At 41.2% G+C, this 144,179-nt stretch overlaps 1 protein-coding gene across 1 annotated transcript; it reads right to left on the bottom strand.

The window, feature by feature from the left end:
• Window positions 1-40,356: 40,356 nt before the first annotated feature.
• ajap1 (adherens junctions associated protein 1) lies at window positions 40,357-98,818 on the bottom strand (the record flags this gene model as incomplete). Its single annotated transcript, XM_083974737.1, has 5 exons — window positions 40,357-40,429; window positions 42,729-42,971; window positions 43,080-43,167; window positions 67,573-68,321; window positions 98,790-98,818. The coding sequence occupies 5 exons, from the start codon at window positions 98,816-98,818 to the stop codon at window positions 40,357-40,359; spliced, it is 1,182 nt and encodes a 393-aa protein (XP_083830863.1).
• Window positions 98,819-144,179: the final 45,361 nt, after the last annotated feature.

The raw sequence follows: 144,179 nt of genomic DNA, 5'->3' as shown, positions 1-144,179 counted from the left end.
CCTCAGCACCATGGGGAGCAGAGCTTTCAGTCGCTCTGCTCCCCGACTCTGAAACTCTTTACCATCTGACATCTGTAATACCAACTCTCTCCCTGTTTTCAAAACAAAACTCAAAACCCACCTATTTAAAATTGCTTACCCACTCCACCACCCCTAACTTATCATTTTGCACAGTTTATTCATTGTTGTACATTAATATTTGCATTTTTACTGATGTTTTGAATGTTGTTTATTGTATGTTTCTTGTGTTTGGATGTTGTTTATTGATGATTTTATCTGATGCACTCCTTGTCCTTGAGTGGCTTGAAAGGCGCTTTATAAATAAAATGTATTATTATTATTATTATTATTATTATTATTATTATTATTATTATTATTATTATTATTATTATTAATAATAATCCTACAGGGAACAGGGATATTTGTACCAAAGTTCACTGTGATGCATCCAATTATTTAATAGTCCAGTCAAAGCCACATGTTAACCTGCTGGTAGAAAAGCCTGAAGGATACAACAATCACAAACGTATGTGCTAAGATAAATAGAATAATATATACAGTATACTTCCTGGTCGCTCCGAGCTGCGTGAGCTCCGCGCCAATCAAACTTTTTTTTCTCAGATATTTTGTAGAAAAACACCCACAAATGACGTCAGGATTGAAGCTGAATGTGTTCGCCATCTAGTGGTACCAAGCAGTAACAATATAGGGCAGTAGATTTAAAGATATGGGCTGTTTTATCCAAGCATGCTGCCTGTCGCAATAATGCGACTTTGGCACCTACAGTAGAGGGTTAAATTTAATATATAAATGATGGAAACCTTCCAATCTATTTTGAGGCAGTATATACTGTATTATATTATTAGATATTATGACAAACTTCAGACCCAGAACACACAAGTAGTATTAGTAACCATCTGATATGTAGAGTAAATAAGATTTGCATGTAATGGTGAGAGTACATTATCAATTCTGACTTACATTATAATAACAATTTGTTTTTTATGACATATATGTATTGATCCATTCAGTTATTGGAAAATCTGGACCAAAGTGGTGGGCAGATGGGCAGACGAACAATGCCACTGAACAGGCATGGACACAAACGCATTGCACACTCACACATCATGTAAAGATGCTGCACCTGCTTACCACCAACAATACTGAAAATGGACCAGAACTCAAAGTTGCATCAGGACAAACTGTATTTTGAGCGGGAAGGCTGATTCTTGCTTTTTTAAATGCAAAAAGCTCCGGCAGCAGCAACAGCAGCACTGTGGCATCTTCCACCTACATTCAGAATGATTCACTCTGGCATGCTCCCTGGGGTTTGCCAAAGGGCATTCTGGGGAATGTAGGTCAGTGTAAGTTAAAGTTGACTTCAAGTACAAGTACGAAAACTTACAATCGAGAGACCACACACAACAGACTGTGCTTAGAAAACCATAAAACTTGAATTTGGTTTTAATTCATAGTTTTTTTCCACTTTTTGCCCAATCAGCATATTTTGAATTTCTAAATGCACTGAAGAGGTGACAGTGCACCTGTCAGCAACCAGGCAACATCTTCAAAGCTTTGAAATTCATCAAACTATTATATATTATATTATAGATTTCAAATCTCACACTTTTAGTCTGTGAACAATCAGAAAAGTTTCCAAGTCTCCAAGTTTCCAATGCAGGAAAAAGGAGACCATTGCTATACAGACTGGGACTGTCGGTGCTCAGAATACTGGTGAAGAACTGACTGATTACAGAGTGAGGAGCTACAAAAGCAGCCTGAGCTTCAGTCAGAGGTGCTAGGGTCAAATTAGGATGCAAATTAAAACTAAACTCAATTCAATAAATTGAGTGCATCAGATCTGAATGACATGCGCTGCCCAACTATGTGTGTGTTTTTGCCTCTTTGCAAATTTAATGAAATTGCCTTGTGTTTATTCCCTTGACATTTTATAGACATTCCTTAATAGTCAATACAATTAGCTCAGAGCTTTTACATTTTCATGAGTAAACTAACGTCTTTGACAGATGAGTTGACCTGCTGACCAGACAAACACTGGCTGACTGTTTTTGCAATTATTTCCTGTTTGTTTTGCTTTTTAATATATATCACATGACCAAGAGTATGAGAACGGTTAACCCATTTCTTGGCATACATGTGTAAATGCAATGATATGTTTAAGTATATGTTTTTATGATACATATCCTCCCTAAAGCCTGTCAGTGCATATTGATTTCTTAAAAACATGTTTAAAATTAATTTTTGCTAAAGAATATTAAAGTTTTTTCAATTTGTGGTTTTCATAAACGCGGATAAATAATTAAAATAGGCTATACATCATTAACATAATGTATGGTCACACATATTATATCATTATCTTTGATATTATTCAACATTTTACTTTTTTCTTTTGTTAAAAGGTATTCAACTTTTATCTAAATATAACCAAATTATAATTAAAGTGACATAGAATCGATGACAAGATTGATATAGAGTCATATTTTACATTTCTGAATGGGGTTTGTTAGTCCGGGGGCAGCATTCAACATGCTGTCAGGAAATGAATCATCATAGAACACAGGGTTTATCAGAGGTTTTTACTAACTTGATGAGATCTGTGAGAAGGAATTAAAACCAGGAGGCTATACAACACCAGATGGTACCAATCCACCAGAAATTACTTGTTTCCGTTTGCACACAGCAATTTTACCAATAGTCACTCTGCACTCTGAATGTACTGACTACCACAGATGAAGCAGTGGTCTTTTGATTTTGGGAGTACTTTCTCTGCCTTGTGGACAGTATGATGATGACCATGAAGAGTGAAGGTTTTCACTATAACCATCACCTATTCTTCTCAAAGTGACTGGTTGAGTTGATTAGGTTGATAGAATCTTACGGACCAATTACAAAATCTGTAATTCTCACTAAACATTGAAGAGATCATCTCTCAGTAATTGTTCGGGTGCTATTTAAAAGGTGCTCTTCAGGCCATGATAAGACATTGAATTTGGCTGTGATTACTGATGTGCCTATTAGTTTTCTGCATAATGACCACCCTGAGGATTAGCGGACAGAGTGTCAGCCTGTATTTAACTGTAATAACCCTTCATTTTCGCTTTGTGGATGAGAATCCTGCTCCCCACCATCCACATAAGGTCTTTATCTATTCCATTATAATGAAAAAGAAGGAGCTGGAGGGTGCAACTCCACTCAGAGGGGGCAGAGGACGACATGCCAGCATCAAACAACACACAATGTTACACATCTATCTGTCTGTCTGTCTGTCTCTATCTATCTATAGTACCTATGTGTCGCTTGTTTTTACAAACATGATCAATCGAGGTATCATATTTATTTGTTGTAGTTGTCAAACAGATGTTTGAATTTATTTAGGCTTCATTTTACTGTTACAAGAGAAAAGGCTTTTTAGAGTGGAGGACTTAGTCAGACCTGGCAAATGTGACTTTATTGTGTTTTACAGGCCAAACTTCTCCCTAGTCCAATAAACATCAGCACAGCACATTTGTCCTAAACTCTGATAGCATCCATAAATCTATGTTATTTGCTAACTCTTCTGTTAACCCAAACTGCTGCTAAGCTCCATTCTTCCCTCTTCAACTGTGACCTCACTGTGCTGTGTGTTGATAAACCACAGAGCTGTCCATGGTGCTGAAGTCACAGACAGCTTTATACATACACTTCTAAATCAAATATCTACAGACACATGTTGTAACAATGTTCAGAACAACCTGATTTCCTGAGCTAGTGCAGTAGATATCATTAAATGTTGTATAGCGATCTTTAATTTCCATGGCAACATTCTACAGGCTAAGGCTCTTTTATGCTTTCTTTGTGTCTAAAAGTAGATGCACATGTTTTAAATGCAATCACCATCACTGATTGCATACTCTCATGTGTCTTTTACTTTGGGATGGACATTAAAGAATTATTCACCACAGGGCGCCACTCTGAGCCAGTTTCATGTGGACCTTTTCCTTTGCTGTCGTCCAACTCACATTCAGTTCCAGTCTGATCTTCATCCAGCTGTTCTTTTGTAGCTGTCAACATCATATAGGTTTGTAATTTCTCACCAACTTGCACCATCTTTCCTAAACTGTTCTTCTTATGAGCAACACTGCTCCAAAATTCTTCCAACAGTTCTGCTACGATTGAATCATATGTCTCAGGATATGAACAGAAATACCCATGTAATGAATATCATATGGAAAGAAGGCATAAAAAAAACCTTCACTATCACATCAACCATCAAAGCTTTCCTTTGAGTTCAGTTACAGTGGTAGTGACTTAGTTAATTAATGGTGGTTAATGGTTAATTCGGGTAAAAACATTTAACTGATAAAAGTTATGCTCTTGTAATGTTGCTTTTAGAAAAATTACTCCTGTAAGTGGTATCACCAGACTGGCTCACACTCAGCAGCCTTGTGCCACACTAACCTATGGACTCATATTATGGGGTGCTATATTAGAACTTCATGGAGGGTGTTTACATCTAGGCTGACCTAAATAATTCAGATGATTAATAGGTGGACATGCAAGTTCAGTATAATCACACCACACAGCTGACTTCTCTGGGCGCCTGGGTTCAAAAGTTTTTCCCCCCTGTGTGTGTATGTCCAGCCGGTGACCTGAACATATCCACCCCCTCAACCCTCACCTCTACCCTTGGCTATACACACTTGTACACACAAACACACACGCACACGCACACGCACACGCACACGCACACGCACACACACACACACACACACACACACACACACACACACACACACACACACACACACACACACACACACACACACACACACACACACGTGGACACACCCCTTCTCATCCCTCTGCATTCCCTGGCTCTTGCTCCCTAAAAGTAAAGTGCTATTCTAGGACCAAGGTAACAATCAACATGGCCAAGATCGTTAGCCTCAGTTTTCCCCCTGGGCCAGACACAGAAAATAACTTTGCCTTTTCTCTGGCATCTGCAGATACTGGGGTAAATGAAGACATACAGCCCCCGGGTCCAGCGGCCTGCTCAAGGTAACCTCTGCTGTCAGCACACATTTACTAATGCCGCCTGTCGAGGGGAGGGGGCACTGGGAGAATAGAAAATAATATGCCACCGAGGTAATACCCCTCGCTTGATATATTAATAAATAAATACCTCTGCCCAATCCCATTTCATTTCCATGAGTAAATTCACAAAGGAGAAATCCACCTTGAATTATTCCATACAATCACAGATTTTTCCTGCAGTGGGAAGCTATACCACAGCAGCAAGTGGACACCTCCACTCATCCTAATCTCAGACTCGAGATTAATTTTTTATTTTTGGAACTTCCAACAATTAAAAAATAAAATAATCAGGATAAAATGATCATTGGGCAGCATGGTGTTTTGCAAGTACATCCTCATCCGCTGGTTACATTCAGATGTAAAGATGGTCAGATCAGCCTTTAATTTCCTTGGGCTAAATTACCGAACAGATGATATAATTCAATATTATTCACCTAAAAGTTTAATGTATGATATTTGAACTATTTTATTTTAGTATTTTTGTTTTTTGTATTTCATTTTTATAGATATTTTACATTTTAGTTTAGTTTAGTTTATTTAGATCCCCATTAGCTTTTGCCAAGCAGCAGCTATTCTTCCTGGGGTCTTTTCATCATAATAAATGACAAATACAAACCATTAACACACAACACATTAATACATAAAACAGAAAATACATACAGAAAACACATACTCAATACAAAAACAAAACATCCAAGACAAACACTTAACACATGTTTATTGTGCTGCTGCCCTCTTGGCCAGGTCACCCTTGAAAATGAGATCTCGATCTCAACGGGTCTTTTTACCTGGTTAAATAAAGGCTAAATAAATTATTAATTAATATATCCACTTTTCATTCCATTTCATGTTTCAATTTGTATGTAAATCCTAAAAAAGTCCACTCCTAAAGATACCAGGTTTACCAAGATACCAAGTTCAATAAATGTGTAGTGTTTTCAAAATAGATAGATTATCACTTCAAATCACTGTGATCGCAATACTGATGAAAACAATACTAGTGATTGTGATTTTAGCTATATTCAAGCAGCCCTAGACTTAACTACAAAATATGTTTCCTATTTCTACCTTGTATTTAGCTTCAGACACATTTAAGGCTTTGAGACACTGGTACATACTTTACATCTTTAAATAAACTAATATGTGTAATTCTGCCTACACTACAGCCTCTTTACACTACTCATATTTGGAGGTGTTTACGATGATGCCCTTTAATAGCATTTTTAACAGAAGAACCCACCTGGGATTTAGGAGTCAGCCACTCAATTACCCTGTCTCAGCATTCTGTATTTTAAAGAGCCTTAATTTATTTATGAGAAGATGGTCAAGTCAACATTGAACTCTATTGGCATCTTTCTTCTAATCAATCTGCCTGTATTAGGAGGAACTGTGACTGAGTGTAGTGATAATCAACTGGAGCTCAGATGTGTGCCTCCAATGCACAATGTGCATACAGTATACTGTACTTGTCCTGTACCCGATTAAAATGCAGTTAATTTTCAGCAGACATTAAACATTCTGTACAAGCATAACAAGCTAATTTACCTTGAGGTTCCACTTGATGTAAATTTTCTGCTCAAAATGTACTGTGTGGAGTCTAACTTTGGCTTTAGCTGCTGTAGCTGTGGATTTACTGTAAGGTTATAAATGAGTTGTCATTCCTTGATGGTGATGTTTTTGTTTTGATGTTTTGTTTGATTTGTACTGTAATTTACAGGTCCATGTGTGTATTCAGTAAAGCACTCCAACAATAAATTCAGTATAGGCATCAGACATTCTGGCCACAGGTTTAAATAATGGAGAGAGTGATGTCTGAATGGCATTTAGCTGCATCACTGAGAGGGCACTGGTATTATACATGCCACAGCTTTCATACAATTATATGCAACTATATTAAATCACTTGTCATATAAAGTTATAAATTAAGTTCTTGCAGTGAAAAGGCCTATTGAGATGAAAGCAAACAAGAAAGAAAATGTTTTTAATTAATCGTCACCTTCCAAAAGTTAATCTTTATCATTTTTCAGTTGTCTTTCCTTCTTTGTTTTGGCATATGTAAGCACTTTATTCTCTTTCTGGCTCCCCACAGAGGCTTTATATGGAAATGTTAATTTGATGACAAAGTGACAATATGTGTGTTCACTGACAATACTTCTCCTTGGGGAAGTTTACAAGAACCATCACAGTTAGATTTAACAACATTATATATTATACACAAAGGCAGCCGGAGCTGGAGGCTCTGACTGTTCACTGTATTATCACTTTGAACTCAGTGATGATTAATTTGATACAATGTTACACAGTGATTATTTTATGTACATAATGTTGTATAGCCTGACAGGCATTTAAATTAGCTTACTGTATTTTTCAGCACCATGGACAGCTACATTAACATGTCTGATCAGTGGATTTTGCTGAATGTACTGTAACTGTTGTACCAAGCATAATTTTACTTTACTTCTAATGTGCTGCCAATATAGGCTACTACAGCAGGTTATAGGTACTGAGGCGTTTTTTGGTCTTGGTCAGAAAAAAATGATCCTCTCTGACTTTTGAGCAACAAAATCCCTCCTTAAACATAATTTACACTTCCCTTTTGTAATAGCACTTCATTTTCAAAGTCTTTGTATTAAGCCCCGCACAGTGAGAATGTGTTTTAATATAGCCCTCTCAGGCCCCGTTTATACAGGGCTTTGATTTGTGATAACTGATGAGATTGTCAATTTAGTCCTTTGTGAGTATGCAGGAAAAAACCTTTTTCAAATGCTGTATTTCTTTCTAGAGGAGAAAGCTGCTTTAAATAAGTGACGATGCAACATTTTTCATATTAAACTTTCAGCAAGTTCTTTAAGCCACCTGTGAAAATTAAGTGCTGGCTGGAGTTTTTCCAATGATAATTAATTGATGTGGAGTGTAGAATGAATCTGCATTACCATAAACCCACCCCAAATGCAGGTCTTTGGCGACATTGTGGTGTCTCTTCTTAAGTGGCCTCATTTCCATTCACAGAGAACTACATTCTTGACCTGGTTACTCCAGTAACCTGGTTCTGGCTGAATGCATGAAAGAATAAAGAGAGTTAGAATAACCGGGGTAAACTCATCTCCTGATCCCAAGAAACGTGGCCTCTCTCATATTAAATTTGCTATGAGGCACAGATAGAGTGTTTATCTGTGTTTTATTGTCAGCCTCACACTCTCTCAGAATATTATGAGTGCCCAGATCAAAAAGAAAACAATATAGTAGTGGGCTTCCAATCTTCCTCCATTATTAGCACTGTGCTGCCAGAATACTCATTTGTTCATTTGTATATATCGGAAAGCCCTCACATCAAGTCCATGCCAATTTAAAAAGTGAACCACAATGTAGACAGTAAGCAGATTACTTGGACTTGGGAAATGTAGATTCTGATGGTCAATTTTAGGATTTGTCTTCCATCCTTTTTAGACTTTGTCACTGATCTTGAAAGATTCAAGATCCTTGTAAAAACCAAACTGTCTCTGTAATTTCCCTCATAATTACTTTTGTGACAGGGTCAAGCTAAACGTAGTGTGTGACCTTGAGAAGACGACATGGGACAATCTTCTACTTATAAATGAAACATTGAATTCATTAGTGGAAAAGCATGAACTACCCTGATTCAATTTACTTATTTACTCAATTTGGACCTTGAAGTTACAGCCTCATATGGTCACTTGTATCTAAGTACCTAATGGTGTTAACTTACGGCGGACTTACAGTATTTTGCTGTATAACCTGAAAAGAGACAAAAACAAAACTCACCCACTCTCCTCCAGTCGCTTGGCGCTTGCTCGTTGTGCGGAAGCCCTGGTGAGTCGATTACCGAATGGATCAGTGTTCCTATCTGTCTTCCCTCTCTGTTTCTAACAATAAATTAGCAAGTGTTGACAGGAAAATGAACAGAGTTGAGTTGCTCAAACTATCACAGTCAGCAAAGCGTGCTGCATTTTTGGAACTAAGCGTTACTGGACTCCTTACTTTTCTACTGCACTTGGTAATCGACTCGTCAGGGCTTTCCCACAACGAGCAAGCGACTGGAGGAGAGTGAGTGAGTTTTGGTTTTGTCTCATTTCAGGCAAAGCTAGCGGGTATTTGATGCCTCGTATTATGTGCTGGGACACTCTCTGTACTGTTGCTGAAGTTTGGTGCTGTTCTGAGCATTATTTGTGGCTATAAGTGACTTATTTGATAGCGGTTGGTTGGTGGAGGAATAGACAGCAGTGTAGTGCTATTGTGCGGTCTTTGCTGAAGTTGCTACAACTAGAGAAGCTTGTGGTTGACAAACTTGATCTCTTGAGGCTGAGGGGGGTCTTACTCGGTGTCATGGTGTGTTAGACCATGGGTTAAAGAAGTCCAGAATATCCCTTTAATACTCCACCTGTCCACGTTACAGGTGAATACAAACTGCTGGAACCTGCTGCTGAGCCACCACCTCACTGAGATATGGGGAGTTTCGCGATTACATTCCATCTTGGGAAGAATCCCTCATCTTTCTCTTTGAAAATAAAGTTTGGCTTACCATAAACAACTTTTTCTGTTTTCAGGAACATACTGTAATCATAAACATCCAAAATCTTGATTTAATAATTAAGACATTAACGGCCAAAATACATTCATTAAGTGTAGGGCCCGGTGCTGCAGCCGCACGACCCCGCTAGTTTCAACCTCAGCCCGCCTGGTGTGTGTGTGTGTGTACGTGTACGTGTACCAGAGACTGGTATGTGTGTGTAGCCACAGAGACAGGAAACTCCAGCACCCCAGAGCTGGGAGCGCGACGTCGCCATCACTCCTGTCACCGACAACACGGTAGTTTGCATAAAAGAAAAATAACAAGAAGGAAATTGATATTTAACTGGATCTCACGGGACCTGTAACACAGTGACAGCGCCGCGTGGAGTGACGTCACACACAGTCAAAACCGATCTGAGTGTTTGGAGCTGTTCAGACTGAGACGCATCTGTCCAAATGCGATCTGAAACTACCTCCCGGAGGTGGTTTCGATCCGTTTTGCAAAAATTGGATTTCATGTGATTTGGGACTGTTCAGACTTAAAAAGAGCTATCCGGTTCCAATCTGGATGGGCTAAAAATCGGATTTTGGCTGGCAGTCTGAACGTGGCCTTAGTCACATGCTCAATTTTTTTTATGGTTTCCTAGAAACAAGTGGTGTACAAAGTAACCCTGCCTCTCATCTGACCCTGTTCTCCCCTACAGTATGTCTTTTAGTTTTATGATATAGCTAATATAAGATTGGATAAATGAAATTAACATATTTAGTGTAATGCGCAGTATACTACTGAGCAAGGCTATGTTGTCAAGCCAGATTTGCTGTAATTAATGGGATTTTTAACCTCTTTTCAGAGACACAACCAAGGATCCTGGTTCCACTGTGGATTTATGTTTCACTTTACCTCACCTCACAGTGTTCCGACAGGATGTGAGAATTTCAGATATGATGCGACTGTAAGAAAATGGAGAGATGCTAATTGGCATGAATTTCGCCAGAGTGGTGCCAACTGACACAAAGATGTCAGAGTGAATTGCAAATGTTTCAACTTGAAGAAGAAATTAGCATTAGCATTTATCTCAGGCGTTTTATCTTTTCTTTCTTTCTTTAACCTTTATTTAGATCTCAAAAGCCATTGAGGGTAAACCCTCATTTCCAATGACGTCGAGAGCACATCAAATCAAAACAACAATCACATAACAAATACAGTAATCATAAAAAACACATCAAACAGCAATACGATCACACATTATCAACAATTTTTAGGATTTTTTGAAGCAGTTGCATTCAAAAGCGTGCATATTTATGATCATGTTTTTAAACTGGCCTGGGGTAACAAATGAATTCATTTTCAGAGATCGTTGAAGAGAGTTCCAGGTATGAGCAGCAGAAAAACTGAATGCAGTTCTACCGAAAACTGAATCTGTCCGAGGAACCTGGAGTGTTAGATAATCATTTGAGCGAGTTGGATAAATTTGAGATGGCCAGTTCAATAAATTACTAAAATATGTTGGTGTGAAGCCAGTTAAGGCTTTATAGATAAAAAGGCAGTAATGTATGTCTCTTCTGATAGATAAAGGAGCCCATCCTACTTTCTTATAAAGTATGCAGTGATGGGTAGAATAAGTGGATCCGGTGATAAATCTGAGAGCAGAGTGAAATATTGAATCGAGTGAGGCAAGAGTAGAAGCAGATGCATGCTTGTAGATAATATCACCGTAATCCAGAACAGGCATCAAAACGGCCTCTATTATACGTTTTCTATAAATTAATGGAAAGTTAGATTTGTTTCTATCGAAATATCCAAGTTTTTGTTTTAATCTAACTGCAAGGTTGTCAATATGATATATGTAAGTTTTTGATCCAGCCAGATGCCTAAATATTTGTATTCAGTGACTCTTTGTATGTCATGTCCAGAATGAGTGGTGATACATAAGTTGGTATTTATTATGTTTCTGGATTTTGAGAAGATCATATACTTGGTTAAGTCCATATTGAGAATTAAATTGAGATTGAAAAGAGAATGCTGGAGTTTGTTGAAGGCTTGCTGGAGGGCTTCGATGGCAGAGTGTGGGGTATCAGAGACACAATAAAGAATTGTATCATCAGCATAAAGATGGGTGTGACAGTTGGTTATTGTGGATGTAATATCATTGATATAGATTGTGAATAATACAGGTCCTAATATGGATCCCTGCAGAACACCTGTTGTTAAGGGCAGGTGTGAAGAATGATGATGTCCCAGTGTCACTGACTGTTGTCTGTTGGATAGATAGTCCTTAAACCACTTGAGTGAATTTGAGTTGAAACCAATATCAGTTAAACGTTTTTGTAGCAGGATGTGATCAACAGTGTCAAATGCTTTTGATAAGTCCACAAATAGAGCAGCACAGTATTTTCCTTTGTCTAATGCACTTATTGGGCCCTAGTTTGCTGGCGCAGCGCAGGTGGCGCAAGGTAACGCAGCTGGTCTAATGCAAGTTTCGACCAGCGCAGCCTAGCGCAAAGTCAGATTGGGAGATTTGTAGATCGTGCTGCGCTGAGATAGGCGTGGCCGCGCAGCAGGGGGAGGCGTCACAGATTCAGCTTGGTGCAGTGGAAGTTTTGTGCGAAAATGTCTCGCCGAGGTTGCGCTGAAAGCTCGCCACCTCCAACCAGGTCTACTCTCAGCGCAGGGCGGAGCGCAGCAGGTGCAGTGGAAGTTTGACTGACTGACCTGCAGTGCACACACGTCACCAAGACCTCACAGGCAGATCTCCACAGTTCCAGACACATTTCAATGCAATAAATATCCACAATAACCACTATTTAATGCAACTAATGGAATCAACAGTGAATTTATATCTATATAGATTGTCCCGTCACATCTGACGTCAGATCAAAGCAGAGATCAAAGGCTGTCGGCGCGTAATGGAAACTCCACCTGAATTAACACAGCAGGGACGAACTGGCACTGAAAAGCAGCTGTGGATGTCCCAAAAGCAGGACTGAGGGTGGATGACTGCATGTCTCTGCCGTGTTGAGATACCACTCTGCCCTTGTGATGATCGCTTTATTTATTTATTTACTTTTATTTATTCTACTTTTTATTTTTTTTAATTCATTAGCGCGGGCGACCGCATCAGGCAGCCGTAATGAAAAACAAAACACAAATCTTCATCTCTCTTAGTCCACCACAGCCTCGGTATCAGATAGTCAGTATATAGCCTACTACAGTATACTATCTCTATCACAGAAAAAAAAGAGAAAAAAAGAGACGGACAGAGAGAGAGAGAGAGAGCGTCCTTTACGCTGATTTCATCCGTTACGCATGGTGTTTGTTTATGTTGTGATTAGTGTAGCCTACACCTCTCATCTTGCTTACACAGGGTTTGAATAAATGTGAGTTTCTTTATTAGTTTATTAGTTGTTGTTTCTTACATTGGGCAGGGGTTCTCAGTGTATCAGATCAAATCTGATTAAGGATATTTGTATCATTATTAGTAAACTCATTATTGGTCACTCTGAGCTCGGACCTCCGGACCGCACAGCTGTTTCCTCCGGGGAGAGGTTCGGCCTCTGGCGTCGCTGTCTCCTCCGTCCATGTCCAAGTATAAAATGACAAACTTGCAGCGCGCATCACCCGCCGCGCAGTTAAAGGTGAGGAGAGGAGCTCCTTTGATTGGTGAAGATCTGACTCGGCTGTGTCAAACCCACTCCACGCCTTTCTCTCCTCCTCCTGTCTCCCTCCCGCCCTCTCTCCTCCCTCTTCGCCGTTTGCGCCGGTAGGAGGGACGAGGGGAGGGGCTGCGCTGGTCTAAGTCTGACTGCGCGGCCCACCAGACTTGCGAAATGGACCTGGGCCACACCCCGTTGACGTGGCGAAGCTGCGCCGAGGTTAGACTTCACCTGGTCTAAGAAACTAGGGCCCATTATGTCGTTGGTAACAGATGTAATAGCGGTGACGGTGCTATGCATAGCTCGGAAACCGGACTGGTGAGGATTCAAAACAGAATAATGCGATAGAAATGATTTTAGTTGGTGACTGACTAATGATTCTAAGATCTTTGCGAGACATGGCAGTTTGGAGATTGGCCGATAGATATCTGTTTCATGAACGTGCAAGAAGAAAAGAGACAGACGGATGCAGAGAGTTCCTGGTGAGTTCTGAGATCAGTCAGAGTCTGAGGTGAATGCAAACATTCCCATAACTATGATTGGTGGCTCCATTGCTTGCTAACACCTACTGTAACAGTGAGTGAGTCAGAAGAAGCTGATGAGAAAAAATTACACAGTTCTACTTTAAGAAAAATGTATGAATGCGCCATAGTCTTTGCAGGTCAAGGCCACATTAAGTACTGCTTTAATGTTTAGCCTTTAAATATGTGGGCACTTAATATGGCCAAAACAGACATGTGGGGTGCTATTTCTATGCTCATGAAACCTCAAAAGTCCGCGGACAGTGCACGCACAGTACGTCATGCCTTTTTTTAAAAATCCCATACCAGAGATGGAGACATTTTACCTGTTTTCCAAAGCTGAAGTGACAGTCAACATGGCAGAGTCAGGCTAAATGGAAGATCGCAGGCAAGCCTCCGTTTTTGCCCCCACTTTATTTCCCTTCCCTTGCTTTCACTGTGTATTGCTATCTTCCTGTTCCTGTCGACATTTTGTCTTTCTTCCCATCCTATACCCTACATTGTCTCCCCTCTTCTATCTTGCTCCCTCTCACCCTCCTCTCTTTCTGTCTGACAGCAGTGGGGCTCCTTTGGGAGGTAATTAGGAAAAACTCAACAGAGACACACACACACCAGCTGCTGAAAACAAGGCTTTCAATACTTTCTCCTCTCCCTCCCTGCATCAATAGCAATAGGCTGGGAGTCAGGGAAAGATGAGGATAAGGGAGGGTACACAGGAACTATACCAGGACATCTTTCGGGAATCATGTTGGGAGGAAAATGCTGCTTTGGTATACCCAAACTTTTGTGCGCGGAGGCACCTGATGCAAGTTCCAAATTGCTTTCACCTGCTTGTGGCACTCCGAGACAAAAGGTCTTTGTCAGGTCTTGTCTGGCAAATTGCAGTCCTACAAAAGTAGTACTTAAGAGAAGATGACATAAAACTGAAAATTAAGCTACTCAAAGGAGATACACGCAATAATCTAGGTCAAAGACAAAGTTGCTCTTCATCCTTCAAGCGATTTGTTCACTTCGTTGATGCACAAAACTGCATGTCACTGGCTCCTTGCCTATTGCTCTGGAGGCTAGTAAACAAAACCGTAGGATAAGTCCTCAGTAAACGCACCTGATGGTTATTTTCTTTTCAATGAACCTACCTCCTTCCCTCTGGAGTGATTTAAAGTGTTCTTCATCAAGCTGCATGGTCATTCTGTGCCTGTGTCGCACACTGTGAGTGACCTAGTTTGAATATTTCACTTCAGAGAAGAAGAAGATCCTTTTCATTTAACACTGTTGTTGACCAGTAGCCAAACTTTCATTTTTACAAGTTTTACAGGTCAAAATCAGATCTTACAATGGGTAATATTGAGGGGGAAGTATTGCTAATTCTCCTACAAGATAGTCCAGTATGATATTGTTTATTGAAAAGTTATTGCTTTCATGTCAGGAAAAGAAATGATTGTGATGTCAGATCAGTTTCAAAACAAATGATTATGAGAAATGTTTATGTAATAATTTTTAGTATAGCTGTTAAAACACAATCCATCAATCTAAACTGGAAAAACAGACAGTGTGTGGCAGCAACAGCAGCATATGTTCACATCATGTATGACACTGCTAACATGAACATGTGTAGCAACTGTAACATTTAACCTGTTAGCAAACTGTCTTTTAGTATTGGATAGGAAAGTAATTACAATCTTTCCAGGGCAGCATGAATGTAAAAGGCGTGAAGAGTCCCAACGGGTGTTGGGACTATTCAGTCAAACCTACAAATGTGAACCTTGGAGGCGTAAGGATCATGGGGGACTGGGAGGGTGTTACTCCCCCAGCCCCCTGGTGACAATTAATTTTTTGTTTTGTTTTATTTTTATTTTGGGGCTTTTATGCCTTTATTTTGACAGGACAGACAGGAAATGGGGAGAGCAAGAGGGGGAATGACACACAGTAGGCCTGACCTGACTGATTTGTATACATTTTCAGCTCAAAAATGTCAATGGTTGTGAGATATTTGGATAAAAATAAAAATATATTCTCCTGGGATTGTTGTTTTATGCAGTCTGAGTATCTCTCAACTATTTAAGGTTTATCCTTGAGTAATGATGAATGTCTATGTGAAACCTCCTGCTAGTCTGTCCAACAGTTGCTGAGATATTTCAGTCTGAACCAAAGTGATGGACCAACCAACAAACCAAAAGGCTCGCACTGACATTAATTTAGCTGTGCCACTAGCATGACTAAAAAATACTTCAGGCAGTTGGACAGTAACAAGGAATAAAGGATTTAGCCTACTCTGTGCAAGGAATCCGGTTAATCTATACAAACCATGCAAAATCAAAGATGGCACAAAATCTCCTCTCTCTCTCTCTCTCTAAGAGCTGCTCAGCTGCAGTGCACTGCTGCTGGTGATGATACAGTGCACATATAGAGGAGGTTATATGTTGCCTTAATCCCTGTGAAAGCATCTACACTGACTTTATTTTTGCAGAAAGCCAAAAATAAGTTCATTGCACATCACTGAGGATGCAATCACTACTTTGGGCGGTTTACAACTGTGGAGTGGAGTTTTCTTCCCTTTGCACATATAAAGCTGCAGCCTTAGAGGAGGATGTATGTTGCATGCTACACATACAAGCGTATATGCAAACATTGAATGCATAAACAAGCAGAGCATTCACATTCAGCAGAAGTTGCCTATATCTCTGTGGATGAGACACTTTACTTCCCAACAGTCCAAAATTCAAAGAGCAGGTTGTCTAAACAAAGTTGGAAACTATACATCCTACTTTGTATTCTGAGGCCATCAAAGATGTATGGTGCATTATTGCTAATGGTTTGTTGCGACCCGCTGAAGATGGATGGATGGTCATGCTGAAGCATAGTGAGGATGAATGGATGGCTTTTCTGCGGTATGGAGAGAAGGGATAGATGGTCAGACTATACGCCACAGCATCAAGGAGAGGGGCTGAGGATGGATGACTCACCTTCTCTGTCTTTGTGGACTTAAGGACAACTAGGATAAACATATTTGGAAAGCTTCCAGAAGACTGGCACCTAATGCCTTTGGGCTCATGTGACAACAATACTGCATTTTAAACCAGCTTTGGAACTTGTGGCCTTCAGGTCCTCGAAAACAGCTCTGGACTCTGTAAACTAAAAAAAAAAATGTTTTTAACAAAATCACAGACATACACTCCTATGACCAAGTGGGAGGAGCATTAGAGAGAGATTAAGGATGGAAGAAAAGACAGCGAGGGAGGTGAGAGAAAGAAAAATCCTCTTTAGTCTGTTTAACTCTGAGCTTAGTAGCATTTCTAATCAGTTTGATTTGATTCTCAGTGACTTATTTTATTTAAAACTGTTTTCAAATCAAGTCCTACAGGCCAGACTGGTAAGACTGCATCTTAATGAGTGTCACTATCAAAAGTTTCAGTGTCTACTAATACCTGATGGTGTGACTTCTTCAGTCTCTAGTTATGCAAGTGTAGATTGTAGATGAAAACATGATTTTATGGAAACCATCAAGGTCTGTCATAGGAATTATCACAGACTAATTTAGGAAATCTAACCTTTTAACTCTAAAAAAAAAACTCAACGTATTACAGTCAGCGACACTCAGACATCCAAGCAATGTCATTGCTCTCACTGCTTTGCGCTATACTATTGAAAATCCAAGAAGCAATGACAATGATCAAATTTAACCTTTGTGAGAATTTACAAACAAAAAATATAAGATTCACTCTGTTAAGTGACTGAACAGTTTTTACCTCAACAGAAATGTTACCACAGTTTATAGCTAATGTTAAAATAATGCTGAAATGTGTGGATGGTCCTTTAATACGTGAGCACGTTCAGCATTCCCTCTCAGTCCAGGCTGAGATCAGAGAGAGGTTTGAATGATTAATGGCAAAATGTTCATACATTTGCATTGAGTGACTGTTGGTGGTGATGCAGGCAGGCAGTGCAGCAGGTGTGCTGTATACAGTGCAAGCTCCTGTTTAGCAAGATGAAAGAGATAAAAGCTGCCTTCGGCCACTGTGTGGATCAATGTGACATCTCTCCAGTGGCTCCACTTACTACAGCAGCCTCTTAGATGTCTTTAATAATCCACAACTTTCTGTTTTCCACTTAAACTGTTAGAAAGAGCAGGTGGCAGCAGCATTAAACAGTCGCTGCGAGTCCTGCTCTAAGTGTTGACACAGCGGGTCACAGCAGGCTCAGCAGCAAGTTGTCTAATCACCAATCCACAAAGCCTGCAACCTTCCTGTTCAATTTGGTGATACAGCACCTCTGAGGGGGTGGTAGGGGGTGGGCTACCAGTGCAACGCAGGTGAATTTGAACACCTCAGACTCTTACAAGGTCAGGGGAAGGAGTGAGCACTGGAGAAATAAATGACTTAATATGTTTTTAAAGAGCAAATCCAGGAAAAGAATTCCTCCTGTAGTGTTTATGATCTCTGCGGCGCTTACACAGCCTCTGTGCTACAGAGCGACAGAATTACACTGTGTTTGGTGTGAATACATAGGAACGCAGGGCTGATACACCTCTGCCGGTAGCCATTTGTGTAATATCTGCAGGGAGCCGCTTCACTGGATCTGAGCTACTGGGGGGAAAGTACCAAATCATTAAGTTATTTAATAGTTCATTGAGTCTCTACAGTTGGGTGGTAATTAAACAACATTCGATCAATGTGAGGAGGGAGAGGCAGTGGATGACATTAAGTAGATGAGATGGTCTTAACCCCTGCAAACTGCTAGGATCAACTGATTGGCAATTAATGTTCTCACCAGCTGCCACTGATGAGAGCCACTGAAGTGACTTTGAGAGCTCAAACTTTCCGACAATACTCACACCAAAGTGTTTTCTGCTGCAGAAGGGGCACTCACGTCATACCTCATACTCATGGTCTTTCACAACTACAATTAAAAGTTGTTGTTTTTTTGGAGCAGTGACTTGTTGCATCTTCTTGTCCTGTGCTTGGCCTCTAGTTAAATCCTCTGAGCATGTGCTGTTCTTCCAGATGTAAAACTCAAGCTGGACCTATATGGGTACTTACCTTTGTCAGCATGGTCACAATGATCACGGTATGGATTGGTTGGGGTTAGGCTCTAAAACTACTTAGGTTAGGTTCAAGAAACAGTGGTGATTTGTGTTAATATGAGTACTTCCTGAACATTACGTGATCAATGTTGTCATGATCAATATAAACTTCTGATTTCACATGGGTATCAAACAACATATGTCCTCCTAACATGGTTTATGCAGTAGCCTACTACTTTCCCCTTTCTCCTGTCACAAGTTACTATGATCACTTGGTGTCGCCTAGCAACAAAACCTAACTATAGAGGGTATGCACATGACGTCACGGTACTCGGAAGTCGCTCCACTGAGTGGCAAAAAGACGAGTGGCAGAGCCGCCAAAGTTTAAAAACGAGCAAGTAACGAAGCGATTTTCTCCGAGCCCATACAAGTCTGACATGTCTAGCTTTGCCAGCATGTAAAGCATGCATGACCTAACAGAGCTGCTAAAAATCTTGAGGATACGTCTCACTTTGACCGAGTTACATTCAAGAACCTGTTCTCAATGACGGAAAGTAAATTCACTGGAGCGGTCATTTTTTTCGATCGATCAGCTGTGTTTACAGTTTCAGGTGTCATAGTTCTGATGTTTAGACAGATAAATTAGTCCTCTAACACATCCTACAGTTTGACTGGTCAGAGTTTTTCAGAATAAAAGCAGCTCGTGTTTTAGTGTGGGGAGTCACTGTCAGGACGACAGTAACAGCTGTAATCTCGTCCCTCTGCACAGTAACAGTGAGCCTGTCAGTCACTCTGCAGGTACCGCGGTCACACTGTGTGTTACAGGAAGTGTCCGTGGAGCAGACGGTTTTGGGGAGCTGGTTGTCGATTCCTTTTGACATCAATTTGTTTTGATATAAGATATTTTATCCAGTTTATGAGTCCACCGCTATCCGCCAGCATGTTGAGGGACGTTTGTTTTGCCACTCAGTCCGATCGAACGGGGCGTTGCCGAGGGCAACGTGACGTAAACGCATACCCTCCATAGGTCATAAAAACCTGTTATACCGACGACTTGTGGGCTTGTTGCTTATGGGAGTCCAGCCTTAATGTGGAACGAGCCACCGTCTGCTCGCCATCATGTTGATAGAGGTACAATAAAATACGCAAGAGTTGCATATAGCTGGTTTTATATTGACCCCTTGCACGTGACGTCACGTTCCACTCGCAGTAGCTACGGACGCCATGATGGACGGCAAAAGAACAGTGAACGTCAATTTCATTCAATGGGCGCGTTATAGATTTGTGACATACCGTTTCCCCTCCTTTTCCACCGAGCTGGTTCGAGTGCTGGTTCGGAGCCAGAGCCTGACTAGCACCGGTTCTTTGCTTTTCCACCGCTTAAGAACCGGTTATTGGTTCTTAAAACTGGTCTGAAGCACCAACTCCTTGCTGGTCTAGAGCTAAGAACCGGCGGCGGGGTTACATGAGCAACAGGACCAGTGTGAAGATATACAGACACGTTATCGATGCCATTATAAGTTAGTTTATCTACAGTGTATAGTCGATGTAAACACAGTTGAAGCTAACTAGCTGAGCTACATGCTGTGGCTAACAACAGCTAACGCTCGTATTAAACATAGCACCGTCACAACGTAGTTGCCGCCGCCCGCCGGCGGATTGCGGCGATTACAACGAAGACGGCTTCCTGTTTTCTTTTATTTTTCAGGCTCTGAGAATGATCACTAATTATACAGACGTCGGGTCAGGTCTTCAACACCCACGGGTCGGACCAGGTTTTAATTTCCAGGTCCGTTAACTGTAGTTAGCAGCAGCAAAGACAGCAGCAGCTGCTGTATGGGGAGTGTGGCACTGACTTCACGTTAACTCCTTAGCAGTGGAAAAAGCACAGAAAACTGAGATATTCTACGGCGAATAACAATAAAACAAACATATATTGCAACGGATGAGTAGATATTCTATTTTAAATAAGTGATAATGCTGTGAGGTTGTAGTGTGAAGTGATCGAGCCACATTGTTGGACGGGACCCATACACAGTACATTATCACTGAGCACTTTCTGCCGTCCGTCATGGCGTCCCCTCTCGCGTCACGTTCTAATTGTGACGTAGCTGCAAGGGGTCAATATACACTGTGAGGCAGGGCCCCCATTTTTATCCTGCTTAGGGCCCCCAGATGTACAGGGCCGGCCCTGGCTCAACATGTAATATTAATGCACAAGTTTGCACAAATAAAGTCAATATACTGTACTGGTTTGTCTTTACAGCCATCTGGTCCTTACCTTTATATATGTTTCTGTAGTTCTATGGTCAAGGTCGACTCAGGCTGAGATCTTGAGACATATTTTTTCATCATGATCAAATCTTGTGTAATGATTGGCTGATCACAGCTGGTGCCCAGTTAATAAGAGCGTCCACAGTACAACATGTGTACATTTCTCATATACCATAAAAACAATCGAGATGTTTTGAAGCCATGATCTGAGAGGTTTTCACACTGAGCCGTCGAACACCCACTGAACCTACAGTAACTGCTGGAGCCAGGCACAGTGTAATTATCATGCAGTGAGACGGTGGGAGACATAAAGGATTCAGAGCACAGGGTTCGATCCTCAGAAGGGCAGCGGCTGTATTGATCATAAACAGGGCAGTCCCATGAAAACAGCAGAAAGGTCAAGCCGGCGGGACACTGTCTGCAAAATATGAAAATCTCCAACTTATCTGTGATTATAATCACAGCGTGCCACCTCATCTGTTGCCTGCAGGCAATTAGCATCTGGATGGGAATATGTCAGACGGAGCAAATTAATTTCATAATGAAACATGATACGCAGTGAAATAATTGCTCTCAGAGACATGCAGTCGAGTGACAGAAAAAAATTGTCACTCTTACACACAAGATACACTTGTGTATCTTGTTTGAGTATTTACTGCGCAGTCATTAGAGGCACGCTGTCAGGAGAGGCGAGCCGGGCAAATGTTCGGGGGCTGCCGATGGGCCCTCATAATGGCAGATTTTTGCAATGACAACTATAAACCCCAGTGACAAACTCAGCGCTGTCGGCAGAATTACACCCCATCAGACACAATGTTTTCAGTTTATACACAGGGATCATTTTACTTGTAGTCACCCACAGACAATGATTAGATGTTGTTGAAATTAAAAACAAAAACGGAGCAAACAGGAAGTGTTGAAATCAGAGGCCCCAAACATGGAGAAACAATAATGAACAAGAGAAACTGACCTGACTTATCAAAATAGTAGTTAAATAAATACATTTGTCAAAAAGCCAGAACGAATCAGGGTTATAGATTCAGTTTCAAATGGGTGTTTATGGACCATCTGTAATTAGCATCTCCTGAGGAACATCTGCAATTTAGAGCATAGCTGCCATTCTGCACATGACGTGTTTAAGAACTATCAGTACAGTAAATTGTAGCATATCTGACAGTCTCCATGAGCTATGTAAGGAACATTGTTAAGTTGTAGCATGGCTGGCAGTCTGCAAGTGATGTGTTTAAGAAACATCTGTAATTTGTAGCATGCCTGACAGCCTTCATATGATGTGTTTAGGGATCATCTACAATTTATAGCATAGCCGGCAGTCTGGTGTTTCGGGAACATTTGTGATTTGTAGCATATCTGACAGTCCACATATGAGGTGTTGAGGGGACATCTGCAAATTGAAGCTACAGCAAACAATCAGGTTTACATTCTCCCTCTCTCAACAGACCCTTACGCCATTGCCCCCCCGCCCGCCAGAGCCAGTGAGTGTGTGACCACCACCAATTGTCATCTATGTAAAACCTTTTAAAACAATACTGATCATAAAACCTCTAAATTCTCTGTTTTCCTGACTTTTGTAGCTTTGGCATTGTCACATGACATACTCTTCCTCCCCCCTCTTCCACTCTATCCCTTCCATCGTCTTAATTGCTGACACACACATGCAATGTTATAAATATGTTGCATCAATAAGTTCAGTTTGCTTAATTCCATCATCCCCCAGTGGCTGTGTTTCTCATCAGGAGCAAATGTTACAATGAACGGAGCCGACATAAAAGCTCTCAGCTCATAGCAAAGTGCAATTTTTCTACCCCGCTCTCTGTAAAATATTAACACCACAACCTGCTTTGATCTCGTTTAACCCATCCAGTTGAAACTAGGGTTAAATGTGTTCTTTAAAAAGAAAGATAAACGGCCAGCACATTGTCATTGAGTTGAAACATCGATCCTGCAAAACATGCAGTGCATTCATGTGTCTTTTACTTGCTTGACGATCTATTTTCAGCTCATGGAATAAACAGGTGACACCATGAGATGCAGGCAGATCTGCTGTCTTAACCTGTCTGCTTAAATACAGACAGAGAAGATTAAATAATGAAGTAAGAGACATGTATAACTTGTGTTCTGTAAAAACTCTTAAGTCGAATCCAAGACTGAGTTTTACTCTCACTGTCACTCCTGCCTCTTTGATCTTCTTCTGCCTGGTTGAAAGGGAACTCAGCCAGAGAGAAAGAAGTCATCTTCTATCAGCTGAAAGAAAACAAGTCACAGATGGCGGACAGTCACTCTAGCCGGAGCTCTCTCTCCGTCAGCCCCATTCTCTCCCCTGCTCCTTGTATTGTTAGTTGGACTCCTGACCCGCTGGTCCAGCCATTCAGAGCCACTGGGCTGAGAGGAGGTAATCAAGGTCCTGTGTGAAGGGAAGGGACAGCAGAGCGATGAGGAAAGGAAGCCGCACCCCGGAGATAGATGGGAAAAGGCGGATCCTGGCAATCGTAAAGTCAATCTGTGTTCGCTCAAAGGGAGAGAATGAAGTGGTGGAGGGAGGGGGAGGAAGAGGAAGGGTAGGGTGGTGGTGGCAGAGCAGCACTCAGTAAGAGAAGCCCCCCCCCCACCTGCCTCTCTTACCACTGCTCAACTCTTTTGATAAACATTTAACATTCACAGAGAGAAAAATCAATACCCACAGGAGGTGACTTCCCTTAGTTCCCATTAGCTGCTGCTAACTGCTACCAACATGTCTGACAGTTGTGTGTGTGTGCGAGAATGGAAGGCAACGTGGAAATGTCAGACTGACAACAGCCTCCTGTCTAAATTACACACATTACAGATATATCACAGAATATTTACTCTCATCGTCATTTATGAGCCAAATAAAAAAAAGAAAGAAAGCGTAACATCACGCAGCCTCTCCCTCGGGCGTCAACACAACTGGCATTTCTATACCTCTCACCACGGTGAACCAAGCACTGTTCATTTCTGAGTTGTTGTCGCTGCCTGAGGATGAAGGTGTCATTACATGTTTATAACTCTAGACCAGGAAAATGTTCAGCTTCCAACACAACACTAGTTGATGTGCAGTTCATCAGCTCCTTCATACATCATCAAATGTTACCAGGGACATTCAACATTAAAGCCAACAAGGCACTTCACATACATTGGCTTTTTCAGACTTAAGTGCAACATTTACAAGTTTATTTCAAAATAAAAAAACAAACATCTGTATTATTCTCTGTGATGTGTAACATTAGGTTTATAATACACCACATGTAATACTGAAACCTCTCCTTCAGTGTTGTGTCATATTACAATGTTTGTTTGCAGTTTTTCACCTTGTACACTTTTTTTTTTATTTCTTATTTTTTTTACCTTTATTTATAGGAATACTGTATATCCACTCTATTTATAAATTGTAGCATATCTGACAGTATTAAGCATATGTGGTATGCGGGATATTTTCATTTAATTTCTGTCTGTGAAGCTTATCAGTCAGCCAAGTCATCATAGCTGTTAAGTGCTGAAATCCAAATTCAGTAGCCTTGGATTTTAGCATGGTTTGATTTCACTAATGTCAAAAGTTGGATATCTGTTTTGCTGTTGTACGAGCTGGAATCAAGAAAACCTGAAGCAACATATTATCTAACAGAAGCAGTATTTACCATAGCCTGTATGTTTTTTTAACCCTTATTTTGACTCTTTTTGACCTTTTCCTTGGCCTTCACCATCAGGCCAAAAAGTCAAGTGGTGTGTAAGGAATATTACAGGCACGGGGCTTTTTTTTTTTTCCTATAACCTCTTATGACTTCTAATAACCCCGGTGATCCTCCTTTGCTTATTTGCTATTGGCAGCTCCACACTGAAGATATCACAGGGACGGTGATCATTTTATGCCCCTTTCATTTCAAGTGGTGCAGGCCGACATGCACCTGCACTGACAGGCTTCATACGTGCATCACTCCGGATTGTTAATAGTCATTCAGAATAGTTCAGATCATGTGTAAGGCTCAGAGTGAGGTCACATTCCTGAGAGCGCTATTGAATGTCTCAAACACACTGTTTGACTTTGTTTTCAATGACCAGCTCTGTAGAAGAGGTTAAAGATTAAGAGGTACAGTCATGTTCAGCAACATCCTGAGGCCAAACATTGCTCAAAGCTTGCTGAGTTAGCACATCCCCCAGTTAAATGGCTGCTAAACAATGTGTGCAATTAATTTAATTTCACCTTTGCATTGTTTTAGGTGTTGCTGTCAGTTGTTGTAAGTTCACTCAAAAACTGGTCACTGATCTATTGTGTTTGTCCAGTCCTCATTTACAGTAGCTCACAGTCAAATGTGTGTCAAATTATATTGTTTGATGTGGTCTTTGTTACAATGGGGCAAGTGCCACACTATTGAAATGGTTTTAAAAAGTATCCTGACTAAATTTTGACATCGCTCAGTCTATGATCATTAAAACTATTGCATTTTTTTAAACTCAAAATTTGGCCATGTTTTTATCTAAATGAGCTCTAATGACCAAAGGAAAGTGTAAATATGTCAAGGTGATGGGTTGGAAAAAGTATGCATCGATGCATTTTCAAAAAAAAAAAAAAAAATTATTGGCTTGTTGATACATTTACATGTTTACAGATGTCGGGATCCTACATCCCTATATTTCTACAGACATCTAACTCACAGTGATTTCTCCAGCAGCGTCAACCTCGTTCTCAGCCAAGAACTGAGGCACCTTCAGACATGAAGCTCTGCCAAACAGTAGGGTTGGGCGGCAGCTGGGACGTGTTCACTGTCAGCTACTATTACCAGCCACACACACACACACAGGAGAGAGAGAGAGAGAGAGAGAGCTTTCCTCTTGCTTAATTACATTGAAGTGACTGTATATATCGACTCCCAGAAAAGATGGCTGCGGCAAATCTAACAGTATTTTCATTGCTATGTATATCACTGTTTCTTATTTGGCATTTTTGTATGTGGTGGAGTATTTTAGTGTGTGTGTGTGTGTGTGTGTGTGTGTGTGTGTGTGTGTGTGTGTGTGTGTGTGTGTGTGTGTGTGTGTGTGTGTGTGTGTGTGTGTGTGTGTGTGTGTGTGTGTGTGTGTGTGTGTGTGTGTGTGTGTGTGTGTATGTGTGTGAAAATACCAGAAAGATAGAATACCCCAGCTCAACAGCGCAAGTAGTGTGTGATAAAGCTATTCTATCAGGCAGCGAGTCGGCGGTTATTGCATCCGTTCCGCATCTGTGAGCTCTCTCCTTAAACTCAGCAAAGGAGCTCTTGGAGAGGCCCATTTGCACAGAATTGAATCACTCTTTGGAACAGAGAGTGGCCTGGCCCGACAGACAGGAGAATAAAAATAAAAAAAAAATCCCAAGTTGTTTCACTTCAGTTGGGAACTTGTGCACATACTGTCTGACTGGATCATATACAGGTAGCGTTTGAGAGGCTGCCGTGGAGACAGAGAAGCAGGAGAGCTCATGAATGTTTAATCAACATTTTCAACGTGCAGTCAAAACAAGCCTTTCTGTTCCTCGAGTCGATATCCAGTGCGGATGTGTGGAGGCTGATCTATGTTTAGCCATGCAAATGTGGGGATTAAAACTTCAGGCTAGGCTGGAGAGCGGAGCAACACTCGCTGCTAAATTAGTCATTCCCAGAGAAACGCATTCCCAGGCACACGTCGTGTACGCGTGCATTGACAAGCGCTGCTCCGACCGAGTCCCAATTTTTCCTTTGCTGGTCTCTGACAGAATGTAATGTAAAATCACTTCAACAAAATGTTTGATGTCAAGAATAAACTGCGAATCCACTGACTTGCCATGTTTGGATGACAAGCCGCCCAGCAGGCAGAGTGATGGCCTGTGGATCTGACAAACATCCGCCGTCCCCGAGACATTGCCCATCCGCTACAGCATCAATCAGCCTCAGGCACCAAAACCGGCCCCCCCAAAAAAGCCCATTTGGGTCTGTCGCTGATGTGTTTCCCTCAAAGGTGAGTCATTTGTTCCACACCCAGACACTCTCTAATTGGATTGTAAATCTTTGGTGACGATTAATCATACGACCTGCTTCAGAGGTGCTAATGAGGAGCTATTTTAGCGGGATTACATCACCACAAATCACCTCTGGCAACTCCAGGCTCTGGGTTTTGACCTGTTTTGGAGCCTTTTCTATCCAGTTTGAGGAGGAATTAAATTGTCATTTGTTTGTTATAGAAATGGTGAATGTCCTTATTCCAGAATCTGTTCTCCCCTCTCTCTTTTTGGGCCCGCTCACCCTCTGGCATCGCACAGCTCCTCTAAGTGACAGACATTAAGTTAGTCTGTCACCCGAAAATGTTTTGCCATTTGCAGACTCAACAATGCATTACTGGGGGCGCTAAGGATGAGTGTGTTTTTTCAGTGTGGCATTTGACTATAAGCACTGTGTAATATTGTGCTGCTCCTTGTCCTTTTTTAGCTCATTACCAGGGTTGTAAAATATCTTTCCGGTCTCAGTTGGAGGATTAAGTTCTAATCACAGATTGGGGGAAAAAACGATGGAGTTAGCATCCGTGACGTCACCTCCAGGTTTTTTCGAAGGGACATTTTGAAGCTGGGATTTGGATTTACCAGCGGGCAGAAAATCCAGAAAGTGGTCTGAGAAAGGAGGATGAAAGCTCCTGAGACGTGATGTGAGAGGAGAGGGAAGCAGCAGCAACAGCCATCAAGCTGATTCTGACACCTGTCAATCAAAACTGTCAATCAGTCATATATGAATTAAGACTCCATCTCTGAATCAAATGATTAGTTTATTTCATAAACTATAGCTGAGGAGTTGTTTACTATTCATGATAACTGATACTGATCTGATACTGATGTCCAATTCTCATCGTCTCATCTGAATTAATTAGCATTATAATTAGCATCCTATGTTATTATCACATAAACACACCCAATGCTGTATACTATAGAGATACAGCCATGGTAGAATTTCTATATGAATGTAACATATGAATTGAATACACATAATTTTCATATATCACATATTGATGTAGTATATTCAATTTAACCAAACCAACATACATTCACACATTCTTCCATTCTATACTGACAAGCGTGGGATGAATATGTAACATTTACATAAATAATGGTGTAAGTTATAGACATATTTGTATGAGGTAGACATAAATGTCATTACACTATGTGAAAATGTTCCACCCAACTTTAACTTTTACTACACTATAAACTAACTTTTACATATGTGCTTATTTTATATGCACATATACAATGTGCTGTATATGGAAATTCAATATATGTACATGTATTACATTTGTATATGGTAAAATACAGGTTGTAGGAAAACTGATGCTGCTTACATTTAATTTTTATGTATTTGTTTCATCAAACATTAATACAGAATGCACATTCACTTTCAATATGTTGATTAAAATATTCAAAATACTGTTACAGTTTAAATCTGACAGCATCAGGGTCTATTTGTATTTTGTTTGCACCCTCCACGCTGACCCCATCACTATGACTCCTCTGTTACATTAGATTGGATTGGATTTTTGCCAGCAGGTTGACATAAGAGGACAACAACCCTCTCAGAAATAAAGGCATTTTAGGAACAGGCACTGAAACACCTTGGTTTGGGTCAGAGGTAAACATTGTGATAGGTTGGGATAAGATAACTACATGGTTAAAGGTTGAGGGACCTTTGTTGTCATGGTAACAATGATATCCACTTGGTTACGGGATGATCGAGCTGAAATGAACAAACACTGACATTTGAAGGCAGGAAACAAACTGTCTGTCATGTTAGTTTTCAGTGTTTAACGTCATGATCAATCCATCAGGTGAAACCAGGGCAGCCGACACAGGAAGGTCCAACGCTGCTTATTAGATTTCATAATGCAGCTTCTAAACGTTTGTGTGTGTGTGTGTGTGTGTGTGTGTGTGTGTGTGTGTGTGTGTGTGTGTGTGTGTGTGTGTGTGTGTGTGTGTGTGTGTGTGTGTGTGTGTGTGTGTGTGTGTGTGTGTGTGTGTGTGTGTGTGTGTGTGTCTGACACTATGTTAAATAAGACTATAACTCTTGTTCAGTCTTTACTTTTTCTGCATGGAAACAGTTTGAATAGATTTTAGCTTGTTTTGCCCTCGTGCTTGTGAATTTGTCCTTGTCGAGGAAGAAACACAAAAAAGCAGCTGTTCAGTGAATCTGTGTATATGTTGCATGATCAGACTGTACTTGCCAGGATCAGGACAGGATCTGTCTGTTGATTAGACGTTGGTTTCTCCTCTGAATGCCTTCTCTGAGAAGGATACCAGGGTGACACAAAGAGAAGAAGATCCTCAGGATCTTGGTCCTGTGGATTTAGCAGCTGAGGCGGATTGAATGTTGCTCGCTCTTATTTGTCTTGTGTTGTGATGGGAGGCCAGGCAACACAGTTCATTCCCATTTATGACATGAAGCAGGCAAAGTGGCAATTTTTTCCAGCACAAATGGAAGGTAGAAGAGCTGTCGATTTCATTCAGGAAGCAGCGGGGTTTATGTGATCTTCACATCAACAGTTTCCACACCTGGATAGTGAAATCACCTCCATCATGGCCTACAGTAGGTGGTCGCCAACCTCTCGATGGTGATCTACTGGTAGATCTTTAAAAGTTTCCCAGTAGATCTGGAGAGCAATTGAAAACAATTATTAACAGACTTTTATCTATGTGACAACAAAAACAGTTTGTAACAAATGCTGAAAAATGGTAAATGTGATCATGAGCAGTATGACTTTACAACTTCAGTGAAAAATCAAAGCAGTCAAGAGTGGCGCTTAAATATGATTTGCTCACTGCAGATGGGAAAAATTCATTCTTTGTCTGATTTCCTCATAAAAATGCAAAATAGGCCACAGGACTTTATTTTCTTCAGGAATGAAATGCAACATTTAGTTAGAATTGAGAGTGTGATGTGTTGTGAATTTGTGACAGTTCATTCATTCATTTCACTGCTGGCCTTCAGCTCATCATGTAAATCAGAGAAGGTTATCCCAAATAAGGGCTGAGGCCTCAGGCTGCAGATACAGTTTGGTCAGTGATCACTGCTGTACAGTGTCATGAGAGGCAGCTCGTGGAGGAGGAGAGCTCTGTCGTTCTCCGTGCCCTACACTCCCCACACGGGACAACTGAGGGGCTAATCAGCTTTGACTGCGCTGTCTTGACTCGGCGGTGGCAGAGTCTGTGACAGGTGTAGGTTTGCAGCAGGGATTAATCTCAACACACTGAAGTATCTCACTGGCAGCTGTTGGCATGTGCAGTCCAGCACATTGATCGGGCCCGTCTGTGTAGGCAGGGCCGGATAATTCTATTTAATGTATGAGGAGTAAACGGTGGGGTGGGGGATGTGGGTTTGGGTGTGGGCGGGGGGTTCTGGGCTTGTCACAGTCAGTATGGACCAATCCAAGCGGGCTCATGCTAATGCAGCCTGGCAGGCCTCCCAGAGGACAGAGCCGGGCTTTAGGGAGCACAGTGGAGGACTCATTCTGCCTATGCCGATCCGTCAAACAGGAGAGGAGAACTGTATCTCCAGGTGATCCCAAAAACACCCAGACAGCGTGAGAGGAAGAGCACGGACGAGACGGACAGGAAACGACAACCCAGAGACTGATAGAGAGAGAGAGAGAGAGAGAGAGAGAGAGAGAGAGAGAGAGAGAGAGAGAGAGAGAGAGAGAGAGAGAGAGAGAGAGATAGCTCTGATCTGAGGATGGGTTGTTAAATGGAAAAACACTAACTGGCTGCTTGGAGAAATTAACATTTATTGTCTCATCAATGCAATCAGCTGTGTGTGTGTGTGTGTGTGTGTGTGTGTGTGTGTGTGTGTGTGTGTGTGTGTGTGTGTGTGTGTGTGTGTGTGTGTGTGTGTTAGTACCTGTCTCCATACATTTGTTTGTTTGCTCCAGTGTCAGACACCACTGATTGCATTTTACTAAAACCTGGGGAAATGGTGAATCCCCCCTCCCTCCTCTCCCGCCAACGCCAGTTCCAGCATCACAGGAATGAGAAAATGTGAAATAAGGTGAAAGTGATTCACACTGAGTAGGAATTTACTGCTGACTTGAAAGTGTGCTATATGAAATATCAGTTCTTCAGAGCTTTGAGGTTGTTGTTTTTTTGTTTTTTTTTACAAAGACTGATGGCAACACATCCTCTGGTTGTTGAGATATTTCAGTTTGGATCAGTGGTGGATGGGGATGTACAGAGATGCCATTATCTACCTATATGTGTTGAACCCAGGGGAGTGGGTGCGGCCTGTAATTAAAGTGAGCGGGTTTCTATTTGAAGATTAACCTAACCCTTATTTTGCAACAGTCATTGTTTCTGGATGGGAATATATATGATGAAATTACAAAGGAACATTGAATTAAAGGAAACAATTCTAGTTCTGGCAATGTCAAAGCATCAAATTTGTGCAGGTCATGTCAGTGGCTTCTTCCTGTGAGCTACTGCAAAGTGAAGTGAGGTTGTAACTTTGGACGAATGTTAAACAGGATTCTTAAGCCCTGCAAAAAAAAAAAAGCACCAGAGTGGAGGGAATAATAAACAGGCTCTGTGCTCACAAAGCTTTAATCAATGCTATTATTAATGGTTGACTGCTCTGGATGGGAAGAAAAGCCAGCTGAGAAGACATTTCACACCTTAATCAGGTAGAAAAATAGCTATTGCAGCACTTATGGCTCCCCCTGCAAATGTGTCACTGCTCATTTTGGAGCGTTTTATTCAGACAGACCGCTGTGCCACACTCGTTTCTGTCAGTGAAGGAGGGAACTGTGCTGTGAAGTACCATTATATTGTAATATCATATCATCAAATGTAAACAGCAGATGTTCCACTGTCAGTCAAATTTTTAGATTTTTGTTTGTTTAAAACTTTCTGATAATGGTTTTCAAGTCTCATATCAAAATTAGCTTCCAGAGCCACTGGAAGCTATTATCAAATTAAAAAAAATTCCAAACAACTTTTTCATGTCGCGGCTTCAGGACACTTGGGTCAGTACGGACGAGCAGTATGGAGGTATTTGGATGTTTCATAGTGTGTGTTTTGGATGATTCAAAATTGAGCACTATCTGCCATGCACCATTATGAAAACCTGTTGCCAGCCGGCCCGGGAAGCATATGTCAGTCCGACCGCCCAAAAGTCCGACCGCTCATTTCTTGAACTACCCAAGTTATTCTACAGTGTTACGGTTAGGTTTAGGGTTAGGGTTTCTTAAGTCGGAGAAATGGGAGGTAGGACTAATGGACGTAAAAATAAATAAATGTATGGTCGGCGAAATAGGTAGTCGGACAGACGTCATGCACCCAGCTGGACCCCCCCCTGGAAATCCAAAAGCGTTTTGATAACTCAAAAAGTTCTCCAAACCCTTCCCTGGCATGACGGTGTGTAGAAAATGGGTGATTATCGATTTTGGGTGAAGTATCCCTTTAGTGAAAACATTCTTGGCAAATGCTCTCGCTTTCGTCCGTCTTGCGCCGGTCCAAGAATTTCACCATGCTCGCAGAGGCTCATTGGAAATGTAATGTGAAGACACTTCCGCTTTCCGAAAGTCCTCGTAGTCACTTTAAATTATGAAATGCACCATTTGAAAGTGAATCTGAGCGAAGTAAATTGATGTCTGTGTATTTTCAGCCATTTTCTCTTTCAAAAAAGTGATTCCATAATGATTCATCACTAGTGTGCAATGAATCTTGAGATGGGTCGGACTATGGAGGATCCTACATAGGTGAACTGTAGCTGTCTTCAAATGCATCGATCAAAGTCTGTAGCACTGATCTAATTGGTCTGATTCTTTAACATTGTGATTATTTGCTGATTAAAATGCTCTAGTTCAAACAAATGCACAAAGCTTGGATTCATATTCAAATCTTTTATTTTGTGCTGTTTGCCCTGATCACTCTCCGTCCCCCGGACTCACTCCAACAAACTCCCTATAGCACAAAGTCCATGTTGTTTTACATTTTATTAATAGCAACATCAGAGTACTAAATGTACAGAGGACGAATCCAATGAGAATCGCATTTACAGTGCTTGCAAATACAGAGCTTAGTAGTACAAGAGTAACCAAATCAAAGTCACCTGGAAATCGAAACGTTTACCAATAACTACAAAAGGAAGAGATGTGGTTCATAAGACACAAATTAAAAGTTATACAACATTTAGCCGTCACAGAGACAGACTGGAGTCCCTTTTGTGGAGGTGTGTGTGTGTGTGTGTTTTTTGTGTATGTGTGTGAGCACGTTTATGTGTGTGTGTGTGTATGTGTGCATGTGTTTGTATATACTATAGTCATAGGTCTTATACAAAAGTTAACAGAGGTACTCATTGATATATTAAACACAAATATAAAAAGTTTAAGAGTCACAAAGTACAAACTCTTCATTTTTATGGCGACAACACAACTCGAGTCAGGTTCTTTCATGGTAGATATGAATTGTGATTGTAAGTCAGCTTCAATGAACAAACCACTGTGTGTCCCCATGTGAAACCCCCCACCCCTCCCAGAAAACAGAAAACAAATCCTACACTACTTCCTCACCCCCTAAAATTGACAGTGTATGCATGATACTTACTGTAGGTTTAATTTTTTTTTATGTAATTTTATTTATTTGACCTCTTTTGACTAATTTTTGATTTTAAGGAACAACCAGCCACTGATAATTTCCCACCCTATTCTTGGTTCTGAAGGCATCGCATGGACTCCAAAGGTCCTCCATGCAAATCACATACATGCCGCTATGGCAGATTTGGGTCACACAGCTCGTCTCCATCTTGCAGAGGGATTATGGGAGATTTGAGATGCTGCAAAGAGTTGTTTTTTCCTCTTCTTCAGTTTTTTTTTTCAAGTCTTTGACTGTATTGATAAGCACCGACAGTGCCTTAGCTCTTGTGAATAGAAAAGTAAAAACATGACCCGAGAGGAGAGTCGGAGCCCTCCGCTTTAGATACAGTAAGCGCACAGTACGTGATTTTTCCGGGACAATGAGGAGAAGCAGAGTGAGGAGCTACAGTTTTCTGATGGCTAAAAAAAAATGGATTCAGTGAAATACATATCAGTAAAGATCGACTTTGTCCTTTCCTCTGAGCTTAGCTTTTTTTTTTTGATTATTACCAAACCAAATATATTCCTCTTCCTGCTGAGTTTCACTACTGTTTTTCTCTTTCAAATTAATATCACAACCACGTTAGCGTCAGTGGCAGCTGTGAGAGATGTGTCCAGGCTGAACACCCCTGCTTGGACAGGGTCGATTCATTGATTCCTCTCCACCCCCACGTAAATGTTTCAGAATGAAAGCGGAAGAGAAAACAAACCTCGGCCTTGGAGACGTTCAGTCAGCATCTCATTCAAACAACACGTATGTCAATAAGTTCCACTCTGTACGTCTGACATGCAAACAGGAATCACGGTTCCTGCAAACGAGCAAGCGAGCGGCGCCGCACATCCTTCATCCTGACAGGAAAAGCCTTCGCTGATTGATAGCTTGTTTGTGCTGAAGGGAGTGCAGGGTTTTGGCGGGTTGCTGAAGAGACGGAAAACTGGGAGCCGCAAAATATTCATTCGTTGTGAAAAAGGCATGTCAAGTCTTTGGTGCAACACCTCTCCACCCCCCCAGAAAACTACCCCCACCCCACTTTTGCCTTTTTCCATCTTATGTTTCCTGAATAGAATCTGACCAGGAATGATTTTCCCACCTCGTAGCTCAAACACTCATCAGCGTTTCCTGAAATATCAACTGAAAACGCAAAGACAGCAGTAAAGGCATCTCCTCACACATCAGTTTGATTTCAGACAGAGGTAAAAGGAAGGAGGCTGACGTTCACCGATGTTTCCTAATATACATCATCGCTGCAGGTTACATTTTTCCTTGTCTCAAGGTCCTTCACAAATGCAAAGTGTATTGCTTTTAGCAAGCAGCGCCCTGTGGCTTTTACTGAGGGCCGCTAACAATGCAAACAAGCTGTTCAAGGCTAACGCAAGTAAAAGCATAGAAGCCTCTTTTTTTATCACCACAGTCTAAAACACGGAGTGGAATTCAAAATGTCAAAGTTTCTCTAAGATAAATGATGTGATTTTAGGAGAGAATCAGAAATCAGTCTCACAAAGCCGGTGTCAGCTCAGTTCAATGAACAGATTCAATGGCGTCACACTGATCTTTCACAATTATCAGTGCAGGGACTTGGCGACTACCCTCTGCAGCCCGGATTTCACTGTGAGAGCTTCAAGGATAATTCAGGTTTAGTTGTTTTAATTCAGCATAAGTCATTTCAGTCATTGTAGCTCTGAGGCTGAACTGTATACTGTAGGCTACATGCTCAAAACTACAGTGCTAATGTTAAACATATGCAGGCTAGTGCGAAATGGGTGTTTTCTATCTTGATTCATCCCATCTCCAACACTGAATCATTATTTATCAATCAAATTTTTAAGTTTGTTTACATCAGATCTTCTGTAGATAGATGCAGTAAGCTTTTCTGTAACAGAACAGATATTAACTTTTCCAACAATCAGGAAACATGTTGCCATGGCTACACTGAGTTAAACTGTGGCTTCAACTTGAACCCTGTTTTTTTCAAGTGAACTGAAAGATTTGATCTATGTGACATTCCTGACAGCTGTCACTGATGGCTGACTGAGGAGCTTCTTCCTCTCTGGTTTCTCAGCAGATGTAGCTACAGATGTTTGTCTGCAGTGATGTTAACATGTGTTTAACGACTTGTTAAATAACGTTATTCATCTGATTGGATTCGGAAATGAAGAAACTTTCAAAAAAAAAAAAAGGTTGGAGACTCCTGGTGTTAAACTGCTGATGCTGCTAACGTGGCTAACATCCAAATTAACCAGAATTATCCTTTAAAAACGTTTAACATAACTGTGTTTAGTCTGATCTTGGCTTTTTTGTAGCAGGCTGATTTAGCAGTTCCTTTAAAAAAAAAAGAAAAAGAAGAAAACCCAGACAAAACTGTGTTGGAAATTCAGAGGCTGCGTCCTTCAGAAGACATATAAGAGACCGACTGTCACTATGTTACAGTTAGACCATCCCATTTTCAAGGCTCTTTTAAATGCATCCTTCTGGTCCTGGATCCAATAGGTGGAGCTTCTGTTCCTCAACATATCTATATATTCAATGCACTCCAATAATGAAATCAAATAATGCCAACAGAGAGCCTGAGGACCTTAAAACATCATTTCAGTTCAGCCTTCGCCCTCTGAAGAACGCCGCCCTGAGCAGAGACACAGCTGTGGAGAACTTCAAGCCGTCGCCCTGATCATTACATTACTGTATGCTCATATATGCAAATATTAGTTTCTGCTAGCCGTTACAGTGAAAGTGAAAAAAGTCAAACACGTTGTGGGGCAGTTGTAGCAACAATGAGAAACATGAGAAATGAATGCAACCCAGTGTAGATCAAGTTTAGTTGGTTTCTTGGCAGCTACTGTTGGCGATGGAGAGTTCATGTAGAGATGACGTTTAAGAACCGCAGGTCGTTGGTTTTCCAGCCAACCAATCAACACACAGCAGAGCCCGAGGTTCCATCACAGCTACTCCTCCTCCTCCTCCTCCTCCTCCGACCGCTCGGCACCGTTTCCTTCACACATACCGTCTGGAAATCTGAACTATTGCAGCGTCTACTGAAGTATTATACTGGTTAGCTAAAGATATAATACAAGTACTGCTTGAAAGTGCAGGTAGGAAGCTTGGCACAAGGTTAGTTTTGTGTTTTGAAAGAAATACCGTAGTTACACATGTAAACAAAGACACTATCCCCGACCTAGCTGAAACCTCCCCAAAAACGGGAGAGGCCTTGAAAAATAGAACACACCTGTACACAAATAGAAGCAAATATATAGAAAATACATTTACACGTGTATAATATACAGTAAGTTTTTGTAACCCTCTGACTAGTAAGATAACACTCTTCATTCAAAAAAATATATGTTATGTCAAAGAAGTAACTCCGTAGCCTGACGCGCACGTGAGGCTGGACTGGTATATGGACTGGTCATTCATGAGAGTTGGTTTTCATGTTGCAAATGGGCAAAAGCAAGAGTTTTGCACCACAGTGTTTTATCCTGGGCCATCTCGGCACCTCCTGAATGGCTCACATTTTCTGATGCAGGTCTACATGTTCTGATATAAACTGTCTGCTTGATTTCTTTTTGAGGAAGCAAGTACGAGCCTAAAAACCACCCACCTCCACGAATCATCGCCGGAGCTCCACTATCGACACGCAATAAAACCCCACCTCTTTTAATCTGTACATATTGCTGTCTGCAGCCAGAAACATTTACAATTACAGAATTGTATTTTGTGCTTTTTTTCTTCTTTTTTACAAACCTACAGCACAATACAAGGTAGATCCAGAGGCGGCTTCCTCGAAAGCTTCGAAGCACAGAGGTAATCCGTCTGTCAGAGCTTGAGGTTGATAATGAAATTATTGGTGCAAGAGAAGCTCTTAGGAGAGCTCCACCCTCCTCCCTGACCACGGAGGTCCCTCACCTTGACTTAAGAGATAGTTTAAACCAATTTGGCAGCGGCTGACTGGCTTATCATAATCCCCTTGCTTCAACAATACACTGATGGAGTGTTTTCGTTATTTGAAAGAACAAAATTAAAGTTTTCCCAGGTTATATTTCATCCGTTCGCTCCGCTTTCTTTGTGCACGTATTGTGATTCGTGCCCAACCCCCTGAAAGTCTCATAATACACTGAGGTTTGCGTGGATCTGGCTCTGGAGAGAGGCGATAAACCCCATCAGTCAGGAGATTCCTCTCCACTTACATCCTGCATTTAAACACATGATGCCCATCGTCTTGGTCCCGAGGGTGGAACCCGTCTGCAGCAGCTCTGTCACAGCTCCATCCTGCTCAGTATCAGCTCCTAAACCCCCACACTCCTCTCACTATGATTCAGACTTTTAGGTTTCACAGATAATTTGTCAGAAGTGAACCAATCTGGGCGTCGGGAGGGGGATATTCATTTCCTATCTGTGGAGGGGATTCATTTTTCAATCTCTTTCCTATTTATGCAAATTATCATATGAATTATTTGAATGCGAAGCTCCAATTGAATCTATTCCACCCTGTTAAGTGTTGCAGCTCAGATGTGAATCACAACCAGTCATTAGAACTGATCCCAAACAGCTGCTGAGACTCGGAGCAACACGTCGTGTGCAAAGGAGCTCGACAGACCTGAGGCAGTGTGAATGTCCTGTCCAGCTCCGAGCAGTGTGTCGCCGCTGCCCCTCCTCCATCCGCACCTCAGTTTTCTGCAGTGAAGCTTTTCATGTGTTTTCTCATTTCTTATTATTAACTATTAACGCAAATTTGTTTTCCAATATTATCCGATGAGCAGTTGGAGCAGACATTGGTTCATCTTGCACCAGGTTCAGATTTTTCTGTTCAGGTGGGAGTGGATTTTATTAACAGTGGTGAATCCCAGATGCTGCAGACCTCCACTGTTGGGGCTGTGGCAGACTCTACTGTGTAAAAAAATAGACCTAACTATTCTGTTTTTAAAATGGGACTTGTAGAAACAATGTTTTAAAATCAACTTTTCAATAAAGCATATACCGTTTCTATTTTTTGTTTTTTTTAACCCCCCACCCCCCACTCGTCTTTTCTTTTCTCTAATATAATAGTGCTTCATATAAATATCATTAAGACTCTTTTGCAACACATTTCTTAGAACTATTTCAAAACATATTCAAATACACTTGTAGCATTTTTTAACGTTCACATTTCTTAAAAAAAAAAAATCAAAACAAAACCAAAAAAAAGATAAGAAAAAAAAAAGAAAAGAAAGAATGCAGTTGGAGTCATTACAGGGTTAATATAGCGCTCTTTGTCCAGTCCATCAGTTGTAGTTGAAATGTCCTTCTATCCAGGTTGTGGCACATAGTGGCATTATTGGCACATTGTTCATAAATACAGTTCATCCTCCACCCGCAGCAGCTCCTTGGGTTCCTCTGTCACGTGTCCAGTGTTTGTTTCTAGTGACGACACAGTCTTCGTCCCTCACGTCCTGTAAATATACCTATATATAATCTATATCTAAATGACTGTACGTTTCCTGGAAATATGGAGTCGGCAGCGCGGCGGCTGCTCTGCTCATCATCTCTAGAAAAATAAATATCTTCACCAGTGTCCAAAGAGTGATCACACTACTTTACAAAAAGAAGCTGTTTTGTGTGTTTCTTGATTCCAACTGGATCCTGTGGAGATGCGGAAAAACAAAAACAAATACAAATCACAATTGTCCCTCATTGTGAAGAGGAAAACAATCACTGTAACACTGTTGGGATTTCTGAAAGCTAGCCTAGTTTCCACTGTTTTTTAGGAGGGGAGGGGAGGGAAAGGAGAAGGAGTGGTATCCAGCTCTGGCCTGAAAAACATGTGAACTGGTGCCTTTCTCAAGCCAGATGAAAGGCAGTAATGAGAATCAGTCATTCTGCTGTTACGTCCACATACTGTAAGCCTGAGAAATACATTATGTCTGTGCAGATAATAAGGAATCTTATGTCTTTTAAGACAACAGCACAGGGAGCTGGCTGTGGACTGACTGAGACTAATGTATGTCCAGACAATGGAGGGGCACTGTCCTCTCAGTACGCTACCTGCAGGCAATCTATTCCTTTTAAAATCTGGGTCAATAGCAGACGATACACCTCCCCCCGGGCTTCTAGCAACACTGTGGGACCAGAGCATGTGCTTAACTTTCACGCTTTGAATTTCAAATGCAGGCCGTTCTGGCATACATTAGCCGTGCATAGAAATGTGTCAGAAGTCAAGCGAAAGTGCTTCTATACTCTGAAATGTTCAAAACAATGTGCTGTTCATGTAAGAATGAGAGGGGCCGTATAAATATTAATGAGAATGTTTCAGATATGAGGAGTGAAATCATTAACTGTGAGCATATAGTTTATTAATACTGATACATAATTAGTCTCTTATCTCGATGACAGACCTCTGATAATGTGCTGGAGTGGATTTCTAAGCCCTTTTTCATGGCTGCACATGAGATAGAAAGGAGCGTAATCGTGTCACAAATAACAAACATATGCCAAGTTCCCGCTCTATTCCCAAAGTGGGGCAGCATCACCACAGGGATGGAGGTGGCCACAGCTCAGATGCCGATTTGCGATGGGGGACAAAGTGGCACAGTACCCACCAAAGTGTGATTTCAGGGAGTCTCCTCCACCCACAGGAAGTGAACAAGGCCTTCAGCTCGTCAACAAGAGATCTCGAACCATTTCTCTGACACGAAGGCCACAGGAATGAGTTGTCGTTCGGTGGGGGAGGGCCTGCACAGCAACACACAACACGTTAGAATACATGCAGTTTGATCTGAGACTTCTTAGACTGAAATAATCACACAATGATGCCTCCACTTCCTGTAGGGAGCTCCCTCCATCACTTCAAACCAATCGGATTGGACTGAGAATTATTGTTTCAAATCAAAGGAGAATGACAAGAAATGATAGTGAAATGATAGCTGTGTGTCATTCCCTGATCTCTCTCCCTACCTGTCTGTCCTATCCAATAAATCCTAAAATACCCAAAAAATAACCTAAAAATTACATCTTCAAAAATAAGTGTGAAGAAACAAAAACTCCCACCCCATGTCACGAAAATCATTGGTTGTAATTTAATTGTTTGTTAACACCCATATAAGTCAAACACTACCACCTTTTGTATCAACCACTTTCACAGAAGAACAACATAAACTATATTTAATGTCAAATAACCAAATGAATAAATAAAATAAAAATAAAATACATGAAAACACCTGGTGATTGTCACTCAAAATACGGACACTTTTTCTTTTTGGATTTCCCCCTCAAATTAGAACCTCCCTGAATAATTTTTTTTGAACATTTCTTGATGTAGGTTATCCGATTTTTGGCCTTGAACATTATTTGTTTGGCACAGACAATGTTCAAGGCCAAATATAATCTGTAAATTTGAATAATTTTGTCAAATTTTGACTAGTAATGGATCAGTGTGATCCTGATGGCCAGTCTTATGAATGACCCATATTGCAGAATAGATAGTGTATATAATGAACTTTGGACCCTACTCCGGATGGATTTTCCTGCTCTTCCTGTCACTCTCCTACAGCGTTTGGATACACAGAGCGAGTGAGACCACGGCGGCCCCTGCAGCGCCAGATGACTGTTGTTGTGATTCACTCAGACAGTAAACACTTTACCAAGTGTATTGTCACAAGTGGTAGTTTAACCCGACAACTGGTTGAGATTTCTGTATAAAACACACCTGCCCTGTGAGTGAAGAGGAACAAGAGGGACACAACTTCATCCTCACATGGAGACACAAATTCAACACTGAGCCTTCAGTCTTCAGCCTCTTCTGTGGTGGAGGCGGCACACTAACGTACAATTTTCTCAAATACGGATCTATCCTGCCGATACTGAGATGCTGTTTATACTGTAAAGACTTCACATCTATAAACTATATCATTACACAACAACCAAAATGACTGGTGGTTCGAGAATGCAGCGTTCAGGGAGCTCTGCACGGCATTAAACCCTCACACTGAAACTAATTCTAGTTCAATATCATGTGTATCATCTGTTTGCATTATCATCTTATTCATTGCTTTATAATTTCACGCTCAAATTATCAGAACATTTCTACCTTTTATTAAAAAAAATCATTAGGAAGAGCAGTCTACATTGATTTAATAACACAAACTGAATTGATGAGGAGCCTTTGTTCAATAACACTTGGGTCATTAGACTCTAATGACTTGATAATACCAGAAATGACTATATCAAAGGGCCTAGGTTTGGTTTCATCACTACTGCTGCTCCAAAACAAAGGACTTTAATTTTAATGAAAACTATACACAGCAACAGATCAAACATTAAAAGAAAGGGAACTTCTGGAAATCACATACATTATTTAAACTATATTTTTGTATTTTTTCATCCAGCATCTGGATGGATACACCAGAGTTGCAAAATGCTGTTGATCCACTGATACCATGAGTGCAGTTTAATCATTCAAGGTTTTTTTTTTTGGTTTTTTTTAAATCACAGTGGCTGCTGCTGGTAGGTTTACTACCTACTACACCTCCCCACTGGGGTCTCGAAGTTAATGCGATAATAAACATGTTCATCCAAATTCCTTTAATCAAATGATCTGTTATATTGACCTTTGAACCCTAGTTTAAATCAGTTGCTGGAACTGAATCAGCTGTAGTCTCAAGCTAAATCCTCTCATGGAGCTGTCATGTTGTTATTGGAGCAAAGTTTGTTCATGCCAAACACAGAAAGGCCTTTGAGGGTCACTGGACAATATTTGTCATAGGTTTTGGTTAATATATAGCCAAATAAAGTTAGATTTGCAAGTATCATTTACAACACTTGAAAAATATTCCGTCAAGGTTCATTTTGATCAAATAAAAAAGGTGCGACTAATTTGTGATTAATCACGATTTACTATGGACATGCATGGGATTAAGCGCAATTAAATATTTTAATTGATTAACAGCCCTGGTAGGAACAATGCCGTCCTCCCATATTGGCAGGGACATGTCCCAAACATCCTTCTGATGTATTCTTGTGTATGTCTGTGTACCTGTTTCCATTGTAAGCAGTCTTGTAGACAGGCGTCTGCTGGATCATCTCGTCGGTGTAGATGGGCACAGCCGTCCGGACACACTCGTGCGAGCACTGCAGGCTGTCGTTGTAGGCAGTGAAGATGTCCACCTTGCTGGGCACCCGGGCAGGGGTGAAGTCCGTCAGGTTTTGGCAGCTCTCTTCCTGCTGGTGGATCTTGCGCTGATGGCTATTGTGTCGACCATTTCCCGACTGTGCACAGCTACAAAAACACGCACCAAAGACAAGAAACAAACATAAAATCATACCTTGTACCTCTGACAGTCTGCAGAGATAACAATGAGAGGAAACGTAAAGGAATCTTTCCTACCAGTTTTTAAGGACGAGTGTTGTGATCAAGGCTGCGATAACCATAATGAGAGACACAGTGATTGTAATTATCTGGTGAACTGCCAAACCTGCACAGAGACAGAAACAAACACAGAAGCAGAGAGTTACAGTCGGGCCGTGGAGGAAAGGTTGTTCAGAGTCGCTGCACTTTTATTTCTGAATTCACCTCAGCTCACCAAGGTGTCACAGGCTGCTCATGCAGTTAAAAAGAACAGGATGACAACACGGAGCAGTTCTACTCTTCAGTAACTATTGATGACACTGCCGTGAAAAATTTAAGAGTCATATAAATTATTCCATTACAGTACAGCTGACTGTAATGGATAACTGAAACCAAGTCCAGGTTTTCTCAAAGTACTAAAACATATTTAACTTATTCTCATGTCATTAATAGAAGGAAGCAAAACACAAATTAATAAACTGTATGTTTATTATTGTGTCTGTCATTTATATGTCTGTTATGTCCACTAAACAACATTATAGACCTTCACATTGCTGAATGAATCGTGCACCAGACAATAAGAGTCAGTGTGGATTTTCTAATCTTCACCCACCTCAGTGTTCTCTGTGGCGTCTTTGTAGATTTTGCCCTGAGGCTTTTATTTTAACATTAGATGAGAGCAAACTATTTGATGTAGTGTATCAAATGAGGTATTTGATCAAGAGCTGAGGCTGACAGGAGGTCTGAGTGCTCCGAGGGGGGAGGCAGGTTGACAAAGGCACAAGATAACCAGAATAATCAAATCACATATCACACATATAATATCAGATAGTTGTGTGCATCAAACTCAATGAGACCAACCTATTGTGCAAAATTGTACACAAAAAAAATGAAAAAATAAAATATATTATTAAAAGGTGTAAAGGTGATGCAACACATCTTAAGAGCCTTATTTAAAGCTGCAGTAGGTGGGTTTTTGGCCCTGGAGGCAGTAGAACAATTCAGTTTTAATCCAACATTTGACACATATTATCATCTTAAATTTACCAGGAACAGAGAGCAAACAGTATTTATTTAGAATAGTTTCACCAGTGAACACTGAACTGAATGAAAGTCAAATATCCAGTCTCTTTCTTGGCCTGTTTCTGTCGCCAACAGCTCCTGAGAAAACTGTCAGCTGATAAATGCTCCACTATGTTCACCTGCTGGTTCCTAACTGTGTCTGTTGTCTGTCTGGTGCTGGGCAGGTAGAGCCACACAGCTGTCTGATGAATCTGGAAATATAAATGTTAGACTTTGATGGCCTGAAAACTCAAATAATTCACCCAAAGAAGCTGAAGCTCTCCATAAGGCAAAGATCGAAGCTGATGCTAATTCTCTAAATGCATGTCTGTTTTCACATCACATACTCATTCATTCACTGTAAATGTGTGAAATATTGAGTTGAGTGGCTTTAAATAGCCTTATTCTTGCCTGGAAATATTTGTATTCTCAATATTTCTATTCTAATGCAAAACTCAAAGTCTAAACTAAGTTAAACTGAACGACAATAAACAGTAAACAACTTCAGCCAGAGCCTCTCCACAGCTCACACCTACTGACTGTAAATATTCATGACACACTTTGGATCCATCTGCACTCGTCCACTCGCTCATGGAAATGATTCATTATTGACTTATTATTGGAAGGAATTTAAATCCAATCATCATGGTATCAAAACGAGACAGCAGGGACAGTGGTTGAGAAAATGATAGTAACTTGATTCTACAACACTGAATAATAATTAGAGGAGAAACGATTCCTCCTCCTCCTCCTCCTCCTCCTCCTCCTCCTCCTCCTCCTCCTCCTCCTCCTCCTCCTCCTCCTCCTCCTCCTCCTCCTCCTCCTCGTCTTCCTCCTCTGTAACAGTGAAAACCAATGTTTATACCATTCACTTTTGTCACATCTTTCAGGTACTGAGGCTTTGAAGCCTTGTTTCAGTCTTTTTCTTCTGTGCTGCATTTTAACCAGATTACCGATATGAATCTGGACCAAATGCTTTCTACTCCCCTTGTTCTGTATGAAATACAAAAGCATTGTTCTTAGTTGTTCTTAGTTAAACTCTTAAGACTCCAGTGTGTGCTGATCTCTTACTTTTTTGCCAGAGGATAGTAATCCACAAACAAAACTGTGCTGTACATGTCTAAATTGGGGATTAGTGCAAGTCTGTTGCGCTGCACAGTATGGTTAATGTGTGTGTGTTGTGTGTGTGGGTGAGTGATAGAGCATGAGAGAGACTAGGACACAATGACACACTGCAGCAGGTGACATGCTGCAGGAGGAGAAAAAAGGAAAAGCCGTCATGATGGAAATGCACACGTGGGCCTTATACATCTCACCCCTTCATCAGCCAGCTGCCGAGCTGCTGATCCAAGCCAATTTGTCTTGGGGAGGGCTCAGAAAGGAAGTGCTGCTCAGTCACTTTGGAGGAGCACACGGTCTCTGCCTTCCCGCCACCTCCTCCTGGATAATAAACTTCTGAGGCCAGGGCCGTGTGGGTCAAGCTTGGATTAATGATATCTTTGGCAGGCTCAGGGAAGCCTTACCCTACCAATGCAATCACAGATCCCCTCCAACCAGCCCACCCACCCACTGTCACCACGGCAAAGGCACATTAACTTATCTACAAGTCATTTGCATTTCTCTTATACTCCCCCACCCCGCTCTCCCCCGCCTCCCTCTCTCCTTCCTCTCCGGCTGACGTCAAGGCTGTTAAGTTGAAAGTGTTCAGTTATAAATTAACATCTGTCCGAGTTCAGCCATAATACAGCTCGCCCCTGACCTTGATCAATAGCTGAAGTCTCTGCTGAGAATTGTTTCATTTCACATTAATGTCAGTGTGGAAGTGGGAGATTTGGGAGTGGGGTGGGTGGCAATTGGTGGTGGTGGTGGTGGTGGTGGGGAGGGAGGGCCCGAGGGGCGGGCGGGGTGTGGAGGGCACTACCCAATCAGGAGATTTCAAAGCCAGAGCAGCACTTTCATCCTCTTACACCATGACTGATTAAATCACATTAGGAGAATTACTGTAGCTTGTGTTGAGTCCCTCCTCCACACAGACGATGCAAACAAGTTAAGATTATTGTGAGAAAATGACAAACAATGCACAACTTTCAACTACTGATCGTGAACGCACCATACTGTGAACCCACCTAGCCTATCCATGGCACATAACTTTACTGTTAAATTTAGTGTTCACTTAGCACAAACAGTTGGCCCAACCTCTTTTTTATGTTAAGTTTAAGCTACTTAGTTCAAGGCCAACTGACAACACACACTGTTCACTTAACATTTATTTTGTTAGTTTAATGAATGAACTACAAACACATTGTTAAAAATATATGACAAACAAAAACATGTAATTACAACAAGAGCTGCAGGGTTTTGATGAACACAAAACCTATGCGGTTTAAACATTAAAGCTTGCTTGATTCATGAGTTATTTTTACCAACTTATTATTTTCTAGAAGCATAAGAATGTATAATTTAATAAACAACATTTAATTAAAAGGTTGAGTGCAGTTTACATTTCTTATTTGTGCAACTTTAAAGCTTTTGAATTAGAAATAAAACTTATGTTATAATGTTTGCATAAATTCAACTCAAATATTTAATATTATGGCATTATATTGTTACACTAAATGGACCTCATGGATATTATGCACTATATATATTTTCATAGTTGTGAATTAGTGTTAAAATGAGTCCTCACTCACTTGGTTGCCTGCAATGAAATCATAGCATTCATGTTGAGTAACAGTGCAGCTCTTTAATGAAACAAATTAACCCAGGAACATGAGGTCCTGAAACAAAAACACCAACTTCAAGTCCATTATAACCTCATTCTCTGGGCAGTACGATTAAGGGTTAGGTGCGGATAATAGAGCAGATAATGACACGAGTGACAAATCTGAGTGCAGAGGCCAGTTCTATTTTCATCCACAACTGCCAGTTGGAGGGAGGGAAATTTGGCCTGGCTATCTAAAACTCATTGTATCCTGGCAGTCAGGTTGAAAAATCACCTTTGGCAGTCACCTTGCACTAGAGATACCCAGTTAGGTTTTGTTTGGTCAGTTCATGGCCAAACAAAAAGAGGCTGGGAGAGAGAGAGAGAGGAGGAAGGGATGGAAAGGGATACAGAGTGAATGGGGATGGCGAGCTCCTGACCTCTGTGGCGGTGGGATTAAAGCACCCATCAGAGCCTCCAGTGAGGAATAAATGAGATTTTTGGTCAAGACAGTCTAATGAGCATGTCAAAGAGAAGCAGAGCAGGTAGATAAAATCTCCTCCTGCCACCTGCTTTTAATAAAAGATTTAAAAACATTAAACGTGACGCAGGCAATGTTTGGTTCCTATCAATTCCTCCCTGTGGGATTTTATCTTTGTCTCATCACTTTAAACTTCGTATTTTTCATTATTCATTCTCATTAATATTATCATTCTTCAGAGGAAGCAGTGATACCATCCTTAACTTAATGCATCACAGCATGGTACCATGGATGGAAGTTAAACTACTGTTACAGTTCAATTTAGTCATTTAATTAGACAACTGTCCTTTTCTTAGTGGGAAATATATAAGTCTGTCTGAACCTGCTACAGATGGGGATATGCTGCTTTTCAGATTGTTTATAGCCAACCTTTTTTTCTAGTTGAGTAATTATGTGACAGACCAAACAAACGATTAACAAGTTAGTCTGCAACTAACTGGTATAGCGTGTTGAGTGGTGAAAACCTGGACAACGTTACAGCTATGTTTTTTCTGTTGTGCAGTTTGTTGACTTTTGAGTAAAGGGTGGGAACTGTGGAGCATGCAGAGCATGTACGAAGTCTATCCAACTGATTCAAACATTTACTTGGACTTTGACACTTCACACTTTGAAATCTGATTAACAATTTTCAGTCATATTAACATATTCCAGTTTTAGTTGGACTGAACATACTGAGTGTCTGGTCCAGGTACTCAATAGTCATCTAGAAGTCCCTGTAGAGTCATACAGTAGGTATGTCTCTCCCCCACACAGACGGGTGTGTTAGGTACTGTAGGTCACTAATATACTGTAATCACTGACCCCTCCTTGCACTGTTGCCTTCAGGAAGGAGGCTGCAGAGCATCTGTGCAAAGTCAGCCAGACTGAGCAACAGCTTCTTACCCCAAGCCACTGGGACTTTAATACCCTTCGGACAGAGCCCCTCCCCTCCTGCTGACACCACAGACAACACCAAACAACACCAACACCAAATTACACTAGTTTACTTAAACTAACTACACTAACCTTACTTAGAAAGACACCAGTTTCTAAGCTACTGCACAGTTATAGATACATAAAAAAATGTTCTGTGTTACTGACCTGATATCATCTCAACCAAAACTGAAACAATATCTCATACTATTTTCAAGTGTTTCCTTTGGATGTTACAATTAATTGATTTTGATTTTAGGCATTCACATAATCTCACCGTGAATAATTTACAGAACCAAACAGCAAACTCACAAAGTTAGTGAAGAGTCAGACGCTTTTCTCAAGTGTTGGTAGACAGACACACAAACAACTTAGAAGAAGAGCGAACGTTGGATGTCACGTTATGTTTGTAAGAAGATAAGAAGCAAACTGCGTGATAAAATGTTGTGTTTACTGTTCTGTTGCCCCCATGTGGCAATTAAATCCATAAGTGCAGCTCGGAGCTCAAATCTGAACCTTCCATGAAGAGACATGTGGATTATATTTGCAGCTCTGCACATTTCTTGAACTGTCAAGTGGTAAATACAGCTGTGTGTATGAAACACATTATGCTGCTGATGTATTTACTGCTGCTTCGTTCAGTCCTTCAGTGGTTAAAATCATCAGCTACCGCTGTGTACAGACCTCTTTACTAAAGCAGGGGTATATGAAACAAAATAAGTAGGTGGCTGCAGGTCGTTCCGTGTCTCTCACCAAAGGTGTTATTTTAGAGTTCTGTTTTTATGGCAGCAACAAAACCGATGAAGTGAAACTAAGAAAAAAAAAAGATTTTCACAATGTCCCGACAACATTTTTGCAGACTCAGCTGATCTAAAATCCAGAATATAAAATAAAATCCTCCCCCTCACCTAGAAAGCTCTTAATAGTCCCATAATATCCTAAAGAGCTCATAGCCTTTTATTACCCTACTAAAACACTGCACTCCCAAAATGGAGGCTTAGGCTACTCCTGGTTCCCATTGGGAGGTCGAGCCTCCAGCTCTCAGGCTCCTCTGCTGTGGAGCCGTCTCCTTGTTTGGGTCCAGGAGGCAGACGCTCTCTCTGTGTTTAAGCCCATACGACGTCTCAGTCTTTCCTTGAACCATTCCCCTAATTATGCTGCTATAGGCTTAAACTGCCGGGGGACTTCCCATGATGCACAGGGCTCCTCTCTCCTCCCCTCTCTCTCCATCTGCACTCATTCATATCCCATTAATGCATTTTACTAACTCGCCTCTTCTCTCCTCCGGAGCTGTACAGTTCAGAACTGTGACATAAGCCGGCTACAATTATTATTATTAGTCTCTTTATTATCATTATTAGTTTTCTCTCCCCTTCTTTCTCTCTCTCTCTTTCAACAAATACTCGAGAAATCATAATATCTGTTTGTTTGGCTATGGGGGGGCTGTTGGGTCATAATTTCAGCTCTATATAAAACACTGATGTCTAAAAAGCTTATCATTTCCATATAGTTCCTATACAAACACAAATGTGAGTTTCAATATTGAGCAGATTGTTCCGTTGCTTATTATTCCATCTGAAAATTAAATATCACACACTTTTAAACCATTCAAATGTCTGTTTTTGCACATTATTATGTCTATTAAAGGAGAAACCAAAACAAGAGACATAGCATGCTAATCTGACTGTAGCTAATATAGTATATGTCGCGCTTCCAAGACCTTCAACTTGGAGCTTTTCAGTTGGCTTGGCGAGTAAATCACTCTCTGTGCCGCCAAGTTGGGTTGTGAACTCTCTGCGATCATTACAACACGCTTGCTGAATTATTCACTCGTTTCAGCTTGACCTACATTTCGTTTTAAATCAATGAAAGTGACGTTGTATGACTCCAATCCGTCGGACCTTCCTTCAATGCAGCAACTCAGGCGCACACAACAATCAAATATTAATTTTCATAATCAAGTGTCTGTTTTTTTTTCTATTGCAATTTGTTGATGTAATGAAATTTAGAATAGCCTACTGAGTGACAGCCCTAACAGTTAGCAACACACTTGATACCAGGACCTTCAAGCAGCTAAATGGAATTTGGTTGTCATTAATTCTATCATCTACGCCTGTGCATTTTCTACTGTGGCATGTCACAATGGAAAAATCTGTGTATACAGTAGGCCTACAGAAAACTTGAATAACTGTCTCATAATAAAGCAACATCTGTCAGTACAGTGATATTTGATCATACTTAGAGGCAGCATCCGAGAATAAATAAATTTGCATTTCATGTTCTTGAGCCAAATGTCCTGTGAACATCCTGTTCAGATATGTTTTAAACTCTGCTATGATCCATATTTAGTTGTTTGTTGTTTTAATCTCTTCTGACTTCCTGATTGAGAAACCCGGATCAGGCCATAAGCCCCACCCACCACCTGCTGGATCCAGGTGACAGAGCAGAGAGTGTCAAGATAGATGAGGAAACATCAGAGAGACTAAGCCACGTTTTAACCTCACTCAGACCCAGACACAGAGGAGTTGTCTGTTCAGTCTGGAACCAGAGACTATCAGACGGGTCAGAGTGTTAGCACAGTTAGCATCGTTTATTTGTTAGCTTGTAACTGGCAGTGGCTGACACAGAGTTAGCCGGTTGTGCCAATGCTAACTCCTTCTCTCTCTCTGTCTTTTCTCTATACTGACATGGTTTCAGGTATAAATCATCCTGCCCGCCCCATCCCCACAGATTGACAGTAGGCTATTGGTCATACTGTCTGTAAACATCATGCGCCTTTATTGAATAACAAAGGAGAACATGTTGTTATGTGATGAGTTATATAATTTAGTAGCCAAAGACAGGGCATCCATGTACTGTAATGTTTGTTCACAGTTTTCGACCTTGTTTAATCCTGAATTGTCCATTTGCAATTTAGATGGTGAATCATGTGACATCTAACATTTGAGCTTCAGGCGCTTTGTGCTCTGAAAAAATGTAACAATGCCACAGAGAGGCAGAGCTGGAGTGATGACAGGGAAGAGAGAATGACTAATTTCTAAGCATGCTACTGTCAGTGGCACAAGTTTTTAGTTGCGTGTGTATGTGTGTGTGTGTGTGTGTTTACACTAGACCATCTGTATGTGGTGGGAAGCCCGATCACATTTCCGTTGCAAAGAACCATTTAGGGCTAATGGCGCCCACACCCACTCAGTGTCGGCTTAAAAGCTCGTGACAATGTGGGGAAGGCCCCTCGTTTGTGAAGCAGAGTTGCAGCTGACAAAGGTTGAGCCACTTCACTCCCACGCAGCACCAAGCACATTCGTACAGGCACATTCGATAACGCGCTAATAACACCACAAGGCCTCCTCCAAGATTGTCTCACAACCAGACACCTGAGCAGGACAGGTAGGTGGAAGACTCCTGTCGAAGGCGACCCGCTGATAGTTAGGAATTGCCAATTAACGCCGGTGTCAAAGTGTCAATCTGGGCTGATTTCCACTGAGTCACCCAGCAATCTAAAACACTTACTGAAGAAGAGGGTGCTGAGAGAGGGAGAGAGAGGAGAGAGGAGAGAAAAGAAAGAGAGGAGGGGAAAGTTGAAGAGGGAGAGATCAGAGACAATTACTCTACGCCTTTTCCCTCAATGTCAAAGGCATTGCTGCATAATTTAGTTGGGCTGGTTGGCAAATGGCAGAATGGGCAAATAAAAAAAGACAGAGGTGGAGCCCGGAGGATCCAGGAGGCTTCGTCTGTCTGAGGCAGGAACAGTGGGGAACAAACAAAAGCTTGTCCTGTTAACAACAGACAAATGGAAACGACTGCAATTTCTAGGTGGGTATAAAAATGGCCTCAGTACTAAAGGCAGCTTCAATCCACCATCCTCTTGTGTCCCTGACAGGTTGCTTTTTAAAGGCTCAGCTGAACAGTTTAGCAGATGAATAGGCTCTGAAACACATCATGTATGGAGGAACAGAGACACCACAGGAACAGTAATAAAGCGTTTCTTGAATCCACCAATAGCAAGTAAATATTCAAAAACAGATTTACAAAAGCAGCAAAAAACTCATTTAGAAATAGATTAATTAATTAATAAAGAAGCCTAACCCTGACCCTAACCCTGCTTTTGATTAGCATAGCCATTTAGATTTTCCATTTGCCGTTTCCGTGACACTCTGGACCCACAGTAACCTACCCCTGAAACCAGACCAATCCATGGGATGTAACAAGCCCTCAAACCACTCATAGGATATCGATAACATGTATTTACCAGCATTGAAGGTCCAAAGTGCCATGGAGTGGATAAATGGAGAAGCTTAATGGCTAAGCTAATCAATTCAATTAACTAAGAGCAACTGAAAAAAGGAAATATATATTTGGGCTGTCAATCAATCAATTGATGAAATATTTAATTGTGATTAATCACAATTAATCACACATTTTGAACATTTATGTGTTACCTTTAAAGGAATATTTCTGATAAAAGGCTGGATGTACTCCAGTGGTAACTTACTTCATACCGACAGTAACTGCAAAAAAACCCTGACCCATATGGTGGGACTTTGTAGCTACAGTTCCTGTTCAGAAGTTGTTGTTGGTTTTCATTATTTACATTATGTACATTAACATTATTTATTACTTGCATTACTGCAGCGCTTTCTAAATCATGGTTTAGATTGCAACTGCAAGCTGATTTACTTCTGGCAACTGATTCAAACTATGAATCAAAGGCCAGAACACATCCATTTCTTTTCTCTGTTTTTATAATAGATAGCCTAAATAAAAGTGGAGTTCGGTGGACTTTAAGTGCAGCAGTGTCATGAGTTTTGTGCATTCCTTCTAAATCCATATTTAATGCCACATTTCTAATAAGATATGAAATGCTTTATTACTTTTCCTGTGACATCCCTGGTCCTCCTTATTATTCATTGTTTTTGATCAGTCTCTGTCTCTGCTGTTAAGTGACAGTAAAACTGAAAACCTCTTCAAAGTTACAATAAATGAACTGATATGAGTTTGAAAATGGGGCCAGATTAAAATTCTGCCCTTTCGCTTCTGATTAACAGAACAATCTCTTGTACCCAAAACAGTGTCTCAGTCAACATCTGCACTGCTCTCGCTTTAGGCAGATGTGTCAAGCCATGAAGAAAGAGCTGAGCAGCAGAGAAACAGAAAGTGAAACGGCATCTGCTCGCTCTGGCCCTTTCATCTCCTCTTGGCTGAGTTTTCTGTAAATCAGGGAAAGAGGGTTTGACTCTGTACGCCTGTCACCAGGCATCAGCATTTAAGTCCAGATTTAACGCTCGAGAAAAGGAGATTCATTTTTACCCACTTTATTGAGAGTCAATACAGAGAGTAATGGCAAATTTATTGGATTGCCATGGTAACCGTTGGGAAAAGTGGTTTCTCTCTGTCTCTGTGTGTGTCTCTCTGGGCTGAAGAGGCTGTATTGTACGCCTCTACAGGGCTGGCACAGGTCAAAACGCTGCATTACAATGTTCACTGAGCTCGCTTCTTTAAAAATAGATCCCTGAGACACTTAACATACATTTTACATGTGCTCACTTTGCTCTGTGGTGGATGTCGACTTACTTATTTACTCCATTCATTTAACCCTCCAATTCCTTCACAAACTTCAAGCTGCGATGTGAATTGTTGCCAGACAGGTCTCTTTGTTTTAACTACCTGCTGGATGCCATTTTTTATTCTCAGCATCCACTAAATCATATCTGTTTCAGGACACCATGCCACGGATCTGTGCAGCATCACTGCGTCTTTGGTGCCTTTCCTCCATCGTAACATCTAACCCTGCCATCCTCCGACCGTCTAACGAGACCCGAGTCGTCAGCAGTGGCTTCACACACTCCAGTTTTAATCATCTCATACCCTTAATGAAGCTGACAGCTCCATCTGTGTAGTGTATAGTGGGGTTGCAGTTACTAGCTGCACAATCACCGGGAACAATCAGGGAGCATCTGGAGGCACCAGCAACAATCCCGTCCACCCCCACACCCTCCTCCTCTGACACCTCCTGTACTGTATGATGGCCAGGGAGCTGTGAGAGCAGTGTCAGCAACGCATCCACACAAACTCCAGTCCAAACTAAGTGAGATACGTACAAGATGAATTATCCTCTTCAGCCAGATGTTTATGGCTTCACAGCTGCAGCAGCTTCAGGTTGTTTATGGCTCTTGAAAGTCTATGGCTACAGCTATGTCCAGATAATCACAGACACATCCAACTGCAACTCATTAACCTTCAGTTGAGACTTACAGTACTTGTGGATGGCTGACACCGAGTAATTAGTGTGACTGCTGAAGCAGTCACACTATTGTTCTTCTGTTTGGCCATTTTCTTCCGCCTTTTTACGGTCTTCTTCTAGTCCTTCATACTTTGTGCTATTTCAATAATTAGTGTGACTGCTGAAGCAGTCACACTATTGTTCTTCTGTTTGGCCATTTTCTTCCGCCTTTTTACGGTCTTCTTCTAGTCCTTCATACTTTGTGCTATTTCAACAATTCATATATCAAAACGTGCAGCTTTTTTTGAACTTTATTGGCATTACTTTTCTCTTTTTAACTATTTATACTTTTTCAAATATTTAACTTTTTAGATGTTGACAGTGTGCAGATCATTAACAGACAACAGTCTTCTTGACAACTCCACTGTAGTGTAGGGGTTATGGTGGCCGCTTCCCAACCCTAAGGTCACTGGTTCGAATCCAAGGGAAGAACTCTTGTTATGTTATGTTGAATTCTGCTCTCCTCCCGCACCTTCAATTGGTCACAGGTGTTTGTTATCTCCTTGATTACTCATACCAGTTTGCAGCACATCATCACATTAGAATGAATGACAACAGTCTTGAAAGCAGTGTGCTCTCTGTAGCCGAGTGGCAGAGTAAAGGTTTAGTGATCATATGGTCATGGGTTCGATTCCTGCCTCAGTCATTTCACATCATTGCTTGACTTTTGATTCCAATTATTCAGCTGTCATTGGACAGTCTTTGATTCCTCATAGTATAAAGCTCATTGTAACTCAGGTTCTCTGTGGCCATATGGTTAGTGTGTTAGGTGTTGTGCTATTTCAACAATTCATATATCAAAACGTGCAGCTTTTTTTTTTAACTTTATCGGCATTACTTTTCTCTTTTTAACTATTTATACTTTTTAAAATATTTAACTTTTTCTGCCACGATTCCTTACTTTTTTCTTTATGCAGAAGCCAGTGATCCTCTTATCAAAGGTTTTCTTTACCCTTCACATACTGTCTCTGTCTGTAGCCTAGTGGTTAGCTTGCTGGTCTGGAGACCTGAAGGTTGCTGGTTCAAATCTTGCCTCAACAACAATTATAGTGAATTATTTTCCCAGTTGTCCTCTGTTGACTTCTGATAACTTGCTTCATGTTGAAACTGCTGCTCTCAGCCTGAAATTCACAGAAATTTTCATTCTAAGTCATTCAAGCTTGACTCTCAAGCTTTCTTGGTGTTAACTGTGTGTGCACCGTGGCCTAGAGGCAGAGTGGAAGTCTAATGACCATGAGGTTGTGGGTTTGATTCCAACCTTGGTAAAAGATTTGCATGGTGATCACTGCTTGCACTATTTGCTAATTCTGCAACAGCGTTCAGTTGCTATCAGCAGTCACACCATTTCCATTCTTGGAAATGCTTTTTCTAGTTCATATATCAAAACGTGCAGCTTTTTTTGAACTTTATCGGCATTACTTTTCTCTTTTTAACTATTTATACTTTTTCAAATATTTAACCTTTTCTGATTTTTTTCAGCTTTATAATGGGTGTGTATTGCGTCTAACGAGCAGAGCCAGAGTGGTACCAGAGTGGAGAGAGGCAAAAAAACATTCTAGAGTTTTTCTGGCTAAACTGTCAGCACGGCCACAAATTAAACTCTAGACAAATTATTTTCTCCAGTTTTGTAGCCACACTTGTCTTCTGGCTAAAATTCTGGTCAAAAATGCAAAGAGACTTAGATAATAATTTAAAATATTTTTTAAATGCAGCCAGGGAGCTCTCTGCTCTCATTCAGCCAGATGCATTTTTTTCACAGCAGCAGGAGAAGGAGCTCAACTTTGTAACTTGCTGTTAAGTGCTTTTTAATTCATTTTAATTCACCAAAAAATAGTCACAGGTCACAAAAAAGTCCTCTTCTTGCTTGGTGTGGCTCCACCGCCTTCAATTGGTTACAGGTGTTTGTTATCTCCTTGATTACTCATACCAGTTTGCAGCACATCATCACATTACAATGAATGACAACAGTCTTGAAAGCAGTGTGCTCTCTGTAGCCGAGTGGCAGAGTAAAGGTTTAGTGATCATATGGTCATGGGTTCGATTCCTGCCTCAGTCATTTCACATCATTGCTTGACTTTTGATTCCAATTATTCAGCTGTCATTGGACAGTCTTTGATTCCTCATAGTATAAAGCTCATTGTAACTCAGGTTCTCTGTGGCCATATGGTTAGTGTGTTAGGTGTTGTGCTATTTCAACAATTCATATATCAAAACGTGCAGCTTTTTTTTTTAACTTTATCGGCATTACTTTTCTCTTTTTAACTATTTATACTTTTTAAAATATTTAACTTTTTCTGCCACGATTCCTTACTTTTTTTTTTAAGCAGAAGCCAGTGATCCTCTTATCAAAGGTTTTCTTTACCCCTCACATACTGTTTCTGTCTGTAGCCTAGTGGTTAGCTCGCTGGTCTGGAGACCTGAAGGTTGCTGGTTCAAATCTTGCCTCAACAACAATTATAGTGAATTATTTTCCCAGTTGTCCTCTGTTGACTTCTGATAACTTGCTTCATGTTGAAACTGCTGCTCTCAGCCTGAAATTCACAGAAATTTTCATTCTAAGTCATTCAAGCTTGACTCTCAAGCTTTCTTGGTGTTAACTGTGTGTGCACCGTGGCCTAGAGGCAGAGTGGAAGTCTAATGACCATGAGATTGTGGGTTCGATTCCTACCTTGGTCAACCATTTGTATGGTCATCACTGCTTGCACTATTTTCACAAAAGTGTCCTCTACTTACTTGTTGTGGTTAATTTCTGCACTTTCCTTACTTTTTTTTTTAAGCATAACTTGCTTCATGTTGAAACTGCTGCTCTCAGCCTGAAATTCACAGACATTTTCATTCTAAGTCATTCAAGCTTGACTCTCAAGCTTTCTTGGTGTTGAGTGCAGCTCATCAACAGACAACAGTCTCTGCAACTGTGTGTGCACTGTGGCCTAGAGGAAGAGTGGAAGTCTATTAACCATGGGGTTGTGGGTTCGATTCCGACCTTGGTCAAACATTTGTATGGTGATCACTGCTTGCACTATTTGCTAATTCTGCAACAGCAGTCACACCATTTCCATTCTTGGAAATGCTTTTTCTAGTTCAAAATAATATGAGAAGTGGTATACTAATACTAAATTCAATTCAATTTTATTTCTCATCAGCCAAATCATAATATGTAATTATTTCAGTTGTCTATAAAAGTATTTTTGTCTCATGAAAGTTATTGTCTTCCTTGTAAAAGTGTCCGTCTTAAGGCAGCATCTGGTGCATTAATTTAAAGTTAATGTTATCGAGATAATGCAGTAGCAAACAGCTGTTTTCCATGTTATCGTGGAGCGGTAGCATCCACAACAGAAAACAAACTCACTCTGTCTGAGCCCCTCTGTTCTTTGTTCATTCTGGATGGCAGCGTGAGCATGTTTCATATATGTGAGATGTGTTTAAAAAGACGCAGGAACCATCTCTACTTGTGATGGCGAAGTTTCTTTTCCTCCCACCAGAAGCAGCCTCCATCGTCTCTTGTTAACATTTCCATGTTTCTCACATTCTGTGTTATAAACTGTTGGTATACAACATCTATTGCACGTCTGCCCGTCCTGAGTGAGGGATCTCTCCTCTGTTGCTCACCCTGAGGTTTCTCCAATTTTTCCCTGTGGAGCTGATACAAGTCTGACTTTTACTGTGATAGGACACCGTACTAGTTGCTGAACAGGTGCTGCATTTTATTTTCTTCTATGTGTACATGTAAATAATTGTTTTCATAAAGTAACTTAAAGGTAGGGTTGGAGATCCTGGAAAAACGGTTAGAGCAGGCCACACTTTGAAAACACACACTTCTAAAGTCCAAGCCCCTTTCCCCAGACTTCTCTCTGAAGCCACGCCTCCAGAGTCATTCAGGCTCATTCACGTGAAAGAAAACACCTAAAATCATAATAAACCACCCAGCATCCAGCTTAGAGCTACATTGCCACCTATACCAGACTTCAGTGTGGTATATTGAATCACTGGTGTTGTCTTTTCCGCGGTCTCAACTCGTTGAAGACTCTGATCGCACACGTGATTAGTACGGTAACGGTACGTGCAGAGGGGGTAGAGAGGGCGAGAGACGGCAGCTTGATGGACACATCACGATCCAATTGACTTTAACGTCGCGTTCGCGATGAATGGATGCTGTTTTTACAGGATTGTCCGTCCCACAGGTGACTGACTTTTTTCATTTTTTGAAGAAGCATTTAATTAATTGGTTGCAATCACAGTGTAAAGAGGATTTAAAACAGTTTGTAAAAAATGCTCCAGAGTAGAATCTCCAACCCTACCTTTAACTTCTTTATTCTGGGGAAGACACTGGATTTTCCACAATATGAGTTTCTCCTCTTGTCGTTCTGCACTTTCACTGTCAACAGTGAGTGGGAGGTAAAACACTGAGCTCACAGTCAACAGATGCCTCAGCTGTAATGTTCTTTCTCTCTGTCACTGTGTACCTGGTTTCCAACCAAACCAAACTGCTCTGCACAAAGTCACAGTGCATGAGTAGTAACTGCACCTTCGTCAACCAGTCAAGTCACAGTTTACATACTTATTGTCCACAGGCACACGTCATATATTTAATGAATGCTCTGGAGAATTTTTGTCACCAGTTCATTATCCGACCAAATATGTTACTTATGGTCACAGTCTCCCCTTCTGTTCCTGAGGTATGACAATGACGAATGACCCAAAATGTTACATTGTTATATCACAGTAAAGCTGACCATCTCACATCATTGTTTTATCTTGTCCAACATTAGTGTAAAATTCTGAATAATAAGTACATGAATTCAAACATTATAGCCTAAAACATGGGCTTTGTAGGTCACAGTAACTGTGACCTTTGACCTCAAAATTTTAATCATTTTCATCTTTGATTCAAAGTGAATGTGAACAGACAGACAGAAAACGTGAAGCCCCCGGCTGTGGCATCAAAAACTAATGAGACAGGGCAAAGCAGGCAAAGTCGATCATTAGTGCACCACATTGTTATCTAAGTGGATCTTACCTAGGTTATTTTGACTGTTCTGCTTAATGTAATTGTAATGTCCACTACAGCTTTTCATAATTTTTCTGTGTAATTGTATGTATAATGTGACATTTACTGTGATAAATGTGTAGTAGCAGTTTTTGTAGATTTTTTCCCTCATATTTTCTTACTCATGCTCACTGTTGTAAACAAAACAATGTAAGTGACACCTGAAGTCAAATCACATGTCAGAGTTTCCATTTAAACTAAAGATCAGCTGTTGTCGTGTCTGCCAGAGAAATAGTGCAGTTTATCTGCTGAAGAGTAGAAAGTAAGTGACCTGAATAAATGGACAGTGACACAGTGAAAACACTGAATCACAGCCGTGATGATGAAACCGCCTGACGATCAGCTCTGGTCTGTCTCTACACCGGCCGGTGTCACTCACACGGTGAGATCATGAATACGATGAATGAATAAGTGAGCGAGAGCGTCTGGTAAGAAAAATGGGCGATTTAATGAGGAGACTCAGAACGATGAAATTCTGATGATAAAGTGTATGTTTTTGAGTGTGTGTGCGTGTGTTTACTGCGCTGCGAGAACATCTGCCTTAATGTGAGGAGACATTTCATTTTAGCAGCCTGGGAACTTTGACAACTTTTCTATTGTGCTCTGAAGCTTGCATTTTTACGTTTCTTTTCTATCTTGGTGGTGAAAGAGGAGCAACAGGCCATCAGAGCTCATCATCTGATCTATTCATGATGATACTGGATCAGAGTCAAGCTGGAACCTTGAAGATTCACAATATGCTTCACCATCTATGGCTACAGTAGAGATGGAGAGATATTTTGGAAATATTTCCTCTCCATCGTATGTGTCCTCACACTGAACACCACTCATATCCTTGTTCGGCAGTAATGTTTGACACACACACACATGCAGTGAGAAGATTAAGGTTGTGATATGCCATACTGTATGGGCCTGAGTTAATGGACAGTAATGATCTGCGTTTGTGCAGATTGCCTCGAGTATTTTTGAGTCACAGTGAATTTGTTTGTGCAGGGATGAAAACACAATGATCTCATCATGTCACTGAGGGCCCAACTCTGACCTGCTGTGGCTGAAGAACGTAGATCAAATCTGCCGTTTTGCATGAATTTACCTTGAAAACAACTCTGTCTCGTAACGTTCTGTTATAGCGTGGTGAATGTGCAGGTCACAACTTGTCCACAAGAGAGTTTTGGAGTTGTTGGATTGTGTATTTGATGAGTTTGATGAGGGAAACCAAGAAATCCCATTAGCCTCCAATAGCTCTGAGCAGCTCGCGGCTCGACTCCTCCATTCTAAAAATAGCTTGCACCGATAATTAAAGGTAATGAACCTACTCCTAAAACTATAGGGATTATTGCAATGAGCCAATTTGCCAAAATATTGAACTATCCCTTTAATGTATCTGCTTGAGGGATAGATGTTTTTAATTTTCATTTTTGATTTTCCTTTATTTTTTTAAATTTAGTCAAAGTGAGAAAGAGACACATGGAGCCTGATGCCACAGGCCTGAACAGGATGGATGAAACAAACATCTGAATATTTTATCAGCTGATAATTGGTTTAATTATTTATCAGATACTTATTAATTTTCTTGTCAGCAGTCGATTCAGCTGAGGAAACAACTTTAGGACATTAATTTGGGTTTTGGTGACCAATGATCTGAATCCACATGCAGTAAAGACAATAACACATCTCACTTACAGTCACAGGTTTAATGTTGTATTTAAAGCGACTACAAAAAAAATGTAACTGGATATGCAAAAGTCTCTTGTTCCTGCTGATGTCTCTGTATGACCTATAACAGCAAATGAGACCATCGGTGGTAAGATAAGCTATCTCTAAATACAAATAGTGTACAGTAACTCTTTACCTTCGGAAGGCAGTGGTCAGGTTGGTCCGCTGGACGAAACGATTTACGGCACGTGCAAGCCAGACAAGCGTCTTAACGACAATACGCGCTAGAGCTCATGGGAAATGCAGTCTTCATTCCGGCAAAACACTACCACTTTTTCCACTGGGGTCGCCATAATCAACACAAAATGAAAGTTATTTTACTTTGTTTGTGCTTTAATTGAGACACCTGTCATCTCCACATCAGCAGTGAGTGTGGTCGACGTCAGGGTGGCTGGCTCATCTCTCCCTCAGGTGCACTCCAACATGACTGGATCACACAAACATGTTGTGACACAGACACACACTGATACTCTGATTACTGGAATAATTAAACAGAGAGGAAATGAGACAGCAGGTGATTTGGTTATTTGCTGGTGAACATGATCAGTGGTGTGAAGCTCAATAACTTTGTTACACTAATCACAGAGCGCATGGCTTCATAATCACGACACAAAATATGATTTAAATTTACACCTGATTTTGCTGTTTTTATCAACCCAGAGTAGTTCAATCGAAATAACAATAATGGTAAAATATAAGTTTTGTTTCAATTTTTCTTTTGATTCTTGTCATTGTCATAGGGTCCTCTTAAAATCTATGGTTAGAAATCATCTTCATGCTCTACTGCAGCAGTGAAACCAGAATCAGAACTGACAGAGTGACGAAATCTGTGTTGCGAGATGTTGTGATACTTAGCTGCTGATAGAGAGACAGGCCTCTAATAAGTTTATCCTTATTTATCTGAACATTGTCGTTTTAATGTCAGAATGTTTTGGAGGATCTTGGAAATGGCTGCAACAGACAAACACACCTGAAACACACACATACCTTTGCAATCAGGCAATCAGGTACTGAGCATGTGCGAGCCAGGGTAAACAGCAAGTACAGTAGACTGTCTTTTCTATGAAAACTGAGAAAAATGGGGAGTAGTAAAGAGCCGCAGCGTAAAATTACAGAATTCAACTGAACAACAGCTGCAGAAAAGACAACAGGGTCAGTGACATTTTGATTTCATTAATGTTAGTCAGCTGATCGGAGCCCATGCGTCTTTGGGCATCTACATCATCGTTTCGAAAGTTCTCTCTTTACACCACAACCTCTAAGTTTTCAAACAAGCACAGTGTGATTGTAGCATTTGCCTTCATGTTCTACTACCGTCACTGCTTTATATTTGGCTGCTCAAAGCAGACGACGTCATTATTGCCACAAAAAGAAGCTGATCTTATGCCAGTCTCCTGAGACCTGAGGTTCAGCCTGTGAGTGCCTGTGAGTTGTGAGTGTGAGCCTGGAGGCTGACAGCATGCAACAATGGAAAGAAAGCCATGTACAGTAGCCACCAAACAGCTTGGTGCCAGATGCACTAAATGTATATCCAACATGGTGCGTATGCACAAAAGCAAACATACATAATGCAAATGGCAGTTCTGTATTTTCGCTGTAATATGTCTCAATTATCCCAGCATTGTGTTCATGTGCAGCAGCCTGGGTGGTCCACCTCAGAACAGAGCCAACACAGACCCCTGTGCTCATCACTGACTTATTTTCTTAGGAATTTGGACGTCAACTTGTTTGGCTGCTATGATTAAAACTGTAAAAGGAGGTTTCATGAAATTTTTAATATGCACGTCTGCTGAGACCAAACATGCTGCAATGATGTCCTGAGGAACCAAATAATACTTCTGTTTGATCCAACTGACACGTAGCCACTTGCAACTTACAAGGATTTAAAACAGAGTTAAAGACTGTAGCTCAGACTGCAATGTAACTACTGACTCAAACTTTATTGTTAAAGGGGAATTGCTGTTTTTTACAATCTTTCTAGCATAAAATACGATCATTTACTCACCCAGATAATTTTGGTGTCATTACAAGTCCTTCCGACGAAATTAGATCCAGCCGATATAATGCAGAAGAATGCAGCCTCTAAATAACACATTATCTGCCGCAAAACTCATTCATTTCACCAATATTTTGTTACAATACGCTAGTGCTATTCCCATCAGAGTCTGGAGTTACCTGTTATAAACATCCTAGGTCTGTAGGTTGACCTACTAACCTCTGACCTGAATGATGTCATCTCTGAGCGCTGCGCAGCTTGTTTACCTGAAAGTTGCTACTGTACCGAAGTGGAATCATTATTATCAGAATGAGCCGTGCAGCGCTCAGAGGTGATATCATCCAGGTCAGAGGATAGGTCAACCTACAGACCCCGGATGTTGATAACAGGTAACGCCAGACTCAGGGGGGAATAGCACTAGCGTATCATAACAAAATATTGGTGAAAAGAATGAGTTTGCGGCAGATAATGTGTTATTTAGAGGCTGCATTCTGCTGCCCCGTATACTCGCATTATATGGATATACGCGGCTCTCGGCTGGATCTAATTTCGTCGGAGCGACTTGTAATGACACCATAGTTATCTGGGTGAGTAAATGATCATATTTTATGCTAGAAATAAAAAAAACGGCAATTCCCCTTTAACTGTAGCCATCATAGCCCTGCTTTACGGCCGGCTTAGAGGCTTGGTCACCCGCTGAGCAGGGCTCTGCTGGCCACATATCCACAGGCGAGGAGCTGAGTTTGAAGTGTAAAAAGCTGCTACTTTCAAATTTTGTGACGTTAGGACGCTATCAGAAAATGCTCTGAAGGCTTGGCCGGCCCATTTATTATCGGTGGTTTACGTGGCTGCTGGACGTGCCTCCAATACTGTTTTTTCCTTGCATAGTAAAAAAAACACATACAGACCTTTTGTTTTTGTTTGTAAAACCTCTCCTAAACTTCCCTGTCAGGGACAAAGTAGCTATTATTTTGAATAGAACAGAAACTAGAAATAAATTACAGGACAAATGCCAAATAGTTGAAGAGAGGCTTTAACTGTTAAACTGACGTGAGCTTGGATTATAGGCTAATAACATCACTCTGATTAAGACAATCACTTTAAGTTTCCCCCAGTTTGAGTTTGCATTAATCAGACTTGAGACCAAAGGTAATTTATCTATAAACATCCTCAAAGACAAGGCAGCAGAGACAAGAGTCAGAGACAAAGTAAAGCACCTCTCCTTCAGTAATAGTTTCATTTCATCAGCAATTCAGCGCTGTACCGTCACCGTGGTAATTGCATCTCGCCTGGGGGCCAATATGAGACAGACACGGGTTAATATGTTGTGAAGGCAAAGGAAAGTTTTGTGCAGCAGTTAAGCAGCATGGCTTTGCTTTGAGAAGTGATTCTGTTCCTCTGCCCTGATGGGACCCAGTCTGCTTATTGATATAACTATGTGCATCCAGTCGGAAAAATCAGACCCCACCCCCCTCCTTTATCAACACTCAGTTAGGAGTGGTGACTGATTTCCTCCAGGATCCAATATCAAGCCGTCATTCTGACTCGCAGGTGGTCTCACACTAACCTCCCAATCAGGAGAAAATGAAGAGATCACAACAACGTTGACAAGACAATTACATCCTGCCATTTAATTTCACTTCAAGTTCGAACCCATCAGTCACCACAGAGCGCACTGTATGTTTATACCACTACTATTAAAACCTACTTCTATAGTCGTTTTTATTTCAGCGTGGGAGCGCAGGGGGTTCTCTGCTTCAACGTGAAAATTACTTGTATTCATTATATTTATTAACTGAATTATTATGGAAATTTAAGTTAGAATCTGCAACTTTTTCAAATTAAATGTCCCTTTCTCACTGGCTTTGTCAAAAACAAATGCACATGGCCGGGAGGAGGGTAAGCAAAATAGTGGAAGAGGGACCGGACTTGCCCTTTAAGTGTCTGTGTGAGAACACAAACATGGTTACGGACGGTGAAATGAGTCCTAAAACAGTGTGTGAAGTGAATTTATTTCATTTTCACTGAGGATCTAATCTATGACTCCACCTATTTACCCTCCTCTCGGTTCCTCACTTCTCAAATCTCTGCTCAAAACATTTTTCCTGTCATTGTATATATTATACGCTCAGTCTCCACCTGCTTATTTTTGTTATCGGTTGTTTCTCATTGTGTTTTTCTCTGATGAGCAGCAGCTCCTATAAACCTGCTCTATAAATACATTTGACTTGATACTGTTCTTGTTCCTCTCCTCCCTCCGCGGTGCTTTAAGGCGTTTCTCACTGTAATTGAACAGGAGGGGGCCAAGGACTTGTGATCACCCTTCCTGTTCGCTGCCTAATTTTATGACATTTTATATTAAAGCAGATATCAGTGGAATGTTTTTGTTAATATAAGTCCTAAATAGTCCTATTTTCCGTCAGCAATCACTTACATGAAGTATTTCAGCCTAAACACGAGTCTCTCCGTCACTCTGCTCTGCTGTAACCCGAGGAGAAAATTTTCCTTGTGGGATACAAGTGTTATCCAATGAGGAGAGAGAACGGCATGAAGGGCTGTGTGTGCAGCCAAGGGATGCGCGTGAATGTGGTGACGTAGCACGAGGACCAATTGATGCCTGACAAGGGCAGGGGCTGCTAACTCATGGTGCGTTCAAAGAAACTCGTACTTTGTGTTTTTCCTTCCTGTGAAGTCATACCAGTTTGATCTGGTACGAGTTCACGGGTCGGAAGTTACGAGTGGCCGTTATAGGGAACTTTCACAGACAACAGGATGGTAAAAACACGAGCTACGGGTTACCTGGAACGCTACCAAGTCGTAGTTGTGACTTGAAGCTGTAACTTACGGTTTCAAAAGCCTGCCTTGAACGCAGCATTAGCCGAAACGGCCGTGAAGCTGATATCTGCTTTAATGTAGCAAATGGGAAAAGCTTCAATTAGCATAGTGCTTGTTCAGAAGTTGTTAACATGACTTATACTTTACGACTACCTGTATGGTCCATTTCAAGAAACATGTTCCTTGTGGACTTAATGAAATGGTAAATCTAATGTTCCTGGCTGGACGGCTGCGTGTCCACAGCTAAGAGGGACTGTCCATAAAAACTCCATATGTCCATGTTCAGTGTTTCAGCCCCAGTGTGTTCAAGGACATTAATCACATTAGCACACAGAGCACATTAGTCATCTGCTACAGCGCATCATTATTATCATTATTATTATACTCATTAATTATTGTTTGTTTTATCTGTTCTTGGTGATTTACCTTGGTGCAGGTGGCGCCTGCATTGTGACACCTCCGTTACCATATGCTATTTTTTCACCTGCTTGAATTAATGATAGGATGATGATCCCACACTCACCTCCCACATGTGAAAACACACCAGCTGAGTAGGTTGGAACATGCAACCAAGCTACTCAGCAGCACCGCTGCCAATCAAACTGTGGATGTCTGTTTTGGTGGTGGGTGAGGATTTTGGGGCCATGTGACGCCTTTTAAATTTAAACTTAGGTGTTCAGCATCCGTTTCTCTTCTCCAATCTAGTCTAGAATTGATGCCTTTTTTGATATAAACTGGCAAAGCAGTACATTTCTAATCCAAGACTTGATCAGGAAAAGCATCCGCCTCCACTAACAACAAAGTTTTGTTGTGTTTTGTTTTTTGATTAACTTTTTCAACTTTTATACTTTATTTATTTTAACTTGCTTTTAAAACAAATCTTCCTTTCCTAACCACAAACACAAACAGGATTGAAATGTTCAAATACAATTACAAAAAAAGAAGGAAAAAAAAGAGGGTTTTGGCCTCAGATAATCAAACAAGAGTTTTGATCATGTCACAAAGATGAAACAGCTGCTCTGATGTTTCTACATATACAGTATGTGGCTCCACTGGCTTAATGGCTCTAATGGTGCTTTAAATCACTTTAAATTGTTAAATTGCAAGGAACTATGACATTTTCTCTCTTTATTTTGTAGCAGTGAAGCTTCTGTACTTATTATGTAGAGGACTATCATGTATAGCTTCATTTTATTAACCAAAAAAGTTTTTTTCGACAGCAGCTGTGGTGTAGTTACAAAGTTTTTTGTTTGAATTTTCAGATACTGCATAAGTTGCTTACCTTAGCCTCAGATCGTCAAACTGAAGCCATATCACTGCTTGTGCTGTGCAGGTTTCTTTTGTTTCTTGTGGTTGAAGATAAACTGAACCTAAATCACAGGGTTCTCATCTCCACTGCACCATAACCTGTGAAAACACTGTGACTGCGTTATTTGTCTTACCTGGTTGCTCCCCATATGGCTTTGGTGGTTTGACAGTCTCCGGGCTGACGGGGGCCTTGGTGGTGCTTGGCCTCTTGGGCTCTGGTGTGGTCACTACAGTGAACGTCCTTTGCGAGGGCCTGGCTGTAGTGCTAGTGGTCGCGGCCACCGTGGTGGTCGAAACCCTGGTGAACAGCGTTACATTCGGCTCCTGTTTGTCATCGCCATCTATGCTGTCTGTCCCCGTGGGCCCCCAGTCGATAAATCCGGCCACCGTGGTAGTCCGGCCCTCCTGAGACTTGTCGTAGCTGTCCCACTTGAGCTGTCTCCGGGCTCTGAGCAACAACCTGCTGCCACTGGACGACGCTGCCGGAGCTTCTGCTACTACAGCCAGCGGATCGCCCGTCTCCATTTGAGAGTATCGCAACCGGCACTCCTTACATGACGCTTGTCCTTTATGTGGTGGCTTCCGCTGCTTTTGACTTTTGACCTTCAGCCCTATCCCTGCCCTGTTGTCTTGGGGTGGTGGGACGGGGTTGAGGAGGCGGCGGGCCACCAGCGGGCTCGCTGTTCTCCAGTGGAGCTTGTTGGGCGTGTCCCAGAGGGGCTGCAGGCGAGGCCGTGAGCGAGGCACCGATTTGGGCGTGAGTTTAATCCCCAGACCTTGACCGAGAGGGCTGCACACTGAGAAGTCCAGGGTGAGGTGGGTCATGGCCAGCAGGATCCAGACCCGGTGCCCCACACAGCCGCCTGGCCTCAGAGCAGACGGGCTGCAGAAGAATGACAGAGAGAGAGAGAGAGAGAGTGTTGAGATTCAAAATATTATTTTATAATTTCTTTAATTACAGCTGAGAGATGTGTTCAATATACAGTCATTGAATATTAACTGTCACATAATAGGACGTCGACATAAAGTTCTCTTTGGCATCTCACAAACACTCCCTCCACCCATCCAGTAAGCTCAGCATGTGTGTGTGTGTGTGTGTGCGTGTGTGTGTGTGTGTTTTGCACAAACTTTAAAGCAAATTTAAAGTTTGTGTTGACACACAGAGCACACTGGTGTAACCTGTTCACCTGTTTAATGCAACTGCTAAAATGTTTAAAAAATAGTTATATTGCAATATACAGTAATAGTCTGTGAATGCTGTAACCACAGTCACAAGTGCAACATGCTGCTTTCTGTGCAGTGTTGATAGACAGTTGATACTGTTCATAATAGCTCAAACCAGAGCTTGAAGACTAACATAAGCATCAAAACATGACTGAGCCCATGAAATTTGTATTAGCCCCCTCTGACAACCATTGTCAAGGACAAATTTTTGCCCAGTGTTGTAGGTTTGGTGGCTGTGGGTGGGAGTATGGGGGGATTGTATATATATATATATATATATATATATATATATATATCAGGTGTCAGGTGTCAGTTATAAATAATGTTGCAGGGTCACATCAGTGCGACTGTCAACGAATGTCTCCATGTCCGTCTCTATTAGAAAACCAGGTGAGAGGCTGTAAGATCTGTAAATCATACACAGCAGCAGTGGAGCGAGGAGGGGGTTCTTTCTGGATTAAAGGGCTAATTCATTTAGGGATTTATGAAGTTTTCTCGCTCCGCGCTCCGCCAGTAGGTGCGGTACCTGGGGAGACAGCACACACACACACACTCCCGGTACAACAACACTTATGGCCGTAACAAGGCCACTTGGCCCAGCTCTGGTTTCCCACCCTCAGGTAGATGTGTTGTAAACATTCACATCTGTATTCTGCCTCTGTTTTCTCTCTTGGCAAAGTTCTACTGCACAACTTCTTAAAGTGCTACTCAATTAACCTTCAATAATAATTAGCTCCTCGGAGCAGCTCTTGAGTTACAGTGTAAAGGTCAGACACAAAGTAAATGATGTAAAACATGCGAGTGTGAGATTATGGATTTTCCCTCTTTGCTCTCAGCTGTCAGAAGCAGCGACATCTTCTCCTTCATGTTACAGATTCATATCAATCCAGGGATGATTACACTGACACACAAGGTCAGTGCTGGTTTAGCTGATCGTCATATTCTGCATTATCTCCCGCAGACACAAAGTCATCTGATTCCCAAAGGGCACTTTGATTATGCACTGCAATGATCGTGGAGGTAACACGCCACAAGACACAGCGTGACAACTATATCACAGAAATCTTCACCTACGTGGCCGTGGTGTTAATTTATTCAACGCCAGTGTGTGTCCTAAAATGTCCTTTGTTACTTTGCAGAGCTCAGTGCTGCTCATCAACGCGACGGCGAGGTGATAGATCGGCTTGCTGTTGGGGCTGAGACCCTGCGGCGGGCTGATTTTTACAGACAACCTTCAGTGGCCCCTGGGACAAAGCTCTACATTGATTCCTAAGGGAGAAAGCTCATTATGGGCTATCTCTCATCTTTGCTGTCCTTGGCCAATTTAAGCCCTACACGGACGCCTCATTTCAGAGGCATCACAGAGGTGATGATGGATGGAAAAGTGTGAATGGGTTCATCGACTGTCGGAGGCGACACCAAGACGTCTGTCGATCATACAATCACCCAGCTATGTTTTTACAAGTCTCTTAACTGTGGTGGACGCCTGACGGGACAAACCAGACGTCTCATGGTGATGTTACCGTTTCACTCATAAACAATTCTTCTCACATGCAAATCTACATCACAGTGTTTATCAAATGTGAGCGTTCAGGAAATGACCTTGTGACAATGCCCCTCCCATGAGATTCACACCAACCAGGAGATCTGATGAATCACAATCGCTCTGCTACGGATTTGAAATCATTTTTTGTCATCCCGGCTTAATGGAGACTTCAATTCTGATCAGGAAGTCAATCTATCTTTCCAACAGGCTGCGGCATGAACCGCAGTCTGACCCAATCCAAATCAAACCGCGGACTTCATGTATAAACACAGATACACAGATAAAGGTGAAGGCTGTTTGAAGAATGATGTTGTCATGTCATGATGGTAAGTGGAAGATTCTCATTGTAGCTCTGGATTCATGCATCAAATGAATTACATGTATATCTTAGCCCTTACTCATTCAAAGAGCCCATGACTCAACAATGGTGGACTGTAATAAAGTAAAGCTTTGAGTTGAGTACTTCAGTATGTTTTTCCAGTACCTTTACTTTACTTGAGTTTTATTTTATTTTGGAAACTTCCAAAATTTACAAGATTAATACTCTACTTTTGAGAATGATTAAGTATATTTTAGTCATTGCGACGTCAACATGTGTAACAAACACAACACAAAAGACTGAGAGTAACTAGATTTGTTTTTACATGCACCACTTGTTCACTCTTGACTTTCATGGCAGTAACTGCTGTTTTTATTCTGTAGTTGCTCAAATGACTGTTGGCTGTTTCTGTGAGTCGTCAGGCTCTGTAAATGTGAAACAATGTATTGACGTGAAAATCAATACTTTAGTATCTTTTAAAATGAAGTTTCTCAGAACTTTAACTCCAGTAAAAATCTGATTATATTAGTCCTATCTGTCCACGGGATCTAAACTCTGGCTATAGTGATGAAGCTGAGGACTGACTCTGATGCTGTTGTGAGTCTGCCCTTTGACAAATTATTTAAGATTAGATCAAGTCAAACAGTGTTCTTTCATGCATCACTGATTCGATTTCAAATTGGAAAAGGCCAACGGACTTTAGTCTTCAGTCAGCGTCTTTGAACCAGGTTTTTCTCTCCCTCAACCTTTGCTTTGAGGTCTCAGCAAGCAGCAAACCACTAACTGAGAAATAATTTAGAATGGCATTTTAATTGAGCAATAAATTGTGAGTGATGTGGTGGTGAAAGAGCAGTGACAAGGTCAGTGTATTATTGACAGTTAAAAATATGGGTGATAATTTGTCTTGTGAGTGTTTTGTCCCTGACCTCAGACTCAGATCCTGGCACTTCCCCAATCAGCACACTCTAGGTAACTCAATTTTAACTCCCCGGGACAAATTAATGTGTGATCTGATAAGAAAAGTGGTTGTTCATCATGAATAATATGATGTGGAGCAGGAGGAGAATGATCTTTGAAATGTTCAATGGCCGTGTTTGTGAAGCACCTTGTGATCTCTGATGTTCAGGTCTGTCGTCAGGTTTTAAACAGATGGTGGACCTGTTCTGTTGTGAGCGCTGAATAAAGACACAGATCACTGACACTGAAATCAGGTGAGGACATAAATTAATATTAATTAATGCTAAACAGATAAGATGTAACACTGTGGCTTATGCCATTTTCTCATTTTGAAACTGTATCTCTTGAACATATCACATCTTTCTGTTCTCTCTCTGTTCTCCATCATTCAAACATGAGGAATTAGTCTAAAACTGATACAGCTGCCAACACATGTGGTCTGTGGTACGCTCTTCACATTTAACACTGTCACTTTGAAAAACTAAAACCAATCTACTGATGTCGTGCAGCATTTATTCATTAAGATATTAATTAACTATTATTCCAACCCAGAGAGGAGCTTTTATTGTGAAAAGCTTTGTGCTGGATTTTAACAATACAAAAAACATACAAGAAAAGTTTTCTCCTCGGCTTACAGCGGAGCAGAGTGACTGACAGACCCGTGTTTCAGACCAAACACTCTATGTAAGTGATTGCCGTCTGAAGATATAACTATTTAAGACTTATATTAAAGGGACAACGAGGAGTTTCTATTTGGTTATAAAAAGTCTCACATTAATGTGGATGAATCTCCGCTACCCACATTTGTTAATGGGCCCATTTTCGATAAATATATCGTTTTGTCTCTATTGTTATTTTGTTATTATTAGTGGTGGTGGAAATGCTGGTCGAGCCAACCAGCGTTTCCTTACTTTCGGTTTCGTGGCGAGTCATGGGAATAACGCAGCCGAATCACCGTTTATGGTCGGAACTACGACGGTATCTGATCGTCTTCCAACCTCTGACTTTAATTCTTGATGAATGAAAACATGAGTCTGTCTTGCGCCGGTCAAAGAATTTCACGGTGCGCGCGGAGGCTCATAAACAGGTTCAAACTTAACTTTTTTGCTCACTGGCCAACTGGCTAGTGAGCTTTAAAAATCTACTGGCCAGAAAGATTTTTTACTGGCCAAAAATTATGTATAGCTGTTTTGTATATTTTTCATTGTGTTGAACTGTTATAATACGCTCCTAAGCATTTTTAACACATATCATAGCTATTAGCATATTTTTGTGTGGAATAAAGGAGTCAAGTTTGCCTTTTTTCCCTAAAAGGTTTATTTTAGGGATGCACATGGTTAACCGTTTAACCATTAACCTATAACAAGAACTTGACTGAATAATACTATCAGTTATTTATTTATTTATTTATTTATTTATTAGCTCCTTATGTCGTCAACTCATGGGGGCGTGTCGACATGTGCAAACTTCCACTGCCTTCAGTCATATTATTTAGTAGCTAAAAGTTTCACAGGAGGGGGCGGTGCGTGGCGCAGTGGTTGGAGCGGCCGCCCCATGTGGAGGCTGCGGTCCTCGGCGCAGGCGTCCCTGGTTCGAATCCCGCGCCGGGCGGGCCTTTCCTGCGTGTCGTTCCCCCTCTCTCTGGCTCCCCCTTTCCTGTCTGTATCACTATGTGCTATCAAATGAAAGGCGAAAAAGCCAAAAAATATACTTAAAAAAAAAAAAAAAAAAAGTTTCACAGGAGGAATGACTGACACTGTGCACCATGAAGGAAGATCAGACAATAAATGTAGCTACACGGACATAGATGTGAATCATCTGTAATAACGGTGCTGCAATAAAAAAATAAAAATAAAAAAAGACGTTGCAGCTCTCCTGCAGCTCCACAGAGGAGCTGTCAGAGGAGCTCTGCTGTTCCTCTCTCTTCAGTCTGGTGTTTGGCTGCACTTTCAATAAGAAAAGTTCCATATGAGCGCGATCAGCTGAGACAGAGCACAGTGGATGTGGCATTGATCAGATATCGCAGCGCACGTACATGTGTATTTAACGGCAAAAAAAAAAAAAAAATTGGAGCGATGTTTTTTTTTGCCGTTAAATAAACATGTGCGCTGCGATATCTGATCAATGCTACATCCATTGTGCTCTGTCTCAGCTGGTCGCGCTCATATGGACATGCTCTTATTGAAAGTGCAGCCAAACACCAGACTGAAGAGAGAGGAATACACACGTGCGCCGTGAGCGTTGTAATCGGTCACAAATCATTGCTATACGGCATGTTGTGAGCTTTAAGATCTGCACGACACCGGCTCACAACCCAAGCGTCAAAGCCGGGTCGGGAGGGACAGTAACAACAACAAAGTAGTTTGATTTTTTTCACTCGCCAGAGTGGCCAGTCAGCCGGCTTCCTTTACTCGCCAAAGCATCAAAGTTAGTCTCCACTGGCGACCGCTAATTTTGAACCCTGCTCATAAATGTAGTGTGAAAACGCTTTGCTTTTCCAAAACTCCTCGTTGTCCCTTTAACACAAAAATTCCGCTTACTTCTGCTTTAAATAGAAAAACAAAAGCAAAGTTTAGATGAGTGACTACAAAGAAAAAACCTTTCATTTGAATTTTCTGTAATATAAAAAAGAAGAAGAAAATTATGAGACTACTCATTTATGTCACCTCGCTCCAAGACGAGGGGCTCTACTTTGGTAGACTAGGTGCAGCGAGGCGCATCTGCCCTGCGCCTCGCCTTCGCTTCGCCAACGGGGAGTGGCCAGGAGCAGATTGCGATTTTGCTTCGAGACGCAGCGGAGCGCATCCCGCCTACTTCCCTCCCACCGGCGCAAATGGCATAGAGGGAGGAGAGAAGGCGTGGAGTGGGTTTGACACAGCCGAGTCAGATCTTCACCAATCAAATGAGCTCCTCTCCTCGCCTTTAAATCCGCCGCGCGCGCAAGGCGGATGTTTGATTTCACCGTGGAAGAGAAGATTTGAATCAGCACCTACAGATTACAGCATAGACAGTACATCTATTATCGATTGTCCCGTCACACTTATGACACATCAAAGGCTGCACAGATGAAAGATGAGGATGGATTACTGCTGTGTTGACACTACACGATTATCTGCTATATTTATGTATTTACTTATTGATTTATTGAGCCGCATCGTCACGCGACCATAACAAATAAAACTGAAAACAAATAAACCACAAGCAGCCTGGCATCATAGTGAGCAGATATTCACAACTCCATCTCAGGTAAATTCTAAAGAAAAAAGAAAAAGAGAGACGCTCCGTGATCTCCGTTACGCACAGCTGTTTGTTGTGATCTGTGCACACGTGTTTAAATATAGGTTACTAAATATGAGTGTCTTTATTAATGGAAAAGGGGTGTGTGTGTGTTTTTTTTTGTTTTTTTTACTGGGTAACAGCTCTCAATCTGTCAGAGCAAGTGAGACGGGAGGAAACTGATGTTCTGGTCCGGTCCAAGCTGGCAGTGTCCGGTCGCGCGAACAGACCTCACGGGCTGATGATGCAAAAGTAGTCTGGGAGGGAGGAGGGAGGAGGAGGGAGCAGGTCTATCTATCTATCTAACCTATATTTAAACACGTGTGCACAGATCACAGCATAAACAAACAGCGCTGTGCGTAACGGAGGCATTTCAGTTTTATTTGTTATGGTCGCGTGACGATGCGGCGCTGGCCCCTAATAAATCAATAAGTAAATAAATAAATAAATAGCTGATCATCTGCAACGGCACAGTGTGTAGTGTCAACACCTGCTCTTGGGACATCCACGGCTGTCTCAGTCCCTCCCTGGTTTCATCTGTGTTAATTCAGTCAGGCTGAGTTTCCATTACGCAAGCCTTTGATCTGCCATCAGTGTGACGGGACAATCTATATAGATATAGGTGTATGTGCTGATTCAGATACAATAAATAGGGGTTATTGTGATGATTATTATTATTATTATTGTTGTTAATTGCATTTAAATGTGCCTGGAAGTGTGAAAATCTGCCTGTGAGGTCTTGGTGACGTGGGCGCACTGCGCGCTGGGCAGTCAAAATACCAGTCCGCTGGCTGCGCTTCGCCTTGCGCTGAGACTAGACCAGGTTGGAGCTGGCGAGCTTTCGGCGCACTCTCCGCGCGGTCTATCTGTAACAAATTGTCACTGCGCCACGGCGAATCTGTCGACACCTCCCCCTGCTGCGCGACCACTCCCATCTCAGCGCACAGCAGTCTGCCAATTTACCGAATCCACTGCGCACCTTGTTGCACTGGACGAAAATACCACTTCGCCAGCTGCGTCAGGGCTCGCTTCGCTGCGCCACCCTGAGTTGCGCCACTAAAATAGGGCCCGAGGTGACAACTCATAGCATCTGTTTTGGAACTCATTAATTATCAGTGTGAAGACTAAACAATGTGTTATGTAATGACTTTATTTTTGAAGCTAAACCCTGAGTCACTGTCATTAATTATCTTCTTTTGGTTCATAATTATTTTGGAAATCTGAAAATTATTGATTGACAGTAATTGAAAATTCACTGCATAGTGGTGTCCATGGATCATGAGTAAAAACACAGAATTTATCTAATCCCGGCACGTGCAACAGATACGATGGACAATGGAGCATTGTTTCATAATTAATGAACCACCCTCTAATAAAGGTTGACATCCCACATACTAAAAGTATAATTTGGAAGTATACTGCACAGATGGCAGATAACGTGCAGTATTCACAGCGTGAACGTACCAGATTGCTTTCTGGTGGGAGAGTGTGTGTCTGGTGTCCTATTTTATGAGCACATGCTCCATCATCGCGTCATTACTAACTTCAGAATGTAGTAAAGCTCTGACAATATGGCAGGAAATCCCTTTAGTGGAGATTGTGACGTCTCAAGCTGCCCCCACCTCCCATTTTTATCATCCCGAAGCATTGTGATTGTGCATACAGTCCCTGAGGGAGGGGGGGTGGGACGTGCGGGCAGATGGATTTTCTTGGAAAAAACATTTAGCTGAAAAACTAAAAACCTGGTGAGTGGGTGGAGGAGGGCACATGTTTGTCTGGGGGACTGGAAGAAAGTTATAGTTGACTGTAAGCTACTTTATATGTATTATTCAGGCACTATCCAGTGACCCAACAGGCTGCTTTCAAGTACGGGAGCTCAGTATGCTCAAGTCATTCTAGAGGCAGACGTAGAGGGAATGAAATGACTGAAGTTATAGAGCAGAGCGTTAATTAGCGCGTCTGTTGGCCTGGAGGATTCAGGTTTGAAGGTCAAGACGCGCTGGAATGATGATTTTAACCAGGAGTTGACAGACAGCAGATGAAAGAGGCAGCGCAGGTTTTGAAAACACCAGACAGATCACACTTACACACAGACACACACAAGGAGTATCTACCAACAAAATACGTACACACACACTGTTTTTGAATATGCCAGGTTTGCTGTTATCCATCATCATATCTTGTACCAATCGATTGAGTGATGCCCAACGATGTTCAATCAAACAGCACAGCTAGACCTAAGAGGAACACTTAGGTGTGTGTGGGTGTGTGGGCGGGAGTCATGCATGCTCACAGACTCAGACTGAATAACAAGCAGCAATGTAAATACTGTGTGTATACATTGCTGATGCTAATGAATAATTTGTGCTGATACTGATACTGTAGGTCTACAACTAAGGATGGTTTAATCTGCTGATTACTCTGTGGATTAATGCTTTGGTCTATATAGCCTAATATAAGAAAATAAATCAAGATGGCATTTTGATGCCAGAAAAACTGACAGTTGGAGAATAAATTAATAATTTATAGTATTATATTATATATTATATACTATATTATATTATAGTATAATATAGTGAGGATAAAGTCATAATTTCACAATAAAGATTTTACAATGGATTATGTGAAAATATGTGGTATGTGTGTAGGTTGTGTGTTCTTTGTGTATTTTAGTAGATTGTTAGTCTTGTCTTGGCATCATGGAGAGATTGATGTCCAGCAGCTGAGTCCAAAACAGATTTCCCTTCAGCGACAACAAAGTATGCACTGTTTCTGATCCTGAATAAAATTTCATAATATCATGAGATCAAAGTTATAATAAAATGTTGTGTGCTCTTTAAGCATTAACTCTGCTTTAAATCGAATTAATAGGACATGTGTGTGTTTATGTATGGGTGTATGATCCCGACCTCTGCCGTCCTTTATCAACTGGAGTCATGCAGAATTTCAACAGAGGCCCGGTGATGTAACAGTACATGTAAGATGTGATATTTCTAAGCAATACATTTGGATTATGGTTCTCAGCCCAAATAGAGAAAAGCACTGGAGGACGTTCACCAGACTTGACTCCTCTCTCTCTATCCTCGGTGCCAGTTTAAGCTGTACTATATTCAGTAAATCTACTTCCAACTTATTCTGCAGCTTCCTACAAATGCCACTGTCAGGGGGGTTAGGATTAGTCGCTGACAGGCTCTCCACACATGAGCCTCATGGTCCAGAGTCACGGTCTGCAGCACATAATTAGGGTTTCCCATTTCATTAAAATATCATTTTGCATATGACTCAAGCTCTGATTTATACAGCTAAATTGCGTATTAGAGTTAGTCATAAATAAATAACATCCTGCAATGTGTTTACTGCAGCACGCCTATGGCCAAACAGGCTGTGCGTCCACAAAGTGCAGACTTGCACATGGAAAAAAAAAAAAAAAAAAAAACTTTTAAACTCAACTTTTTGAAATCAGGTTTATAAAGAAGAGCTGAGGACTTTGCCAGCAGCTACAGCTTAATAATGCTGGAGACATGGACATTTTCCTGATTCTCTGCCACTTTCCTTTTCAAAATGCCATGCCGCACTGCTGAGCAAACAGGGAAAACATTAGACTGACTAATCCATTGCACACGCTACTTAATACCATTTACCTGTCCTTGAAACTGGAAGCCTCACACAACCAACATAAAGCCATCAAAAGACAAAAATGAATGGGAAGTAGCCTTTGAAGTCTGTGGAAAAAAAGATTCACAGCATAATCCTGAATCAAATGCTTAGCAAAGGGTGAGAACGGTTTAATAAAAAATAAATAAAAAAAATGGCCATTTGTGCACACTCTTCTGCCTTGAAGATGGGGTTAGGTTGCATTTCATAAGAGGATGCTGTCTACATCCCACATGTCAGACTGTTGACATGTGAAGTGCTCTACTGCTGTGTGATCTCTGGATTCAAACCTGTTGTCTTTCACCTTTTGTATGTGAAATCAGCCGGAGCAGCATTTGAGGGTTCTTGTTCCAAGCAGCTCAGTGACTAAGGCTCAGTCTGGATAAAATAATTACATCTCCCTCCCTCTGCGGCACATGTACGTAGCATCAGCTCATATAGATGTTGGAGCTGATTTTAATGTTGCCTCAGTGGTAGTGGAAGGCTGTCGACACTGTCACCAGTTTGATGCTGCAGCATGGCAGACAGTTAGTATTGAAATGTATTAATACCATAACCGTTTACTAATTACAGTGGTTGATTTTATTATTAACTTTTGCTTTAATTATTAACCATCATTGTTATTATCATTATTACTAATGAGATGAAGGACAAATTAATTTTAAAAGTCTTTATCCATCTGTCTAGCTATCTGCTATGACTCATGTTAGGTTCTGTACTTACACCAGCAATAGACTCCAGGATGCATACACAGTGACAACATGGGCTTGTTTTGTGTCAGTGTAAACAGGGTGAAAGGCAGTGACAGCGCTACAGCAATGTTGACACTTATAAGTGTATTTTTTTAAAGAGAGTAGAAATGCTAAAAAAAAACTAAAAAAAACTGATTGGGCCCATTTACATCCTGTAACTAGATGTTTTCAAGCTTGGAGCAGCGTCATCACGTGACCACAGAGCTCACACACAGAGGCAGCTGAGAAACAGTGAGCGAAACCCCATTTGAGACACTTTAATGTGTGATTGTGTTTTTAACTTATCAGGACTGAAGTTCACTTTTTTTTCATTCCCGAGCTCAGTGTAAAGTTTTGGCTTAAAAGCACAGTGCCAGGCAGGTGAGAAGCGTGTACTGTATACAGTGTCTTTGAATGGCGTACACACACAGAACACAGAAGCTAATAATAATATTCATAATAATAATAAATTAGCTTTTTCTTGTTCACTAAATGAGCATGCAGCAGGCAAATCCAGTGCTGCTACTGGTCACTTGTCCTCATCTGTGACGTAGATGATATGTAACATTTTTTAGGATGTTTTAACAAAACCAGGATACTGTTATCTCTTATATTTATCTCTTTGTTTTATCTCTCCAGAGTTGTTGCTCCAGCTGTTCTGAAAATCACATGGTGACCTCAGCCCCTCAGCCTTACTCATAATCCACTTCACATTACAGTCAGCACTGTTTCCTGTACATCACTCTGTACTAATATGACTGAGTCTATTAGTGTGACTCACATCATGTTCATGTATGAAGTCAGCAATTATATGATTCAGCGCTGGCTATAACCTTTACATGTGCAAATGCTAATTAAAGCAGAGTCACACATGTGAAGAAACCACTGTATCATTCACTATATATAGACCTAAATCCAGGACCATGCATGCCCACAAACACAGACTGAATAAAAACCAGCACTGAGAATATGGTGTATGGTGCTAATGAATAATTTGTGCTAAGTAATTTAGGGCTGCAGCTAACAATTGTTTAATCTGCTAATCCTTTGATTTATGAAATTTTTTTTTTTTTTTTAAATCACTACATCTCTGAGTCCAAATCCCTGAGTTTTTATGCTAAAAAAAAAACAAAAGGATTCAGTTTACTCACACACACAGGCCAAAGAAAGGCAGCACTGTGATTATCAAAGTGCTCACAAAGTCTTTTTCTGTCCATGGTCTAATCTCCGATTTAATATGACTCAGTATTCAACAAACCACAATCTACAGTGGAGGGAGCATGGAAACACCATGGACAAATTAATCCTCACTGAAAAGCCCACAGCACAGCTTTAAACCATATCTCAAAGTCTTCAAATCAAATAAAACAGTTTGGCGTTATTATTACTTGACCCAAATGCAGTAATGTTGTACAGACCCTAACCTCTGTCTCGCTTCAGAGGTGCTATCTGCTGTCCCACAATTGTGATTTTATCATTATATTATCTAATTATTTGGGCAAAAACATTGATAATATTAATATATAAATGATATACCATACATTTATAAATTATATAGGCTATTATATATAAATTATAAACTGTAATACAGCACAGAGTTGTAGTAAATGTGTCAAATCAGCATCACCTAAATGCACTAGTGTATTGAACCTTGTCATGATCACAATAATAAACAGAAGTGCTGTACTTTCATCGTCATGATCACAGTTGTAACAGTCACATCTCTGTTTAGGTTTAGGAGAGGATGGTTTGGGTTCAAATAAGTATATCCTCAACTTGAGATGATCTTTGTTATCATGGATATGGTTAATGGAAACCACATTAATAGCTGGATCACGCTCCTCTTTCATAATCGTCAATCCACCACAGCCTCCTCCTCCTCATGTGGACTTTGTCTCTTTATACAACATAACCACACTTTTCCCTTTGCTCTTGTTATAATTACCATGACAACGAGGTGTCACCTAGCAACAGAACCCAACTACAGGTCATTATAAGCTGCTGCAGAGATGACCTGTGGACAGTATCAAATGTGCAGCCTAATCACAGAGCATGTGACAATGTTTTGGCCAATCACAGCCACTGTTTGTCTCATCTATAAGAGGAAACACCACAAACTGTATTTAAGGCTTTCAATCTGTCAAGACAGGCGACGCCCACTTTCCTGATGCTCCTGCTTTTTGCCCGGAGAACATCAAAGCAGACGAGTGCTGTGTCGGCAGAGCTGCAGAAAACGCACATACTGTAGCTGCAAAGGGCAGGTCACAGTCTGAGTGAATGAAGCCGGCATTAACATTAAAGGCTCATCTGAAACAGAGCTGCCATACTTAACAAAAGGTGGCAGAGCTGTTGGGAAGAGACATACATAGAGACTATTACAAATGTCTAAACTCAGAGGCAGATTCCTTCTTTATGGTGGATACACCACTGTCATGAGAGTACACTGAGCTAATGAAGGATTATCTGACTCTTTGAACTCATCCTTTGCATCATGTTAGACCCAGTAGAACAAAACTATTATCTCTACAGCTAATCAGATATTGCACCTAATTATTGTCTTCTGTGCTGTAGCTCTGGCCCACTTCTCGTGTCCTCGACACACTGTGATCACTTGTGCGAAGTAGGTCTTAATTAGAACTTCTTGGGAGTTTGCAGAAGTGAAGCCTCAGCAGATGGGCCTCCCACCTGAGGGAGGTGAAAAAGGCATGCCTTCCTCTATCCCATCACCCCCCCCCCCCCCCCCCCCCCCTCCCCTCTGTCCCCGGAGTTGCCATCAACAGAAATTTTATCAGCATGGTCTCGACTGCCCCGCCACTCAGTACACATAATTTCCCAGCCAACACAGCCATTGAAAGGTGCCTTGCTGAAGGTGACTCCACCTCTGCTGAAAAGCTGGATGTGATGGCGGACGCTCTCTGCCAGGCAGGATTTACACTGAATCAGTGGTTTGCTTTTTTTTTTTTTTTTCTTTTTAACCTCTCAGTGGGGTTTTTCCTGCCCTGCGAAAGGTGCTGCGATTCAGCCTCATGTTAACAATTTCACAGCACAAAAAAAATAACCAGTGTTTTTATTCAGGGTAGCACTTGCAATTGATAGAGCATTTGTGCGTTAAACTATGGGTATCCATGTCTCTCCTACACACTTCTAAAAACAGCAATTGAAAAATAAATAAATAAATAAAAAGACTCGCTTGGGAGAAGGTTCAGCAACTGTAGTTCATGAAGTTTGAGGCTGCAGTGGGTGGTTTTCTCTGGTGGGTCCAAACACACACAGCGAGAGGTTAAAGTGAGAGCTTGTGAACAGATACAGGCAGATACAGGCAGAGAGAGGCGGCCTGCAGCTCAACAACAAACTTCTTTTCACCAACTTGACTTTTTCTGACTAATATATCATTTGTTTGTTGCTGTGTGGATGCCAGGAGGATGATTGCCGTACATGTATCATCAGCTTTCTGGAGTTCTTTGTAATAAATTATGGATAAGATTAGAAAAACAAGGCAGCTTTATTTGTTGAACACTGGGAAAACTCCATTCATAATAAAGGAAACAGATTTATAATAGAAGGATGAAGAGAAGAGATATAAAGGGCCAAATTAATTGGGAAATTATTTACAATTTAAATTCATCATTAAAATAGCAGAAGAGGTGCAAAGATTAAAAGATTAGGCAGTTTTTAGCTTTGAGTTAAACCTGGTGGGAGGCGGGGCTGGTCTGACATTATCTGGGAGATTAATGCAGGTTTGCGCTGCAAACGAAACACTGCTTCATCATCTTTCATTCTAACCCTGTGGACCATCAGTAGTCGGCCGCTGCAGGGGTCGCCTACCTTTCATCACCTACTGGTGGAACTTTATCTTTTCCCTTTAGATCTTGACCTCTGTGTGTATGTAAAAGCTGCGGGGTTTCATTTCTGCCATGCAAGCTGCAGTTCCACCGTGCACCACAGTGTGGGTTGCAAATGGCAGAGTGGAGCTGTCTGTGTGTTTATCAACTCAGATGAAGAAGAAATAATAGAAAAATGAATCAATAGTCTTCAAATAAATACACAAACACAATCTGGAATTGGAAAGTCCACTCTGGACTTTAGCACTTTATGTAATTCCAGTAAATAGGATGCAAGTTGGAAATACAGTCTGCATCTCTTTCTCTTGATGTTACATTATGCTGATTTTGACTTTTACTCAGGCTACACTCAGGGATCTCTGGCTGAAACAAGTTGGTGACCACTGTGCCAGAAGGTTCATATGTCACGAGCATGTCAGAGTTATACTTAGGTGCTGAGCCACAGAGTGATTTATAGCCTACATCAAGTCTTTATTGCTAAATACATAGCAGTTTATGGTGGTGACAGTCAACACCAAACATGCTGCAACGTCTTAAACGGCCATTACGAGAAACCAGCCCAAAATTCTGACATTCTACTGAGTGTTTTTGAGGATTATTATTGTTTGTCTCATATTTTATTCAACAGATTACCCACTATAGGGAGGGAGCTGTGAGATTATGATGTTCATCTCCTCTGCACAATCAGATACGTTTCCACTTGGACACATTCACCCTGCTGATCGGAGCCTGGGTGGATCATTGTATGAAACGTTATTTATAGTAAAACATGACAATGTCATTGCTTTCCTCAGGAGCCTCCGGGGGAATGTGTGCGTGGGTTGCTTCTGTTTTCCTTTAAAACCATCCATACACTTTGAGAGCTGCTATTAGGTATCTACTGCTAGACTGAACAACTTTAAAGGACCCTGGTTTAAGAATACAGCAGAGACAATGGGACGCTGGTGAGAGCTCATACAATGTGTTTTCATTCATTCCACCTTCCCTGGTTCTGCCAGCCCTGAGCACAGCCCGTTCACACTGGGGAGAAGACTCTTAAAATAGAGATGGGGGGGATATGGACGATGCATTTGCATTACCCTGAGAGAGCGACAGAGACAGAGAAAAGAAAAGAGAGGAGAGCGAAGGAGTTGTGTGGCAGTCTTTCCCCTCTGGGCCGTAAAAACTCTGATAACATCCAGGCCATAGAACAAGGACACTTCTCCTTTCAGATGACTCACTGTGAGGGCAGTGCACACACAGGAGTGCACATCGGATCCCACTGGCAAAGCGAAGCTGCAATTGACAGCTTCATCAAATTACAGCACTGTACACTGCATTCAGAAAGTATTCAGACCCCTGCACTCTCATCACACTTTGTTGCAGCCTGATGCTAAAACTGTTGTTTCCTCTCATCAGTCAACACACAACACACGAAAAAGGAAACACTGAAATTGACTTAAGTATTCAGACCCTGTACTCAGGACTTAGTTGAAGCACCTTCGGCAGTGATCACAGCATCCAGTCATCTTCGATGTGATGCAACAAGCCTTGCAGACCCGGATTTGGGGATTTTGTGCTGTTCTTTTTTGCAGATCCTCTCAGGCTCCGTCAGGTTGGATGGAGACTGTTGGTGGACTGTTACTTTTTTCTCTCTTTTTTTTTTTTTTTTTTTTTTTTTACAGTTCTCGCAGACACTTTGCAGTTTTTCCTAAGCAACTGCGTTGTCTTTCCTGCTCAATGTCAGCGTATATCAAAAGATCTTGTCTAGACAGGTGTTTGTGTTTCCAAATTGGGACATTGTGGACAACAAAAGTGGAAGTGTAGAAACATCTCAGATGATCAAGAAAATTAAAGGTAGGGTTGGAGAGAAAAAAAACGGTTCAAGCAGGCTACATTTTGAAAATACATAAGTCAGAAGTCCCAGCCCCTTTCCTCAGACTTCTCTCTGAAGCCACACCTTCACCTTTCAGCGGACGTAGGTGAAGACACCCAACGTGCATTGCCAGAGCTACGTTGCCTCCCATCAGACTGGAGCGTGGCTTTTCTGCGGACGTAGGTGAAGACTCTGATTGCGCATGCAAGAGGAGGGAGAGAGGGAGAGAGACGGCAGGTTGATTGGGCGTAGGCAGAACTAGACATGAAGGCATCTGATTGGTTTTTCCTTTTTAGGAGCGAAAAGCATGGATTGGTCAGAGTTCTGTCAGTCCTGCAGCTGCCACAGAGGTCTGATTATGTCCGTTCCTTTTTCTGAATACATAATGTATTGACTACTCTCAGGATAGAAGGACCGTTTCACCCAGTCTAACAAAAAGTGTTTCTGAACATGATTACCAACCATAACTTTAAAGAAACCTGAGCTAGACCAGGTGTCACAGTATAGTGTGTCCATGTGATATTTCAGTTTTTTACTTTAATAAAATTCTGTTTTCACTTTGTCATTATGGCATATTGATTGTAGACTGATTAGGGGATGAGGTAATTAAAATGATTTTGTCTTTAGGCTGCAATAAAATGTGAAAAAGTGAACGTGTCAAAACACGTTCTGATCAAACTGTAAATACAGTGGGCATATGTGTCTATACATGAAAATACTGTATTTAAATACACATGCATACACCTATATAAATTGATACATATAAATGGCTATTCCAGCTCCACTAGGTCATTCAAAGTGCTTTACAGTACCAGTCACATTCACCCACTCACACACACATTCACACAGCGCTCTTACCCACACATATAACACCTTTTTCTACCATACACACACATTCACACACTGATGCTACATTTGGGATTCAGTATCTTGCCCAAGGACACTTCAACATGTGAGCAGCAGGAGCTGGGGATCGAACTATTGAACTTCTGATTAGTGGACCACACAAACGAGCCCCTGTGCCACAGCAGTTTTTAGATGTGTGTATTCAATTATTGGCTTTTCTGAAAAAAAAAAAAAAAATCATGTTAAAGAGGTTTATCTTCACTATATCTATTGCAGCAATTCGCTGATGTGATGAGGTCCATTTTATGTGGTCTCTTGTTTCTTTGAACTGTGAATCTATCATTACAGAGAAAAAAACGTGTTTAACCCACAATGTTATTTGTGGGAAATGGTCTTTGTTAAATGCCACTAGTAGCAAAATTATTGAAGTACAAGAAGAAGAATATGAATGAATGATCAGCACAACACAGACAAATAAACTACAGCTCAGGATTAATTTTAGCCGTCTATATCTTATGTGTCAATATCACTGTAACCCTGTGTAGTGGCAGTAGTCAGCCTCAGCCATACACTGTACATGTGGATATTAGGAAAAGATAATACTGTTGTTTTGTGGCATCAACAGCTCGTGCAACTTTTACAACCTGACACATTATTACTAATCCCAGGAAATAAGATCAATGTCTGAGTGAACTCCCTATCTGCAGCCAGTGCACTTCTCCTCTGTCCAGGAAACTCATGCATCTTCTGCTCCACAGATCACTGCTTGGTCAGCTGACACTGATGAATACACGGCACATAAATGACATCATGCACTGTCATAGTGTGATAAAAGACCTAAGCTTTCAATAATAGAGGAGGGCTCATGCCTTGTTAGCATCACAGTAAAATCACAAGTGCATGAAAGTCTCAGAGAAGGAGCAGAAAATGCTTTCCAAAGACTAAACAGCCACAACGCTGCAGCACAGAAAATAATTTCATCGCTCTCATTTATTGGCAAAGCCTTGAAAGTGCTGGTAGTAGCCTTGATTTCCTATAGAAAATATAAATTTACATTCTATGGAAATGATTCCCCTCAGGGATTAGAGAGGAAAACAGTTTTTTTTTTCTTTTTGCCTCATCTGCAGCATACTGAGAAAATTAGGGCATGATAACAGTCCTTCTCTGCCCTTCCCAGCTCCATTAATTCCAGCATGTAGCTTTAAGAGAGTCTGACCCAGAATAATCAGTGTTTTCAGGAGGAGGTCAGCGGAGATGTGCTGTAAAGCCGAGACTGCCTCAAGTAGGGAGCTCCAAACAATTGAACTTAACTACAGCCCTTTGTAACGGAGAGGCACAGTAACCAGAGGTACTGCACACTATTAAGACAGTTGGCATGAAAACTATATTTTCCTGCCTCTGTGATAGTGACATCAAGAGCTGCCATATTGTTTTTAGGTTGTCCATCTTACTATATTTATGTACATTTGCCCCATTATTGTGGATGCGATGTGGACCCATGGACTGATTTGATTTTGAAGGTCAAAGCTCAAAGTTCACATCACTTCATAAAACTTGGGATAGGTTTTGTAAATACAATATCTCCATAACACCTCAAATGAACTTTGGAAAAATGTAGGGATACACAAAATCGGTAGGGACAATTATTGGCTGGATATTGGCCAATAATTATCAGCAAAATACACAGATAAGTTAGATAATTTTTTTTTTTGGCAGATTACAAGAGCCAATTATAATTAGCCTGCGTTGCCTTGATTTTGCTCATTTTCAGTCTATTATATATTATATATACAGCACAGATACAAATCAAGTAGACACTACTATGCAGCAACACAGTTTTTAAGTGTCAAATATGAAATAAAGGGTAAACTTCTCAACACTAGGGGCTGTTTCATCTGATCAGAACAAATTTGTACCATCAACAAATCAAGGTTTTCAAATGTCAAATATTTGAAATAAAAGAAAATTGCAATAAGTGTAAACATCTTACATAGGCCTACACACACTAAAACAGTGCATTTAAAGCACAGACATGGCTCATTGAGCTTCAATGTTAAATTCATCTTGACTAGGCCTACACCTTAGCCTTTCTTAACCTTAGGTGTGTATATAAACTAATTAAAAATGTTATCGTTATCAGTATCAGTGGGGGAAAAAACGGTATTGTCCATCTCTAGTAAAAACCCTAGATGCGGTCAAACATAAAAGTTCAAAGGTTAGTGTGACCTCACAAAAGGCTCTTTGGCCACTGCTCAAGCAGTGATGACAAAATATCACACAAACAGTTGATATGCTGACTTAAGATAAACAGGGATATGACCTGGAGCTAGTCTGTGGAGCAGAGAAAGATGACCACAAGGCAGTGATTCAAGTTGATGACGTGTTACATGAGATTAAAGTCACGCTCAGTTGACTTTCACTGGACATTTCTTGTCCTTCTTCATTAAAATTTCAACACTCAGGTTTTCCCCTTTCGTGAGAGACACATCTTCACTCCAAACCCATTGTTTCTATGGAGTGTGATCCAACTGAGTCATCATACTTCCTGATCCCTGCATCCCTGAGTCTCTCCCAATGACAGCTTCAAATGGTGTCAGCAGTACTGCATCTCTGCCCCTGAACCTAAGCTCTAACCCAAATGTTAAACTTCTCCTGTCAGTGTGAGGTTAAACCATCATCATCTGGCCCTGGAGGGAACCCTCCTAACAGATGTTTAACACTGGAATACCCTCACCTAAATTTCCAGCATCACATCAGGATCACTGTTTACAGAGGCAGCTGGCTGACCTGAGAATAAAGAGCTTTGCCACAGTACAGGATGCTGTGAAATATCTCTAAATATCTAGTATCAATGATTAATATCTCATTCTGCCAGACTGAAAGTGAGTGTCCCTGCCTGTTTGGACCTCGCTCTGTTTTGAGCTGTCAGTGTGTAACAAACTGACTTTATGCATAAAACATCTGTGGAGCCATCAGACTAAGATTGATGGGATATGAAGTAAAAGAGTTTCAGCCTTTAAATATCCAGCAAAAGAGTCCGAAAACAACCTCACATTCACCACTGACACAGATGGAGGATTATTGTCTCAGGTGTTGCTATGGAGTAGACTAGACTAGACTACCACCTCCTGGGTTTGCCAATTGAGTCAAACACCCTTGTGCCTTTTTAATACATGATGTGACAATACATTTGTGTTGAATTTTCCATATGTTATAATTTTACTATTGCATAGCAGCTTTCTCTTCCTCTGTGGGGTAAAGCAGGCAACGGGTTTAGGGACTTTTGCGACGTTTATATTATGGAGTGAGAGTGAGGCTTCTATGATTCTGGTACAGTGTAAAAAAAAAACAATCTCTAGGGGAACAGGGGAGCGTGGAGGAGCTTCAATTCAAGCTGCTCCAGAAACGCAGCTCCTCAAACACACTCCCTGACCATTCTGCTCCTCTTAATACACCTGATTCTCCTGTGGTCCAGCAACCAAATAAAACCATAGACAGACAAAAAAACACACTGCATTATTTATAGCACAAACTCCTGAGACCTATAGAGTAAGAAAATGTTCCATCAGACTCAAACTGAATGTGAATGTGACTCTGATGCCTATACTGGTGGGTTGGTCGGTGGAATCTGATGCAGACATTTAATGTTCCTGAGGGATGATTCTGCCGGTGACCATTTGACCTTTCATCTGGTACCCTCAGCAGGTTAAACCCATCATACTTCACAAAGTGATTTAGTAAGTGTGTTCAAAGGCTGTGTTCCAGCAATAAAGTGAAGAGCACATCTGTAGGGCTCCACTAAGCATATTCAACTCCTCTGCTTTGGTTTGTATTTAGTTTAGCTTGTTTTCATCTCCTCTGACTTCTTGGTTGATAAAACCTGGATCAGGCATTTGGTCCCACCACCACCTGTTGACTCCAGGTGAAAGAGCACAGGGCATAAAGAGGAGTTAGAGGAGGAAATATCAGAGAGACTCAGCCACATGTTTGAGCCTCAGTCAGGCCCAGAGGAGGACCAGAGACTAGTAGACAGGTCAGAGCGGTTAGCGCAGCTAGCATCTTTACAAAATGGTTAATGTAGTTAGCATCTTTTAATTGTTGATAGCTTGTAACTGACACTGGCTGATTCAGTGTTAGCCATTGTGCTATATTGCTAACTCTCTCTCTCTCTCTGTACTGATAAGGTTTCAGGTAGCCTACTATATTTAGCCCCGCCTCCAGTCCCCACAGGCTGACAGGATTGGTTAGGGGGGTTATAGGGTAGGGTTAGGGTTAACCCCGCATGAATCTGTGTTCATGACATGTCATTGGTTCACTGCAGGGCAAGGCAGAAACATTGACCATTTCACTCTTCAAATAAGAACATCAGATGAATACTGAAGAGGTTAAACTGGGTTTTCATTTCATGCATTTCATTCACTACTCTGATATCGTTATTGATAAACTTGAATTACGGTGACAATAGATTTGCTTCAAGTCGATATCTGTGCAGGTCATTTTTATGCATAGTGTTCTTTACAGTATTGTATGAAGTCGTCCTGATATCACTTTCATTACCCCAGCACACTGAGATACATTGATCACTGAAACCTCACAACACAATCAGAATCACACTTTATTGTAATCCAGGTGTCTCTAGACAGATCAAAACCTAAATTGACTGGAATAATCTCCACTTGCATGAGGAAATAAAAGCCACACGATGGAGGGAGTGTACTCATGCAGATATAGTTTTTGAAAGAAACACCCTACTGTCATTTAAGAAAATATACAGCTGCTACAAAGGCCCAAATCCTCAGACAAATGTGCTATTCACAGGAAAAATATGTCAGGGCTGCCTTTTCCAGTTCAATAAACTCAATAAACTGTTAATGATAAAGCAAATTGAAAATGTCAGGGGGTATACAAAATGCTGAAAGGAATTCCCTGCAACCTTGATGAATGGCGCTGCATATTGGATATTTATGAATTATGAGGCTACATGGCTTGTTCCATTATTCCATTTAAAACTCATTTTAACTGGCACCTGGCCCACAGCCGTGCACACAATAGAATCTCTCACGACAATGAAAGCAAACTTTAGCACGTCATTGAAGTGTAGTGCTTCACACAGACAGACGCTAAAGTCAAATCATTCACCAAAAGAAAAGTATACCTAATTCATCATGATTGTCTGCAGCCCTTAATGTGTGTTAACAGGGTAACAATGTTTCTGACATTCAGCACACTTCTGTTATCAAACACCAACAGTCCCACTCAGTGCAGCGTGCAAGACATCAGGACTTCTCCAGAGACATCAGCACCTTTCTTATCCACCATAATTCTCACAGACAGTATCATATTGTGGCAGCAGCTCAAAATGGACCATTAGCAAAACGCTCCATTGTTATTTTTAATCCACTTCTGTTCATTCTTTCCTTTGCTTGGCAATTTCTCTCTTTCCCTCCCTCTGCCATTGTGCGTATAGGACTTTTCAAGGATGAGGCTCCAGCAGCTTTTTTTTCCATTCAGAGGAGGGAAAACAGGCCAGTGATGGAGTTTAAGGTTGAGCGTTGATCCTCACAGCTGATGAACACCATGTTCAGAAGCAGCTGACAGCCACTTCAGATATGGGTCAAAATACAATATATTGTTATCATTAACAGTGTTTCCCATACGTTCATTTATCCAAATTTATATAAATAAATAAAAATACTGATATGAAGATTGATTGATTCTAATTTTAAATTTCAACTCAGTTAAATGTATTTGTATAGCACCAAATCATCATTAACAGCATTACAAGGCTTTGTACAAGGTGAGATTGAGACCTGCCAACATTAGGCAGATTATTAAAACTTTGGTCAGTATCAATCATCAGTCTTTGGACCTTCTGGTTAGTGGTTACAATTTTCTTAATGAATAATTAAACTGCATGTTGATAATAAATCATTGATCATAAAATGACACAACACACTTAAATGGTTATTGTCAGGCTTGTTAGGAGTTGTTAGGAGTTTATATATACTTAGTCGGGACTCCAGAGCTCACAAAATGCACTTAAACCATGTTTAAGTGCAGCATACGGTCTGTTTACAGTGACTCACCCACACGCACAAGCCTGAATTTGCCCCTTGTTGTTGCTTGTGTTTGCACTGTGGTTGAGGATGAGGAAGTGTTTGCATTTGACAGAGTTTAGCTGGGGGGGTTCATCCTCCGTCCACTAAAAGGACGAGCGCCGGTACCTCTGAGGCTCTATTTGCAGCCTTTTGAATAAGCAATCATGCCTTTGTCGGAGCTGAAGAGGGCTGTGTGCTCAAGATCTCAGACTAAGCGACAGGGCAAATATAACCCAGCATGTATACACATTCACATTCACACACTCACACACGCACACGTTCACATATACGCACACAATTGGCTCAGTGGTGGCAAGCTGTATTGCCAAAATACACAGGAATCAAATCGCTTATTCCCAGTATGTTGTGTCTCTAATTTGCTGATTATGATGCCTTAATCCTCCCAGATCCTGCTCCAACAAAGTTACATGTCAACCGACTGTGAAACACTCAAGGCTGGCCAGGTGTTTACAGCCTCACTGATCAATAACTACACATCAAGGTAATTACACATTTCAACTCTCATTACGTGTCTAAGAACTTTTAAAAAATCACATTTAAGATTCACTTTATGGGGTGCTCAATGGTTGAGTGGTTAAAGAGTACGTCCCATGCGGGCTTATGCCTCAAGCATTGATCGCCAGTTTGACTCCCGACTGAGAAGATCTTTAGTACATGTCATTCCCCCAGTCTCTCTTCCTGCATTCCTGTCTTTCTAGACTGTCCTATCAAATCAAGGCAAAAAACACACAAATATATATATTTCTTTAAATATCCATGAGACAATTTACACATATTATCACATTCAAACACCAAGTGAGGCCGTTATTTCTGAGCAATATGTCCTCCCTGTACAACCTTTGTTAGGACATGAGCTACCTACCTTGAACATACAAACCAAGCATCAACTGTCAAGAACCTGAAGCTGCAGTTCCTCTACTGACCACTGGAGTGCATCTACAACAACCATGCATTCTTTGGGGACACGTAATACCAATCTGTCCCCCCTAATAATATATAAACAATATGTGACATATATTCTTTTTAAGAACCCCCTGCTGTCACTGCATCCTTCTCTTGTTATTTCCAATTTATTTTCCACTTTATTCCATCATTTAATTTGTTTGTTAAGGAAAACTTAAAGGAAGTCCACCTTTAGCTAAAAAGCAAGACCCAGCAGGCAAGAGACAAAAAGCAAGCAGAGATCTCTAAGTAGTGTTGTCAAAATGACTGCGATAATTTTTGAATTACAGGGACAACGAGGAGTTTTGGAAAGCAAAGTGTTTTCACACTACATTTCCCATGAGCCTGGCGAGGCCTGAGACCGGCGCAAGACGGACGAAAGCGAAAACATTTGCCAAGAATGTTTTCATTGATCAAGAATGAAAGTCGGAGCTTCGAAGACGATCAGATACCGTCGTAGTTCCGACAATAAAAAAAAATAACGATCAAGACAAAACGATATATTTATCGAAAATGGACCCATTAACAAGTGTGCGTAATGTAGATTCATCCACATTAATATGACCAAATACCAACTCCTCGTTGTCCCTTTAATATGAAATATTTATTGCGTTAAAAATGGCCCAGTTTTAAAGCTATAGTGAAGATTCAGATATCGTGAAACCATGAGACAGAAGGCATCTGTTGGTACCAACCATGTAGTGATAGCTTGTCAGAAAATGGGCTAAATAATGCTCCAAAGTTGTGTTAGATTCTGGTGGGAGGAAACATTTAAAAGGGGATCCTGAACACTCCTGTCATCTGAGTGTGTGTGCTTTTCTCTCTCTCTCTTTCTCTCTTGTGCCATGCGTGTGTTGTGTATACGTGTTATGTCTTAAAATTCTACTGGTCCTTTATATAGGCTTGAATGAAAATAACCTTAGCAGTAAAAGAACAATATTCAATGGATGAAATTAAAATAATAATGATATCTGGTGACACTGCAGACAGCACAGACAGACAGGGAGAGACATGCTGTAGGGAGAGGCCAGACAGAGACATGCCCTGAAGATGCAGAAGATCAGGTAAGACATAGGAAATATAGTCTAAACACAGCATGATAGCAATATTTTTTAACCTAGTCCTATGTCAACAGTAAATAAAATTACTAATAAAAGCAGAATATTCAAATTAAATGAATTCTCAGGGTCAGTCACTGTTCTTCTGGTACAATAACGATGTCTGGTCATGCAGAGCCCATCCATCCCACTACTGAGAATCATCTACAGATACACAATCTTCTGTTTTGACCTTTTACTTTAGAGGAGGCCTGTGTGCTGCAGCACTGTATCTGTGTTCCACTGGACCTCTATAATACATTTTACTCTTCACCATAAATCAAAATGCACTGTTTGGAATAATATCTGTGTGTTGGAGTTTTTTTATTTATTTTTTTATACCAGCTGCATGTGTTTGTGTTGCTTTGAAAAATACAGGCTCTGAGGTGTAGGAGTTAAGCTCTCCTCAGTAGATATCTAGTATTAGGGAGATAAATACCACAGTTGGCTCTCCAAAGAGTTCCAGAGATTTATGGATTGCCTCTGTGCGGCAGGCCTCTGGGAGGCAAATATTCTATGAAATCTTCCAAATGTTTTGGTAGTGTGCAACACACACGCAAACACATAGGAACAGACTCCAGTCATGCCTGTGAGGCTGAGTTGCAGCAACTGCTACTACGGTCGTAGTGTAAGAAATATTGTTGCATCGCTGAGGTCAGAAAATAATTCATGGAGGACAAAAGAGGAAAAAAAGGGTGGAGCGCATCGATGGTTTGAGGGTCCGAGATGAAACAGCCAAGGGTGTTGCATCATCCCATTAATTACTCTCACTGCACAATGTCCTCCACCACTGTGTGCATGACCCACATGCTCAGAGAGATAAGATGGGTTATAAAGAGCATGGGAATGTGGAGAAAAATGGATCAGACAAACACACATGACGACCCCCACTGTCTAAGTTTCTATTTCACCTCAAACCCCAATCCACATCAATTACTCTTCTTTCTTTTGCTCATTTATGAAGTGTTGTAGTGGAAAGTGGCCCACTGAGAAACATAGCCCCACCACCCCACACCCCCTTTGCCTGGAGAGGGCCAGTTAGTGAGAAGGGCCATGACGGATAAATCTGATCCTTTGTAGAGGCAGTATTGATCCGGCAAAAGCTCACTACATGAATCAAGTATGAGCTCTGTGCTGTTAGTTCCTTTACACTGTGGGATGGATGGATGTGCTCCAGTGCAATAGAAACACACAGTTTCTCATGTAGCCCCCCAAAAACTGGACAAGCTTGTCATGAAATCCAATCAGACCGAGAGCTGCTGGCGCTGCACTGCATGGTGGGAACTCTGGGCTTGAATTTCATGAGATCAGAATGTGGGGATTTAAGTTGAAGGAGGAAGCGGTGTCATTGTTAGGCCTCTTAACAGCTCACAGCTTAAAGAAAAAAGCTTTTTTGAGGATTATTAGTTTTCTAAAAGATGTGAGTTTAACTGGGCTCCTCTCATTACCACCGTCCTCCATGTGGAGCTATGTGGGAAAATGAACAGAGAGCTGTTATGATGCAACTCTGCCCATTTCCCCTCTCTATTAATTACCCTGCCAGTCAATGATGACTCATTTATAGTTCACCCCCAGTGTCTCTCTTTTTCTCTTGTCTTTCTCCATCTGTGTTTTTTTTTTTCGTGATTGGTCAGATGAACCTGCATCCGTGTCTGTTTTGTCTCTTTTGTCTCTTTTGTGCGGCTTCACGGGGACAACCTGTTCTGCTCCTTCTGGATTTAACAGACTGCTGAGCACAAGGTGTTTACGACATGCACGCACATACACTCACACGCACATACGCACACACATACACACTCACACTCACACACACACATCTCCAGAGGATAGGATCTCAGAGAAGCAACACAGCCTATTTCACTGCAAATTAGGTTAATCACGCTCCAGAGAGGCCCAGTTAATAACCCTCATAGAGGCTATTAAGATGGCACCTAAATCACAGGAATCTCTGAATATCTGATGGCCCCTTACACAGCAGAACCATGTCTAACTCTGGAGTTCCTGGTAGAGGTATAGCTGGGAGGAAGACGACCGGCCATACGCACCCTAAGCAGCTCGAGACGAATGATGTCGTGCAAGAGCAATTGTGTCTCGGTGGAGAAAACACCTCAGAGTAGAGGATAATAAATTAGGAACCCTGGTTCATTAAGCCAGTGATATTAATCAGAATTAGCCTATTAGTCAGTTTTCTTTTTTACCTGGGGATAACACACAGAATACTAAGAACATTATCACCAGGAATAGCAACACCAGAGAGCAATTCCCAAGCTCTTCTAGCTCACGATTCATCACAGCAGTATATTCTGTTTCCAGAGGAGCTAACACACCGACCACCTGACACACCATCCTCATCCCGGCCCCGTTCATTACAGTAATTTATCCAGGCCGGGGGAAAAACTTTGACATGTGAAGGAACAGTCACCTGTCCTTAATAGTCCTGTTGTATGAAGTGTCTCTGTCAGTAATTTTCTGCAGCTATCATGGGCCGAGGCCTGATAGCATCTCCAGTGCCTCGGCGGTACAACAGCTCACCGTGGGGGGGAAACCTGGAGCTGAGTGACGTCCATGAAAGATGGAGCCCAGGAGAGATGAATGCCTGCTGGTTAATGCTCGAGCGAGACTTGGATCAAAATACATTTATCTTTATTGAGATACATATACATGAGACTTGAGGAAGAAAAAAAATCACGTTAATTGGCAAAGCAGCATGAGCTACATTTACAGGCTGGTTTACAGCAGCTCACTCAGTCCAAAGCTCGACAGCTCCATCAGTTCATTCAGTATTTAACCATCTGACTTTTTTTGTAATGTTCCAACAGCTTCCAACAAGCTACAGTCACACCACAATAAACATCTGTCCACAACTGGACAGTTTCAATCATTTATAGATAAGTCATTCATAAATGTCCTCCTATTCACGAATAGCACCTTTTACCTTAATGTATAAAGGTACAATTTAATGTTGTCAGATTGAGTTTTACTGTATTGATTATTTAAATTTAATAGCAGCTTGATAATATTCTTGCATCATAACAGAAGGAAGCAGATCAGAGCAGTATTACATTATGGAATATTTGTTAACTGTATATTTGACTTCATGATAAGAGGGTGAAAAATCACATATAAAAGTAAAATATTGCTGAATGTTATTAATTTAAATATGCTTGGGATGGTTTGGTTTTGTGAAGGTTTTTGTGAAGACATGGTCATGCTATCGACACTGACTGACCGCTCACACCCCTGTCCCTGGTCCATAAAGTCTCTAAATGAGGCAGTCTTGCACAGAAAACATGACTAGTAACACAATCCTTTGGTTTTAAATTCTCCACTTCTCCATCCATCCATCACTCCCCCTCTCCTGTGTTGCTAAAGTCAGTGCTCTAGCATTTACGCCCACATGAGCAGGTTCTGTAGGTGGTCTGTTCTTTGTCTGTTCCAACAGGAACAGAATCATTTTCTGCACATGCTCACTGTCCATTAACTCTGCTTCTTTCAACACAAAGACCATTAATGCTGAATAAATTCTACCCACACTGAAGAGCAGGAATTTATCCCAGTGTTGCCATCAAATGACACCAACAAACAACACAAGCTTGTAGCTATACTGCCTGAAACATGGTGAATCCAGTTTGTCCCACATCCCACTCTGACCCTCCACCCTCCTCATCGCGTCAGCAAATGACAGGAGCTGGTATCAGAGCCTCAGACAGTCTTCTCTGTGAGGTCTGCCCAAAGTTGTACAGTGTGTGTGTGTGTCTCATGCATAATAAATGTCCGGCCGCGAATTGGGTGAGGAATTAGAGCCACCGGTGGGGATGAGATTCAGCAGGTGGCTCAAGGATCGGGACCGCGGGCAGGTTCACGGCGGGTCGTTCGTCCTTTAAACCAGGTTTAGGCCAAATGAATTAGCTCGATTTATGGGATGGCATTTGCAGAGTTTCAGACCGAGGCATCTAGATTCTAGGATTGTGTATTATCTCTCATTAAGACACATGTCTGACTTATCTTGGAGCAGTTTGGGCAGTATAGAGTCAGAGCAGAGCGAGTGGCTGTTGAAGGTGGGGGGGCATCCACGCTCTCCTGATCCCATCCTGTCCTTCACTACATACACCCACTGTACTTCCTTGATTTAGAGGGGGGGGGGGGGGCAGTCTTTAAATGAATGATCATTATCCATCAGTGCCTCATGCTCATTTTCTGTTTTTTTCATGTCGTTCCATGTGTTCATTACTTTGTTGTGCAGCTCACAGGCTTTACAAATAAAGTTATTGTAATAGTTTGTTAAATTAGTATTATTATAATTATTGTTATTTGATATGCACAAGTTATATCTTGTTTTTCATGTGCAATTTGAGCCACTAATTACCTGCATGTGCTTGTTCTGCTGACAGATCTAACCTTGAGACTGTGTTTGCGCGCGTGCGTATATACATGCGTGTTTTAGAGCGGGAGCGCGTGCGTTCGGTGTGTGTGTGTGTGTGTCTGTCTGTGTGCGTGTGTGTGTATGTGTAGCTTGCGCCGTACTGTTGGCGACCCCCAGCGTACAGGGCGCGAAACTTCCCCCCATCATTTTCCTTCCCCTCTTTAAAACATCAGAAAACATTTTCCACATACAAACCCCACCGCCTCAGTGAAATCCACACCACGACAGGAAATGGTCCGTGTATTTTAAGAAGTTTTGGTTCACCTCCATCTACACCTACATGTTTTATTCTCCTGTTTTTGTGTGCTACACCGCGATTGATGCGTGCGAATCCATCATCAATTCCTGCAGACTCTCTCACACAACTTGCAGTGGCGTAGATTAAAAAACTGGGACAACATGTTGTCGAGCAGCGGCGTCAAAAAATGTGCAACAACACGAGAGCAGTATCGACATTTCAGCGTTTGGACAAACACAGTGTAACAGCTGAAAGATGGAAGAAGACTGTCGCCTGTCTTACCTGCGCGCAACGCTCCGTTTTATCCACATTTTTCTCGACTGCTGAATCCAATTCAGTCCTCCAGGTATCCTCCCATTTAGACGGGTTTCCACCAAAGTCGACAGCAGATAAGAAAAATAATAAAGAAAAGAAAAAAGAAAGAAAGAAATAAAGAAACACTCAAGTGACGGACCTTACTCCAGCCGTCATCATTTAAGCCATATCCTTCAGCGTTGCGCACATCAAATTCCTCTGATATCGCCGTCAAATCCCGCAAAAAAGCGCCGCACCGGCGACAGTCAGGTCTCTGTGAAGTTGTCAATTGTTCTAATGACGACACAATCTTCAGTTAAAAGGAGAGAAGAGGGGGAGGGGGGCGGCGGGCGCGCGTGCAGGCGGCCAGGTGAGCGGGGAAACCAGGAGAGGTATCCTCAAACTTTGCCTTCACGCATAGCTTCTCTTTTCCCTCCACCACAGACCCCCCTCCACAGCATCACCATCACCATCACCACAACACCACCACCAACACCAACACTATCACCACTACCAACACCACCACCTCCTCCTCCTCCTCCTTCTCCTCCTCCCGGGCGGGAATGACAGGGCTGGAGAGCAGAAGCGCAGGACATGTAGTTGGCTCTCCCTGAAATGACAGCGCACCCTCTCCTTCCTACATTGTTGAAAGGCAGATGATCGTACCCTCCGATAATAATAATAATTAAAAAATATATAATGATAATAAAAAACAACAACTCGGGAGTGGAAGATGAGGATGTTCTCAAGCACGGAGGAGACAAGTCAGCGAAGGCAGGGGGTCCTCATTATCTATCACATCTCTGGAGGTGCTGAGAGAAGGAGAGGGGGTGGGGGGTGCGGATGGGGTTAGATAGAAAAGTAAAAATTAAAAAAAATTAAAAAATGAGGTGCAACTGAAAAGAGGAAGAGGGGGAAACGACGGAGGAGAATCCTGGAGGCAGAGAGTTGTTTCAGAGGAGTTGGAGAAAGAGAAAGACAGAGAGAGAGGGAGAACGAGAGAGAGAGGAGAGGAGGCTGGTCCGTCTCCTCCTGCTGCTCCTCTTCTCTCAGACTGACGAACGACCTGCCTGCTGAGCCCCTCCGCTGCCGTGACGTCACTTTAAAGCCAAATATGTCATGTGCTGGGAGGTGGTGGGGGGTCTCACGTCATGCACGCGCAGCCTACACACTCACTAGTGTCAGCTTGGATGTGACAGTGGGGGGGTTGGTGATATAGATGGGGGGGGGGGGGGCTCTGTCCGGTGCAGTTCAGAGACTCCGCTGTAGAAAACAGCTGGAATTGAGGAGACGATGTCAGATAGACGGAGTCACATCAGCTGGCGGTCAGCTGACACACCAGCTGTGTCTGAGGATGTGATAGATGATGTCATCTCTTCTTCAACCCTCCAGCTACTGAACCTGTGATGTGACCACCTGCAGTTTGCAGAACATTAGATTAGAGGAGATCATGGGTCAGGTGTTACACTTATAATTCCTCCAATCAGGAGCGAGCTAGGAGTCAACAGATTTACTTTTTACTTGTTCAGTATAGTCCTTATTGCACAGGAAGCAGCAGACAAAAACTATATACAGTAGAGGTAGCCTAGAATAAAGTAATACTTTAGAAGAATTGTATAGGTTATAGCATTATTATATAGTTATTTCATCATTTATTTTAGATTTAGATTAGATAGAATAAGCTCATCTATAATGTGTTTTTATTTTTCATACCATATCCATTTATGCATTATACAATTTTAAGAAACTTAACAAACAAGTAATAGCTTTGCTGAATTAACCATGAATTGCAGTATTAATAAGCATTTATAAAATATATATTAACACAGTTGCTAATCACAAGTACATATACAAGCAGAATTAATTTTCATCGGAATAGTTTGTTAGTCTTTATGAATGATCGTATGAACCACTGACATTTCCTCAATATCTGGTCGGTAATTGCTTGATTTATAAATGCTGAATCTATACGAAAAAACAACCAGATGATCTTATTTATCCAGAGATGAACATGTATGCTTAATAGTGTGTTGTTCTTATAAAGTAATGATTCAGAAAAGAACACAATAATTATTTTGAGATAAAATTGTATTTATTTCTTTATTTATTTTTATTTGTATTACTGGTCTTCAAACTCAAACCATGTTCACTGTCTCTGTGTAGATACTGTACCTGTACTTTCATGGTTGGCAGAGGAAGAGGATAACCCTTTATTGATCCCACACCAGGGAAATTCACTTGTTAGTATTCATTCATTCATTCATTCATGGTTGTAACTATATACACACACAAAGCCACACAGACTAATCATGTTGAATCAAATTCTATCAATATCAAGTTTTTGTCATAATCCTATGTCATAATGTCACATTTCACCCCCAGTGGCAGACACTCGTTACTAGTTTAAGTATTAAAGTATTAGCACTTAAGTACTAGTATTAAATTTTGAGCACACTGGCTTAACAGAGCTCTAAGATCAAAAATGTTACAACTGTCTCTGTCCCTGAAGTAAAAACATCTTAGAGACATTTTTATAGCAATTATTATTAGAATTGACAATGACAATGACAAAAAAATGTTGTCACAACATGCTCCACAGGAATCTGACAGAAACACTGTAAATTAACAACACAATTAGTTTTTTTGAAGCAATGGTGTTTTTAAAAGGATTTCTATCATGGTTGCTCTCAGCTAATTTAGTTGTTAAAAATCCAAGCAAAGAGTTCGTAGTATTTTAAGTATGTATAACTAACCACCAGGTGGCGCTGAAGTCAGATATGTTTTAATTTTCCACAAAGCGGCTGAAACAATACAATATCGGGTGAGTTTTTATGTGTTCGTCCCCCTGGTGGCAATGTAGTGGTAGCGCTCTATTGTAAATGCTGAGCTGAGGCATACATGCACCAAACATGTCGGGCAAACTTCAGTCAGCATCAGCTTAGACAGGAAGCTCTTATGAGAGAATAAATTGTAGACTGCATAGAAAGTGCTGGGAATAAGAAGACAGACGTACAAAGTGACGTCAAATACATGTGTTCACACCAGGAGCTGCTGACAGATCCACCATGTCTGATCACACATGACGTCACCTTTTCTTTAAGGCTCATGACGACACAGGCTTCATCTGTTGCTTCCCTTCACCTACAGTTGAATTTGGATTCACTGAACTTGTGATACATTTAGAGCAATGAATTAGGCTAGGAAAAATAAGTGGAAACACAGTATTTTCTTTTTTTTTTCAGTGAACTACATTCAGACAAGTTTCATGTTACATCCTGTCTGTCACAGAGTCACAGAAAATATGAATCCTTCATGTAAAATTTTGTGAAAATGTGTTTTGTGAACTCGCATTGACTTTTGAGTTAACATTTGCACCAAATTTGAAGAAAACCCCTCAAGGTCTTACAAAGATAATGTGTTTAGGGTCATTGTGACCTTGACCTTTGACCACCAAAGTCTGGAGTTCATCCTTGACTCCAGGTAAACATTTATGTCAAGTGTGAGGGAACACCTTTGGGGGGTTTGCAAGATATTACATTTATAACAACAGAACCACATTTTATGAGGTCATCATGTCCTTTGACCTTTGACCTTTGACCAACAACACTTAATCAGTTCATCTTCAAGTCCAAGTGAATGTTACAGTGCTTTGACACAATGTTTAGGTCGACCCAGTTGAACTCTGGTGCAGGTGGATCAGTGTGAACACAACTGTCCTACTCGGATGCACACCCAAACAGTCGCCCCGAGGCCGGCCTGAAGGGGTGGTCCCGGTGCGGCTGCAGTTGCACTATGGTGTGGTCCATTTGTTGTGTGAAAGCAGCCTTACCCTGGTCGACACCAACTGCCTGGTGTATGCTTCATGTTTTAGCTAAAAAGTCTCCCGTAGTGCACCAGTCACGCTTCATTCTCAAAATCTATTATTTGCGTCTGGACCAGAGTGAAAACAAACATGTGTGAATGCGGACCGTAAGAGCTGAAAAATGAAACAATGTATCATTTCCTCTGGTGCGCACCAGTGGTCCACACCAGTAGGTGTGAAAGCACCCTTAAATTTAAAGGGTGTTACTGAGACTGAATCAGACTGATGGACGGATGACCTGAAAACACTACGACTTCATCAGAACAAAACTAAATGTAAATACTACATTAAATAATTTCCAGTACATTATTTTGTGTCTGATAATGACTGCATATATCAAAACATAATGTTTCCCAATTTGACGTGATAAAAGTGATTTATGGTCGTTTCCATGTTTTGTCACCTTCTTTAAATCATACAGGGAGGAAGAGCAGATACAGCCCTCAGTATGGATGTGTAGTGATGTCAGAATTGAGGAAAACATCAGGATCTATCACATCAGCCTGAGCCTCAGAGTAGTGAGAAGTCCCTGAGCGGCAGGTTAACCGTGTTTCCTCCTAATATTTATCAGCTGAATGCTGAAGTGAAAGGTACTTAGCAAGCGATGTGTCTTTCTCCCATCTTTCCCCTATGACATGATTGTAGCATTAAACTGTCATCCAGGAGGCTTTTTGCACACCTGTACTACAAGATGTCAGTGGTGGGCAAAATCCCATAACATTAAAGTCAATGTGCTGATGTGACCGCACGGCCAGATCGGTGGAAATACTCCCAACGACAAGATCAGCTCTTGCGTGAGGAAAAGGGAGAGTGTGGCGGCCTTTCTTCTACACCTCGGGGTCAAAGTGTCAAACCAATGACCACATCACACCTGGTTTAGCCTCAGCCCTGGCCTTTCCTGGAAAAGAAAAGATTCAGAGCTACACTGTTTATTTCTTTGAGCTTGTTTTGATGCACAAATTGTCAAATTTTGAGTCTATGTAATGGAGTTCAGCTTCCATACCTCAACAGTTACAGTCTCTGCGTTGTGAGGAAGACAGTGTTGGAGTGACAGCTGGCAGTCGACGCTCCGATGTCACTTCACTGACTTCTTTGTTGTTTACACACACATCAGGACCTGAGGGACACAAACTCAATACAATGATTCAGTCTATATGAGAAGAAGCACAATCAAACGAAAACTGATCGCTGAGCTGTAAATCAATAAATGATCCGTCATATTATACATTTCATAAAGACACATTATCTCTAGCTAAGTGGTTAGGTTATTAGTTTGGATCTTAACACTTTATAAATCATAAATAAACAATTATAAACAACTTATCCCATCCATTTTTTCCAGATAGATAGATAGATAGATAGATAGATAGATAGATAGATAGATAGATAGATAGATAGATAGATAGATAGATAGATAGATAGATAGATAGATGGATGGATGGATGGATGGATGGATGGATGGATGGATGGATGGATGGATGGATGGATGGATGGATGGATGGATGGATGGATGGATGGATGGATGGATGGATGGATGGGCGGGCGGTCAGACGGACGGGAGCGGGTGGGAGGACGGACGGACGGGTGGGTGAATGGATGGATGGACGTTTGGATGAATAGATAACAGTCACACTCACCTGGGGGATTGTCAAGTTAGGTCCAGTCTGACTTGTTTCTTGCATGGTATCATTACCTTGGTATCCAAGGTCTAAATATTAAATAATATATCAGCAAACTATTAAACTGACACAAATAATCTATGCACAGTTGCACACATTATAACAAATAAGGAAAATAAAATACTGACAAAACCAAATTCTCTATGACAAGATTTAGCTACAGATATTAAAAACCATTTAAAGAAATATGTGGCTCCTGTGAAGCGAGTGCTCCCTCTCTCCTCAGGTGTTGTGTGTCGAGCTCTGGCTCACACTCTGCCTCAGTCAGTGCGCAGCCATGCACACGGTCCCCTCTTCTCCCAATCAGATGAACTGCAGCTGTTTACAATGAGAGTGATTGCTCTGTACATGATGAAGCAACTTTCCTCCCCCACTAATTGTTGTCATGGAGTACACTCCTGTCAAACACCATCATTACTGCATTAGAGTGTATACACACACAGTCTGATCCGAGTGGATACCTCTGTCTGAGGAAACTGTCGGTGGCTCCCCAGCAGATGGAGGCTGTCATCACCCTCCCCCCCCCCACTCTCTCATTCACACTCCCCCTCCCACTCTCACTGTTTTGCATGTCATCTTCCTGTGTTGCGTGTTTGTGTATGCACTTGTACTCACATGTGTGTATTTTGTTATTTATTTATTTGTTGTTGCTTCATGCAAGCAGCAGCATAAATGTGATGCAGCGTGAACGGGCTTATTTTGCCACAGAGACAGAGTCACAGGTTGTCATGCATGTCTAAAACTGCGGGTGGCTTCAGCTCGCATTGGACCTAAACGCAGCATACTAAACATCTGTTGTGTAAGCCATTAACACCCCGCCATGAGAGTGCGAATTAAAAGGAAGAGGGATTTGAGTATTGCTGTGTATCTGCTAAGCTGGACTGAGTCACTCTAACAGAAGTTGCAGCTACGGTTTATATGTGCAGGGTGAATTGGACGCTGCAGACGGAGGGAGGGGTTTGGGGGTGGGGTGTGTGGACAGAGAATACAGTGTCTTACATGAATCTGACTGGGCATGAGTTCAGTCATGAAGCCGTCCCTCCTGTCACTCTTTAAAAACCCATTTATCTCACTGTGTGAAACAGTTGCAGCTGTCTGAGCCTTTGTTCTGTGCTGCAATCTGAGCTACTCAAAGAGCTTTATAAATCCACCACATTATCAGTATTATCATATGGCTTTTGTCATAATGTTTCTTTATCTGATAGTTGTAATGATGATGACAGATGTTATCACACCAGCAGTGATTTATATGACTATAGAAACAGGCTTTTAGATAATACATGTCTAAAATATAAGCAGAAACATAAACATACATAAAATGTTCAAAGTTTTATGTATAATTTATAAAGTGCATATGCATTTCCGTTTTTTACAATCTGGATCTTATTTCTAGCATAAAATACGATAATTTACTCACCCAGATAACTTTGGTGTCATTACGAGTCCTTCCGACAAATTAGATCCAGCCGAGAGCCGCATATATCCATATAATGCGAGTATAGGGGGCAGCGGAATGCATTCCGACTTATCAGAACAAAATGAGCAGCTGGACAAAGTTCAGCTTTCACAGTCTTCCTCTCCGCAACCTGGACTTACTAAAGCTCTGGCTAGTTGTGCCGAAGTGGAATCATTATTATCAGAATGAGCCGTGCAGTGGTCGGAGATGATATCATCCAGGTCAGAGGTTAGTAGGTCAACCTACAGACCCCGGATGTTGATAACAGGTAACCCCGATCTCGGGGAATCATCATAACAAAATATTGGTGAAATGAACGAGTTTCACGGCAGAAAATGTGTTATTTAGAGACTGCATTCTGCTGCCCCGTATACTCGCATTGTATGGATGTACGCGGCTCTCGGCTGGATCCAATTTCGTCGGAAGGACTCGTAATGACACCAAAGTTATCTGGGTGAGTAAATTATAGTATTTTATGCTATGAATAAGGTCGAGATTGTAAAAAAAACGGAAATCCCCCTTTAACCTCTCCTCTCTGTTTTCTATAGTAGCAACAGGTTGGTGTCAGCCAATCAGAGGCGAGGTGGGCAGGCCTTGGTGACTGCTTTGCTGTGACATCACAAAGCTACAGAAGTCCTTACAGCTTGTTTTAAGGCTCAGTGCTGAATACACGTGTGCATTTCTCTGTGGACTGAGGCTTTGATACTTTCGTAATAGAACCTAGAAGTGTTTTATAATCACACTATACATGGACATCTGCCTTTATACTGTATGGAGCTTTAATTTGAACATGTTTATTTCATCACTGGGGTCAGACTGCAGTCACTAAGTCTTTAAAGCTGCCTTAGGATTTTCTCTGATGTAGGAATATTTGCTAAATGCCCCATAGGTTCACCATATGTTTATTAGTGGCCTGTCACATGTGGAAACAGAGATGCACTCAGAGTTTGTTTGCCCTGAAAACCAAAACAATAAGCAAAAAGAGGCTAAAATGAACTCAGTCAGGTGTAACTTCACTAATGGATGATGACTGTCCTCGGCAGGTAAATGGGAGCGTACCTATGTTCCTTGGGTCCTATGTTCCCCGGTCGCAATACTGTACATACTATCTGGTCTTTTTACTGTGGGACAATGGGACAATTCCACTTCTCACTCAAAGTCACAACTCAACTTCTCACTCAAAAATTATTTTTCTTTGTGTTTTTTGACCTACAGCCAGGTGGATGAGGAAAAGACAACCTTTTATTTATTTAGTCTACAGTAACTTTAATAAATTCAAACTCAATTGTATTGATATTATTAGAATCAACTTTGGGAGTACTTCTCTTTAAATCTAATATTGCCAAGTCCATGACAATATGAAAGGGGAAGAAAAACCTCAAGGAACAGTGATATACACTTGTGTATTGTCTCTCTGACTGACACAAACATAACATATATTTATCAACAAACAGTCCAAAGACATTTGTATTGATATTTAACCAAACATTTTCATAATAACCCAATAAATGAGATATTGTAATATCCAGATTATAATTACACTCACTCAGCAGAGCTCATTTTTCTCATCTGAAGCTATTAAGCTGTGGCAGTGTCATTATACTCTTGTGATGTTATCATAATGTAAACATACAGTGTTGTACAGTAATTGTGACTGAAATATAGGTGATGTTTAACCCAAAAACAATCCATGCCAGGCTATACAGTCTGCTCTGACACCACTGAGTTAAGTGAGCATACACATTACAGACCAAACATTTACTGTGACTGAGTTCATTCTTGTCCAATGATGGCACCAGGAGAGGTCTGTCCATATGCCTCCATTATGTTCTGGCAGCCCCTCAGGTTTGATTTTGCTCGATTACACAGGAGCTTTTTAGCGTGTATATGCAAAGAACCATTTAATCATCCATTAATACATGGTTTAGTTGGAAATTTAGATAATGCCACTCGGCAAAGTGCTCACGCTGTAGAGGGGGAAACCATATCCTCACAAGCTGTGTTCCTAAACAACAGCAACAGAATAGTTATAGATGGATGTAATGTGGAAAAATGGTTAAGGCATTTTAACAAAATGTGAAACAGTTGTACTGAGTCACAGAGCAGAGAAGTGGGACTTAATCTTTTTGACTCTTCACTCACAAAACAAAGCCATCCCCATGCTCCTCACCCTGCCTTGTACTGAAAGCAGTGACAGCTGTGTCTCACATACTTTTATTTGATTAATCACCAGCAGCTTGAAAACTATTGGATATTTTATAAGGAAAACAAATGTAATATATCCCACAATACCTCTTGCAACACAATATTCTGCATCCCTGTGATGGGTCTCTTGCCAAAAGTTGTGAAGCACTGACTCACAGAATTTATTCTCAGGTTTCCTACTTTCAAAGTCATTGCTAGGGAATTTCAAACTGAAATCACAGGCACAGATGAAACATATTGCAAAGGCAGCAATATATGGGCAGTTGTCAGTTTCCTCTTCATGCTACTGGTGCACAAGGTAATGCCAATCAGGACAGGCTGGCGGACATATCTCCCTCAAGCCCAAAATATTGTGCAGGGAAAGTGCAACCATGGGAGTGTCTGCATTTCTGTGAGCAACTTGTTACATCACAACAACATCATACTCAAATAGATCAGTTTACAAAACCCCTCTTTCAATCAGAGAGGCGTCATTTAGTGAACAATAATTAAAGCAGAAGTAAGTGGAATGTTTGTGTTAATATAAGTCTTAAATAGTTATATCTTCCGACAGCAATCACTTACAAAGAGTGTTTGGTCTGAAACACGGGTCTGTCAGTCACTCTGCTCTGCTGTAAGCCGAGGAGAAAACTTCTTGTAGCTATACTTCCTTGTATCCTACAACCTTTATCCAATGAGGAGAGAGAACAGCATGAAGGGCTGTGTGTGCAGCCAAGGGATGCGCGTGAATGTGGTGACGTAGGGACGAGGACCAATAGATCCATGACGAGGGCGGGGGCTGCTAACTCCATCGGCTGACAAGAAGTTAGCCAAAACGACCGGATCGCTTACTTCTGCTTTAACTATTGGCCACTGAATACAAACTGATTGAACAAATGGATGTTGGACCTTTGGGCTAGTTTTCTACAGGTGCAGGCGGCTAGCTGCTACAGTAGTCAGCATGACTGCCATGTTTAAACCCCTCTCATTCAAACACAGGACTGAGTGGCAGAGCAGCATAATAAAAATATAAAGTTGGTGTAAGTGCAGACAAATCTGTTTGAGTGTTTGTTTTCAAAGTAGCTACAAAGTGCAGCTGCCTAGATCCTATATGACCTCAATCAGCCCTGATCCACAATGCACTGTTGATGCCCATAGATTCATATGCATTCTGCATCAGGCTGCAGTCTGTACTTATTGTTCAATACTTGTAAAAACGAATGAGCCTAAAAGTTTTTTTTTGTGGGTCTATTGTGTGTTATTATGTTCCTAGTGGAGGCTGGCTGCTGTGAGTCCTTAGCAATTTGTGCTTACCACTCAATTTCTGCAAAGTGCTGATGAAAACAAATACATCAAGAAAAAAAGGGCTTGGTGCATGTAACAGATGACCTTTCTAGGTTTTCATTTAAATTGATTTACCGTGTTATTTTGTAGAATGAGGCCACTTTTCACACTTGCATTGCACCTCCACTGATAGCAGGTCTGCAGCCATCGTTTAGGCTACACGAGTCCCTAAACTGATACATTAATCATTTATGTACACTCCTGATCCTGATGCAGCTGCTTACCATGGTAACCATACAGCATGTCATGGAAATCTGACATAATCACTACTTCTCATGAGCCAAAAATGTGGAGCATGAGCCTGAGAAAACTGATGTGTTACTATGGCAACATCATTTGGATGAGCATTTCAGTAGCAGCTGGGATGAACAGTGCAACTTTCTAGGGATCTTTTTTTGTTGTTTTTTTGTTGTTTTTGTTTTATCACATGTTATTTGTAGAGAAAAGCCACGTTTCAGTCGGTGGACAGAGTCAGAGGCACCTCTCACCCTCTCTGTCCGCTCAGGTCTGTGATCTGTCAATGGTCTTGTCCTCACCATCAAGCCGTTAATGTGCGAATGCTTGGATAAATGGTTGGGGTATTTATAGAGGCAATCATATTGTCCTTTAGCTCTGCAGCTCTTGGGTATTAATGGGGAGTTTGAGCAATATGAAGTGGAGAGCTTGAACCCATGGAGGGGTCAGGGCCTGCTCTAAGCTAATGACTGAGGGAATTCAACTGAACAAAGTGGACTTGAGGGATCCGTGCGCAACACTTTTTCATCCAATGAGCCGTCTGTCTGTGGACATAAAACAGCTAATTGGTAAATAACATGAAAGCAAGCCGTCTACCTTTACTTCAAATAACAGGGGGCATTACCTCCGCTGTCTAGTGCCCATTCACTGGTCTGTAAGGAAGAATAAATGGAGTGTGCTGACAGTCCAGTCACGGAGAATACTTCATGTTAAATATTTTCCCTCTCATACTGCCTCTAAGCAGTGCCTCTTGGCTCCTATTTATTCATATATTTTCATTTATCTCCACAGTCCTGTCAGAGCACAATTCAAGAGGCAGCTCCCTCTTGGATAAAACCATCAAATCAAATATATTTAAAACTACAACTGCTTTGTCTCCTGCACACAGGGGCCACAGTATCAGCTCACTACGCTTAAGAGTTGAAAGCGGAAACCGAACCAGATCAAACAGTGAAATACAATATACACTGTCATAACAACAAGTCATCTGGCCTAAACCAAACTCGTCTTTTGAGCCAATTACCTATCCATCCTGCATATTAACCAAGACTGTGATAATTGACTTTTGGAAAATAAATAATTAATCCCTAAATGATGTGACAGTGTTCAGATCTGTTTTTTTCATCATGGTTACAACAATGAAAACGTGATAAGGATTAGAGAACGACTGTGGCCGTGATTAATAGAAATGCTTTTGACTATACGTCTTCCAACATAATAACTGCAGCCACTAGGCTCCGTCACTTTAATGTAAACTGTCAACTGTACATCCACCTACAGTATGTGCAGCCAAGATGTAGGTGAATGCTGGTTCAGCTGTCATTCAAAGAGGCCACACCCTCATTTAAAGATAGCTTTAGTCCCATTAAAGTGTAGCCTAAACAGGTGTGTTGTCATGGAGGAAATACCAAATGTGTTCTTGTACCAGGTTGTAATTATATTTATTTCTGCTGTAAAGTTGGACATTTTACAGTAACATGTGAATCTATGGGGACTAGGAGAGACACTTTAGTGGTCAGTAGAGGAACTGCATTTTCTAGTGCTTCAATGCCGGTGCCTCGTTTTTCAGCTTCAGAAGTTGCTGCTTGATGTAAACATGTCAGTTTTGAATATTTTATTTTAAAAAATTGATGTTGTCTCACACAATTGCCAGCAGTTGCTTGGCAACAGAATAGGCTACCTAAGTCCTATAATGGGCTATTTGTACCATGGGGTCGTTCAGTGTCAGGACAGTCTGTATTCCCTTTTTATATAGAGTACTAATTCATTATTCTACCAAAATGTGACTTTTCTGTGCTTAACAATAAATTAAGAAACACATCTAACAATAATGTATGTTTCTATTGGTTTGGACTGTCCATTTTAGTTGCTGCACATGCACTGACAGGGGTTTGATGGGTTTCATGCCTTTAACATATGATGCAATTTACTGTGCCTCTGGAGGAAGCCACATATATCCTTGATATTTAATCAGTTCATTACAACAACACTAGGGTAAGCTATTCTCCTTTGCTGGAGTGCTGTTTACTTGATTGCATGTCAGTTGGGGGTGTTTAAAATTATGTTCAGCGACAGACATTATTAAACCGACCAAAAATATTTAAATCCAGTTTTTCTCGTTGAACTGTGTATAATGCCATTGCCTACCGAGTAAATCAAACATAATTTCACTACCCCAGTCTCCTATATGATGTATGTTGATTACAGGGGCTCCCACAGTTATCTATTTTGAGGCTGTGCACTATGACTCTCACTCATGTGGATGTGAATGGCTTCAAGGAGATGAAATGGACTATGGCAGATCAGCGGCATCACAGGAGAACTAAGAAAGCATTTAAGAACAGATTACGTGTTCAGGCCACATAGTAAATAGAAAGACATATGTACATAAGTTTGCATTTTTAAAGACATTTACATAAGATGCAAAAGAATAATAATAATAGCACTTAAAATCTACTAATTGAACAAATACAATGTCAATTGGGGATATATACTATGTATATCCCTGCTCCTCCAACACACTGTATTGTGATACAGTGTGTTGTCTACTGAACTAATACTAACTCAATGGTTCTCAAAGTGGGGTCCGGGGACCCCAAGGGGTCCTTGAGAGGGTGCAAGGGGGTCCCCCAACTTTTTATACATTTTTTCTAGACATGTTTAAACTTTCTGTTTGAGATATTGTTACCACTTTTTTCCCAGAAATTTCATTAAAATGTTTCCAAAGATTCACGCCAATGGCCCTAATTTGAATGTACATTTACTAAGAAAGTAATTTTATTCAGTCCCAGAACAAATATTTGTGTATTTCTGGTGTTTGTTTTGAAATTTTGTCCAATGGGGGTTCGCGATCTAATTTGTGTCAGTGTAGAGGTCTTTGATGTGAAAAAGTTTGAGAACCACTGGTCTTACTAATAGCTAATAGACTCCAGCAATGTTTGTTTTGAGGCTGTTTAATGCCGGTGGGTGATGTCTGGATTCAGTGGACGCAGCAGGTTGAGTCGGGTCACTGGCTCTTTACTTGCTGGTCCTACATGGCAAGGCAATTTTTTATCCTACATAGTTTTTAATAGTTAGTTGACTCAGGAAATTCCACGTGCTGTGAGTCTGATGTGACAAACAAGAACAAGTTGAACACAATATCAGCTCCGTCCAAGCGGGAGACTGTTCCCTGCATCTACTGAGGAGCTAATGAGCAGAGGAGAAACAGCTGTGCAGGGAGTTGGCTGATGACAGGTGCAGTCAGGTGAATCTGTAGTGGACAGGTGTGGTACAGCAGCGTCTGGGAAACAAAAGACAAAGACAGCGGATGTGAGAAGATCCAGACTTCATCAAAAGTTGATGATCAGAAGTGACATTCTGTTTACCGCTCATGAGAAGAACTGCTCTGCCTCCGAAGGCAGATGGGATGTTTCTTTGTGCCTCTGGTGGAGCTTTAAGCAAAAAGAACAAACAAAAGCTTGTGAGATATAATTATATTTTGATTATATCAATATTTAATTTCACAGGTATTTTCTATGGTGGCCCTGAGGGCTCAACACACGCAGCTTAAGAAAAGACATGCAAATGCGCTACAAAAAATTAGAAAACATCTTCATGAATTTGACATCACATGCTCTGGAAAAACTCACAACACAACAGAAGTGTTTCTGGGGACACAAAAAAGTGACGGACTCAGTTTAAGACTATGCTAAAATAATAGTACATATTGGCAATAATATCTGAATCATGTAATATTGCCGTTATAATGTACAATAATAGCACTTTTCAAAACATTACAGTTCTTTAAAAGGCAGCAGAAAAACAAAATTCACAGAGAAAACAAATAACATTAAAGCAAGAGATCGATAAAAGACAGTTTAAACTCAAATAATATCATGAAAGGCTCTTCAGTGTTTTAAGAAGGGATTTAAAACAGACAACTGACTAACCTGATCTCATCGGGCAGGTTGTTCCAGATCCTCAAGGCCCTGACAGCAAACGCCCTCTCTCCTTTAGTGTTCAGCCAGGCCTGTAACAGACAGGAGACCTCTGCCCGAGGATGTCATGGTATGGGCTGGCACATGGTGTTAAAAGTCTTAGATGTAGCAGGGGGCAAGGCCATGAAATGCTTTAAACATAATTAGTAAATTAGTTCTATAACATATGGGAGCCAGTGTAAAGATGCTAAAATAATATGATCCTGTCTCTTCGTTCTGGTTAAATGCCTGGCAGCTGAATTATGAACAGTCTGGAGCCGATTTATAGACTTTGGCAGGTAAAAAAGACTTGCAGCAATTCAGGGGTGATTAGATAAAAGCATGTAAAAGGGTCTCAGCATTTAAAAAAAAACGGTTTTTATTTTTGCTATGTTTCTAATATGATAAAAACACGATTGTACCAGCTTTATGGTGTGCTGCTGAAAGTTTAGATAACCACGTATTATTTGTCATGTGCTGGGACTCAATGACTTCTGGGGAAAATCGTTTGTCATCCAATTTTTTAAATCAACAAGGCAGTCATCGAGTAAACTCAATGTTCCAGGATCAGTGGCTTTGACAGGCAGGTACAACCAGGGGTGGTGCTAGCCATTAAGCTCTAGTTGAGCACAACTCAGTCTGAACTGACTTTGGTTATTCTTTAAAGGGATAGTTCAACATTGTGGCAAAGTGGCCCATTGCCATAATCCTTATAGTCTTAAGTGTAGGTTTGTTACCTTTAATTGTCAGTGTGAGCTATTTTTAGAACGGCCAAGGCAAGTTGCGAGCTGCTCAGAGCTACGTAACGGAGGTTCATGGGATTTCTTGGTTTCCCTCATCAAACTCATCAAATACACAATCCAACAACTCCAAAACGCTCTCGTGGACAAGTTGTGACCTGCACATTCACCACGCTATGAGATAATAACATAACGTTACGAGACAGAGTTGTTTTCGAGGTAAATTCATGTAAAACCGCTGATGCGTGTAATCGAGGGCAGTTTTTTGGCAAGAAGTCTCTGTATTTGTCTCAAAAACAACTTGGTCTCGTAACGTTCCGTTATTATCTCATAGCGTGGTGAATCTGCAGGTCACAACTTGTCCATGAGAGTGTTTTGGAGTTGTTGGATTGTGTATTTGATGAGTTTGATGAGGGAAACCAAGAAATCCCATTAGTCTCTGTAGCGTAGCTCTGAGCGGCTTGGCGGCGCCGTTCTAAAAGTAGCACCGACAATAACGAACCTGCTCCTAAAACTACGGTATAGGGATTATGGCAATGGTCCAATTTGCCAAAATGTTGAACTATCCCTTTAAGCATTAAAGTGTACTTCCTTTATGAAATTGTATCCTGGGGCACACAGCTCATCTATACTGGGGCTCATACACCTGAAAAAGGGATCTGGTGATGCCCCCATGGGTACAACTGCGTGTCATCGTCATAAAAATGAAAAGAAACACCATGTTTTTCAATAATCTGACCAAGAAGGAGCATATATAGCGAAAACATAATTGGTCCTAAAACTGACCCCTGAGGCACACCATACACACCAAAAGACAATGAGACAGTGATGGGCAAAGCAGTTCTTTAGAGGGTACTGAATCACTAGAATCAGTACATTAAAAAGATTTGTTCACAAGTCACCAAATTATTCTGTCCTTGGCAGGAGCCCAGACTGCATAGTGCATAGTCTGACTCCCTGAACTGATACACAGCCGAACAATTCATGATCATCGCTGAGCCCTGAGGCACATTTATTGTGTAGTAGGTTTCAGAGGTGGGTAGTAACGCGCTACATTTACTCCGTTACATGAGTAACTTTTTGGATAAATTGTACTTCTAAGAGTAGTTTCAATGCAGCCCACTCTTTACTTTTACTTGAGTATATTTCTTCAGAAGAAGCGGTACTTTTACTCCGTTACATTGAGCTACATTCCGGTCGCTACTCGCTACTTTTTCTTATCGATCTAATGTGCACATTATTTGTTTATGTTTTAATGGAGATACGTCCGAGCCTCTGTCACATGACTGCGTTTCACGAATCAGATGTAGCCACTCGCGACGTTTGCCTCCGTTTCACCAATCAGACAGAGCCAGGCAGTCACATGACCGCACACAAAATCTCCGCGGTAAACAGGACGGCCACTCCGCCTCAAATTTGAGAAACTGCGGCTACTAAATGATTAGGATGACGTCAACCCTGGTATGTCGTGGATAATGTCCGTGAAGGCAAAGATATTCAATATAAACTGTCTTTGGTGAAGGTTCTCAGTCATTCAGGTCATCTTAGGGTGTATTCACACCTGCAGTGTCAGTGCGCACTAAATCTGGTGCGCACTAAATTTGGTCCAGTTTGGGTCAGTGTGAAAGCAAATCGCACTCTAATGCGCACCAAAACTAGTGCGGCCTGAGGAGGTGGCCTCTTCACCTTGCCACATAATGCTAAATAGATATGTCAAGTGAAGAAATGTAATGCCAGAGGATATTAAGTATGGAGGTGATGAGCCCAAAATGACATTAAACCTTTCTGTTTCCAATGTGTTTTATTGTTGAGCTAATTAACAGTAATAACATGTTCATAGCATCATGTCCTCAGTCTTTGAGGCCTTGAGTCAAACAAAAATCCTACAATGATACATTGATTAGGAAGGTGCTTTTCTTACATGACTTTAATCTGACATCATTGTTGTAGTACATTACTGTAGACCTATAATGTAAAAATCTGCCCACAGTCCAATTTACTCCTATTATAGGCTGAATGGCACTCAGCAGAGCATGTATTTCCACCAAGGCAAACAATCCTACATGTCTGTCTCGCTACTATAATGGAAAAATAAGTGGGGAAAAAGAAAGTAGTCATACAAGACGTAAAAGACTTATAAAATATATAATGTAGTACATTATGTATAGTCGACATGAAAGGCAACGTACTTCCTGAGAAATTTCTGAAAATGTTAAAATATGTCCTCAATCACAATGTGAAAAAAGGTTGAAAAAAGGGACAACTTTCACCAAGCACCAAACTTTTGATAAAACATCTATTAAAGGGATATTCTGGCGTAAATTTAATCCATGGGCTAACACACCGTGACACCAAGTTAGACCCTGCCTCGAGAGATGAAGTCTGCCGACTGCTAGTTTCTCTAGTTGTAGCAACTTCATTATTTGTGGCTATGAGTGGCTTTTTGACCGCGGTTTGCGGTCTGTTTCACAGTGTTAGGCCATGGATTAAATGTACGCCTGTATATCCCTTTAATACTAAAAAAAAAAAACAATAGGTTCCTCAATGAATTTGTTGTTGTTTGGTCCCTAAATATCCATCTGAACAGTTTGTTGATCATTTACTGACACTAAATAAATGATCTAATGAACCACTCGTCCCTCCTAAATAACTGGTTTGTAATGTATATAAAACTTCAGTTATAAATTCTGAATTACATACTAGTTAGTATTAATATAGGAAGAATGTTTTACAAATGGTTATATTGCACAATTCAGCTGGAAAATTAACAGTGTCCTCTCTCTCATATTTTCATATTGTCAGGATTTCCAACATGATCAGCCTTAAATCTAAGATGAAAATCAGGTGAGCTACTTATCTTTTGTGTTTTTTGTTATTCACAATGTTTAGCCGACAAAATCTACCCTAGATTTATTTGACATTGTTTCTGTAAAATCATGTGAGATTAATTTGTGACAATGAGTGAAGAGATAAAGATACAAAGAGGACGACTGTCAGGGTCTGAAGGCACAAACACCCTCCACTGATCTTTTGCCATCCAGGGCCACCTGCAAGACTCTGGAGTCAAGTTGGTCATCTGCTGCATGCACTTACTCTGCCTCTTATTAGATATCAGCCCCCACACACACAGATTAAGATAAAGGTGCCCTGTCAGCACTGGGCCAGTGGCCAGAGCCTCTCAACAGTTTTCAGGAAGATGTCAGACCGTCTCAATTCATAAATGAGAAATGTATTTTATTTTTTATTTCTTTATTGATGTTTCAACTCACATTTACCTGAGTTTACATGTTGGTTTTGATGTGGAAAGGAAACAAAATGTTTATATTGTGTTTATCTGCCGCTGTGGAGGAGCAGGAGGAGCCGTCTGAGAGATGGATGGCAGTTTAGTCTTGACAGATAGTTTGAAGATGAATGTTGAAGGAGGAGGGGAAGAGCTGCACATTTACAAAATGTACCTATTCACCTGCTCTGCCTGTCTGTAACAGCCCGTATCTACTTGATGCACTACTTTCAACTCTGTCTTGTCTGATTTCACACAGCTGCAGTCAAGTCACACACATTTTTTTCAAATATCAGCCTAAAAAGGAAACCAAGTTCAGACCGACACCCTGCAGTTACAACTCTGATGCTGCCAGAAAACTTTTTAGCAGCGTCGCTCCTCAGATAGAATTAAACCAATTTTAATGAGTGCAAAGAGAAAAACAAAAAGGCGAGAACGGGAAGAAAAAGGGAAAAGTTGAGATTTTGAGGAGACTGTGAAACTGAGCACATGATGAACAATTGTTGCCTTTGAACCAGCAGCATATGTTTTCCAAAAGAAAACAGACTGGGGTTCTTTTATTTGGCACCGACGTACGGCCGCAGACATATGCCTGGAATAAGTGAAAGAAAAAAAAGAAAAAATGAAACAACAAAGTGACTCAATCCATTTCACACACTGTGCAGTGTTTGCCAGAAGCAGCAAAGATTGGCACGTGATAAATCACCACAGTGCCTGAGTGTTTTACATGATTAGATGGTGGCAGGAGCATTAAATCAAGCTCGATTTGCTAATTGACTCACTGCAAGACCCTTATTCCTGTGCATTCTGGCTGCAAGTTTTCTCCATGCACGAGGGGGAATAATACCCCCCCCCCAAAAAAAGCACGTTGCTAAAACAGCATCACCCTGTCAACAGCTTTTTGTTTTAATGCACAGCTTTAAAGGCTGCTCTTCTTCAGCAGCGTTTTTCCTCCTCTGCTGCTGCTTCTTATATTTTGTCATTTTGTTGAATCATACAAAGGCAGCCAGATACATCAGTTAAAATTTGAGCAACGTCAGCGGAGACAAGAGGAAGAGGAAGATGAAGGGGGGGTGCAGTGATGTGAAATGTGTGTGTCTGCGGGGGGGGACTGACCTTGAAGAAATGTTCAATTTATGTTAGCGGTAGCAGGCGCTTAATTCTGGTTGAGCAGCGTGTTGGCTGAGCCTGGAGGAAGCAAAAATATCCAGTAGTTTTGATGTTGTGATGAGCAAAATAAATAACAAGCAAATGCAAAATCATCACCGTGCGTGGAAACGTGACGCTGAGCTTGATTAGATCTTTTTCTCATTTCCCCCTTGATATTTATCATGCAGCCGTCCAAGCCTGGTTTCCTCCACTTTTTACTCAGCTTAACTCTGAGGCACGAGGATGAAGCCCCTCTGCTATGTCAAATATTAAAGACTCAGCTTCCCTGCAAGATGTCAATGGAAATTTATTGGAGCACACTCAAGGACAACTGACTTACTGCTAAAATATTTCTCTTTAGCCCAGCGGAGGATCTGTAATGATGAGAAATTCTTCAGTTTGTCACCCCGGCAGTGCCTACCTGGAAGTAGAGAGTGTGGGAGCATGGGAGTCATTGCTATGGAAACTAACATAACAGTAACAGAGAAGAAGCACATACACGGGGCATAACTTAAAGCAGAAACTGTGCCGCGGAGGAGAAGAGCGCTCTAATTGATTGGTCGATAGTACTGACGGAAGTGCAGAGAAATACCCTTGTTCCATTTTTCCAGGTCAAATGAGTTGCACATTTTTTTTCCTCTGTATCCAGGCGGGAAAAAAAGCTGTTGTAATAAATGGTAGCACTGCTGTGCAGGGACAACGGATGAAAGCCTGGAGGGGAAAAGCATAATCTATTGTATTAAGTTGTGGTCTGCACTTCCAGAGCGAATTCAGCTCACAGAAGGTTTTTTTTTTTCTCATTTGATCAACCATTATGTTACCAGGAGGAGCATGAAACACCTCCACGCACCTAACACAACATAACATCAGCATTTAATAGGAGGTTACACCCAAATTCCTTATTGTTGAGAAAGGTTTAAGGTAGAAACCAACTGAGAAGACTATTTTGTGTCTTCAATTTAGAAATAACGTCTGTATTGGTTGATCCACTATAGAAAATGAATCTTAGTGTTGTGTTTATTAAATGTGTGGTAGCTTAGAAAGTGTGTAATTAGTCATTATAAGCTTTTGACCTTTTTCTACATTTTTATACTGACATTTTCCAAGAGTTTACAGCAGTGCTACACTGACGCCATTTGAATTCTAAAAGTTATTTTTTATCACACCAATACATATACCAACTCCTGTCTCAAGCGATTGAACTATATTTGAGGGATCATTGCAAAAGATGTGTGTTTATGTAAGCATGAAAAATATCTGCAAATTAATCAGTTATGAGATTTTTTTACACCCTTATATCAGGTAGGCAGTAAAAAATTCCATATTGGTCGGGGCCTTTGTAGCTGGACTCTCTCTAAGATGTGGATGAGTTAAGAGAAACAAGCTCCTCACCTCCATCTTGAGAAACAGAGCATGATGACTGGCTGGGCCATGAGGGGTAATTTGATTTATTTCACGTCACCTCCATGGGGCTGTCACGCAGAGAAACACCGCCCTCTTGTAAGAAAACCAGAGGCAGAATAACCACGGTTTCCTGACTATTGGTGAAGCAGAGTAAGTGCAGTGGGTGGACTGTGGCCATTGGACAGACGGCACAGCCAATATCACACATGGTTGGCTTTGGTATTAAGTAGTATGAGATATCTATGGAGAGGCAGAGAGGGAGGGGGGGCATCAGTGTACAGACCACAGAGTATGAGTTGTTGGCATTCAGGGAGGGGAAGCTGATAAAGAGCCGACTCTTAACTCACAGAGAACAATTCAGACCGAGAGGAGATATGACCAAAGATATGACCGACATTAAGAACGATGTACTTGTTCTGAAAATGTCTTTGTTAGATGTTGTGGTGGAACAGCAGTCTCAGACTCACACCTGTTTCTGGGTGAGAACCCTCCAAGTTTCTTATTTTTTCTGTTGTCCAAGGTCATTTCCCACTTAGTTGCGTTTTTATCTACATTTTATTTTAATAATATAAACTAATATTATTTATATTTGAAAATAGTAATAAATAGCTGTAGAGCTTTTTTTTACACAAGAGATGTAGCCGAAATAGCATCACAATAAAGAAATCTAATATTACAGTAAAAAATATACAATATAAAGACAGTAGATGATATAATATGTGAAGTAAAATAGGAACAGAACCTCCTAATAGTAAAATATGGGAGAATTATTGATAGCCAAGTTTAAAAAATAGATTTTCCACTGTGATTTATAAATATTCACTGACTTTGTCTTAGAGCACTTGGCTGATTTTTCCATAGTTAGTTTTAAAAAGCTGCACTGTCTATTTTCTTGTGCATAATGTTGGGAATATTTAAAACTTGAGATTATAAAATGACAGAAAATCTGTAGTGTAATATCCTAAACCAATAAGGGCTTTATAAACAGATAGTGGGCTAATATACAAGACAAAAAACCACAAGTGCACCCCTTCCTGGATTTGATACCAGGTCACCTGTGTGGGAGGCAACTGCTCTACCCAATAAATTGGCTTTACGACAGCATATTTAACCAACTTTTCGAAAGGGCACACCTTTTTCCAGATTCGAAATGGTGGCCCTTTTTCAAACAAGGGCCGGCATTCCAAAACATGAAAGTAAACGTTCGGAATGGCAGCCCTTCGGAATGGTACACTGGAACCCTTTTTTTGAACATGACTATGAATCCACCGGACTCAAACGTCCTTCCCCGTCACCAGATCTCAGTTCAGTAGAGTTTTGATCTTTGGATGGTGTTGGAACAGGAGATTCACATCATGAATATGCAGCAGATAAATCTGCAGCAGCTGTGTGATGCTCTAATGTGAATATGGACCAAAACCTCTGAGGAAGGTTTCCTCCAAAACATAAGGCAAAATGTTTCAACCTGTACTAGTGAGGTATACGCAGTTTGTGAGTGTATACATGAAATATAAAAACAATATGTTCTCGTTATGTGCGAGAAATCTAAAGAAATGTGTGAGGGTGTGAGTTCAAGATTGCACAAAGTTCATTACTAAATAAATAAATAAATTATGGAAGTAATAACTTCCTGTTGCACGGAAGTGTGAACTTAAGACGTTCTGCACGCAGCAGACATGATAACCACTACAACATGGGACCAGCTAAAGTACAAATAGGTGAAAATATAAAACAAGGAAAACATGACCTGAAGGCACAGAGTTGAGCATGACAACTTACAAAGTCCTTATCCATGTGTTTAATTGATTAGTTGATAGCAAGTGACATCACTTTAGCAAGTTAATCAAACTTTGTGCTTCTCTCACTCCAACTACAAATTCTTCTATAAAAGATCCAACATGGTCAATACAATGTTCAGTGTCAGTGACATCAAATTACCAGAATGTTCGGTCTGTTCGATTAAAACCATGGGACCAAATGTCCGACCTGCTTGTTGCTGGAATAGTTCAGGTTTTGACAGTAATCTGGTTTCAGTGATTTCCAACGCTGCAACACTTTGGGACAGTGGGCTCTGTGCCGTGCACTCCCACTCCCTAATGCCGGCCACTTAAGCGGTGAGGTGATCAGAGGGAATGGGTTTACCCAGTGTGAGAGGTTTGTCACTGAAACTGAATTAGGGCAAACTGATGGTATTACTCCTCGGGCTGCACCGCTGGGACGGTGTAAATCACTTTGCTGCTGAGCAATAAAAAAAATGTCAGCACATGGATTAAAGACACTCCAGCAATGAACTTTTCTTTTCTCTATTCGTACTACGCAAATATGACATTTGGAAAGAACAAGACCCTCGAAGCGAAAGCTGCAATCATCCTTGTAACATATCCGGCCATACCATAGCACAGCTATTGTCTGCCAGGGGCTGAGTAATAGTGTGTTTTGATAAGAGCTTGTGTGCCACTAGCGTATTATGAAGCAGTTAATAGGTTTTACTTGCTTTCATCTGCAATTCAAAGGATTTTGCTGTACAAACATAATAATTTGCTTTTTCTGTCCTAATGCCCCCGTTATGTCTCATGGGTAAATGCAGATTTAGCTCACATTCAGTCATTCTGGATTTCCAGGCGGGCGTTTAAGGTCGTGTTATTTTTTTGATCTCGTCTGGCCCCTCATCCCCGCACCTATTTTCCTCTTTAGTGCTGCTCTGCCTCTGCTGATTCACACCATCGCAAATGAAACAAGGGTCAGAAATCCAATAAGATTCATTGCAGGCTCAAATCAGATTAATCTAATCCAGTGGAAAGAGGGAAGCCAAATGTACTACCTGACAGTGTAGACCATCAGAATCCAGACAGAACAACGACAACTCGTCAAAACAGCCTGCGAGACTGTATATTTACAGTATCTATCTATCACTAAGCTCTGTGTGCTGCATTGAAAAGGCTGGGAAATATGGAGTATGAGTTTAAAGAAAATAGTCTGTGTCCTGCAGAGGTGGACGGTAATGAAGTTCATTTACTTGAATGGTGTACTAAGTATCTGTACTTTCTTTGAGTACTTTCAGACATGTTCTTGTAGTACAATCCAGAGTCAGAACCAGAATCTAGTTTATTCCCAAATAGTTTCTCACATTCAAGGAATTTTTCTCGGTGTTGGGTGCAAAATAACAAGACAGTAACATGGCAGGAAGAACAACATACAGTATGTTATATAACATATTGGTCAGACTAGTGCGGACTAGTGAGACCGATGCGTACGAACTGATGAAGCCCCTTGGATAAGAGGTGAAACGTTTTCCTAGACAAATACAAGTCCAGTTGCCTACGATTCAATTTGAGAACAAAAACCGGCCACAGAATCCCTCTGCAAACACAAGCGGTACAAACACTTATTCATCCCTTTGTTACATAAATCCCTAATCAATGCAAAAATGGAGGACAGATAGAGACACAGCAGCTGATTGAGCAGGTTCCTCGGACATAATCTGAAGTCATTTGTAATCTGTACAGTATTTAACACTGGAAATTCCCTGTACCCAGAACATTTTTATCCCAGGGGACATAAATAATGTAACATTGACCTTGACTTTAACAAAACAGATTATAGTGCTGACATTTCTATTAAGGAGTCTTACTTTGAAGCAGAGCTTTTAGTCAGCGGAATGAATTGTCTTTTATTTTGAACAATACAATAGACCATATCTTAAATCCATGTTTGAAATTCCACAAATAGATAAAGATTTGTTTCCGTTTCAATATTTGCTGCGACCAAGCTTCATCACTGCCTAAAGTAATTCACAGTCCAACTTTCCATCAGACACTTTGTAGTAGTTGCTGTTTGTATGCTGTAGTTGAAAACATAATTTTAAGTTGTAACACAATGGGATTTGGGCAGGATGCAGGTTAAGTAAGTGGGACAGCATAGGATAATTGTAATTGTACCTAACCTTGCCTGACAAAGTCACCAAACACACAAATGAGTTAAAGTCAAAAAATGAACTGTGATTTCAGTTGGATTTCATGTATAATGAAAGTTAGAGGACACAGGCTGAAAACCTAAGTTCTCCAGTACTGAAGGTTTAAAACTTTTACTCAAGCGATGGAGCTGAGGACTTGAGGACACTAATGCCAAAATATATAAAACAAGATTTTGCCTCCTCAACAAATCAAGGCTAAAAGATAAACCTCCTGCCTCTTTCTTGTACGCCCATGTTCCTCACATCGCTGCAGCCTCCCACTGTAGCAATTCACAGGGACACTGTTTTAATCACCTCATAATATTACCTCAGTTCACTTCCCTCTCTCTCTGCTCTCTCCTTCCTACTCTCTGCAGCATTTAATTTATCCTCAATCCATCGATTTAAGATCAGGAGTGCGGCCTGCTCCTAACGATCCTCTCAAAATTATTCACATGTTTATTGAAAGGCTTGTAAAGCTCACTCAGACACCACCGTCCCACTCCATGATAAATTCCTTCGAGGTTCCGAGATGGGTGGTTTGAATGATTTATCCCTCTCTTTACTTCCACATTGCTTTAGTTTCCTTGTTAATGTAAAGCACTATGGTTTAGCCTGGCACTTTGCTGATTGGACGTCTACTCCTGCTGAATACCTTTGCTGTTTCTGGGTGTGAGGGCTGTTTTTTTTTTTACCATTTGCTAATTGGGAAATGATTATCTGGAAACTGTAAGGAGGTTGTGTGCCTGCTGGTGTCCTGTTTGCATGATAATGGCACCTACAGAAAGCCATGCAAGTATGGAAAGATACTGGATATGACTTAAATGTCATGCTGCATGTATGTGGTGATGCACGTCAGCGACTGCAGCAAGTGTGGTCCCGTAACATGACAGGACAGTTTTGTCCTTTTTCTCTCTGGTACATCCACTCCTGGATGACCTCAGGCTCTCTATGCCTCTGTCTCACGTATAGGCCCCACTTGTCAGGAGGACAGTGAACATAGCATAATGATGCCCAAACAGGGTTTGGTTAGTGGTCAGACAGCTGCAAACCACAAAGCAGATGGACTGATGTACCCTTTACTGGGCTGAATGTCATTGGCTGGCATTTCCCACAATGCCTCCTGGATAAGCCTGCTGTAAATGGCCTAGAGTAAGAAGGAAATGCTCACCTCAATTTGACAGTACACAGGGAGAGAAATGCTTGAAATTTATATTAATTCCAGGAAACGCTGATCGTGCACCAAAGCTGTTTAAAATGTTGGAAGACAAAGGAGCAAAGTGTCAAGTCTTTTATGTTTGTTGTGAACATAGTACTGACTATTAATGCAAAAAACATTGTTACTATTCTTTCTTTGTGTGGAGGGCGCTGTCAGCCATGCTTGATGCTGCTACCCCTAATGTCAGGTCTTGTCTTGCACCTGCATCTCTTAAGTCAAGGATGCCAAGTGTCTTCCAAATCCACATTTAACTCATTGGCTGCCAGCCATTTTCAGATCAGAGAGCCCCATACTGCCAGCCGTTTTAGAGCATTTTGAACGATCTTATAAGACCCACAGAATATTGTGTTCTATGACTATATAAACACCGAAACTACCAAGAGAAAGAGTAGACTCTCTTTGTTCAATAGGAAAAAAAAGTTTGTTTCTACCTTTTTCCGTTCTTTTGTAAACAGCAGTAGAACATAGGCTGGTTTCGCCAAAAACAGCAGTTTTTGACCAAAACACTGAGAAAACAAGCTTTTTGTGGAAAGAAACATGTCAAGCAGAACAGTGACTTTGACGTTGATATTTTTTGCTTTAGTGACACCTCACACATCTGAACAGTGTTCTCCTTCTATAAAACAACAAAAACAACACTGAGAAAGGACTTTTGATGGCAAAATAATAATTTATTTACAAATATCAGTAAAAATGCATTAACTTTTTTGTACGTCTGTAGCTGTCACATGACCTCTGCCCCATGGTCGACCACTGCTCGATCCACCACCTGTAAATTATAGAAATATATAGAATTACCATAAAAATACATCTCTTAGATGTAGTCAAGTGTGATGTGGAGTTTTTTTTTTTTTTTAACCTTTCCGATCAAAGCGATCCGCCCTTCTCTAAGCAGTAAAAGTTAGCTCGCTAGCAAGTTAGTTTATTTTATTATTTTTACCATTATATTATTACCTTCATGTCTTTCTGGAGCGTGGGGACGGGTCTCTGCTGCTCCTGGTTGATCCGGATGGAATCGCTCGGGTCACGTCCACCGAGCCGTCAGTTGAGCTGGGCTCTGGTCTGTGGTGACGCACCGTCAGCTGCTGCTCTCACCGGCCGCTCGGCCCGGCTTGATCGCCGGTGTCCAGCGTCGGTGTCGGTCGTCGGTGTCTTTTTCAATGATCTCCGTCGTTTTCTCACGATCGCGACCCTCTTCCTTTCCGAACTACCGCGACACACACGGTACATAATGTGCCGACGTGCGGAACACAGGCTCCGTGCATAAGTTTCTTTAGCATATCTCTTGTCATCTCGCTTCTTCTTCTCATAATCAATGCTGATCTCTCATCCAAAGAGGGCACTGCTGCCACCTACAGGGCCTACAGGGCACCTACACGTCATTACACTAGTTTACAAGCCTGATATTGATGGACAAGCTCCGCCAGACCGTCCTCCAGCCCTTCCCGTTGAAAAACGCAATTGACGTCTATCGACGTCAATGGCAGTGAACGGTTGTAATTAGATTGACGTCTATAGACGTCAATGGCAGCCAATGAGTTAATCAAGTCGGTGACATCCCTCATGGATATTCTCCTCTGGTGCAGACTTCACCATATTTTGTCAGAAAAATCACCCAGTGTGGGAATGAGTTGCATAAGTGTTTTTCCCCATTTGTATTTCAATTGGATGTTTTTTATTTCTTCGGTGTGCTTCAGTTCAGTTCAGGTAAATGTCATTGAGGTTTATGTTGTGGTCACCAGTTTTAATTATTTCAATTTGTTCATGTATTTTTCATCAAGGTTTATGAGTAAAACTACTGCAGTACCCATTGGCCCCAAACACCTCGAATCATAAAGGTGGGGAATTCAAACTGCCTTGTCGTTGTGGAAACAGATGTCAAAGTTGAACAGACTTTAGCTTCACTCAAAATTTGACCTGGATGATATCATCACTGCACTGCACGGCTCATTCTGATAATAATGATTCCACTTCGACATTCAGGTCCATTTTTAGTACAACTAGCCGGATATACGTGGCTCTCGGCTGCATCTAATTTCGTCGGAAGGACTCGTAATGACACCAAAGTTATCTGGGTGAGTAAATGATCGTATTTTATGCTAGAAATAAGGTTGTAAAAAACGGAAATTCCACTTTAACACAGCATGTCCACAATCTTGGTTTGACTTGATCTTTTTCACTGGTCACTGTGTTTAAGGAAAAGTCAGAAGATGATCCCAAAGTAATCTGGACCTAAATGTCTGCAGGCCAAGCTAATTTCATGGCGATTCATAGTTTCAGCTCCAGTCAAAGCTACATGTGAACCTCAGGTTGGCCTCATGTTGTAGATTTCAAAGGACTCGTGAAAATGTTGCTCTGATGAGGAACTGGCAGAAAATGAGGATCACTGAAGTCAACAGGTTTAGGGACCATTATTGTGGTTATGTACTGGGTGAAACTGTTACCCAGCGAAACCCCTGCACAATCACGAGTGTGATCTGCTGATTGAGACTGAGCGATGGGTGGAAAACCTCCAGAAAAAGTTAGCAAACTGACCTTTAAGTTGATTTTTGCATCCCCAAAGATGGATCAATGGGTCAGAGTCTTGACATTGGCTTTGGTCCCTTGGAAAGGCCTGAGGTCTTCATAACGCAGACGATCCCCTCATGGCCCATGTAATGTTCTTCAGACATCAGACACATCACAGTAAATCAATCATGTCTGCAAGTCCAAGACAGGTCCATCCAAGTTTCAAACTGGTATTCACAAAAAGCTCCAACTCAGTGAGGTTTGTTGTTTCCAATTCAGAAACCTTCAGACTATGACCAGCCAGAAAACCCCACCTGCAAAGTATCACCAAAAAAGAAAGAAACAGGAAACAAAAAGTGTTTATAACAACAAGCACTGGAGAGACGATAAGGTCTAAGTGTTTTTTATCTCTCGCTTCTTTAATTTGGAGACTGCCGTCGGCAGTAGCAATAACTGTAGATTAGCAATAGGGGGATTTCTCTGGGGAGGGAGGCTACAGAGGAAATCGTTCCAGGCCCCTCCTCAGCAAATGTTTTTCTTTCCAAAGGCCAGATCTCTCTGCTTCATTGTCTTCACAGCCCCCGTATTTCCCCCAGTTTTACGGCTCTTCTGAGGGACAATTTGTGTGTTGGGCCCTGGTTTTATTTGTTGGTGCTTGGCGAAGGGTAGGAGAGAATGTCAAATGAAACCCATTAATCACCTCACAGGCTATAAGAGATAATTGTGAAGGGAGAGCGAGAAAGACATTGAGAGAGGGAGAATGAGTGAGCGGGAACGGAGAGGTAAGCGAGGGGAAAGAGTCAGGGGAGAGCAAACAAAATAAATCAGGAAGTGTGGTGTGGGGATTCTTACATATAACAGCCTTTGCCTTCAATTTCCTCACTTACTCTTCCCTAGGAGAGGGTTGACTGAGTGCAGCACAAAAGTGAAATATTAGAGTAAATCATGACTTTTCAAGCCCCCATGATGCTCAATTGATGCTGCCTCGTACCATTTGTTTAAATTACACAGACACATTGAACCCAAATTTAGAGTCAGTTGACACAGCACAGACATGTACTTTACACATGAAATGTGACTCTCTGGACCCCCTCCCTAAAACACAGCAACAATAAATATGTCGTCCACCACGAATGGCACTGTTACTCTTTGGGACGATCCATCACATTCATGGCCAAACATCAATATCCCCCTGGATGATCATATACTGTAACCAGTATGGAACATATACACTCACTGGCCATTTTATTAGGTAGACCTTGCAAGTACCTTTTGCTTTCAGAGCTGCTTTACTTCTTGGTGATAAGTTGCTAGAAACTTTCCTCAGAGGTTTTGGTTCATATTGACATGAGAGTATCACACAGCTCCTGCAGATTTATCTGCTGCACATGCATGATGTGAATCTCCTGTTCCACCACATCCCAAAGGTCCCAAAAGAGACATGAGATCTGGAGACTGTGGAGGATGTTTGAGTCCAGTGAACTCAGTCATGTTCAAGAAATCAGTTTGGATGATGTCAGCCTTATGACACGGGCCGCTATCCTGCTGGAAGTAGCCACAGAAGATGCACACTGTGGACAGCTACAGCCCTCATCTGGGTTTCTCATACCACATCTTCACATCTCCATTAGGCTGGTTCCTGCATCATAAAGGACCCCATCCACCCAGAAAAGCATCAAAGCCAGGACATCACAGCTGAAGTCCAGCTTCTTTGCAGAGGATGTGAGATTGACAAAATCACTGCTTCATTACCTGAATCCTTTTTTATTCACTTGTATGCACCTTATGTGCCACTGGGAACGCACACACACACACACACACACACACACACACACACACACACACACACACACACACACACACACACACACACACACACACACAAAACCACGAAGTACTCTGTTCTGCTGTAACTGATATGCTGTTGTGTTGATACAGTAGCAATTGTCATTACAACTCCATTTGAAGTGAGGGCGCTTTTTTTGTAAGGGGGGGGAGATATGTAAGATGAAAGTTATGTTTTATGTGCAAAAGTTAAGGTTACATATGGGTTTAATGTATTGTTTTGAAGAATTGTTCATTATAGTGTTATCTAGGTCAGCCGCTCGGCGGTTCTAGTAAGACAACAGGGATTGTGAGGAGAGAGAAAAGGAGAAGAAAAGGGAGAGAGAAAGATGGCAGACTGTTAACCTGTGTTGTGTTGAGACATTACTAAAAGTTTGGAGTAGCTAAAAACCCATACGTTGTTGGACTCCTTCATTAACACACCCGCACCCACGTCTCTAACTGTTGAACTGTTGAATCGCTGTTGAGTTACTGTTGCCTTTCCATCTGCTCCAATCAGTCTGTCCTTTCTCCTTTGACCTCTGGCATCAACTGGATGTTTTCTTTTTTCAGACCATCCTCTGTGACCCTAGAGGATTGTGTGTGAAAATCACAGTTGATCAGCAGTTTCTGAAACACTCAGACCAGCCAGTCTGGCACCAACAACCACCCAATTTTCAAAGTTGTAAAACTGCCTTTTAGTCTAGTACGAAGAGGGGGGTATCATGCACCCCCCGGAAATATACTTCTAACCAGTGTTTCTAGATTGGAAAAAATGTGTAGAAAATGATGAGCTATGTTAAAAAGTTGTCAGAATGTCCCATGTATCATTTTTATGCAAATTAGTGCCGCCATTATCGAAAAAACCTAATTTCACTATATCTCAGCCAATACTGCAGATATCTGAACAAACAAACTTGAAGAAGAATCCCCAATTTCACGTATTCAGTCAACTCAGTGACTGCTAGAGTGTCAAGCCTGAGATGCTGAGGCAGTTGGAGCAATTCACCTGTCTGATGTCTGGACAGAGTTGTGAGTCTTCAGTGGATGTTGTCCGTGCCAAGTTGCTACGCAACATGGTGGGGGAGGACAAGAAACTCAGTTGCAAGTCTAAGGTTGACCTGGTTGGCCTTCCTCCATGCCACTCTGCTCTGAAGCCACATGGCCGACGTGTGAACTACCGTGTCGCCTTGTACTAGCGAGCTGATGAACCTATTCTGGAAAAACCAAAACCCTGTGATGAGGGGCAGGGATGGATGAAGACTGATGAAGGAGTGTTGAAACCGGTGTGGTCCTGTGGTCCTATCCTACCAACTTCACTGGTTGATCCCCATGACACTGGAGAGCATGAACAGGAAGAGGAGGAGAAAGAGGAAGGAGAGGATGAGTTTAACTTTGAAGATTTCAGTGAAAACGATGATGAGTGATGCATAGTGGAGAACCATTTACTTGACTGTTTATCTGGCATGGGAAAGAGAAGAGTGGTCACATCAAGAAGAGTTCTATTATGATGTTTGATCCAAATAAACCTTGGTTAAACACACAACAACCTCTGTCTAGACACCTTATTTGGTATCTCCAATATTGGCGTCTTGTAATTGGTAAAAGGGTTAGGTTTGCTTACAAGCATGCCACCAACATGTGATCACTTTATGAATAGTTTTATTGTGATCTCTGACCCCCAAAACATGGGTCTAGACACCTTATTTGTTCAGATATCTGCAGTATTGGCTGAGATATAGTGAAATTAGGTTTTTTCGATAATGGCGGCACTAATTTGCATAAAAATGATACATGGGACATTCTGACAACTTTTTAACATAGCTCATCATTTTCTACACATTTTTTCCAATCTAGAAACACTGGTTAGAAGTATATTTCCGGGGGGTGCATGATACCCCCCTCTTCGTACTAGACTATTTCTTCCACTTTCTGGTGCTTGGTTTGAACTTCAGCAGGTTGTCTTTACTGTGTCTATGGGCCTAAATGCATTGAGCTTCTGCCATGTGATAGGCTGTTGTTAGTTTTAACAACCAGTCGATAGTGTTATTATATGTGGTGCACATGTGTGCCTTCCTGTGAAGCAGCGTTAAAAATGTGTTGAAATGTTTAAATCTGAGTAAAAAGATAATGGTGACCACTAATTCAAAGTTAGTGAAGTGTACTGTACAGTACATGGTGGTAAATCACTGGTAGATTATTTCACATGAAACATCTGTAATCAGTAGCGTGCGGTGGCCTTTCAGTCAGGGCCAGCAGTAACACCCTCAACCCCCCCCCCCCCCCCCCCCCCCCCCCAAAAAAAATAAAAAAATTAAATGTAAAAAATGCAAGGCCACTATTGTGCAACACTACTTAATCAACACCAACGACCGCTGAACAACCACAACGCATCAAGACACCACTGTGCAGCATCGCCATCTGATCATCTTCCCTTAGATCACTCACCACTTTACGCACCATATGACACAAAACATGAAAAACAGCACCTACTGCCCAACTTCTTAATCACTTCAAAAATAAAATCAATTTCTGTAACAGACCCATGCCAAAGAGCGTGCCCACAAAAATTAAAAATTAACAATCTCTTAATGGTTGAGACACACCCACAGAGAGAGAGAGAGAGAGAGAGAGAGAGAGAGAGAGAGAGAGAGAGAGAGAGAGAGTTTTTGACCCAGAAGCAACACCAAAAGCATACAGTAGCCTATTAGCCCAACAGTATGCAGCGCCAATCTGAGAAAGTTTTTAAAAAAAAACTAGCACTCACCCATCACCACGGCTTGTACTGAAGAGTGGACATGTCCATCAGAACAGCTTGTTGTGCTCCGAGCTAGCTGTCAACCAGTCGTACCATAGTTTCCCACCTTATGCCACACAAAGCTTGTTGGTTTGTAGTTAGCATCCATTTTAGGCGTCTGTCTTGCAAAAAATCAATTTTTTTCTGCAAAGGTCCGCAGTCGTATCACAAAATCTTGCTGTTAAATCACCCGCCATCAGCTTTCCAGAATAACAGACTACGTGCGTCATCACGCAGCTGCCCATGGGCCAATCAGTCAGGCTAACTTCAATGACAACACCAAGGCCAGCACTAGAAACTCCGCTGGCCCTAGGGCGTTCTGTCAATAACACATCAAAATCTGATTGGCTGATGATACTGTCACTCAACGTTTTAACCCAATAGCAGCGTCCAGCTTCGACCAAAGGCTAGCAATGCAACTACTGCTGGCCCCAGCCGAGGAACGGAGCTGTGATGCGTTTATAGGACATAGGAAATTTGAGTTCCACAAAACCAATCGTTTTCTGGATAAAGTTGCATACTGAACAAGTAATTGACTCCAGACACATTTCAGAATCACTTTTCAATTATAAAAAATAATAATTATTTCATTTTTGACAGGGCTAGCAGTGCTGGCCCTGCTACCCCTGACCGCACACCACTGTCTGTAATATAGAAACCGACAAACAAGTTAAATAACTGAGAAAATGAGTGTACGAGTGGCTGATGTGACAACATGGGAATTAATCCTTGAATCATGAATGAATCATTACTTTTCTCAGTGACAGTGAAGTGAGCGGGTCATGCTGGAGACCTTAAATGAAATGCAAATGGATGATAAAATGAATGATTTCTCAAATTATCTCTTCTCCTGCCAACCCTCTGTGAACTTTTTACAAACTAAAAATTGAATTTACATAATTAGTCAACAGAGCAGACAGGCAGCATCCTATGCAAGTCCACACTGCTCTGTTGATGATAGATTTCAATTCTCTCTACTAAAAAAAGATACATTTTTCGGGCGCATTAGACTGTGATTATCTGCAGGAATTTAAGTTTAAGTGATGCAATGTCAACCATTGATTTGTTCAGTTCAGTTCTGGAAACTTCACAAATGGCTCAGGGGCATTTGTGAAAAAAATGATTGGCCCCCAGAACTTTTGATTTTCACCTCTCAGTTATCAGCATGTTTTCTTCACCTGTGTATTTGCATTTAATAACAAACATTGATGTATTAGAACATTTAATGCAGTTTATTCAGGCCATATGGAATGTCACATTTAAGGCCATTGTATTGTCCTAGCTCTGTTTGAGAACATTAGGGTTAAGATGATGTACTGTAGAACACACTTTTAGGAAAAGTCATCGACTGGGAGACATAGGGTTTTTACGCAAACAGAGTTACATGCATTTTAAGAAGCGAGAGAGGTCAAAATTACCTCACGGCGGTTCTAGTGTTAACAGTGATGTTCACAAGTATAATACTAGACGTGCCAAAGATTTACACCTTCTAACGTACCAGGCTTTGTCAATTTTCTGTTAGATATAAAGGGGCCCAGCTTTGGAACAGTCATATTCAAATTGCATTTCAGGCCACCTCTCTGCAGAATTTCAAACAAAGGCTTTTTTCTGATTAACCAAACTCATACCTGACTGTAATTGACCCTTCTCCTTCCACTGTAAGGATTTGGCTGAATTGTATGCTCTGGAACATGTGTAGCTATACAGCTGCACACATCCATACTCACTTGACCACGCATACAGACACACACACACACACACACACACACACACACACACACACACACACACACACACACACACACACACACACACACACACACACACACACACACACACACACACACACACACACACACACACTCTCTTCTGGTTAGGGGGAAACATTTGGGACAAAACTTCATGATCCCACCCTCACTGCCTGATGTGTAAGTTACTGTAAATATGAGCAGAAATAAATAGGGAACGTTTTTACCATGCCGTCCAGTTAATTGACAGCCCAGAGACGTTTCTGTTCCAGGTCGGAGCTACAGATGATAATCACACCCTCTCTCGCTCTGAATGTGATCCATAACCAGAGCTAACAATGTGGAAAACTTCAGCATGTTCATCTCTTGGTGAAGGGGAAGGAGGCATATCCAATTAAAGCAAAACATAGATGACAAGTGTATCAGTGTGCCCCAGTGAAACTAAATCAACTAACATCCACAAAGAGCAGCTCGTGAGTCTCACCACAGTCCTGACCATCTCTGTTAGGCCTGGCGGCCTGCTGCCTTAAAAATCATGGCCATTGCTTAAAAGGTTGGCCCCAGCAGAGTGTTCGTTTAATATGCTTTTGATCCTGTGCCCCTCAAGAAAGTCTTTACAATTCTAAAAGTGGGCAAATGGTGATGTCTGTCCTCCTCTTAATGAGCGCACCACTGACATTATTCTCTTTTGAATATTGCTCTCAGGCTGCCTGACCTGTGCAGAGTGACGCCATGCCGCTCGGTCATACAGTGCTGGTAATGAGCACATTTAATCACAGCTCTCGGCCTTTCGCAAAACAAGTGATGTAAATTTTTAAATGAGCCGTAGCCTCAGCCTTGGAGAGGGAATCCAAGTGGAGTAACAGAAAACTGAAGTAAACAGAAATCATATTCCGATGGCCGCTGGATTCCCAGGATTCCTCAGTGTTTGAAAGCAACGACTTGAGCCAGGAGCCTGGAAATAAAATAGAATAGAATACAAAAACAACAACCAAAAAACAGAAACAGATCTTTAAGATGTGTCCAGCTAATGTACAGTCTGCAGCTGCTCAGTAAACAATTAACATTAATGTATGTTCCTGAAGGTAACCTCACTCTGGGCTGTGGTAATAACTGGGCTAACCCGTCCATTTTCTGCCTTTTATTGGAGGTCAGGCCGTGGTGGCAGCAGGTGAATCAAAGCCTACCCTCAGCAATATTTTTCAACTACTCCTGGGGGGATGGGATTACAAATTATAATCCCTCCAGTGTATTCTGGGTCTAACCTGAGGCCTCCTACCAGGTTGGAGGTGACTGGAAGGAGCCCAGGGGGTGTCGTTAAAATTGTTCATAAACATTTTTCAAATCCAGCATTCATTAAAAATCATTATACTCAGATCCCTTTCACAATGAGTTTGATGCATTCTCTGCTGACACATGACCTGTCCCGATTGTTTCCAGGTGCAGCTTCCCTCAGTGGTACAGTTTGATTAGATGGTTGGTTAACAGCCTCACTGCTTTGTTCGTGCAGGCTCAGAGTTTACACCTGCAAACTCCAGACTTGAAGACGAACTATGCAAGATATTTAACAATGCTACATTTTTACCTTGACTTCGGAGTAATTGTGATGGTTAAATAATTTACGAACCTTGCAAGAGAAGTGCTGCCGACCCAGTGTCGCAGCTCTTGTCTCTGCGGCACCATGACACAAACGTGCCCTGTAATCTCTTGTTAATGACAGATAACACTATACAAATATACATGTTGTAACATTGTATATGATGTATATATCATTATCCACTGCTCCATGGATTGCTTTCTCCCTGGCTTCGTTAAAAACAAATGCACATGGCCATGAGGAGGGTTAGCAAAACAGCGGAAAAGCGACCAGATTAGCAACGTTTTCCTTTAACATACCTGTATATACACACATACATACCCACACGTACACTATGACAACATGTTCATGCAATAGGGGTAATCAGCACAATGAGTTGTTGTTTGTCACTTGAAATGTGCTATATAAATAAATTTTCACTTGACTTGACCGACATGTACAGTGGCTCTCAGTGGTCAAACAACTACCTAAATGCCTACCTAAATTTGACAACCTGTTCTGAGAACTTGAGTGTGTAAACATGATCAAGATATCATGAAGTCGGTGCAATTTCAAATGAAAAATACAAAATTAGCTGTCTTTGGTTTCACATCAGGCCTGTTTTACACCCAAATTGTTCCCCCTTAACAACAGCAACAAAGAACCTAAACTGACCTTGTGGGTAAAGTTACATGAACAGGAGATGACCTCCATCATTCAGATCTATAATAGAAGCAATTCCTCCTTAATTAGGCAGGATTTCATAACTCATATCTCTAGTTTTATACATTAGATGCAAGTTAGAATGAGTTAGAGAAGTCGCAAGATGGGGTCTCATGTGCTGTTCAGCCCTGTTAAATCATGTGGATCATTTCTCATGAGGAAACAGTAAAAACCCCATGCATCATCGACACACAGAGCTATCAAAGCAACTGTAGTGCTATTCTGTTAATTGGACCTTAAATCAAAGGCCTCACAGTGAATAAAGCTACATATCTAGAGGGCGGATAAGTGAAATGATTCAACAGCCAACAATAAATAGACGCTGTAAAAATGGCAGCAAACCGCACAGCTTTAGCCAATTTGAATGATGGGAGGCGACATAAGAAAAGGGAGTCTCTGAGCAAGCTGCCACTGCTAACACTGACTTTGCTTTGCGTGTTATTTCAAGATAATTTCCACCTCCCTCTTTCTGTGTGGTTCATCAGCACATTTGCACATCCCATTGGAAAAAGTTTGGCAGCCACTGACAGCTCTTCTAATTCTGTTGTGAAACATCGCTGTCTGAATCAAGTGTATGTGTGTTTTCTCTGCACTGAGCCCTGGCACAATGCAACAGTAAGTGGGAGACTCACTCTTATATCACCAAATAACACTGCTATTGACTCATATGCAGAATTATCAGAAGCAGCGAAGCGTGCTGAAGATGTGAAACAGAATGACGAAGTGGTGCAGTGTGCGAGTGGTCAATAAATGAGCTTGTCCTCATTAAAAGAGCAGATTAGAAAGAAGAGGCTGACACCAGACTTCTGACACCTACAAAGACCGACCCACTAAACTCAGTCCCACAGTTAAAGCTGCTATTAGTCAAATTGTATTGGCTCCCCTCCTGCTAATTAACTGTTTCTGATTATGTCAAATTACCTCTGATTCAAAACCTACAAATTGCCCACTCTTTCTCTGTCCTCTGAACTCATCATTGTGCACCAGGTTAAGGTTTTAGTTGCAGTGGACCTCATCATAGTCTGTGGCATCTATATTCAGCCAGTTCTCCAACATAAACCTTCCTGCCTTTATGTACAACCCATAGGAGCAGCCTGGACCTCTGTTGTTATGGTAACTACAACAAAGATGGAACAAAGAGGAACGGCCATGGTTTGTTCAGATTTGGACGCAGAACAACAACTTCACCTCACAACAAAAGCTACAACTGACATTAAAGGTAGGGTTGGGAATCTTGTTCTGTGGCATTTTTTACTGAATTGCTTGGAATCATCTTCACACCCTGATTGCAACCAAGTAATTTAATGCTTTTTCACAAAAATGAAAAAAGTCAGTCACCTGTAGAACGAACAAGCCTGGAAAAACACCATCCAAACATCTTGAATGCCACGTTCAAGATGATTGGATGGTGATGTGTCAATTTTTTTTTTTTTTTTTTTTTTTTTTTGTTAATTTGCACAATATTAGGGCACAAGCAAGCAAAACAACTAAATTACAGCAAACCGGATGTGAAAGTGAGATCAAAAAACCCGGAGAGGTTTATAAAGGAAATCTCACCTCATGAAAACAAAGAATAAAAGACCATAGCAGTAAACAAAACAAGCAAACTTAGAGACATAAAACCAAGAGGCAAGAATAATTCAAAAATCACAATTTAGAACACAGCTAAACTTATAAATGAGTGTACAAAAGTGTGTGTGTGTGTGTGTGTGTGTGTGTGTGTGTGTGTGTGTGTGTGTGTGTGTGTGTGTGTGTGTGTGTGTGTGTGTGTGTGTGTGTGTGTGTGTGTGTGTGTGTGTGTGTGTGTGTGTGTGTGTGTGTGTGTGTGTGTGATTCTTCTGAGGTAATTATGTACTAGTGGTGGGCAATATAGCCTAAAATCACCAAATGCTTTTTGTTTGACACAATTTAGCTTTTCTTTCTACCCAATCTACCCAAAACACAAATATGAATTAATCAATTAAACTGATATATTGCTCAGCCCTATCAGGAGCTATGAGTTCTTTCAGAGACAAAATATTTCAACAACCTGTCGATTGAGGTGGTTTGTGCTTCTTTGTTAGTAAAAGATCTTGGTGATCAACTGACTGATCAAAACTGAGCAACATGTCTGTGAAAACTGTCCCATCGAGCAGACGAGCAGAGGGCATCACAGTTTGCCTTTTATCTGTATGTTTCGCAAACATCCATCCCTCTTCAAGCATCAGCCGCTTCACCACAAAAGCTGTGGAGCATTTATCACCCCATCCATCCTCAGCTACCTCTGAATGATGCTGTGGACAAGAACCTGTTGGCAGTAAACAAGTGAAGCTGCTCTGGCAGATATATCACTGCCGTGACCTTGTGTGGCAGTAAATCATGGACACGGACAACTAGTCATGAGATTTATCATGTGGTGTATGGTTTCAGCCAAGTTCCAGCCAAGAATCAGAGTAAAGCTCAGCTCTCACAGCTGCTGCCTCCATACGTCTCATCCCAATTGTCATGTCACATGCCACATTCCCACTTTGAGCCATGTCGCTATTTAATTCTGTCTCATTTTCCTGCCTGTCTGTTGACACTGAGGTTAAGCCTTCAACTGGAAACCTATGACCCAGTGTGGAACGAGGTACTATATGTGGCATGAACGTGGTTCAATAATCAATCCCCCGTGTTATTAGAAGGGTTGCAGAGGCAGCCTGCTGTATAAGAGACTGTGGTACAGAGCATCCAACCTTATTGAAGAACAGGTCCTCAGTCCTCGCTCTTTAAGTCCTCAACACAACGGCCAAAATCTTTTCTCAGTCTATGATGCAGCTTTAGTTTAGTTATACTTCAGCTTTGATGTGAAACTAAACATGACTTCACCTCAAAATCATCTGATCTCAGTCCATTTAGAAATAATTCTGACAATATAAAATTTAGAATTACTGTCTTATAATAATTATGATATTGATAAACTTTTTTTTCTAGGAAAATGGCAAGATGCTTGCACAGATTGAATAAAGTAGATAAAGGCAAAAGGAGAATCATAGCAAAACAACAACAAAATTAAAGAAATAGTAGAATCCTCCGACCTGTGGTTTTTAAAAACAATAATATATGCTATGAAAAACCCACCAGAGAACAGTAAAAATGTTAAATCAGACTAGTTTCCAGGGGCACAAAATGGTGGCCTGGGGCACAAAATGCTACGAAGCAGCTACATCAGAGGTTCAGCAATACAATTGTTTTGCTTTGCTTTTCTGGTAGCAGAATATCAAATTAACATATTTTTATTAGTCATTCTTCAATTAATTATAGACCAAAACAAACTTTTAATCACAAAAATAGACTTAGATTTTACTGACCCCCCTGAACTTTCAGTAACGAGTAACGAGCTATCGTGATGCATGTGACCAATGCACAATATTACACACCATCTAAGACTGTGGTCCGGGTCTGCCTTTGAGTTGCAGATGCAAAATAAGAAAGAAGATAAAACAATATAAAGGTAAGAATTACCACAATTGTGTACAAAATTAATATGTATGGGCACCAACATCCCACAGCTGGCCCTGCTTGTTATAGGGATGAGATGAATGGACAACCCAAAACAAACATACACACACAACGATGTGGAATAATTAATTGAAGCTGCATCAATATGTTTATGGTAACAGTGGATCAAATAACAATGTGTGTGAGTCTGTAATTTCAGCGTTGTAAGCCCATCATTTTCTTTTGTTTTCTATCATCAATCCCCTGCCCAGGAAAGGTTTTAAAGGCAAGTGTTCAGCAGCCTTTGCCTGAAACATTGTGTTTTCTTTTCATGCACAATGTAGCTTGTTTAGTGAAATCCTCTAAGTCACCTTGCTCCTCCATCTTGGATAAAATGGCTCCTATTAAAATGTGATTTGCTCCCTCTGTTAATTCATCCTTCTGGTTAAATGACACTGTTCGTTGTTTCCGGGGTGAATGTTGGAGGGCAGAGTGACTGTGGAAAATCCACAGAGCTTCATGTTGGCAGGGTTTAATGCGAAGACCTCTTAACTGAGCTAAACAACGTCATTAAAGATGCGAGGGCTTCTTGTTTTGCCAATCTAAGCTCCATTAGTAAGGCCGACCCCAGAGTCCTGCTCCACGATTAATAACAATGTCACCTCTGCAAGTCCGCAGAAGCCTGCTTTGTCAAACATGGACTCTAGTAATCTTCCCTCATTCATTGAGGATAATATTAGAGATGGGAGGGCTAGCAACCCCCCACTCCCTCCAACCCACATCTACTCCCCTCTCAACTCATCCAATTCAGCCATCTTTCTCTCCTCATTCCCCTCTCTGAGCTGCTGGACTGTATGAAACCCTCCTCCTGTTAAGTCTCCATGTCAACATGTGGCCTCCATTACAAACAGCTTCCTGCTCTCTGGATATGTCTGTTTCAACCAACAACAGGTCAAAATCCAAGTCTCCTTTTGTTTCAGACTAGAACCTACTCTTCATCTTGTTTCCTCCATCAGCAAGCCAAGTGCCAGCAAACATGGTCCCAGTCTGTATGCTTTGCTTCACTTTGAACGTATGTTGTCACTGCGACCTTCGATTATGAATTCAATCTCCAAAAAGCACCATTCACCTTATGTTTTCCTGGGAACCTGAGTGTCATTTTTCTACTTGCTCTTGAAATACTGTCAGCAGCAGGAATAAGAGTTGGTTGATTTGAGCCAGGTGAAGGGGCTACATCGGGGGGAACACATGGAAGTGACATCACTAGTCTAACTATTTGACCTGTTTGTGTTTTGTTTTATTTCATGCATGTCTATCTGTCTTTTTCTTGTGGATGTGATGTTTCTGTGACACTTTGAAGGAACCTCTTTATATTTAGTGCAAACATTCACTTGGGCTCAAGGATGAACTTAGATATTGGTGGCTTAAGGTCAAAGGTCAAGGATGCTGTGACCCCACAAAACATTTTCTGGCCCTTACTTGTCATGTTTATCACTCTATGACTACATACTGTACAGCAGGGGTCTCCAACCTTTTTTCCTCCGAGAGCTACTTTTACAAATTGAAAATGGCTGAGAGCTACTCATGTTTTGTAACATTAATTCTTTACGTTCGTCAAACAAAACTGTTTCCCACTCTTCATGAAAATAGTATGTTTTAAGCCTCTATTATAGGCTACTGATAACGTCAATTATTATTGTCCCTCCTCTGGGTTGTCACGGTACTAAAATTTTCAGATCGATACTGATACTCAGGAAAATATTCGATACTCGATACCATTCGATATGGGATAAAAAAAAAATTTAAAGAAAGAAAGAAAAATCCCTCTCTCTCACTCACCTGCTTCTTTACTGTCTTATATCTGCTCAAGGGAGGGGTGTAGGTTCTTTCTCTCTCTCTCTCTCTCTCTCTCTCTCTCTCACTGACACACACACACGCCTCTCTACTGTGCTCTGAAGCAGTGGGCTGTCTGTTCCTCTGAGCTCAGATGACCATGGATCTGTATGGGCTCCTACATGTAACTTCTCAACGGGCCGGTACCGAGAACAACGCGCCGGGTCTGGGCTGGGTGGGTGGGGGTTGCTTGCTGCCTCCCAAAAAGTTGAGATCTTTCCTCTGTGTGCAGCTACATCGTCGCTTTGGTTGTGAGCACACATGACGCACATCTACATGTTACATCTGAACGGCCCTATGCACGCACACGCTTCAACCAAGGCGGCGCCATAGGCAGGGAAAACCCTGGATATAAGGTGCAGGTTTGCCGAGTGACCAATCAAGTTTTCAAATGTATGATTCATTAATCCTGGCGACTCGTGGCGAGCTACTGGTAGCTCGTGAGCAACGTGTTGGAGACCCCTGCTGTACAGTATGTAACCTGAGACTAGTCTTAGGGGTGGAGGGATACCAAGGCGATGAGGTGGTGATTCTTGTTTTTAAATTATTTTTATTGCTCATTGAAAATTACCAATTATAACACCAGGTAATGATACTAAAAGGTTCCTGTATCCTGCCAACAGTAGCTGTGTTTGTGCCGAGATTAAACAAGTGTATGAGAGTCAGTCTGATGAAAACAGAACGTCAAGGTAATTCTTTCTGCAGTGTTTGTATGTAATATCAACACTTGTTTAATGGACTCAAATTGAGTGAAAGCTAAACAAAGCCCGGTGTAAAATACCTCTGAATAGTCTGTGGGCCTAACAAAGACCAACAAAGAGGGTGTCCATGCCTGTATTTTTGTCTTCCCTTGAATGTCTTGTTGACTGCGCTGTGCTACTTCAGGACATAAATCTCTTGCAGGGTATTTTTTTATTACTCAAAACGCTACAACATTGCAAATAAGTGATACAGAAAACTCCCCAGATCAGGACAAACACAGGTGCACACTCAGAGTGCAATCTGAATGTACTTGTGCGATTTATGTTAAGTTTCACTTGCTGCATCTTGTTCTTGGTGAACAAAACGGTGTAAAGAGCTTAGTTCCAGCAGTCGTCACTCATATTAATTAGTTGAAGTAACACTGCAGAGAAACAATTTGTAATTAATTTGTGAATTCATTTTTATTCACCTTGTGCACATGGTGTTGTCTGTACTGTGTGTTAAATGTGAAAATGTAACACTAATGGCTCTTTTTACTGCAAACCAAATTTACTCACGGCTACAAAATAGGTAACCTAATGTAACCCTTCCGAATCTATCCAAACTCAACCCAACCCAGTGCACCCAAACTCTGGAAACCAACTGTGGTATGGTCAACAGGTAAGGTGCTGTACACCTTGCCCTGTGGCTGACATCAGACCTGTCATGGTAACACATCCCTCATTCCTCATTTCTCCTAATTTCTGTTGTGGTGCACTGATGTCTCAGGCGATTTCACATGTTGATAGGCCCTGGAATTACTTTTATGAAGTTTGTGGTTCCTTTGTGCTTGTTTAGATTATTTCTCTATTGTTATCACCAAAAACAGAAATCGGTAATAGAACATATGCTTGAAATTTCACAGCAGTGCTAACAACTTCTCGTTGTTTTAGGGTGGATGGGAAAGGGGGATCTCATTAGCCAATACAAATCCACAGCAAGTGCAGTCGCTGCAGTGGTGCTACCTGCTTCTGAGAGAACAAGAGTGATCAAACAAAGACAGCCACAGCTCTCTGAAGCCCACACTTCTTGTCTTGTTAATTAGGGAAATGTGTTTTCTGTTCAAATAATCTCAACCAGCGAGATCAGTTGGCGCTATAATACAAAGAGGCACAGACTTCAGATGAGGATTTTGCTCTAACATTAATTGGTGATTCCAGCAGGGTTTTATTTCATGTTATTCATGAGTTTGCTCAAGTTAAAGAAAATGTTTATTTTCTTTAAACATTGCTAATCTCGGACTTATGATTATGGTGGCTCAGTGAACGGTCAGGTGAATTCAGTCCTCTGGCACTTTTATTTTTGAGATTTACTGTAATTACAAGTAAGGCCCTCTTAATAACTTTTGTGAAACAGACGTTAGCTAGGGGAGCACAATGTCGATGTCGAGAACCCATGGGCCAGGAAACCATGAAAAGAAACCGACCAACAACCCAAAAGATTCTAAAGCGCCGGCCTTGCGTAGCAACAAGCTAGAGCTAAAGCTAGCAATGGCTGCCAGCAACATGTTACATACATCAGATCCGCCCTCTTGGTTCTCCGCTGAAATGCAAAAGTTTGTGGCAACAATTCAAACCTCCATTACAACCCGACTACACCAAGTGGACGCCGCACTGGAAAAGATGAGTGAAGTCATTCACAAGACAA

The sequence above is a fragment of the Trachurus trachurus genome (genome assembly GCF_905171665.1).
Source record: "Trachurus trachurus genome assembly, chromosome: 7".
NCBI lineage: Eukaryota > Metazoa > Chordata > Actinopteri > Carangiformes > Carangidae > Trachurus > Trachurus trachurus.
The sequence above is the reverse complement of the archived record's forward strand: the minus strand, read 5'-3'. Positions and strand labels throughout refer to the sequence as shown.